The sequence below is a fragment of the Lissotriton helveticus genome, chromosome 5_2 (assembly GCF_964261635.1).
Source record: "Lissotriton helveticus chromosome 5_2, aLisHel1.1, whole genome shotgun sequence".
Classification (NCBI taxonomy): domain Eukaryota; kingdom Metazoa; phylum Chordata; class Amphibia; order Caudata; family Salamandridae; genus Lissotriton; species Lissotriton helveticus.
This window is the reverse complement of record NC_136066.1, coordinates 7,913,752-8,057,930: the sequence shown is the minus strand read 5'-3', so window position 1 is coordinate 8,057,930 and position 144,179 is coordinate 7,913,752. Positions and strand designations below refer to the sequence as shown.

General features: G+C 49.7%; 1 protein-coding gene across 1 annotated transcript; it reads right to left on the bottom strand.

The window, feature by feature from the left end:
- Positions 1-28,072: 28,072 nt before the first annotated feature.
- LOC144761115 (DNA repair protein SWI5 homolog) lies at positions 28,073-85,696 on the bottom strand. The gene is made up of 5 exons (XM_078646573.1): positions 85,613-85,696; positions 77,859-77,907; positions 70,738-70,859; positions 48,655-48,749; positions 28,073-29,481 (listed from the first exon to the last, which is right to left on the bottom strand). Exons 3-5 carry the CDS (start codon positions 70,857-70,859, stop codon positions 29,417-29,419), a joined length of 282 nt encoding a protein of 93 aa, XP_078502699.1. The 5' UTR covers positions 77,859-77,907; positions 85,613-85,696; the 3' UTR covers positions 28,073-29,416.
- Positions 85,697-144,179: the final 58,483 nt, after the last annotated feature.

Sequence of the window (144,179 nt, the reverse complement as noted above, 5' to 3'; positions counted from 1 at the left end):
ACTATTCCACTATCCAGCGCCCCCAACGGTTGCGTTGTAAAAACTGCGTTGTAATGGCATGCGGAGTAAAAGCATGCGTTGTGATGTCATACATCCGCGGGAGGGGAACCCAGGGACCACCTGAAGTGACCTGCTGACAAGCCTTCAACTCAACCCCCTTCCCCTTCAAGAAACCAAGAAACTGCTAACTACAAAGGGCGCAGGAACCACCAAGCGCCAAGACCTTCTAACTACCACAGGACTGCTGGGCGATTAACCAGGTATCGGCGCTGTGTCACCCTCCGCACCCCCTGTCTTCACCTGGGCCCCTGTGCTGTCCTGTCTAACCCCCTTTGCTGTCCTGCCTTGCCTGGACTGCTGGTTAAGCGCTCTAATTGCCTAGCGCTAGCCCCCTGAGCTGCCTATCTTCCGGGACTGCCTCATCCCCGTTGCTAAGGCGCCTGAACTAAACTGCCAAGATTGCCTAAATTGCTGTGCCCCGAGGCGCTATACTCGTCAAGCGCCATCCTGAGCTGCGTCACTAATTGGACTGCCTGTCCGGCCCCCTCGAATTGAAGTGCCTCACCAGTGCTCCCCTGTGTGCCCTGGGAGAAGCGCTGGATCCCCGCACCCTGTGCCTGCTACAGCGCTGCTGCCCGTCGAGCGCTGTGTCGACTGGAACGCCCAAGCGCTGTGGTACTCACGGCCGCAGCCCGTAGTATCACTGGCGCTGCCCCGCGCCGCCGTGCAACCTTGCCGGGGCCCCCCACTGCTGTGACCGGGGTCTCCGGAGTGCACTGAGTCCTTCACCTTCTCAGGACGGCCCCCGGAACCATAGGAGGGCCGCCGCCTTGTCCCTGCCGCCGACCGTCACTGCGGCTACCTGGGCGCCTGCTTGGCTGTTTCCCGCCGCGGTTTGAAGGCCTTGGAGGGGCGCCGAGGGATTCAGTCAGGCCGCGCTAGGCCTCAGAAGCGAGGACACTCACCCCACGTGATGGGAGCGCCCGGCCCCGCCCCCCCCCCCACAGCCGCGCAGCCATTGGCTGCAATTGACCTGCCCCCGCAGATCGCAACACGATTGGCTGTAGGGGTCAAGCCCCCATCGCGTCCGACTCCGGATTGGTTCCCGGGCCCCTGACATCACCGCAGGAAGAACTGCGACTGGAGGGCTCCGAGAGGAGTCAGAGCCCTCCCCTGCACCTGACACCACCGCAAGTGGCACGGCGAAGGCCCGAAGAGTCAGGTAAATACCCGGGAGGAGGGCCGGAGAAGGCCTCAGAGTTCGCCCCTCCCCTGGGTAAAACTGGTAACTGGGCCCCGTTGGCCCCGATTAGCCCCCGAAGCCAGAGGTAAACCCCCAGGGAGGCGGGCGGAGGGCCAGAGGAGGCCCGAGTTTGCCCCTCCCCAGGGGGAACCCTGTTGTTGGGCCCCGTTGGTCCCAATTATTTACAGAAGGCCCCCTCTGAACTGGGACTGGGCGAGAGCCCTCAGGAAGGAGTGAGGAACTGCCCAATTAGAGGAGTTAACCCCTGACTAGGGGAATGGTTATTGCTAAATGTGACCGGTTTGAATGAAATGTTTCCCCTGCTGCCCTTCATTGCCCTGAGACTGGGCCAGAGCCTCGAAAGACACCTCTGGGGCCTGAGTTTAGTAGAGTTGAACATCAGGCAATGGTAGGCCCTGATGATTGATACACATTGTTAGCTGATGCCATGTGTGTTTGCCCAATGAAAGGCTTATTGCTGAGTAACTTCTAAAAGAAGGGTGTTACAAGGACATGTTTTATATGCATGAGCCAAGTTTATATGTTTAATGAAATGCTCATGTTACTGTAGGCACTGTTTATTACTGCTTTAATGAAACGCTCCTGTTGCAGTAGGCACTGTTTATTGCTGCCTTGAGGGAATGCTCTGCCTAGGTCCAATGAAATGATCACCCCCGCTTGCTGCTTTGATTAGTGCCCAATTAAATGCGCAGGGCTGAGCCATGAAATGTTTGTTCTCGCCTGCGAACATGATTATTCCTAATGAAATGTTCCTCCTTGATTAAGGAGATGTTAACCCTGGGATTGGGCTGTTTTAGAGGTCCCCAGGCCCACAGTTTATAGGCCTCAATTCATAAAAAGTTAACCCCTGACTAGGGGAAGGGTGAACACTGATGCGAAACTGCTTTAGGGAATCGCCTAGGCCCTGGTCTAACGTTTACACTGAGGTCCCCAGCCATGCGTGAGACCTGTTAAATGAAATGGTGATTACTTCCTCAAAGGTATTCTGGGAGATGGTTAGTCCAAGAAAGGATTTATTCCTATCTAATGAAATATTCTTCCCATGCCTGAGGAAAGGTTTAGGCTTGGGTAATAAGGGTAAGGCACTGCTTATCCCTGCATAAGGAAATGTTGATTAGGTGCCGATAGTTATCCAGTGAAGAATGGTCTAAAGAGTTATAATTGCAGGGCTTATTAATTTGCCTGACATTGATTAATGATAGGCCTAATAAGAAATGTTCTGCCTACAATGAAATGTTATTGCGACGTGTTCAATTGGATATTGAACTGCTCCCTTCACTCCCCTCTGATGAAATGCTTTGATGAGTAATTGATACTGTGATTTTTGATTACCCTGAACCTTGATCTTATATAAAAGCATATTGTTTTAAATCAAACCCACTGGTGTGGTCTCGGTCATTGCGTGTGCGTTTAATGTCTCAGTGGATGCGTGTGCTTTGTAGTCATTTAACACCTAAGCTTTTGGGTGCCTACCTGCTCGTGCCAGGCTACCCCCAGGGAACTGGTGACCCCAGTTCCTACACCCATGCAGTAGATGCCCTTTTGAATCAGACCAAGACACAACATTTAACTAGTGCCTGCTTGACGGGATATGAATTGACACTGTTAGCACCTCATATTACCTTGAAGAGATGCGCGACACTGAACCCAGCCACTTTGTTGCCATATCCTGCGACTCAGTCTCAGTCAAAGGAGCCTCACGATTGTATATTCCTTACTGAGTAAAAGACAAAGGGTCGCATCGATTTGCAAGATACGCCCCTTCCAGATGTAGAAGGGGAACTGTGGGTTGATGGGTCCCGTTTGAAGTTGCCAGATGGTACGACCTCAGCTGCATATGCAATTACGACACTTCAGACAGTAGTGGAAACAGCTCGCATACCACAGAAGTCAGCTCAAGCAGATGAACTAATAGCTCTGACACGAGCGTGTGAACTTAGCACTGACTTGTATGTGAACATCTATATAGACAGCCGCTATGCTTTTGGAGTGGCCCATGATTTTGGCCTGCTTTGGAAGTAAAGAGGCTTTCTCAAATGATGCATGGAGAATTAGTACATAACCATTTGACTGCACTGACATATCCGAAGAAGATAGCGATTGTGAAGTGTGTGCACACAAGAAAGTGACTGATAAAATAGGACAAGGTAATGCCTTTGCAGATCGCGTAGCTCGTGAGGCTGCAATGCAACAAAGCACTACTTCTATGTATGCAGTGAAATCTCAAGCTGAGCGATGGCATGATGCTAGACAGGAAGTGTTAGATGTACAGAGATCTGCTTCTGTAGCAGAACTTGAGCAATGGGCTAAAGAAGGAATATATTGAATGATGGGGGTTGTTGGCGCAACAAAGACATGGATAAATGGAAATTGCCTGCAGCCTATTTACAACCTATGGTTCAAATGGCACATGGGCTGGCACATGTTGGAGCTCTAGCAATAACTAAATTGCTTACGCAAGTTTGGGAGCATCCTGAAATTGCCAGCACAGCTAAAAGAGTGGTACAGTCCTGTTTGATCTGGTACAGGGATACGGGCTCCTACAGGAGGGTTTGCTACACCAACCGCACCTTTTGAAGTTTTGCAGATGGATTACATCCAACTTGAACGCGGCAATAATCTGAAACACGTCCTAGTGGTGGTATGTGCCTTCAGTAAATGGATAGAGGCATACCCTACAAAGGATAATACTGCTCTCACCACAAGGTGCTTCTAAAGGAGTTTTTCCCTAGATATGGTGTTTGTAAACTTTTGTGGAGTGACAACGGACCTCATTTTATTGGGCAAGTTGTTGAGCATGTCCTGAAAGGATTAGGGATCAAGCAGAAATTCCATGCAGTCTTCCACCCGCAATCAGCAGGATTAGTGGAGAGGTACAACGCTACTTTGAAATTGAAGTTGGCGAAAATACTGGCTTCCACGTCTTTGAAGTGGCCAGATGCACTACCCTTGGCATTGTTGTCCATAGGATCGGTGCCACATTCACGATCTGGCCTTACCCCATATGAAGTGGTCTTTGGGAGACCAATAAACATTTGGGGAGTTCCTATGCCATGCCCCATACATGATGTTCCATGTTTTCTGATGAATGAATATTTGGCACAGTTAACCAACAGTTTGATCTCTATTCATCAATAGGTTCGAGAAGCTCTTCCTGACAGATCTACAGGTGAGGCCCATGAACTCTGTCCTGGCGACCACGTGATGGTCAAGGTCTTCGACAGAACTAACAGTTTGGAACCGAGGTGGCGAGGACCGGAGCAGGTGTTCCTAGCAACAAAGACAGCAGTTCGAGTGACGAACAAGAAGAACTGGGTCCATAGCACACACTGCAAACGTGTGTCGCCTGCCTTGGTGGAACCTGCTGTGTTGACTGACCATCGAGAGATTCTGGAGATGGAGAAAGGTCAAGCTATCTCACCTGACGAATCTGCAGAAGCCTTCCCGGACCACACGATCGCTGGAGAATCCTGATATCAGCTGAGACCAAGGAAAGAATCTGCTTTGTCGAAAAAGACTGGTTGAGCTACCACCCTGGGTTAGTGAAACGGAGCGCCAATGTGGCAAGGGGGGAGGATCATACCTGTGTAGTGTAGTGACACCCGTCTTGGCCCATGGTGAAGAAATCAGCGGCTGCCCAGGGATAAGAGCTCCAACGATTGTTTCAACGAGTTTGTAGAAAGATCAATTATCGCTGTTGCTAAAATGCAGAACAAAAGAATCATTTGTGCTGTAGGGTTTGTTGTTGCTCTGGTGGTTAAGGCAGTAATCACCTGGTTTGTTGAGAAAGTGGCTCCTGCTCGACAGCTTTTTGTGGCCACTACTACAGTACCAATGGAACATCACTACTTCACGCTTCCCTATCACGAGCAGAAGCATCGACAATCCTACTTAAACAACACTTTTATTCAAATGTTGCATCATACACATAATGCCACGAATACCACCAACTGTTGGGTGTGTGGGATGATACTTGCTCACCAGAAAAAGGGAGGAACACCTTTTATTCCTCTGCCGTTTTCCCATAATGGTTCATGTCAAGCTTGGTATGCACTTTGGTTTGCTTCTGGAAAGCCTTCAGTAGGTGGGATTAACTTTTGTCTGAATAAAGTATGCCATCAAGATACAGATGGATATCCTCAAGCTAAAGGGACTTAATGGGAAGAGTATCAACCTGACAATATTTCGACACCATATGCCTTTACAAACATGAGAAATATTAAGAACAATGGACCTTTTGTAATTTCTGTGACCAGAGCTAAAGCAGATTTGTGTATAAGTAGTGTTGGGAGAATTCCAGTGGAACGGAGTGAATGTATTTTGACACTGACTATTGAAGGTGCTAATACCAGAAGTTTTACAGCCTCACACAATACTTATTTCGTGTGCAGAAATAAGGGATACTATCAACTACCTGTTGGGTGGTCAGGGATCTGCTATGTGTCCTTTCTGTAGCCCCGTGTTTTTGGCACCTGCATCATATCACCTTGACTTCAAATTGTACAATGACATTTCCAAGAACAGAAAAGAGGACAATAAGTACTGATGAAGTGGATCAAACGGACACTGCTCAACAACAATATGTAGATTTTAACTTAGGATTGTTCTTCTTTGTGGGAGCTGCATTGAATAGGAGAAAGATAAGGTGATTGACTCGTGTTGTGGAAGCTGTCACCAATCAAACAGCTATGGCACTTGGGAACATTACAGAGAAACTGCAAATTACAAGGATTGTAGCACTCCAAAACAGAATGGTTCTTGATGTGATTTTGGCTGATCGAGGTGGTGCATGTCGCATCATCGGTAGCAGTTGCTGCGTATTTATACCAGATCACTCACCTTGAGTAAACAACGCAATAACAAAACTACATAAGATTGCTGCAGAGATTCACCCAGAGACTGGTACATGGACTTTTTCGACCTGGTTCTGGACACTATTTGCTACTTGGGGCTGGAAACTACTGACTATTTTATGTATACTGTTGGCGATATTATTTACATGCTGTACTTGTATACAATGTGGTCCTATGCTTTGCTCCATGTGCATCACTGCTTGTACACCTGCCAAGAGAAATATTGCAGAAATAAAAGAACAACAAATGCTAAATAAAGAGATCATTGAGATTATGAGCATCAATGTGCAGGATGCATATCTAGATTACCCCAGATGAACGACTGTCTTCAGCTAATGCTAAAAGGGTCGTCTATTGTAATTTGGCAGCGATTAGGTTAGCATTAGCAGAAGCCATCCTGTATTTAGAGACTATCTTGTGCGTTTTGTGGAATCTATTTTGTATTTCTGTCAGCCATTTTGTTTGCCATGTGCTACCATCTGCTCGCCATGTGCTCTGTCCTACCCTCCTGTTAACTGCTCTTGAAATCTGCCTAGAGACAAGATATATTTAGCCTTTTCTGCTTCGCATATGCTCAGTTGAGCTTGCAGCTGTCCCCAGTCTGTAACTGTCAGGATGTGTTCACCAGAATTAGCAACTGTTAGCTCCTCCCACTTGTTGACTGTGCATTTTCTGTATGCCCTTATATGTACCTAAAACCAGCATTGTGTACTTGTAACGCCTTCATTTGAGCCCCTGTGTGGGTATAAAAGGACCAAGCTCCTTCCATTCAGTGTGCTACTTCATACATTACCGAAGGGTGCTGTGTGAATGTAGTTCCACCTCATGAGGTTTAATAAATCTTGTATTTTCTATTCCAGTTTCTATGCCAACTTCTATTCTATGGTCTGAGGAATCTGTGCAGAGAAGGGAGAACCCCTAGCACTGGTAGGCCTTGCTGAGGCCCACTACTACAAGTCGACATTACAGTTAACAACTGGGCACAGACACTGTAGTGGCAGGTCTGAGTTATCTTTTCAGGGCTACGTCTGTAGGGAGCACAAACAGTGCTGCAGGCCCACTAGTAGTATTTGATTTACCAGTCCTGGCACACTTATTGCACTTTACTAGGGACTTACCAGTATATCAAATATGCCAATCAGGGAAACACCAATCCATAACACTATTTACCCAGGGAGCATATGCCCTTTAGCACTATCAGCAGTGATAAAGTGCCCAGAGTCCTAACAACAGCAGGTCAGGAAACAATAGGAGGAAGAAGCAAAAAGTTTGGGGATAACCCTGTACAAAAGGGCCATCTCCAATAGGGCCTTTTTGTCAGGGCCGGACGCTATCGTGGTTGAGCGTCAGGCCGTGGCTTTCAACAGGCATCACACAGATATGCCCCCAGAGGGGGGGGGGCACCCCTCAATGTTACTCAAACTTCTACCCTACATGAATTCGAGGCGGCTGAGGTTGTACCCGCCGAGGGGGCTAACTAAGTTGAGACAACACCGCAGAAACCTCTTACGCAGGTGAGATTACTTCCTCAGTCAGAAGTCATGGTGGGATTCAGGTTTTGTTTTCCTCACTTGGTTGACGATTTCACAGGACCCTTGGGTATTACAGACAGTAAAAGGGTTTCACCTGGAGTTTTGTTCCACTCAACCGTTCCCTCTCCATTTTTCCCACACAGAGACGTCTTTCATAGACAACAAGGTTCAGTCCCCCATACGCAAAGGGGCTGTGATCAGACGATCTTACATCCCAGGGGCTTTGTCAGTACGATATTTTTGGTTCCCGAGAAAGACCAGGGTTTTCGACTGATGCTCAATTTAAAGATGTTCAACTCCTGGATAGTGTATCGCCACTTCAAAATGGAGGGCATATTACGGGATCTTCTTCAGGAAGGCGACTGGCCGGTTCGCTTAGATCTAAAAGACGCATATTTAGCAGTGCCCATCTTTGCCCCTCATAGAAAGTTCTTTCAATTCCAATGGCATCGTCAGTGATACGAATTTACCGCCATGTCATTCGGTCTCTCTTCATCCCCTTGGTATTTAACCAAGCTCCTTCGTCCGGTTGTTCAATACCTGCGGGAGCGAGGGGTTTGGTTGATCATTTACCTGGACAATATTCTCGTCATGGCACAGGACAAGGAAACTGTCCTTCACCTCTCTTGGACAGGACGACTCCTATAGGATCTGGGGTTTGTTCTAAACAGGGAAAAGTCAGTCATGGTGTCAACACAAGTACTGGATTTTCAGGGCTTCCAAGTGGACTCGAACCGGGCCCAACTTCTCCTACCATTAAGGAAAAGATTGTCTATCAAGAAGGAGAGCACTTGTCTCTCCCACTATATCCTTGAGGACCCTTGCTTGCCCATTGGGACTCCAGGCTTCGTCCATACAGGCCATCTTCCCGGGTCCGTTACATTATTGGACCCTCCAGCTATTGAAAATTCTCCATCTTCGCAGGGGTCTGGCTTACTCCGACCAGATTTCCTTGACAGAGGAAGTCAAGACAGAGATGGCCTGGTGGCTGGAGCACATAGATGCCTGGAATGGCAGGGCCATTTTTGTTTTGATCCGAGAGGTTGTGATAGAGCCGGATGCTAGCCGATGGGGCTGGGGAGCCCGTTGCGGCTCGTGTAGACCGGGGATAGGTGGTCCTTTGAGGAACTGTCACTCCAAATCAGTTGCCTAGAATTATTAGCAGGGTCCATTGCGATTCGTACATTGTCACCACACAAGACGAGTTGTTGCATCCTCTTGCGGATGCACAATGTATCAGCAGTATGTTACAACAACGGCTTAGGAGGGATGAGGTCTCGCTTTTTGGCAGAGATTGCCAAAGACTTTTGGCATTTTTGCCTTCAGAATCAAATTTCGATGACTGCAGAATACATTCCAGGCTTGTCCAACATATGAGCGGATTGGAATTCCCACTTTCTTTGAGACTCCAGTGATTAGAGGTTGCATCCACTAGTGTTTCAGGTCCTGAATTTGCACAGGGTCCATGCTCGTGGATCTATTTGCCTCCTGACTCAACGTTCAGCTTCCACAATTCTACAGATGGAGACCAGATCCTTGAGCAGTGACTTCAGATGCATTTCTACAGGACTGGTTAGTGGACCTGTCATACACCTTCCCTCCTTTTTCAATGATTCATAGGGTTCTGGAGCAGGTGAGTATACAAATAGCGGAATTGGAGTTAGTCACCCCGCTTTGGAAGGCAGTCATGGTTTCCTGTGGCGATCGAGTTATCCTGCACCCTTCCAATTCACATTCAACCATGGCCAGACCTCATAATTGATCTAGTGGGTTGTCTTCACCCCCTGATGAGTCAGGGTCTCTTGTACCTCCTGGTGTGGCGTTACTAATCCGCCGGGCCTTTCTGGGTTGCTTGGTGCAGTAAACGGGAGGTGGATCCCATGGGATCCGGAATCGATATCATTGTTAATTTTTTGTCAGACTTGCCTAGCCTTTAGAATGGTAAATAACGTACGTTCCGCTATTTCAGCGAGTCATACTTATTTGGATGGTAGATCACTGGGGGAACATCCTCTGGTGTGCAAGGTCTTAAGAGGTACAAGTAGGGTGCATCCCCCACAACCAAAATACTCTACCTTATGGGCCGTAGATGTGGTTTTATGCTTTATTAGTGTTTGTCTGGCTATTGAGGATCTTACTTACAAACAGTTAGCAGCAAAACTTACTTTATTGGTATGCCTTATCTCCTGCCGCAGGGTGTCAGATGTTCGAGCCTTGGACAGAGCAGGTAGAGTGTTTACTCCTTCAGGGGTGTTTTTTTCCATATCAAAACGTACTAAGACTGATTCAAGACGCATTGTTTACCCAGCTTTTCCTCACCACCAAAAGTTATGTGTAGTAAAAATGTTTGAAATGTTATGATGAACATTCTTTTGAATTAAGAATGGGCCAAGTGGGTCAATTGCTTATTTCTCTACAGAAACCTTTCCTCCCTCTCACATCCGGAACCATGGCACGATAGGCCAGAAGGATTCTCGCAGAATCGGGAATTGATGTGTCTCGTTTTGGAGCACACTCAGTCAGGGGAGCATTAAACTCTAAGGCATTTTCCACTGGTTCTTGTTTGGAAGAAATTATGGCAGCGGCGGACTGGTCTTCTGACTCAACTTTTAAAGTATTTTAACACAAGCCAGTTGTCGCTGTCGCTTCTAATATTGTAGCACAACTTTAAACAAGCATAATCCGAAGCCTTCGTTTCCTGACATAGAATACAATTAATTCTAGCTATTGCGTCAAGAAAGTTCGATTCTATTAAGGACACGGAGGCGAGGATTATGCCGCCTTATGTTGGTGGTTTATGCATGACTATTATTCATATTTAATCATGGCATGAGGTTATCTCTAACATTAACTTAGTTCTACCTAGAAAAGGTGATTTCCGCCCTGTGAGATGAGTTACGGAATTGGTGAAGGCTGCACTTCTGCTTTCCTCTTTTTAGGTCTTGCGCCTAGCGGTGCAGTGCACAGCACTGCTAGCGCAGCGCGAAACATTTAGTAGCTGAAAAATGAGGTTTCAACACTGACCTAGGAATCGCACACGCTTGTGCATGTGCTTTTCCTTTTGTGCGACGCGATCGGCCTTTGCGTGCGTCTTTTTATAAAAGACTGCACGCAATAGGCCAAAGGCGGGCGCATTGCTGCGCCCACGGCCTATTGGTGTCTGTTACGAGCACTAAAGGCCATGTGGTTTCAATTATCATGCCCAGACACGGGCGAGATAATTAAAAGCACATGTCCTGCTGTGGCGCGCGCGCGCGCCACTCACAGAATTGTTATTTTTTTGGATCCATTTCCCAGGGAAGCAAGTAAATGAAAGAAGGAAAGAGAGGTGGGTTGCTCGCGCGCACCACTCGGGGGGTTGTTTTCTGGTGAGACGAATTCTAATTGTTGAGACCGATGTCCACGTCAAGCAGGCTGGCCCATATTTTGCACGAACACAGGTATTCAAACAAATTGAAAACTGGATTAAAATAACTATGTATATATTGCAAGATCATCTATACACAAGAGATAAAATTCTCACTTATATGTATGTCACCAGCCTGTAGCACTGATCAAAAAAAATTAAAAGCAAAAATAATCAGAACAAAAAACTATTCCAAGAATAAACATGTTAGTAGTAATAAGTACCATACACTAATCGCAAAAAGGTACACAACGGTGTTACAAGAAACAACTCAGGTCCATACGTTCATTCAGTCCCTTAGGGTTGATGGAATTTAATCTGTTCATCCAATAGATTTCACGTTGGAGTAGATAATTGCTACTATCCCTCCCTTCCTTTATTGGTATATGCTCAAGCACCATAAACCTCAGTAGGCTAATGTTGTGGTTTGAACTGTTAAAATGCGCTGCAACAGTTCACTTCTGATTTTTTGTCCTTATATTACTTTTATGTTCAGTCAGACGTGTCTTGATCTGTCGCTCAGTTTTTTCTACGTACGGCAATCCGCAAGGATACTGGAGTAAGTAGATCACATTGCTAGTATCACAGGTTGCTGTAATTCTCAACTTAATGGGTGTGCCCTGGGTGGGATGCACGATGGTAGTGCCTGTAATGATGTTATTGCAGTTCCCACAATTAAGGCATGGTATAGTTCCTCTATATATGGATTAATTGTGACTGATTTCTCTTTTAAGTAGTTGTTTCAAATTATTTGTTCGTTGGTACGAGAAAATTGGGTGCTGCTGAAATATTCCCTTGAAATCAGTTTCAGTTTGCAATACTGGCCAATACTTTCGTATTACTTGTTTCACCTTTTCACTTTTGGTGGAAAAATTAGATAAGAACACAGATCTTTCTTCTTGTGTAGAGCTTCTATCTTTGAGTTTCAATAACTGTGAACAGTCCTTAAGTTTGACTAGGTCTACTGCTGCTTGTGTGGTGGATACTGGGTATGCTCTTTGCTTAAATTTGTTCATCATTTTATTACAACTGACACTGTATTGTTTGAAGAAATTCTTTCCAATCTTAACAGTTGCAAGTATGGTAGATTTTTTTTAAAGCCATCTGATGAAAATGTATATAGTGTAGAAAATTGTTACGTCTGTCGATTTTGTAAACACAGAGGTAATTTGTTTTTTATCCAATATCATGATGACTACGTCCATAAATGTGATCCTTTCTGTACTCATGTGGTGAGTAAATTAAATTCTTTCATCAATGGAATTTATCTGTGTAATGGTTTGAATGAGATCAGATAGTTCACCCTTCCAAATAAGAAATATTTAATCGATGTACCTGTAGAAAGTAATCAAATTTTCTTGCCACCTCTTCTTAGATAGAATATGATCTAATTCAAATCGATGCATGAAAAGATTAGTGTATGCCGGAGCAGCGCAATTTCCCATGGAAGTACCGGAGAGTTGGGTGTAATATTCCTCATTCCATGTAAAATAGCTGTGGTATAAAGTGAAGTGTAATAACTCAAGTAGAAATACTTTTAGGCCTTCTTCCATTTCAGTATCGATAAGAAAAGATGCTGTAGTCTGTAGCCCCAAGTCATGGGGAATAGAGGTGTAAAGTGATTTTACATATATAGTACACAGTATAGGATGAATATGATCTTCTATCACAACATTATTTAGTTTAACCAAAAAATCGGATATGTAGTTTAAATACGTAGACATTTTTGGAACACAAGGTTGCAAATGTCGATCAATGTATTTCCCAATGGGTTCATGGATCAAACGGACACTGCTCAACAACAATATGTAGATTTTAACTTAGGATTGTTCTTCTTTGTGGGAGCTGCATTGAATAGGAGAAAGATAAGGTGATTGACTCGTGTTGTGGAAGCTGTCACCAATCAAACAGCTATGGCACTTGGGAACATTACAGAGAAACTGCAAATTACAAGGATTGTAGCACTCCAAAACAGAATGGTTCTTGATGTGATTTTGGCTGATCGAGGTGGTGCATGTCGCATCATCGGTAGCAGTTGCTGCGTATTTATACCAGATCACTCACCTTGAGTAAACAACGCAATAACAAAACTACATAAGATTGCTGCAGAGATTCACCCAGAGACTGGTACATGGACTTTTTCGACCTGGTTCTGGACACTATTTGCTACTTGGGGCTGGAAACTACTGACTATTTTATGTATACTGTTGGCGATATTATTTACATGCTGTACTTGTATACAATGTGGTCCTATGCTTTGCTCCATGTGCATCACTGCTTGTACACCTGCCAAGAGAAATATTGCAGAAATAAAAGAACAACAAATGCTAAATAAAGAGATCATTGAGATTATGAGCATCAATGTGCAGGATGCATATCTAGATTACCCCAGATGAACGACTGTCTTCAGCTAATGCTAAAAGGGTCGTCTATTGTAATTTGGCAGCGATTAGGTTAGCATTAGCAGAAGCCATCCTGTATTTAGAGACTATCTTGTGCGTTTTGTGGAATCTATTTTGTATTTCTGTCAGCCATTTTGTTTGCCATGTGCTACCATCTGCTCGCCATGTGCTCTGTCCTACCCTCCTGTTAACTGCTCTTGAAATCTGCCTAGAGACAAGATATATTTAGCCTTTTCTGCTTCGCATATGCTCAGTTGAGCTTGCAGCTGTCCCCAGTCTGTAACTGTCAGGATGTGTTCACCAGAATTAGCAACTGTTAGCTCCTCCCACTTGTTGACTGTGCATTTTCTGTATGCCCTTATATGTACCTAAAACCAGCATTGTGTACTTGTAACGCCTTCATTTGAGCCCCTGTGTGGGTATAAAAGGACCAAGCTCCTTCCATTCAGTGTGCTACTTCATACATTACCGAAGGGTGCTGTGTGAATGTAGTTCCACCTCATGAGGTTTAATAAATCTTGTATTTTCTATTCCAGTTTCTATGCCAACTTCTATTCTATGGTCTGAGGAATCTGTGCAGAGAAGGGAGAACCCCTAGCACTGGTAGGCCTTGCTGAGGCCCACTACTACAAGTCGACATTACAGTTAACAACTGGGCACAGACACTGTAGTGGCAGGTCTGAGTTATCTTTTCAGGGCTACGTCTGTAGGGAGCACAAACAGTGCTGCAGGCCCACTAGTAGTATTTGATTTACCAGTCCTGGCACACTTATTGCACTTTACTAGGGACTTACCAGTATATCAAATATGCCAATCAGGGAAACACCAATCCATAACACTATTTACCCAGGGAGCATATGCCCTTTAGCACTATCAGCAGTGATAAAGTGCCCAGAGTCCTAACAACAGCAGGTCAGGAAACAATAGGAGGAAGAAGCAAAAAGTTTGGGGATAACCCTGTACAAAAGGGCCATCTCCAATAGGGCCTTTTTGTCAGGGCCGGACGCTATCGTGGTTGAGCGTCAGGCCGTGGCTTTCAACAGGCATCACAGATATGCCCCCAGAGGGGGGGGGGCACCCCTCAATGTTACTCAAACTTCTACCCTACATGAATTCGAGGCGGCTGAGGTTGTACCCGCCGAGGGGGCTAACTAAGTTGAGACAACACCGCAGAAACCTCTTACGCAGGTGAGATTACTTCCTCAGTCAGAAGTCATGGTGGGATTCAGGTTTTGTTTTCCTCACTTGGTTGACGATTTCACAGGACCCTTGGGTATTACAGACAGTAAAAGGGTTTCACCTGGAGTTTTGTTCCACTCAACCGTTCCCTCTCCATTTTTCCCACACAGAGACGTCTTTCATAGACGACAAGGTTCAGTCCCCCATACGCAAAGGGGCTGTGATCAGACGATCTTACATCCCAGGGGCTTTGTCAGTACGATATTTTTGGTTCCCGAGAAAGACCAGGGTTTTCGACTGATGCTCAATTTAAAGATGTTCAACTCCTGGATAGTGTATCGCCACTTCAAAATGGAGGGCATATTACGGGATCTTCTTCAGGAAGGCGACTGGCCGGTTCGCTTAGATCTAAAAGACGCATATTTAGCAGTGCCCATCTTTGCCCCTCATAGAAAGTTCTTTCAATTCCAATGGCATCGTCAGTGATACGAATTTACCGCCATGTCATTCGGTCTCTCTTCATCCCCTTGGTATTTCACCAAGCTCCTTCGTCCGGTTGTTCAATACCTGCGGGAGCGAGGGGTTTGGTTGATCATTTACCTGGACAATATTCTCGTCATGGCACAGGACAAGGAAACTGTCCTTCACCTCTCTTGGACAGGACGACTCCTATAGGATCTGGGGTTTGTTCTAAACAGGGAAAAGTCAGTCATGGTGTCAACACAAGTACTGGATTTTCTGGGCTTCCAAGTGGACTCGAACCGGGCCCAACTTCTCCTACCATTACGGAAAAGATTGTCTATCAAGAAGGAGAGCACTTGTCTCTCCCACTATATCCTTGAGGACCCTTGCTTGCCCATTGGGACTCCAGGCTTCGTCCATACAGGCCATCTTCCCGGGTCCGTTACATTATTGGACCCTCCAGCTATTGAAAATTATCCATCTTCGCAGGGGTCTGGCTTACTCCGACCAGATTTCCTTGACAGAGGAAGTCAAGACAGAGATGGCCTGGTGGCTGGAGCACATAGATGCCTGGAATGGCAGGGCCATTTTTGTTTTGATCCGAGAGGTTGTGATAGAGCCGGATGCTAGCCGATGGGGCTGGGGAGCCCGTTGCGGCTCGGTGTAGACCGGGGATAGGTGGTCCTTTGAGGAACTGTCACTCCAAATCAGTTGCCTAGAATTATTAGCAGGGTCCATTGCGATTCGTACATTGTCACCACACAAGACGAGTTGTTGCATCCTCTTGCGGATGCACAATGTATCAGCAGTATGTTACAACAACGGCTTAGGAGGGATGAGGTCTCGCTTTTTGGCAGAGATTGCCAAAGACTTTTGGCATTTTTGCCTTCAGAATCAAATTTCGGTGACTGCAGAATACATTCCAGGCTTGTCCAACATATGAGCGGATTGGAATTCCCACTTTCTTTGAGACTCCAGTGATTAGAGGTTGCATCCACTAGTGTTTCAGGTCCTGAATTTGCACAGGGTCCATGCTCGTGGATCTATTTGCCTCCTGACTCAACGTTCAGCTTCCACAATTCTACAGATGGAGACCAGATCCTTGAGCAGTGACTTCAGATGCATTTCTACAGGACTGGTTAGTGGACCTGTCATACACCTTCCCTCCTTTTTCAATGATTCATAGGGTTCTGGAGCAGGTGAGTATACAAATAGCGGAATTGGAGTTAGTCACCCCGCTTTGGAAGGCAGTCATGGTTTCCTGTGGCGATCGAGTTATCCTGCACCCTTCCAATTCACATTCAACCATGGCCAGACCTCATAATTGATCTAGTGGGTTGTCTTCACCCCCTGATGAGTCAGGGTCTCTTGTACCTCCTGGTGTGGCGTTACTAATCCGCCGGGCCTTTCTGGGTTGCTTGGTGCAGTAAACGGGAGGTGGATCCCATGGGATCCGGAATCGATATCATTGTTAATTTTTTGTCAGACTTGCCTAGCCTTTAGAATGGTAAATAACGTACGTTCCGCTATTTCAGCGAGTCATACTTATTTGGATGGTAGATCACTGGGGGAACATCCTCTGGTGTGCAAGGTCTTAAGAGGTACAAGTAGGGTGCATCCCCCACAACCAAAATACTCTACCTTATGGGCCGTAGATGTGGTTTTATGCTTTATTAGTGTTTGTCTGGCTATTGAGGATCTTACTTACAAACAGTTAGCAGCAAAACTTACTTTATTGGTATGCCTTATCTCCTGCCGCAGGGTGTCAGATGTTCGAGCCTTGGACAGAGCAGGTAGAGTGTTTACTCCTTCAGGGGTGTTTTTTTCCATATCAAAACGTACTAAGACTGATTCAAGACGCATTGTTTACCCAGCTTTTCCTCACCACCAAAAGTTATGTGTAGTAAAAATGTTTGAAATGTTATGATGAACATTCTTTTGAATTAAGAATGGGCCAAGTGGGTCAATTGCTTATTTCTCTACAGAAACCTTTCCTCCCTCTCACATCCGGAACCATGGCACGATAGGCCAGAAGGATTCTCGCAGAATCGGGAATTGATGTGTCTCGTTTTGGAGCACACTCAGTCAGGGGAGCATTAAACTCTAAGGCATTTTCCACTGGTTCTTGTTTGGAAGAAATTATGGCAGCGGCGGACTGGTCTTCTGACTCAACTTTTAAAGTATTTTAACACAAGCCAGTTGTCGCTGTCGCTTCTAATATTGTAGCACAACTTTAAACAAGCATAATCCGAAGCCTTCGTTTCCTGACATAGAAAACAATTAATTCTAGCTATCGCGTCAAGAAAGTTCGATTCTATTAAGGACACGGAGGCGAGGATTATGCCGCCTTATGTTGGTGGTTTATGCATGACTATTATTCATATTTAATCATGGCATGAGGTTATCTCTAACATTAACTTAGTTCTACCTAGAAAAGGTGATTTCCGCCCTGTGAGATGAGTTACGGAATTGGTGAAGGCTGCACTTCTGCTTTCCTCTTTTTAGGTCTTGCGCCTAGCGGTGCAGTGCACAGCACTGCTAGCGCAGCGCGAAACATTTAGTAGCTGAAAAATGAGGTTTCAACACTGACCTAGGAATCGCACACGCTTGTGCATGTGCTTTTCCTTTTGTGCGACGCGATCGGCCTTTGCGTGCGTCTTTTTATAAAAGACTGCACGCAATAGGCCAAAGGCGGGCGCATTGCTGCGCCCACGGCCTATTGGTGTCTGTTACGAGCACTAAAGGCCATGTGGTTTCAATTATCATGCCCAGACACGGGCGCGATAATTGAAAGCACATGTCCTGCTGTGGCGCGCACGCGCGCCACTCACAGAATTGTTATTTTTTTGGATCCATTTCCCAGGGAAGCAGGTAAATGAAAGAAGGAAAGAGAGGTGGGTTGCTCGCGCGCACCACTCGGGGGGTTGTTTTCTGGTGAGACGAATTCTAATTGTTGAGACCGATGTCCACGTCAAGCAGGCTGGCCCATATTTTGCACGAACACAGGTATTCAAACAAATTGAAAACTGGATTAAAATAACTATGTATATATTGCAAGATCATCTATACACAAGAGATAAAATTCTCACTTATATGTATGTCACCAGCCTGTAGCACTGATCAAAAAAAATTAAAAGCAAAAATAATCAGAACAAAAAACTATTCCAAGAATAAACATGTTAGTAGTAATAAGTACCATACACTAATCGCAAAAAGGTACACAACGGTGTTACAAGAAACAACTCAGGTCCATACGTTCATTCAGTCCCTTAGGGTTGATGGAATTGAATCTGTTCATCCAATAGATTTCACGTTGGAGTAGATAATTGCTACTATCCCTCCCTTCCTTTATTGGTATATGCTCAAGCACCATAAACCTCAGTAGGCTAATGTTGTGGTTTGAACTGTTAAAATGCGCTGCAACAGTTCACTTCTGATTTTTTGTCCTTATATTACTTTTATGTTCAGTCAGACGTGTCTTGATCTGTCGCTCAGTTTTTTCTACGTACGGCAATCCGCAAGGATACTGGAGTAAGTGGATCACATTGCTGGTATCACAGGTTGCTGTAATTCTCAACCTAATGGGTGTGCCCTGGGTGGGATGCATGATGGTACTGCCTGTAATGATGTTATTGCAGTTGCCACAATTAAGGCATGGTATAGTTCCTCTACATATGGATTAATTGTGACTGATTTCTCTTTTAAGTAGTTGTTTCAAATTATTTGTTCGTTGGTACGAGAAAATTGGGTGCTGCTGAAACATTCCCCTGAAATCAGTTTCAGTTTGCAATACTCTCCAATACTTTCGTATTACTTGTTTCACCTTTTCACTTTTGGTGGAAAAATTAGATAAGAACACAGATCTATCTTCTTGTGTAGAGCTTATATCTTTGAGTTTCAATAACTGTGAACAGTCCTTAAGTTTGACTCGGTCTACTGCTGCTTGTGTGATGGATACTGGGTATGCTCTTTGTTTACATTTGTTCATCGTTTTATTACAACCGACACTACATTATTTGAAGAAATTCTTTCCAATCTTAACAGTTGCAAGTATGGTAGATTTTTTTTAAAGCCATCTGATGAAAATGTATAAAGTGTAGAAAATTGTTACGTCTGTCGATTTTGTAAACACAGAGGTAATTTGTTTTTTATCCAATATCATGATGTCTACGTCCATAAATGTGATCCTTTCTGTACTCATGTGGTGAGTAAATTAAATTATTTCATCAATGGAATGTATCTGTGTAATGGCTTGAAAGAGATCAGATAGTTCACCCTTCCAAATAAGAAATATTTAATCGATGAACCTGTAGAAAATAATCACATGTTCTTGCCACCTCTTCTTAGATAGAATATGATCTAATTCAAATTGATGCATGAAAAGATTAGCGTGTGCCGGAGTAGTGCAATTTCCCATGGAAGTACCTGAGAGTTGGGTGTAATATTCCTCATTCCATGTAAAATAGCTGTGGTATAAAGTGAAGTGTAATAACTTAAGTAGAAATACTTTTAGGCCTTCTTCCATTTCAGTATCGATAAGAAAAGATGCTGTAGCCTGTAGCCCCAAGTCGTGGGGAATAGAGGTGTAAAGTGATTTTACATCTATAGTACACAGTGTAGGTTGAATATGATCTTCTATCACAAAATTATTTAGTTTAACCAAAAAATCGGATATGTCCTTTAAATACGTAGACATTTTTGGAACATAAGGTTGCAAATGTCGATCAATGTATTTCCCAATGGGTTCAAAGATGGAATTTCTAGTCGAAACGATAGGTCTGAACGGTGGTTTTTCTAGGCACTTGTGAATTTTAGGAATCATCAGTATGGGATACTTGGGTTATCTTTTATCAAACATCTTTTGTCTTGTTCAGTGATTGTTCCCATTACACAAGCGTTCTCTATAATTACAGACAAAATTCGACTGAATTCTCTGGTCGGATTGGAAATTAATTCCATATATACTGTTGTGTCTGTGACATGTGCCTCCACGCTCCGATGATAGAATTCTGTATCAAGGATTACTAAGGCTCCTCCTTTGTCTGCTTTGCAGCAGGTAATCTTTTTGTTAGAGGCAATTTGAGATATAGGTTTTCGTTCTCTTACTTAAAGGTTTGACCTTTTTTGCTCCTTATCCTTAAATACCTTGTGTAACTCTTGTTGAACCACGGTTTCGAATGAATCCAGTACCATATGGCTGATGGGTGCCATAAATTAACTTTTGGGTTTTAATCCTAATAATGTTCCTATTTCACTGTTAGGTTTGGGTTCCACAATGTTTTTAAAGAAGTGTTTTAGTCGCAATGCTCTCATAAATTAAAAAAATTAGATTTGGACCTCTAGCTCATTGGAGTGGTAAGGACAAAAGACATCCCTTTTTGTAAAGTTTTCATTTGAAAAGTGGATAATTCACATTTAGAGATAATAATCACTAGACTTTCTGACTTCTGGTTGATTTTTCAATCGGTAGATCCTTTTCCCTTGCGTTTTTCCCACCTGGATCGGCGGATACCTCCTTGCCTCTTCCTAAAAAAGAAGTTATCTCCACATTTGTTGTGCTGGAGGTTGACGTATGCTTTCTTTTGCAAGTTGTACATTTTTATTTCTGGGCCCCTATTTTGTGATTGATCGGATGATGTTTCTCCATCAGTAAATCTGGTTGTAAATGATCTTCAATACGGGCTCTCGGTCTCTCTCTTCCTCACAGACTCATTCGCTCTTCATTCAACCCTTCAACACCCTTACCAACACCCTTACCATGGCACCAACACCCTTACCATCGCACCAACACCCTTACCATCGCACCAACACCCTTACCATCGCACCAACACCCTTACCATCGCACCAACACCCTTACCATCGCACCAACACCCTTACCATCGCACCAACACCCTTACCATCGCACCAACACCCTTACCATGGCACCAACACCCTTACCATCGCACCAACACCCTTACCATCGCACCAACACCCTTACCATCGCACCAACACCCTTACCATCGCACCAACACCCTTACCATCGCACCAAAACCCTTACCATCGCACCAACACCCTTACCATCGCACCAACACCCTTACCATCGCACCAAAACCCTTACCATTACCATTACACCAACACCTTTATCACACCAACATACTAAACATCACACCAACACCCTTACCATCATCCCAACACCCTTACCACTGCACCAAAACCCTTACCATCGCACCAAAACCCTTACAATCGTCCCAACACCCTTACCATTGCACCAACACCCTTACCATCGCACCAACACCCCGACCATCGCACCAACACCCTTACCATCGCACCAACACCCTTACCATCGCACCAACACCCTTACCATCGCACCAAAACCCTTACCATCGCACCAACACCCTTACCATCGCACCAACACCCTTACCATCGCACCAACACCCTTACCATGGCACCAACACCCTTACCATCGCACCAACACCCTTACCATCGCACCAACACCCTTACCATCGCACCAACACCCTTACCATCGCACCAACACCCTTATCATCGCACCAAAACCCTTACCATCGCACCAACACCCTTACCATCGCACCAACACCCTTACCATTACCATTACACCAACACCTTTATCACACCAACATACTAAACATCACACCAACACCCTTACCATCATCCCAACACCCTTACCACCGCACCAAAACCCTTACCACCGCACCAAAACCCTTACCATCGCACCAAAACCCTTACCATTACCATTACACCAACACCCTTATCACACCAACATACTAAACATCACACCAACATCCTTACCACCGTACCAAAACCCTTACCACCGCACCAAAACCCTTACCATCGCACCAAAACCCTTACCATTACCATTACACCAACACCCTTATCACACCAACATACTAAACATCACACCAACACCCTTACCATCATCCCAACACCCTTACCACCGCACCAAAACCCTTACCACCGCACCAAAACCCTTACCATCGCACCAAAACCCTTACCATTACCATTACACCAACACCCTTATCACACCAACATACTAAACATCGCACCAACACCCTTACCATCGCACCAACACCCTTACCATCGCACCAACACCCTTACCATTGCACCAACACCCTTTCCATCTCACCAACACCCTTTCCATCTCACCAACACCCTTTCCATCTCACCAACACCCTTACCATCACACCAACACCCCTACCATCGCACCAACACCCTCACCATCGCACCAACACCCTTACCATCGCACCAACACCCTTACCATCGCACCAACACCCTTACCATGGCACCAACACCCTTACCATCGCACCAACACCCTTACCATCGCACCAACACCCTTACCATCGCACCAACACCCTTACCATCGCACCAACACCCTTACCATCGCACCAAAACCCTTACCATCGCACCAACACCCTTACCATCGCACCAACACCCTTACCATTACCATTACACCAACACCCTTATCACACCAACATACTAAACATCACACCAACATCCTTACCACCGTACCAAAACCCTTACCATCGCACCAACACCCTTACCATCATCCCAACACCCTTACCACCGCACCAAAACCCTTACCACCGCACCAAAACCCTTACCATCGCACCAAAACCCTTACCATCGCACCAACACCCTTACCATTACCATTACACCAACACCCTTATCACACCAACATACTAAACATCACACCAACATCCTTACCATCACACTAACACCCTTACCATTGCACCAACACCCTTTCCATCTCACCAACACCCTTTCCATCTCACCAACACCCTTTCCATCTCACCAACACCCTTACCATCACACCAACACCCCTACCATCGCACCAACACCCTCACCATCGCACCAACACCCTCACCATCGCACCAACACCCTTACCATAGCACCAACACCCTTACCATCGCACCAACACCCTTTCCATCTCACCAACACCCTTACCATCACACCAACACCCTTACCATCGCACCAACACCCTTTCCATCTCACTAACACCCTTACCATCGCACCAACACCCTTACCATAGCACCAACACCCTTACCATCGCACCAACACCCTTACCATCGCACCAACACCCTTACCATCGCACCAACACCCTTACCATTACCATTACACCAACACCTTTATCACACCAACATACTAAACATCACACCAACACCCTTACCATCATCCCAACACCCTTACCACCGCACCAAAACCCTTACCACCGCACCAACACCCTTTCCATCTCACTAACACCCTTACCATCGCACCAACACCCTTTCCATCTCACTAACACCCTTACCATCGCACCAACACCCTTACCATAGCACCAACACCCTTACCATCGCACCAACACCCTTACCATCGCACCAACACCCTTACCATTACCATTACACCAACACCTTTATCACACCAACATACTAAACATCACACCAACACCCTTACCATCATCCCAACACCCTTACCACCGCACCAAAACCCTTACCACCGCACCAACACCCTTTCCATCTCACTAACACCCTTACCACCGCACCAACACCCTTTCCATCTCACTAACACCCTTACCATCGCACCAACACCCTTACCATCGCACCAACACCCTTACCATCGCACCAACACCCTTACCATCGCACCAACACCCTTACCATTACCATTACACCAACACCCTTATCACACCAACATACTAAACATCACACCAACACCCTTACCACCGCACCAAAACCCTTACCACCGCACCAAAACCCTTACCATCGCACCAACACCCTTACCATCGCACCAACACCCTTACCATCGCACCAACACCCTTACCATCGCACCAACACCCTTACCATCGCACCAACACCCTTACCATCGCACCAACACCCTTACCATCGCACCAAAACCCTTACCATCGCACCAACACCCTTACCATCGCACCAACACCCTTACCATCGCACCAACACCCTTACCATCGCACCAACACCCTTACCATGGCACCAACACCCTTACCATCGCACCAACACCCTTACCATCGCACCAACACCCTTACCATCGCACCAACACCCTTACCATCGCACCAACACCCTTATCATCGCACCAAAACCCTTACCATCGCACCAACACCCTTACCATCGCACCAACACCCTTACCATTACCATTACACCAACACCTTTATCACACCAACATACTAAACATCACACCAACACCCTTACCATCATCCCAACACCCTTACCACCGCACCAAAACCCTTACCACCGCACCAAAACCCTTACCATCGCACCAAAACCCTTACCATTACCATTACACCAACACCCTTATCACACCAACATACTAAACATCACACCAACATCCTTACCACCGTACCAAAACCCTTACCACCGCACCAAAACCCTTACCATCGCACCAAAACCATTACCATTACACCAACACCCTTATCACACCAACATACTAAACATCACACCAACACCCTTACCATCATCCCAACACCCTTACCACCGCACCAAAACCCTTACCACCGCACCAAAACCCTTACCATCGCACCAAAACCCTTACCATTACCATTACACCAACACCCTTATCACACCAACATACTAAACATCGCACCAACACCCTTACCATCGCACCAACACCCTTACCATCGCACCAACACCCTTACCATTGCACCAACACCCTTTCCATCTCACCAACACCCTTTCCATCTCACCAACACCCTTTCCATCTCACCAACACCCTTACCATCACACCAACACCCCTACCATCGCACCAACACCCTCACCATCGCACCAACACCCTTACCATCGCACCAACACCCTTACCATCGCACCAACACCCTTACCATGGCACCAACACCCTTACCATCGCACCAACACCCTTACCATCGCACCAACACCCTTACCATCGCACCAACACCCTTACCATCGCACCAACACCCTTACCATCGCACCAAAACCCTTACCATCGCACCAACACCCTTACCATCGCACCAACACCCTTACCATTACCATTACACCAACACCCTTATCACACCAACATACTAAACATCACACCAACATCCTTACCACCGTACCAAAACCCTTACCATCGCACCAACACCCTTACCATCATCCCAACACCCTTACCACCGCACCAAAACCCTTACCACCGCACCAAAACCCTTACCATCGCACCAAAACCCTTACCATCGCACCAACACCCTTACCATTACCATTACACCAACACCCTTATCACACCAACATACTAAACATCACACCAACATCCTTACCATCACACTAACACCCTTACCATTGCACCAACACCCTTTCCATCTCACCAACACCCTTTCCATCTCACCAACACCCTTTCCATCTCACCAACACCCTTACCATCACACCAACACCCCTACCATCGCACCAACACCCTCACCATCGCACCAACACCCTCACCATCGCACCAACACCCTTACCATAGCACCAACACCCTTACCATCGCACCAACACCCTTTCCATCTCACCAACACCCTTACCATCACACCAAAACCCTTACCATCGCACCAACACCCTTTCCATCTCACTAACACCCTTACCATCGCACCAACACCCTTACCATAGCACCAACACCCTTACCATCGCACCAACACCCTTACCATCGCACCAACACCCTTATTATCGCACCAACACCCTTACCATTACCATTACACCAACACCTTTATCACACCAACATACTAAACATCACACCAACACCCTTACCATCATCCCAACACCCTTACCACCGCACCAAAACCCTTACCACCGCACCAACACCCTTTCCATCTCACTAACACCCTTACCATCGCACCAACACCCTTTCCATCTCACTAACACCCTTACCATCGCACCAACACCCTTACCATAGCACCAACACCCTTACCATCGCACCAACACCCTTACCATCTCACCAACACCCTTACCATTACCATTACACCAACACCTTTATCACACCAACATACTAAACATCACACCAACACCCTTACCATCATCCCAACACCCTTACCACCGCACCAAAACCCTTACCACCGCACCAACACCCTTTCCATCTCACTAACACCCTTACCACCGCACCAACACCCTTTCCATCTCACTAACACCCTTACCATCGCACCAACACCCTTACCATAGCACCAACACCCTTACCATCGCACCAACACCCTTACCATCGCACCAACACCCTTACCATTACCATTACACCAACACCCTTATCACACCAACATACTAAACATCACACCAACACCCTTACCACCGCACCAAAACCCTTACCATCGCACCAAAACCCTTACCATCGCACCAACACCCTTACCATCGCACCAACACCCTTACCATGGCACCAACACCCTTACCATCGCACCAACACCCTTACCATCGCACCAACACCCTTACCATCGCACCAACACCCTTACCATCGCACCAACACCCTTACCATCGCACCAAAACCCTTACCATCGCACCAACAAACTTACCATCGCACCAACACCCTTACCATTACCATTACACCAACACCTTTATCACACCAACATACTAAACATCACACCAACACCCTTACCATCATCCCAACACCCTTACCACCGCACCAAAACCCTTACCACCGCACCAAAACCCTTACCATCGCACCAAAACCCTTACCATTACCATTACACCAACACCCTTATCACACCAACATACTAAACATCACACCAACATCCTTACCATCACACTAACACCCTTACCATTGCACCAACACCCTTACCACCGCACCAAAACCCTTACCATCACACCAACACCCCTACCATCGCACCAACACCCTCACCATCGCACCAACACCCTTACCATCGCACCAACACCCTTACCATAGCACCAACACCCTTACCATCGCACCAACACCCTTTCCATCTCACCAACACCCTTACCATCACACCAACACCCTTACCATCGCACCAACACCCTTTCCATCTCACCAACACCCTTTCCATCTCACCAACACCCTTACCATCACACCAACACCCCTACCATCGCACCAACACCCTCACCATCGCACCAACACCCTTACCATCGCACCAACACCCTTACCATAGCACCAACACCCTTACCATCGCACCAACACCCTTTCCATCTCACCAACACCCTTACCATCACACCAACACCCTTACCATCGCACCAACACCCTTTCCATCTCACTAACACCCTTACCATCGCACCAACACCCTTACCATAGCACCAACACCCTTACCATCGCACCAACACCCTTACCATCGCACCAACACCCTTACCATTACCATTACACCAACACCTTTATCACACCAACATACTAAACATCACACCAACACCCTTACCATCATCCCAACACCCTTACCACCGCACCAAAACCCTTACCACCGCACCAAAACCCTTACCATCGCACCAAAACCCTTACCATTACCATTACACCAACACCCTTATCACACCAACATACTAAACATCACACCAACACCCTTACCACCGCACCAAAACCCTTACCACCGCACCAAAACCCTTACCATCGCACCAAAACCCTTACCATTACCATTACACCAACACCCTTATCACACCAACATACTAAACATCACACCAGCATCCTTACCATCACACCAACACCCTTACCATCGCACCAACACCCTTACCATCGCACCAACACCCTTTCCATCTCACCAACACCCTTTCCATCTCACCAACACCCTTACCATCACACCAACACCCCTACCATCGCACCAAAACCCTTACCATCGCACCAACATCCTCATCATCGCACAAACCCCCTCACCATCGCACCAACATCCTTACAACCACACCAACACCCTAACCAAACCATCACAACACCCTTACCATGGCACTACCATTCTTACCAACACCCTTACCATCACACAAACACCCTTACTCACACATGCATTTCAATGACTCCAGCAGGCTGGTGAAGGTCAGAACTGCGCGATAGCAATACAAATGCATACAAAGTGGGATGAAAAGACGATCGAAGAGCGGTCCAAAGAAATAAAAAAATCTGCCCACATCAAGGACGATCATTCATTGTGTCTTTATTGAAAATTGTTTTAAGTGTTTTGAAACTCTCAGATGAAATGAGCAGTAGCTAGCAGTCACAGCTCTGAAAGAAGTCACAAACAAGCCAGAAGCACATTGTTTTAAACTCAATTCTGCATGTTTTCCTCAGCCCTGCAAGGCCTATCAAGTTGAGCCGGCAGGTGAGAGGGCTTCCACTATTAGCACCAGTCCCCAGGGTCATGGATGAGGCAAATCTCCCCTTCATTACTCTGAGCTGGCAAAGGCTACCCACTCTAGGCTAGCGAAGAGACAAGTCTGCCAGTGTGCGGTAAGGTGGCACTGACCCCACAGACTCTTTCATGGAGACGCAGAGATGTCTCTGGCACAGGATGGAGTGAAGTCAGACTGATCTCCTTGACTCTAGGCCCAAACATACATAGGGAAGCAGAGGCAGATCTGTCACAGGATGGGACCGCACGGCACTGACCCCAGGGATCTCCTCGACTGTGAAGTGGTGATGTATCTGCCGCAGGACTGGATGGCTTGATGCAGGCTGACCATTGGGGACCCCTCTGATGGAGACGGAGAGATGGGTCATCAGAGGATAGGATGACGAGGCCCGCACTCCCAGAAAGCGAGGAGCTAGATCTACCCACAGGATGGTTACAGGTGCTACAGACCCATGGAGAACGTGAGACTTATTTCCCAGCATCACCTGGCTCTGACCCCAGGACCCCCTTCAAACAGAAGGTCACAGGGCGGCATGACCTGGCTCTGATGCTTGGTACTCCCAGTCCCAAAACAGAGAGTAAGAGGCTTTCAGCACGATTGACCTGGGGACAAACATGAGCCACTAGAACATCCTTCAGATGACAAAGTGGGACAAAGCGGGAGGTAAACACAGCAACCAAAGGCTCCAAAGTGGTACTGAAGCCAAGATTCTTTCTAAAGTCTGACCACAAGGTGGTAGCTACAGAGACGTATAGGGGGCAAAGGATGTTTGCAGTGTCAGAGGTCAGGCATCCTGCCACTAGCTTTGTGTGCTCGTGTGGGTCACAGGGCAGAGGTCAAGCAGCAGGATCCTGACCGAGATGTTCTGGCTGGTCAGATGCCGTTTTTAGTACCGGTCATCAGAAAGCATTGTCCTAATCCTAGATATTCAGAGGGGTCAAAGGCCATTCAGGTGCTAGAGCTCAGGCACACAGTACGAACACCAGAGATCATATGAGCCTAAAACAAACTCTTATTGCATACCAGCCCCGCCATCTGCCCCGCCCCCAGGACCCAGCACAGATGGCTGTGGTCCGGCTCGCCATGGCAACCCGCATCACGAAGGACGACCTCTCCGGCGACAGCTCCTCAGTCTTCCACATCCAGGTCAAACTCCTTGTAGACATCTTTGGTGGTGACGCCTCGAAGCACCGCTGTGGGGAAAACAAACCTCAGATCAGAAGGCGAAAGCGCAGTGCGACGTCTACCTACATTAACAGCTACCTCTAGAGCGCTGGTCTTCACTTTTAATGGCCAACAACAAGTAGTTTTCCTATTTATAATTGTCAAAGGTTAGTATATCCACAAATTTACATGTCCCAAAGACCAGTAGTATTTTCTAAAATGTAAAGTTTATTAAATGTTCTAATGTAATATACGACATTAATAACACACAACATTAATAACACACAAGGAAGTGAAATTATTATTGAGGTCATAAAAGTGTACATCAATAATTATGGAGCTCCATAATCACAATCAGTAGACCAATAGACAACGTGTAATTACAAACTTCAAAACAGAACACAAACATATAACAATAACTCAGGTACATACAGAAATCACAAAGCAAGAGACAATATCATACACAAAATATACAATACAAATATTCACAAAAACACAGGTAATGCGCTGATGCGTGTTTTAGAGGTGAGAGATTTTATGCCAATTCCTTCATCAGGGCGCTGTAAAAACATGTAGGGTGGTGGCCAGCAGCCATCCTGGATACAAATATTGTTCCTCAATGTACAATAAGAGGGGCTCAATAAATATACATACTGCATATGTTGGGTAGAAGTGATGTCATCTGATGACAGAAAATGATGTCGCTGTTACAGGTCAATGTAGATGGCGCCTCTCCCCAGTTGACGAGATGCTAAAGATAGCTATACCTTATAGTCGAACAGCAAAATGGGAAGGGGTCCGCGGTATGCGATACCAATATAAGAAAGCCACCATAGCGAAAATTCAGGTAGCGCAGTACAGACTACGACATGGGGGAAGTTAAGTGGCAATAGGACAATAAGGCAACTCACGCAGCCTGGAATAAGGAGCTGCTTAATAACAGGAGGGGAGCTCGGAATACTCTGCTCCTCCTTTTGCTGACTAATAAATCAAGTGGTACAAAAGGGGGTGGTGATGGACAGAGCATCTGAACCAATCAAACACTCACACCCAGTCAAAAGATCTGGGTTTGATCCATCACCGTTCTTTAGCCCACTCTGCCACTCCAGTTCAGACATGGCTATATGCAAATCAGTCTGAGCCTGTGCCTCATGGGAACAGTCCAGCCCGAACTGCCAAGCCATGTCTTCCCTGGACCGGAATCAAGCTTCCGAGGACCGGTTTCTGGCATTACAGCCGTCTTCAGCCCGGCTTGCTTGACTCCAGTGGCAAAGTGAGCAAGGGACTCACGTCTGAGCATACCCTGCCACACTTATGGCGGCCAAAAGCGGTACAAAAGGGGGTGGTGATGGACGGAGCATATAAGAAAGCCACCATAGCGAAAATTCAGGTAGCGCAGTACAGGCTACAACATGGGGGAAGTTAAGTGGCAATAGGACAATAAGGCAACTCACGCAGCCTGGAATAAGGAGCTGCTTAATAGCAGGAGGGGAGCTCGGAATACTCGGCTCCTCCTTTTGCTGACTAATAAATCAAGGCAACGATGAGGCTGTCTTTACGACAGATGACATCACTTCTACCCAACGTATGTTGTACATTGAGGAACAATATTTGTATCCAGGATGACTGCTGGCCACTACCCTACATGTTTTTATAGCACCCTGATGAAGGAATTGGCATAAAACGCGCGTCGGCGCATTACCTGTATTTTTGAGAATATTTGAATTGTATATTTTGTGTATGATATTGCCTCTTGCTTTGTGATTTGTGTATGTACCGTGATTTATTGTTCTATGTTTGTGTTCTGTTTTGAAGTTTGTAATTACACATTGTCTATCGTTCTACTGATTCTGAGTATGGGGCTCCATAATTATTGATGTACACTTTTATGACCTTTATGATAATTTCAGTTTCATATGTCTTATTTACTGGTCTTTGGGACATGTAAATATGTGGATATACTACCCTTTGAAAATTATAAATAGGGAAGCTGTACTGGTTGTTGGCTATTGTAATTCTCTTGCTCTCTTATTAATCTGTTTCAGGGGCCCTCTCTGTTTATTTACTTCAAACTTTTAATGGCACCCCCACTCCGGGGAGAAAATAAACGGACCACCCCCACTTTAACTGTACTGCAGTTAAGTTTGTTACGATTATAATAACGCAAATATATGATTGTCAAACATACTATTCTGGCCAGGGAGGCCGTACTAACGTGTAAAAGCATCCACAGTGTGATTATTAAAAATGGGGTGGAGGTTTTGAAGTATATCTGGAGTCTACTCCCAGCTAGGACATAAATAACAAGCATTTGCAATGCAATAGGTCTCGCATTTATGAGAGTTTGTGCTATTGGCATTGTAAATGACAATGCCTTTTATTTATGTGTTGTTTTTAAAACAGAAGTAAAAGTCATTGTCATTTACAATGGCAATAGCTTAAACTCTCGCAAATTCGAGACCTACTGCATGGCAAATGCGTTCAGCGCCCGTGGTATAATTTTTTTTAAAAAAAGCATTAGGAGAGCGAGTGGCCACAAAGCTATTTGAGAAACTAGTGTTTGGAGGCTGTAATTAAAGCCTACCAAGTACCAACACACGTAACAGGGGGTGTGACCATGGGAGGCTACAAAATGAGACAAGTTAGTACTAAGGAGAGACTACTATGCCTACTGACCAAAGAACAGCCACAGTTTACAGTGGGAGGAAATGCTTTGTCAGTCACAATTCTGAATGATTGTTCTCCTTTATGATAATTAAACATTAGATGTGCAGTTTACACACATCTCTGCAGTAGGCGCCCTGTTCTCTGAGCTTCCTCTCTACTCTACTTTCGTGTAGGGCTTTCTTATTAATGCGGCCCAATTCTGTCTATTTTGACCAATACGATTTTTCTGTCTTGAACTTATATCTACCGAGAGAAAGAAACCACCCTGCTCTCTTTGGACCACTCTTAGTATTCCACCGGAACGCCGATAAAGAGTTAATTGCCATCATATTCAAACATACTCTGGAGAGCATTTCTTTTGGTACTGCCATGTTCGCAAGAAAATGCAGCACATTTTATGCACCATTTTCATTGTGATAAAAAATAAGTAACACTTTGGATGTAAGTGATTTTAACATTTCTAAGATCCTTTATTTGCTATGTTTGCAACAGAGGTGATAACAACCAAACACAATAACCTTCAAACGTGACAGCGTTTATGCTTCACTCGTGCCGCCGTATCTACTTAGAAATATGTCCCTGAAAATACATCTGCATGAATTATATAATGTGCCTGTAGAAAAAAAGGGGGAGAACAGAGACTGACTCTATGCCATTCATCCTCAACACTTTAATTAGGCCATAACAAATCAGATAATATATATACTCCTAGAAACCGACAGCGGGGCATGCAGTGCTATGTAATTGACTGCCAATAATGGAAAGCAACTGTAACCGAAAAGTGAGTCGGCGCTGATGTTGGATAAATCTTAATTGTGTTGCAGTGTGACCAAATCTAGTGGTGACTGTACGGGTGCAGGAACAGCTCTTCGGAACCACGCCGTAAAAATAATAACACGTTCATGCTCATCCCAAGGGAACGGGCTCACTGTGAATCAGCGCACGATTCTCCCACAAGTGTAAAGGCTCCGACGCAGCATTCCGCTGTAAAATTCACCCTGTCTGGGGGCATTAGCCTGCTCACTTGAAGGCACGGTGAAGTGGCGCGCGTGCCTTGGCGGGGCTTGCTTGTGTGCTTCCCAGAGAGACAGGAGATTGGGAACGCGCGCGCGCGGCCGGCTCCGATCGCTTTCCTGAGCGTGCGCGTGCCAGTCTCCTGGGAAGCAGACTCGGCAACTATAGTATCGCGCCTGCGCGATGCGCATATGGCTTCGCCATATGCATCGCAGGCGCGAGACCTAACAAAAAAAGATGCCAGCGATGGCCCATTACAGAGTGGCTTACTGCCGCTTATTTCCTTCAGCTTAAAGCAAAGCACTGTTATCAGCATAATGCTTCTTTCGGCCGGAACCTTCTCACACCATCAGCACCCCCCCGCCAACTGATTCAGATCCCTTCCCCTCCAGTCAAGTTTCTCCCCCTTCACACAGCCAGGCCCCTCCCCCAAACAGAGCCAGTTCCCTCCCCCAAACACAGCCAGGTCCCTCCCCCAAACACAGCCAGGTCCCTCCCCCAAACACAGCCAGGTCTCTCCCCCAAACACAGCCAGGTCCCTCCCCCAAACACAGCCAGGTCCCTCCCCCAAACAGAGCCAGGTCTCTCCCCCAAACAGAGCCAGGTCCCTCCCCAAACAGAGCCAGGTCCCTCCCCCAAACACAGCCAGGTCCCTCCCCCAAACACAGTTAGGTCCCTCCCCCTTCACAGTCAGTTCCCTCCCCCTTCACAGTCAGGTCCCTCCACCAAACACAGCCAGGCCCCTCCCCCAAACAGGGCCAGGTCCCTCCCCCAAACAGGGCCAGGCCCCTCCACCAAACACAGCCAGTTTCCTCCCCCAAACACAACCAGGTCCCTCCCCCAAACACAGCCAGGTCCCTCCACCAAACACAGCCAGGTCCCTCCCCCAAACAGAGCCAGGTCTCTCCCCCAAACAGAGCCAGGTCCCTCCCCAAACAGAGCCAGGTCCCTCCCCCAAACACAGCCAGGTCCCTCCCCCAAACACAGTTAGGTCCCTCCCCCTTCACAGTCAGTTCCCTCCCCCTTCACAGTCAGGTCCCTCCACCAAACACAGCCAGGCCCCTCCCCCAAACAGGGCCAGGTCCCTCCCCCAAACAGAGCCAGGCCCCTCCACCAAACACAGCCAGTTTCCTCCCCCAAACACAACCAGGTCCCTCCCCCAAACACAGCCAGGTCCCTCCCCCAAACACAGCCAGGTCCCTCCCCCAAACAGAGCCAGGTCCCTCCCAAACACAGCCAGGCCCCTCGACCAAACACAGCCAGGTCCCTCCCCTCCCCCAAACACAGCCAGGTCCCTCCCCCAAACACAGCCAGGTCCCTCCCAAACACAGCCAGGCCCCTCCACCAAACACAGCCAGGCCCCTCGACCAAACACAGCCAGTTCCCTCCCCCAAACACAGCCAGGTCCCTCCCCCAAACACAGCCAGGTCCCTCCCCCAAACACAGCCAGGTCCCTCCCCCTTCACAGTCAGTTCCCTCACCCTTCACAGTCAGGTCCCTCCCCCAAACAGAGCCAGGTCCTTCCCCCAAACAGAGCCAGGTCCCTCCCCAAACACAGCCAGGCCCCTCCACCAAACACAGCCAGGCCCCTCCACCAAACACAGCCAGGCCCCTCCACCAAACACAGCCAGGCCCCTCCACCAAACACAGCCAGGCCCCTCCACCAAACACAGCCAGGCCCCTCCACCAAACACAGCCAGGCCCCTCCACCAAACAAAGCCAGGCCCCTCCACCAAACAAAGCCAGGCCCCTCCACCAAACACAGCCAGGCCCCTCCACCAAACACAGCCAGGCCCCTCCACCAAACACAGCCAGGTCCCTCCCCCAAACACAGCCAGGCCCCTCCACCAAACACAGCCAGGTCCCTCCACCAAACACAGCCAGGCCCCTCCACCAAACACAGCCAGGCCCCTCCACCAAACACAGCCAGGTCCCTCCACCAAACACAGCCAGGCCCCTCCACCAAACACAGCCAGGCCCCTCCACCAAACACAGCCAGGTCCCTCCCCCAAACACAGCCAGGCCCCTCCACCAAACACAGCCAGGTCCCTCGACCAAACACAGCCAGGTCCCTCGACCAAACACAGCCAGTTCCCTCCCCCAAACACAGCCAGGTCCCTCCCCCAAACACAGCCAGGTCCCTCCCCCTTCACAGTCAGTTCCCTCACCCTTCACAGTCAGGTCCCTCCCCCAAACAGAGCCAGGTCCTTCCCCCAAACAGAGCCAGGTCCCTCCCCAAACACAGCCAGGCCCCTCCACCAAACACAGCCAGGCCCCTCCACCAAACACAGCCAGGTCCCTCCCCCAAACACAGCCAGGTCCCTCCACCAAACACAGCCAGGCCCCTCCACCAAACACAGCCAGGCCCCTCCACCAAACACAGCCAGGCCCCTCCACCAAACACAGCCAGGCCCCTCCACCAAACACAGCCAGGCCCCTCCACCAAACACAGCCAGGTCCCTCCACCAAACACAGCCAGGCCCCTCCACCAAACACAGCCAGGCCCCTCCACCAAACACAGCCAGGTCCCTCCACCAAACACAGCCAGGCCCCTCCACCAAACACAGCCAGGCCCCTCCACCAAACACAGCCAGGTCCCTCCCCCAAACACAGCCAGGCCCCTCCACCAAACACAGCCAGGTCCCTCCCAAACACAGCCAGGCCCCTCGACCAAACACAGCCAGTTCCCTCCCCCAAACACAGCCAGGTCCTTCCCCCAAACACAGCCAGGTCCCTCCCCCTTCACAGTCAGTTCCCTCCCCCTTCACAGTCAGGTCCCTCCCCCAAACAGAGCCAGGTCCTTCCCCCAAACAGAGCCAGGTCCCTCCCCAAACACAGCCAGGCCCCTCCACCAAACACAGCCAGGCCCCTCCACCAAACACAGCCAGGCCCCTCCACCAAACACAGCCAGGCCCCTCCACCAAACACAGCCAGGCCCCTCCACCAAACACAGCCAGGCCCCTCCACCAAACACAGCCAGGTCCCTCCCCCAAACACAGCCAGGCCCCTCCACCAAACACAGCCAGGTCCCTCCCAAACACAGCCAGGCCCCTCGACCAAACACAGCCAGTTCCCTCCCCCAAACACAGCCAGGTCCATCCCCCATACACAGCCAGGTCCCTTCCCCTTCACAGTCAGTTCCCTCCCCCTTCACAGTCAGGTCCCTCCCCCAAACACAGCCAGGTCCCTCCCCCAAACACAGCCAGGCCCCTCCCCCAAACACAGCCAGGCCCCTCCACCCAGTCAGGTTCCTAACCCTCCACACAGTCAGGACCCCCCCACAACACCAACAGGACACCGCCAACACCAGCACAAACTCCACCCCCTTCCCCACAATCCTAGCCAGGTCCCTCCATTGAGCCAGGCTCCCACAAAGCGAAGCACTCCAACAGCCTGGCCTCACAGAGGAGGGTCCAAGTTGTAAATATTATTTTTAGGAGACAAAACTCTTCAGCCAAATTATGCATCAACATCTTATAAAATATTATTATAAAGAAACATTTGATATTTCTGGGACTAAAGATCCAGACGCAGGGTGCCCAGGTGGAAGCATCAGGCGAGGCAGGTGCAGTGGGAGCAAATCCCGCCCCTTTGGGAGGTTCCCAAAGTAAAAGGCCGAGCTCATGAATGGCAGTGGAGGGGATTAAATGTGCATCTTGATGCTGCTTCATCTATTCTGCATCAGCTGCTTTCAGCAGAGTCTCGGTTTCAGGTTTGTGGCTCAGTGAATCACAGCTATACGTACATGTAGTGCAAACCGCGAGCCCCCTGCGGCAGGTCTAGTGCTCCAGAGAGGAGGGGTGTGTAGTGAAAAGCCCCAGCCTGCTGCGGTATGTCTAGTGCTTCAGAGAGATGGGGTTGAATGATCGTAGGTTTCTTTTGGGTACGTGGAAGTTTATTCTGTCGTTGAGGTATTTTGCTCTGTTGTTGTGGAGGCATAGTAGGCGTGAGTAAGGCTTTTGAAGGTGACTTCTCCACGGGGAGCCAGTAGAGTCTCCACAGGTGTTGGCTGATGTGTTCGTGCCGGGGATGCCGAGGACGAGTCTGGCCGCGGTGTTCTGTACTGTTTGGAGTTTGCGGAGTAGGGACGGTGTAGAGTGCTTTGCCATAGTCCAGTCTGCTGGTGATGAGTGCGTGGGTGGACGTCTTCCTTGACTCGGTGGGGATCCATTTGAAGGTCTTGCGGAGGATGTTGAAACAGCTGGAGGTGACGGCGTTGACCTGTCAGTTCATGGTATGGGAAGAGTCGAGTACGATGCCATGGTTTTTGCCATGGTCTGAGGGGGGCGTGGGGGCTTCAGAGGGCGATGGGCCACCAGGTGTTGTCCAATGCTGAAGGGGTGGTTCCAAGGACAAGGACTTGTCTTCTCAGCGGTGAGCTTCAGGCAGCTGTTGGTCATCCAGACTGCGACTTCTTGCATTCCTCTCTGGAGTTAAGCTTTGCGGTGGTGGGGTCTCTGGTGAGGTAGAGGATCAGCTGGGTATTATCGGCGTAGAATATAAAGAGGAGGCCGTGTTTTCGGACGGAGGCTACAAGGGGGCCATGTAGATGTTGAAGAGGGTTGTGCTTAGAGATGACCATGGTGGGACTCCGCAGGTGACTTTCGTAGGGGCGGAGAGGAAGGGCGATAGCCTGATCCTCTGGCTTCTTCCGGTGAGGAACGAGCGGATACAGTTCAGGGCGGTTCCTTGTATGCCGGCATCTCGCCGTAATAAATCCTCACTGATGTCAGTGTTGGATTTATTAATGAATGCAGACAGAGGACACCTTAGAGGGCCCCTTGAAAACCTACCTAGCACTGGTGTGGTCTCAGACTAGTCCTAGCCAGCCACCACCACCACCAGACCTGCTTCTGGCCTCCTGGGGCGAGGGCCAGCACTCTCAGAGGCCAGGAACAAAGGCTGCTCTGGGTGCTTCACACCTCCTCCAGGATGGCCTTCATGAATGGGGAGCTTCAAAGGCGATGCCGCCTTTGAAATGCAACCCAGGCATCTCCAGACAGTGGAGGATGCCAAACCCCCCTGTCCTGCTCCACATTTGGCAGGAGGACAGGTGGGAAAGTTAGTTAGATGAGGAGGTGTGCCCACATTCAGCCTGCACCACCCCTAAGGTGAGGCAGGTGCTGGGAGCACAACTTTTCCAATTCCTCCATTTTCAGATGGCAGGAATTAGTCTACCAGGGTTAGGGTAGTGCTTCTTCCCACAGGAAGTGGCCCATTGGCTACTACCTGTCACTCCATTTAACGTCCCTAAATGTTGTATTTTGGTGGCATCCCTGGACCTTGCAACTTCGATTCTACGAACACAAAGAAGATACAGAGACAGAAGAGCTGCTGACCCAAGAACTGAAGCCCTGCTGTACAATTCAGCCGCCAAACCCTGCCTGCTGCCTAAAGGACTCGCCAATCACAGTGTGCTGTCTCGTTGTGCATATGTGAGGCCTTCAAGAATCGTGGACTCCCCCAGCCTTCTACAAATCGCCAAAGAACTCCCTTGGAGTCAAGATACCTCTACCCTGCAGACCGCAGGCCCCAAAGTCACGAAATCTGATTTTTTGACTTGCTGCTCCTCTGCAACTCTGACGCAGCAGCCGAAGTACATCAGCTCCAGAGGGTCAGATCTGTCCTCCCACCAAGTGTGAAGACAGCAGGACCTCCCGGAGACATGCCATACCAATACCCTGGGTACCGGACCCCTGCGGCATACAGCGAGCTAAAGAGTCCATTCCGAACTCCAACTGCCCAGGAAGCACGCACCCGTTGAGGGATGTCGAGACACTTGAGATCCACTCCGTGATTGGCCCAGATGTCCCAGAAGTGCCTCTGCAAGCTGCCTGCTCCTGACCGTGAGGACAGCATGACGCACGCCGCCCGCTGATGTATCTGCTCTACATCGGGCCTGATCGGCTTTGGTAACGATGATGCAGCTGTGCTCCCGTGGTCCTGAGGCCATTGCGACCGGCTCTAAAGGAACCAGGAGAGACTGCTTATTTTCTAAGGAATATAGCTTTTCCGGTCCCCTGGCGTATCGGTGATTCTACAGCAATGATACTCCCAAGATACCTCTCCCGGACCAGATTGTATATGATTGTAATGTGTTCTTGCCCCAAAGAAAGTTTCCTTACAGATTCTAGAAAAATGTTCAAAATCACCTGCACTCACTTTTCACTGATGACAGATTTCACGCTTCAGTGTGCATTCAAACAAAGAACAAGCATTTACAATGCAATGGTTTTGCCTTTGTTAAAGTTTGAGCTATTGGCAATGCTCTTGACATTATTTTTATTTATGTTTTTTGTTTTAACATAAATAAATGGCATTGTCATTTGCAATGCCACTAGCTTTATCTTTCGCACATGACACCCACAAACACCTACAGAGGTCCCCCAACACACACCCACACAGAGCCCCCCCACACACTGCGAGCCCCCCACACTGCGAGGCCCCCCACACACTGCGAGCCCCCCACACACTGCGAGCCCCCCACACACTGCAAGCCTTCTCCACAAAAGAAATACAAATACTACACAGCTAGGGGAGCAAATGAGAAGCAGGTTGGGGGGTATTTGATGAGGGTGAAGCAGCACAAAATGAGACAAATTAATGACCTAAGTACTATATTTCTTAAAAACTGAGATCTATATTGTCCAGCTGTCATTTTAGAATTGGCGACAGTGACTGTAGGTACAGTTAAAACGAAAGACCCACATGAAATGTTTTATACTGATTACTAGTAACTTTTACATCATTTGACAACATTTTCCATCCTTAAAAAAAAAGGAAAATATATGCCTCAGAGATGGTTCCCAAACAGCTTTGCGCACGCTTGTCAAATGATGGCGTGTTTGATATTACACTACATTTTCCATAAAAGACGGCATTTAATCCAATTTAGTCGGTTTCATTTGAAAAAAAAACCAAATAAAACCTAATTGAATAAGAGGGTTCATGAGTCAGAATCTGGCTGGCTCTGTCAGTCAGCTCACACAGCAATTCCCTGTTTGTGAACCACTTTATGGAAAGAGAAGACAGTGGGTGACGTTTCAGGAGAATGGGCATGCTGCCTCCTAGGAAGACTGGAACAAATCCTATGTCAAGTGTGAAGAGTGCCCTTTGTCTAAAAAATAAATAGTTATGTTTGACCAGAAGGCCGGCAAACTCAAATTAGTTTCTTTGAGTCAACATGCACGTTTTCTTTCCCATGAAATGCCGCCCATTCAATCAGCACTAGTACTGAAGCAGAGAAACACGGTTTGGGGAGCGCTTCACAGTCTTTGTGTATGCGTTTTGTGTCTGAGTGAGGGAACCACAAAGCTCAAACGTGTTTTGTGGTTATGCAAACATGAATGATTGTCAATTGCACGTGGATTGTGTTGTAGGGGGTATCCGGTTGCCAATCCACAAAATGGCTCCATATGCTGTATGGTTGTGGACTGACTGTAATGATTAATGATACATCTGTGTGGGTAGTCTGCTATCGCCTCGTCGCAGTATACGCATATAGCATGCAAACGAGGGCCCAGCTCTGTTTACACTACACAGAGAGAGCGAACGCCGAGGCAGCCTTCGTGGACCCGGCAAGCTTGAACCCCTCCGCAACAGCATTTTATCAAACGTCGTGGGGCAGGCCAAGGGCAACAGTTTTCACTTGGGCAGGGCACGTGCAAGCCTAACGGCCGATGTGAGCTTTCCTATGTGCAAGAACAGATGCGAGTGCAGGGAGGACACTGCCAGTGCTGACTGCAGACTAGGGTTAACATCTTCAAGCGGCTCGTGCCTTCACCAGAGGTCCCTCCCTGGTACTTACCTCAGTAAATTAAACCCTCCTTTGGGCATAGTCTTTACCCCCCTGCTAGCTGTTTGGCTGATTAACAGGTCACCAAGGGCACTCATTAGTTATTCCATTTTCTTGCTCACTCTACATGGGCTCAATGCATTTCTGCGGGGACTCGAGTTATGTGCGATGCTGGACATCAATAGCAAAGACCGCAGTAGAGCGCCTACTGGCATTTGAGATTATGTAGCGCTATACAAGGTCTTTCATGTGTTCATAAAAGTGAGCAGGGTCGACAGCCCTAGATGCCAGGTTATGACGCGACAGAAGGTAAAATACACTCATTTCACACTAACAGACTGCTCCGATTATTCATTAACAAGAATTACACCAGGGGCAGACCTTCGGGTCCGTGACGTGCACTCTTGAGCCCAACAGAACAGTACCTTTGATACGGGGGTTGCGGCATGCGGCGCTGGAGCGGGGCCTAGGGGGGGGAAGGGGAGGGAGGGGTGGGGGGGCTCTGCGAGCTGTCAGGGGCGATGCGGGAAGTGCACTTTAGAGCGGCCCGTAGTCCTTTGAACAGGGTAGCTCCTCTGTGTGGCGCAGCCTCGGGGATTCCCTCTGGTGCGGGGTGGGTAAATACACTTTGCCGGCGTTGTGACACGGGCCGGATACCGGGGAGCAGGCAAGAAGGGGAGGCGGCGCTCAAGGGCACGCACCTTCTAATCTGCTCACTCGGGTCCCGGGAGCTCGTGGGGGGCTGCAAGGCGGGCGGTGCACTTCTCCTCGGAGATGGGTGGAGGCAGGGTGCGGGGCGGCCCCTGAGGACACGGTGTGGCGGCGGCTGCGATCAGCGGCGGCACACGGGTCAGGGCGGCCACGGCACGGCTCCAAGCACAAGGAGGCCGAGTTGGAAAGCCGGGACTTGGGGGCGGGGGAGGGGGGGACTCGCGCGGGGGTTAAAAAGTAATTTTTTTTTAAAATAAGAAAACTTACCTGACTGCCCGTGTCCGCGTCAGAGCAGAGGAAGCAGCTCTAGTGATGACGCGGCGGAGGCTCGGCCGGCTGGGCCAATCCCAGCGCGGCCCTGGCTGGAGGCGGACGGCTGCTTCCTTCGGCTGGGGAACTCGGCTTCGGGGGCCGGGGGGAAACAAAGGGACAATGCCGGGTGGGCACCGGCTTTAGAGGTCAGCAAAAGCCTCCACGCCATGTAAGTGAGGCTCCTTCTCCTTCAGGCGGGTGCTGGCAATGCCGGACCAGATTCGGGGGCGTTCCCGGCTTTCGGCTGACGTCGCGTGACGTCGGCAAAAGCCAAAGAATCTCGGGAACGCCCCCGAATCTGGTCCGGCATTGACGGACAGGCCCCTCGTCCAATGGCTAGGCTCCATTTATGGAGCCAGCCAATGAATGACGAGGGCCGACCCAAAGCCACACTACAGAACTCATCAGGATTTCGCCTGCGCGAAAAAGATGCGCAGAGCGCATCTTTTCGCCAGGCAAAACCTAAAAATGAAGTTCTTTCCTCACTCGTTCCTTTTGTTCGTGGCATTGATTATCAATTGCATATATTAGTCATAAAAGTTGTTTACTTTTGAACAAGAAATAAAGCCTTTTCCTCTTTTCAAGAAACTGGGCTGAACAAGAAAAAAACTGAAATCACAAAAACATTTGGAAGCCTATATGCAAAGTTCATAGGCAGCAAACGCCCCCTCAGCAATCCTCATCTCTCCTTCAGAATGGATCAACCATCACAACAACGTGCAAAAAAAAATCACACATAATACAGTACGAGATGCCTTTGAAAAAATGTATCAGAAGCAATTGGCAAATAAATTCTCCAAAGGCAAAACATACAGAGATTCTTAAAAACAAAGCAAGGTCCTCTGCAGTGATGGGCTCCGACAGGATCCCAATAAAAGTGATGAAGAATGAAATCTGGAATACATTTCTTGCCCCCCTCTTTGCATTTTGCTACCCTACGGGGCAAATTCCTTATTCAGGGACAGGGAGCATCGTTGCTCTGATACATAAAAAGAGCTTCACTCCGCAATTATCACCAGACTGCTATGCTAGATGACACGGGAAGAGCTTTGCGTCCAGGATCCTGGAACATCGCAAGGATTGGGTATATTAGACTGGATTCCCACAAGTACAAGCGCGATTCAGACCTGATCACTAGACCATATTGCAGTTCAGACACTCGTAGATAAATATGTGGTGACTAAATCCCAAATCTTATATTCCCCAATTGTTGATTTTTCACCCGCATCGATGGGGTAGATATACCAACAATTTGTAAGAAGCTGGATAGACTGGGGATACCCACCAAATTACTAAGATTAGTTGTAGCACTCCTTTCGTCCACTTGGTGTAAAGTTCCAAAGGGGGAATAAGTGTTTGTCCCCAAAGATTTAAACACAGAATGGATTGAAGTCGGGCTGCGTCTTGTCCCCTCTTTTGTTCTCTATCGATCTTTGTGATCGACCCGATCACTTTCTTAATCTTAAGAATTTTCTTCCAATTACTTATATCAAGATCTGCATGTTTTATTGCACGCGGATGTAGTAGTTTTTGATCTTACTCCTATTGGCCTCCAACAAGAAGTCTAGATGCTCTATTCAAATATACAGGGGATCATTTTTTAAAAGATAAATATTACTGAGACCAAGGCACTGCCTTTTAGAGGAAAAAAGCAGTGACACCCCTTTAGATACTGTAAAAAAGTACATATACCTCGGCAGTATTTTCTCATCCTTAGAAAATGGGTCACATCTATCACACATAGTTACCAGGGCATTAGCTCATAGCGGTGCTTTAAATAAGTACAATAGTGCTTCTGGTAAGCGTCATTTTACAGCTCTTCTAGAAATCCGTAGAGTAAAGATTCCTAGTCTTGATTACGCCCTTGAGTGTATCCCCTTTTGCAATTAGTCACTTTTGAATCTGTATGAAAGAAAGCTTCTTCGGAAGATAATTTCTTTAAGTCAGGCAATTCCTGCCCATGCTTTCCGGCTGGAATATGCCCTTGTTAGCGCTTATTCCATATAGTTGGCAATAACATAATTAGACAGGCCTACAAGTGTTTACATGCTTCTATCGGCACCCTAAGAGACTATTTAAAGAAGGAAACTTTTAATGAAAAAGGACATAAGTATACCTTTAATAATAATCTACGGCTTGCCCTCACTCAATTGCAACGCACAATTGACCATTTACAGACGTGGACACCAGCACAACCTAAATTGTTTTTGAAAAAAGGTGGTCATCCTCGTAAGCTTTATTACTGACATTACCCACTGTTGGTTCCTAAAGACAATTAAAGCCTATTGTGAGAGTACGTCTTTTAAGTAAACCCAAAGTTATTTAAATATCTCTCTAGACCATAATGCCAGACGAATATTATTTATGTTAAGATTGGGTATTCTAACTCTAAACAATTATAAAAGAAGCTGTTCTGGTACAGAAACCTTGTCCGGAATATGTGATCTTTGAACTGGGGGTGGGGGAGCAAGATCTAAAACATGTATTTTCTGTGTGTCCGAATGCGACGGCTGTGGTGGAAACTAGAAATCGAATAATAAAACCTTTGTATTTTAAATGTAAATTGTATTGAATTGATTACTTTTATAGAGCCCCTCCAAATTAGTTAGTTTGGTATAATCTTTAATAGTTTTTAATAAATTAATAATTGTGGAAGATTTGATGGTCAGGACCCAAATTTCTCCTTTTTTTTATATAATCCTTTTAACGTAAATATTGTTGCTCTCAGATGAGATCTAAATCAATACAATTTCTGATGAAACTGGTCTGAACAAAACTAGGGAGGTATACCTGCTTCTGTTTTCCTGCGGCTGGGGTTGAACCCTTTCTGCGTTCGAAGGTCCCAAACCCATATGTTATTTAGCGAACAAAAGGGGAGAAGAAAAGCAAATTCATTCTTGAGAAGAGAGACATGCGAGTGGGAAAGATGCCTTTTAGCTGCGGGTGCTCAGGGGTTCAAGGGCTGGGCTGGGTCAGGGCACTGAGGGCTCAGGGGGACACCTTAGAAGAACCACAGCCCTCGCCCGCCTCCAAAACTCCTCTTGTGAATCCACCCTGCGAGCAGGCCCCACAGGATTAGCCTTGGGCATGATGCCTGGGAAGCACGAGCAACGCCACTTCTATGGCAAGATCAGCGACCTTCCCAACAGCTCGCGAATAGCCAGTCAGAGTTGAAAGATGCCATTTTGCCCCCCCTCACCCCCCACACATGCACGCAGGAGGAGCCGGCACCCTCTCACATCTTAGGTCTGTGAGGTATACAGAACCCGCTTCAACCTCAAAGCGTGTGAAGCCTGCTCTATGTGAAGAGGTTTGCATTTGAGCACGCGCGGTCTGTGGGCGTATCATGGCCCTATTCATAACGGTGAATCTACACTACGAGTACTTTTACTCTTACACTTGGAGTAACTTCACTACTTTTGGCTATTGACTATTTGAGAGAGCAAAGTTAATTAAAATGTTGACATACGCGTACCCACCCCCCAAAATAAGGGGTGGATTCATTAAAAACATCAATTGTGACTGTGAAGTTACTACTAGTAGTGAAATTACAACTGTATTTGACGTTCCGCACACTTGGCAGAGATCTAAAACTTTATAAACATGACAAAATATTAGGAGATCTATTTTTATCTTAAATATGAATTGTATTTATTTATGTTTATTGTAAAATATAATAAAATGATACAGCATGAACGTACTTGTAAATTAAAATGCATGTGAAGTAAAAAAATGTAAGAGGTTCTGAAAATTATAAAAATTGATGCACAGAATTAAAATCATTGAATTATTGTAATCTATATTGATGTTACATTAATTTTGACAATTAAAGGATTAACTTATTTAAAAATACAATAATGTTGTATTAATAGACAATTTTTAAAACATTAAATTAAATGTATTAACATTATTTTTAAATACTTTAAATATTTGTTTTAACATTGCTTCCTATGAGTTTTTATTTTGAGTTCCTACTTCTATGATTTTCTATGGGCGGGTGTTGCAGTACCAGTGGGTAGCCATGCGTGGTGCGTGCTGGACTCACTCCAGGTCTGAGCTGGAGTACTTTTACAACTGCTTTCTGGCCTTTTGGCCTGTAGTAACTACAGAAGGGCAGTTTGTGAAAGGCAACAGACTACTTTTTTGTGGGTGGGTGAATGTCGGTCTATAACCTCCTCCATACTCACCCCCCCACCCCCCAGCCCTGCCCTTTAGTAGTAAGTAATCCCCAGTCACTCCTTCTATCCCTCCTACATTTACTACCAAAATGTATATTCAATTGTGCGGAGCGCTATGAAGACCGGGTGGAGATCTCTGCACACAAAAGAGAGGCGATGCTGAGGTGTAGGTTTCCACATGTAGGCCTGTGAATAGCATTTTGTACCTTAGAAGTACAATTATGCTACTACAAAATGCATTTAGTGAATAGGCCCCCATTTGTAGTGGTTTCCATTAAAGCATGCTTCCATTCCCAGCGAAAGCCATCGAAAAGATCGTCAACACCCAGCTCACCCCCTACCTAGAAAACAACAGCATCCTGGACCCCTCCCAGTCAGGCTTCCGCAGCAACCACAGCACTGAGACTGCCCTCATCGCTGCCACAGACGACATCAGAATGAATGTGGTGTCTCTGTGGGTACCATGTGTGGAGGTATGCATGCTGTGGCTCTGGGGGCACCACGTGTGGAGGTTTGCATGCTGTGGCTCTGGGGGCACCACGTGTGGAGGTATGCATGTAGTGTCTCTGTGTATACCACGTGTGGAGGTTTGCATGCTGTGGCTCTGGGGGCACCACGTGTGGAGGTTTGAATACCATGTCTCTGGGTACCACGTGTGGAGGTTTGCATGGGGTGTCTCTGTGGATACCACGTGTGGAGGTTTGAATACCATGTCTCTGGGTACCACTTGTGGAGGTTTGCATGCGGTGTCTGTGTATACCACGTGTGGAGGCTTGCATGCTGTGACTCTGGGGGCAACATGTGTGGAGGTTTGCATGCTGTGACTCTGTGGATACCACGTGTGGAGGTTTGAATGCCATGTCTCTGGGTACCACGTGTGGAGGTTTGCATGCTGTGACTCTGTGGATACCACGTGTGGAGGTTTGAATGCCATGTCTCTGGGTACCACGTGTGGAGGTTTGCATGCTGTGACTCTGGGGGTACCACTTGTGGAGGTTTGCATGCTGTGTCTCTGGGGGTACCACTTGTGGAGGTTTGCATGCTGTGACTCTGTGGATACCACGTGTGGAGGTTTGAATGCCATGTCTCTGGGTACCACGTGTGGAGGTTTGCATGCTGTGACTCTGGGGGTACCACTTGTGGAGGTTTGCATGCTGTGACTCTGTGGATACCACGTGTGGAGGTTTGAATGCCATGTCTCTGGGTACCACGTGTGGAGGTTTGCATGCTGTGACTCTGTGGATACCACGTGTGGAGGTTTGAATGCCACGTCTCTGGGTACCACGTGTGGAGGTTTGCATGCTGTGGCACTGGGGGTACTATGTGTGGAGGTTTGTATGCGGTGTCTCTGTGGATACCACGTGTGGAAGTTTGAATGCAGTGTGTCTGGGGGTCACCTTGTGTGGAGGTTTGCATGCGGTGACTCTGGGGGCACCACGTGTGGAGGTTTGAATGCGGTGGCACTGGGGGTACTATTTGTGGAGGTTTGTATGCGGTGTCTCTGTGGATACCACGTGTGGGAGTTTGAATGCAGTGTGTCTGGGGGTCACCTTGTGTGGAGGTTTGCATGCTGTGGCTCTGGGGGCACCACGTGTGGAGGTTTGCATGCGGTGTCTCTGTGTATACCACGTGTGGAGGTTTGCATGCCATGTCTCTGGGTACCACGTGTGGAGATTTGCATGCTGTGGCTCTGGGGGCAACATGTGTGGAGGTTTGCATGCTGTGACTCTGTGGATACCACGTGTGGAGGTTTGCATGCTGTGGCACTGGGGGTACTATGTGTGGAGGTTTGTATGCGGTGTCTCTGTGGATACCACGTGTGGAAGTTTGAATGCAGTGTGTCTGGGGGTCACCTTGTGTGGAGGTTTGCATGCGGTGACTCTGTGGATACCACGTGTGGAGGTTTGAATACCATGTCTCTGGGTACCACTTGTGGAGGTTTGCATGCGGTGTCTCTGTGTATACCACGTGTGGAGGTTTGCATGCGGTGTCTCTGTGTATTCCACGTGTGGAGGTTTGCATGCTGTGGCTCTGGGGGCACCACGTGTGGAGGTTTGAATGCGGTGGCACTGGGGGTACTATGTGTGGAGGTTTGTATGCGGTGTCTCTGTGGATACCACGTGTGGAAGTTTGAATGCAGTGTGTCTGGGGGTCACCTTGTGTGGAGGTTTGCATGCTGTGGCTCTGGGGGCACCACGTGTGGAGGTTTGCATGCGGTGTCTCTGTGTATACCACGTGCGGAGGTTTGCATGCAGTGTCTCTGGGTACCACGTGTGGAGGTTTGCATGCGGTGTCTCTGTGTATACCACGTGCGGAGGTTTGCATGCGGTGTCTCTGGGTACCACGTGTGGAGGTTTGAATGCGGTGTCTCATTGGGTCCCCTTCCATGCAGTCAATAAAGGACTGCAGAAGTCTAGCTCTCTACCCTTTCAGTCAGGGATGGATATCAAGGCTCACCGCGCTCTGGCTGCAGTCAGGGTGGGATATCAAGGCTCACCGCGCTCTGGCTGCAGAGTGACTCTTACCTAGTCTGCCCATCAGCAGCTGTCCTGCATCCTTCAGGTCGTTGTACTCGTGCAACACTTCAATGTGCTCATCAAGTTCATCCACACAGTAACCCCTGGAAGACAAAAAAAGAACTGTTTGAGAGACTCACGACTCACAGCTTGGAAGCCCAGAAGGGTATGAGGGTGACCGCAGTCTAGAAGATACTAGAGGACCTCACAGCCACGACTGCGTACTGCAGCCTGGAACCGGACACTGAGGACCGATGCCGGGAGCAACCGGTCACAGAGGGCCGTCGCAGCCTGCGACCGGTCACAGAGGCTACGCTGCAGCCTAGGACCGATCACAGAGGGCCTTCGCAGCCTGCGACCGGTCGCAGACGGCCGCCGCAGCCTGGGACCAGATGCAGATGCTACACTGCATCCTGGAACCGGACACTGAGGACCGATGCCGGGAGCAACCGGTCACAGAGGGCCGCCGCAGCCTGCGACCGGTCACAGAGGCTACGCCGCAGCCTGCGACCGATCGCAGATGCTACACTGCAGCCTGGAACTGGTCACTGAGGTTACACTGCAGTCTGGTTCCGGTCACAGAGGGCATCCCCAGCCTGCGACCGGTCACAGACCCTTGACCTCTGGTAGGTCGCTCCCCCTCCACTGCAGCGCCACCAACGCTAGTGCCAGCCTTGTGCTCCTCTGCTGCCTCCTCCCGCTCCTGGTACCTCGCACTCGTTCTCCGTCCCTCCCGCCTCCTGCTACCGTGTGCCTGTGCCCCTTCCATTGCCTTCTGTACCCTGTGTGCCTGTGCCTCTACCCATTCTGCCTTCTATACCCTGTACGCTTGGGCCCCCGCCGGTTTCCCTCCTGTCATCCGTGTGCCTGGGTTCCTCCCTTAGTTCTGCCGCCCGCCGATTTTTCCGCCGCCGCCCCCCCCCTACAACCCGCTCCCCCGGCCCATTCGCTGCCCAGTCTTCCCGCCTCCCAGCTGACCCTCCCTCCCCACCTCCCCCTCATATGGCGGCCGCTGCGCGGTAGAGAGAGCGACCCTTGACCTCTGTGCGGCCGCGCCCAACACCCTCATCGCTCTCAACCACGGACGGACCACCAACTGCTACAAGGCCACCCCCAAGTGCACCCACGGCCCATTCACCTGCCGGAACTGCAACTTCGCCTGCACCAACGACACCGAGGCACCCACTACACGGAACCCAACCGACTGCGATGCATCCTGCTCAACACCCGCTCCGCACGCAAGCACGCCGTCGAGCTCTGGGACCTACTCACCACCACATTACCTGACGTCGCCTTCCTGACCGAGATCTGGATGAGTGAAGCCTCCGCCCCAGACATCGCAGTGGCCCTCCCCGACGGATACAAAATCTCCAGCAGAGATCGCACCAACGGAGTCGGAGGAGGAATCGCTATCATCCACAAGAACACCATCAAGGTCTCCACTAACACCAACGACACCCTCACCACCGCCGAACACATGCACTTCAAGATCCACACGGACCCCAAGAACACCCTCAGAGGCACCCTCGTCTACAGACCACCCGGCCCACGTCCCCAATTCTGAGACATCCATCAGCCTGGGAGTGATTAGAGGGGTCTGAGACATCCATCAGCCTGGGAGCGATTAGAGGGGTCTGAGACATCCATCAGTCTGGGAGCGATTAGAGGGGTCTGAGACATCCATCAGTCTGGGAGCGATTAGAGGGGTCTGAGACATCCATCAGTCTGGGAGCGATTAGAGGGGTCTGAGACATCCATCAGTCTGGGAGTGATTAGAGGGGTCTGAGACATCCATCAGTGAGTGTGATTAGGGGGGTCTGAGACATCCATCAGCCTGGGAGTGATTAGAGGGGTCTGAGACATCCATCAGCCTGGGAGCGATTAGAGGGGTCTGAGACATCCATCAGCCTGGGAGTGATTAGAGGGGTCTGAGACATCCATCAGTGAGTGTGATTAGGGGGGTCTGAGACATCCATCAGTGAGTGTGATTAGAGGGGTCTGAGACATCCATCAGTCTGGGAGTGATTAGAGGGGTCTGAGACATCCATCAGTCTGGGAGCGATTAGAGGGGTCTGAGACATCCATCAGTCTGGGAGCGATTAGAGGGGTCTGAGACATCCATCAGTCTGGGAGCGATTAGAGGGGTCCGAGACATCCATCAGTCTGGGAGCGATTAGAGGGGTCTGAGACATCCATCAGTCTGAGAGTGATTAGAGGGGTCTGAGACATCCATCAGTGAGTGTGATTAGGGGGGTCTGAGACATCCATCAGTCTGAGAGTGATTAGAGGGGTCTGAGACATCCATCAGTCTGGGAGCGATTAGAGGGGTCTGAGACATCCATCAGCCTGGGAGCGATTAGAGGGGTCTGAGACATCCATCAGCCTGGGAGCGATTAGAGGGGTCTGAGACATCCATCAGTCTGGGAGCGATTAGAGGGGTCTGAGACATCCATCAGCCTGGGAGCGATTAGAGGGGTCTGAGACATCCATCAGTGAGTGTGATTAGGGGGGGTCTGAGACATCCATCAGTCTGGGAGAGATTAGAGGGGTCTGAGACATCCATCAGTGAGTGTGATTAGAGGGGTCTGAGACATCCATCAGTCTGGGAGCGATTAGAGGGGTCTGAGACATCCATCAGCCTGGGAGCGATTAGAGGGGTCTGAGACATCCATCAGTCTGGGAGCGATTAGAGGGGTCTGAGACATCCATCAGTGAGTGTGATTAGGGGGGTCTGAGACATCCATCAGTGAGTGTGATTAGAGGGGTCTGAGACATCCATCAGTCTGGGAGTGATTAGAGGGGTCTGAGACATCCATCAGTCTGGGAGCGATTAGAGGGGTCTGAGACATCCATCAGTCTGGGAGCGATTAGAGGGGTCTGAGACATCCATCAGTCTGGGAGCGATTAGAGGGGTCCGAGACATCCATCAGTCTGGGAGCGATTAGAGGGGTCTGAGACATCCATCAGCCTGGGAGCGATTAGAGGGGTCTGAGACATCCATCAGTCTGGGAGCGATTAGAGGGGTCTGAGACATCCATCAGCCTGGGAGCGATTAGAGGGGTCTGAGACATCCATCAGTCTGGGAGCGATTAGAGGGGTCTGAGACATCCATCAGTCTGGGAGTGATTAGAGGGGTCTGAGACATCCATCAGTGAGTGTGATTAGGGGGGTCTGAGACATCCATCAGCCTGGGAGCGATTAGAGGGGTCTGAGACATCCATCAGTCTGGGAGCGATTAGAGGGATCTGAGACATCCATCAGTCTGGGAGCGATTAGAGGGGTCTGAGACATCCATCAGCCTGGGAGCGATTAGAGGGGTCTGAGACATCCATCAGTCTGGGAGCGATTAGAGGGGTCTGAGACATCCATCAGCCTGGGAGCGATTAGAGGGGTCTGAGACATCCATCAGTGAGTGTGATTAGGGGGGGTCTGAGACATCCATCAGTCTGGGAGAGATTAGAGGGGTCTGAGACATCCATCAGTGAGTGTGATTAGAGGGGTCTGAGACATCCATCAGTCTGGGAGCGATTAGAGGGGTCTGAGACATCCATCAGCCTGGGAGCGATTAGAGGGGTCTGAGACATCCATCAGTCTGGGAGCGATTAGAGGGGTCTGAGACATCCATCAGTCTGGGAGCGATTAGAGGGGTCTGAGACATCCATCAGTCTGGGAGCGATTAGAGGGGTCTGAGACATCCATCAGCCTGGGAGCGATTAGAGGGGTCTAAGACATCCATCAGCCCAGGAGTGATCTGAGACATCCATCAGTCTGGGAGCGATTAGAGGGGTCTGAGACATCCATCAGTGAGAGTGATTAGAGGGGTCTGAGACATCCATCAGTCTGGGAGCGATTAGAGGGGTCTGAGACATCCATCAGCCTGGGAGCGATTAGAGGGGTCTGAGACATCCATCAGTGAGCGCGATTAGAGGGGTCTGAGACATCCATCAGTCTGGGAGTGATTAGAGGGGTCTGAGACATCCATCAGTGAGTGTGATTAGGGGGGTCTGAGACATCCATCAGCCTGGGAGCGACTAGAGGGGTCTGAGACATCCATCAGTCTGGGAGCGATTAGAGGGGTCTGAGACATCCATCAGTCTGGGAGCGATTAGAGGGGTCTGAGACATCCATCAGTCTGGGAGCGATTAGAGGGGTCTGAGACATCCATCAGTCTGGGAGCGATTAGAGGGGTCTGAGACATCCATCAGTCTGGGAGAGATTAGAGGGGTCTGAGACATCCATCAGTCTGGGAGCGATTAGAGGGGTCTGAGACATCCATCAGTCTGGGAGCGATTAGAGGGGTCTGAGACATCCATCAGTCTGGGAGCGATTAGAGGGGTCTGAGACATCCATCAGTCTGGGAGTGATTAGAGGGGTCTGAGACATCCATCAGTGGGAGTGATTAGAGGGGTCTGAGACATCCATCAGTCTGGGAGAGATTAGAGGGGTCTGAGACATCCATCAGTCTGGGAGCGATTAGAGGGGTCTGAGACATCCATCAGTCTGGGAGCGATTAGAGGGGTCTGAGACATCCATCAGTCTGGGAGCGATTAGAGGGGTCTGAGACATCCATCAGTCTGGGAGCGATTAGAGGGGTCTGAGACATCCATCAGCCTGGGAGCGATTAGAGGGGTCTGAGACATCCATCAGTGAGTGTGATTAGGGGGGTCTGAGACATCCATCAGTCTGGGAGAGATTAGAGGGGTCCGAGACATCCATCAGTGAGTGTGATTAGAGGGGTCTGAGACATCCATCAGTCTGGGAGCGATTAGAGGGGTCTGAGACATCCATCAGCCTGGGAGCGATTAGAGGGGTCTGAGACATCCATCAGTCTGGGAGCGATTAGAGGGGTCTGAGACATCCATCAGCCTGGGAGCGATTAGAGGGGTCTAAAACATCCATCAGTCTGGGAGCGATTAGAGGGGTCTGAGACATCCATCAGTCTGGGAGCGATTAGAGGGGTCTGAGACATCCATCAGTCTGGGAGCGATTAGAGGGGTCTGAGACATCCATCAGTCTGGGAGCGATTAGAGGGGTCTGAGACATCCATCAGTCTGGGAGCGATTAGAGGGGTCTGAGACATCCATCAGTCTGGGAGCGATTAGAGGGGTCTGAGACATCCATCAGTCTGGGAGCGATTAGAGGGGTCTGAGACATCCATCAGTCTGGGAGCGATTAGAGGGGTCTGAGACATCCATCAGCCTGGGAGCGATTAGAGGGGTCTGAGACATCCATCAGTCTGGGAGCGATTAGAGGGGTCTGAGACATCCATCAGTCTGGGAGCGATTAGAGGGGTCTGAGACATCCATCAGCCTGGGATCGATTAGAGGGGTCTGAGACATCCATCAGTGAGTGTGATTAGGGGGGTCTGAGACATCCATAAGTCTGGGAGAGATTAGAGGGGTCTGAGACATCCATCAGTGAGTGTGATTAGAGGGGTCTGAGACATCCATCAGTCTGGGAGCGATTAGAGGGGTCTGAGACATCCATCAGCCTGGGAGCGATTAGAGGGGTCTGAGACATCCATCAGCCTGGGAGCGATTAGAGGGGTCTGAGACATCCATCAGTCTGGGAGCGATTAGAGGGGTCTGAGACATCCATCAGTCTGGGAGCGATTAGAGGGGTCTGAGACATCCATCAGTGTGGGAGCGATTAGAGGGGTCTAAGACATCCATCAGCCCAGGAGTGATCTGAGACATCCATCAGTCTGGGAGCGATTAGAGGGGTCTGAGACATCCATCAGTGAGAGTGATTAGAGGGGTCTGAGACATCCATCAGTCTGGGAGCGATTAGAGGGGTCTGAGACATCCATCAGCCTGGGAGCGATTAGAGGGGTCTGAGACATCCATCAGTGAGAGCGATTAGAGGGGTCTGAGACATCCATCAGTGAGAGCGATTAGAGGGGTCTGAGACATCCATCAGTGAGAGCGATTAGAGGGGTCTGAGACATCCATCAGTCTGGGAGTGATTAGAGGGGTCTGAGACATCCATCAGTGAGAGCGATTAGAGGGGTCTGAGACATCCATCAGTCTGGGAGCGATTAGAGGGGTCTGAGACATCCATCAGTCTGGGAGCGATTAGAGGGGTCTGAGACATCCATCAGTCTGGGAGCGATTAGAGGGGTCTGAGACATCCATCAGTCTGGGAGCGATTAGAGGGGTCTGAGACATCCATCAGTCTGGGAGCTATTAGAGGAGTCTGAGACATCCATCAGTCTGGGAGCTATTAGAGGGGTCTGAGACATCCATCAGTCTGGGAGCGATTAGAGGGGTCTGAGACATCCATCAGTCTGGGAGCTATTAGAGGGGTCTGAGACATCCATCAGTCTGGGAGCGATTAGAGGGGTCTGAGACATCCATCAGTCTGGGAGCGATTAGAGGGGTCTGAGACATCCATCAGTCTGGGAGGGATTAGAGGGGTCTGAGACATCCATCAGTGAGTGTGATTAGGGGGGTCTGAGACATCCATCAGTCTGGGAGCGATTAGAGGGGTCTGAGACATCCATCAGTCTGGGAGCGATTAGAGGGGTCTGAGACATCCATCAGTCTGGGAGCGATTAGAGGGGTCTGAGACATCCATCAGTCTGGGAGCGATTAGAGGGGTCTGAGACATCCATCAGTCTGGGAGCGATTAGAGGGGTCTGAGACATCCATCAGCCTGGGAGCGATTAGAGGGGTCTGAGACATCCATCAGTCTGAGAGCGATTAGAGGGGTCTGAGACATCCATCAGTCTGAGAGCGATTAGAGGGGTCTGAGACATCCATCAGCCTGAGAGCGATTAGAGGGGTCTGAGACATCCATCAGTCTGGGAGAGATTAGAGGGGTCTGAGACATCCATCAGTGAGTGTGATTAGGGGGGTCTGAGACATCCATCAGTCTGGGAGAGATTAGAGGGGTCTGAGACATCCATCAGTGAGTGTGATTAGAGGGGTCTGAGACATCCATCAGTCTGGGAGCGATTAGAGGGGTCTGAGACATCCATCAGCCTGGGAGCGATTAGAGGGGTCTGAGACATCCATCAGCCTGGGAGCGATTAGAGGGGTCTGAGACATCCATCAGCCTGGGAGCGATTAGAGGGGTCTGAGACATCCATCAGTCTGGGAGCGATTAGAGGGGTCTGAGACATCCATCAGTCTGGGAGCGATTAGAGGGGTCTAAGACATCCATCAGCCCAGAAGTGATCTGAGACATCCATCAGTCTGGGAGCGATTAGAGGGGTCTGAGACATCCATCAGTCTGGGAGCGATTAGAGGGGTCTGAGACATCCATCAGTCTGGGAGCGATTAGAGGGGTCTGAGACATCCATCAGTCTGGGAGCGATTAGAGGGGTCTGAGACATCCATCAGTCTGGGAGCGATTAGAGGGGTCTGAGACATCCATCAGTCTGGGAGCGATTAGAGGGGTCTGAGACATCCATCAGTCTGGGAGTGATTAGAGGGGTCTGAGACATCCATCAGTGAGTGTGATTAGGGGGGTCTGAGACATCCATCAGTCTGGGAGCGATTAGAGGGGTCTGAGACATCCATCAGTCTGGGAGCGATTAGAGGGGTCTGAGACATCCATCAGTCTGGGAGCGATTAGAGGGGTCTGAGACATCCATCAGTCTGGGAGCGATTAGAGGGGTCTGAGACATCCATCAGTCTGGGAGCGATTAGAGGGGTCTGAGACATCCATCAGTCTGGGAGCGATTAGAGGGGTCTGAGACATCCATCAGCCTGGGAGCGATTAGAGGGGTCTGAGACATCCATCAGTCTGAGAGCGATTAGAGGGGTCTGAGACATCCATCAGTCTGAGAGCGATTAGAGGGGTCTGAGACATCCATCAGCCTGAGAGCGATTAGAGGGGTCTGAGACATCCATCAGTCTGGGAGAGATTAGAGGGGTCTGAGACATCCATCAGTGAGTGTGATTAGGGGGGTCTGAGACATCCATCAGTCTGGGAGAGATTAGAGGGGTCTGAGACATCCATCAGTGAGTGTGATTAGAGGGGTCTGAGACATCCATCAGTCTGGGAGCGATTAGAGGGGTCTGAGACATCCATCAGCCTGGGAGCGATTAGAGGGGTCTGAGACATCCATCAGCCTGGGAGCGATTAGAGGGGTCTGAGACATCCATCAGTCTGGGAGCGATTAGAGGGGTCTGAGACATCCATCAGTCTGGGAGCGATTAGAGGGGTCTAAGACATCCATCAGCCCAGGAGTGATCTGAGACATCCATCAGTCTGGGAGCGATTAGAGGGGTCTGAGACATCCATCAGTCTGGGAGCGATTAGAGGGGTCTGAGACATCCATCAGCCTGGGAGCGATTAGAGGGGTCTGCGACATCCATCAGTCTGGGAGCGATTAGAGGGGTCTGAGACATCCATCAGTCTGGGAGCGATTAGAGGGGTCTGAGACATCCATCAGTCTGGGAGCGATTAGAGGGGTCTGAGACATCCATCAGTCTGGGAGCGATTAGAGGGGTCTGAGACATCCATCAGTCTGGGAGCGATTAGAGGGGTCTGAGACATCCATCAGTCTGGGAGCGATTAGAGGGGTCTGAGACATCCATCAGTCTGGGAGCGATTAGAGGGGTCTGAGACATCCATCAGTCTGGGAGCGATTAGAGGGGTCTGAGACATCCATCAGTGAGTGTGATTAGGGGGGTCTGAGACATCCATAAGTCTGGGAGAGATTAGAGGGGTCTGAGACATCCATCAGTGAGTGTGATTAGAGGGGTCTGAGACATCCATCAGTCTGGGAGCGATTAGAGGGGTCTGAGACATCCATCAGCCTGGGAGCGATTAGAGGGGTCTGAGACATCCATCAGTCTGGGAGCGATTAGAGGGGTCTGAGACATCCATCAGTCTGGGAGCGATTAGAGGGGTCTGAGACATCCATCAGTGTGGGAGCGATTAGAGGGGTCTAAGACATCCATCAGCCCAGGAGTGATCTGAGACATCCATCAGTCTGGGAGCGATTAGAGGGGTCTGAGACATCCATCAGTGAGAGTGATTAGAGGGGTCTGAGACATCCATCAGTCTGGGAGCGATTAGAGGGGTCTGAGACATCCATCAGCCTGGGAGCGATTAGAGGGGTCTGAGACATCCATCAGTGAGAGCGATTAGAGGGGTCTGAGACATCCATCAGTGAGAGCGATTAGAGGGGTCTGAGACATCCATCAGTGAGAGCGATTAGAGGGGTCTGAGACATCCATCAGTCTGGGAGTGATTAGAGGGGTCTGAGACATCCATCAGTGAGTGCGATTAGAGGGGTCTGAGACATCCATCAGTCTGGGAGCGATTAGAGGGGTCTGAGACATCCATCAGTCTGGGAGCGATTAGAGGGGTCTGAGACATCCATCAGTCTGGGAGCGATTAGAGGGGTCTGAGACATCCATCAGTCTGGGAGCTATTAGAGGAGTCTGAGACATCCATCAGTCTGGGAGCTATTAGAGGGGTCTGAGACATCCATCAGCCTGGGAGCGATTAGAGGGGTCTAAGACATCCATCAGCCCAGGAGTGATCTGAGACATCCATCAGTCTGGGAGCGATTAGAGGGGTCTGAGACATCCATCAGTGAGAGTGATTAGAGGGGTCTGAGACATCCATCAGTCTGGGAGCGATTAGAGGGGTCTGAGACATCCATCAGCCTGGGAGCGATTAGAGGGGTCTGAGACATCCATCAGTGAGCGCGATTAGAGGGGTCTGAGACATCCATCAGTCTGGGAGTGATTAGAGGGGTCTGAGACATCCATCAGTGAGTGTGATTAGGGGGGTCTGAGACATCCATCAGCCTGGGAGCGACTAGAGGGGTCTGAGACATCCATCAGTCTGGGAGCGATTAGAGGGGTCTGAGACATCCATCAGTCTGGGAGCGATTAGAGGGGTCTGAGACATCCATCAGTCTGGGAGCGATTAGAGGGGTCTGAGACATCCATCAGTCTGGGAGCGATTAGAGGGGTCTGAGACATCCATCAGTCTGGGAGCGATTAGAGGGGTCTGAGACATCCATCAGTCTGGGAGTGATTAGAGGGGTCTGAGACATCCATCAGTGGGAGTGATTAGAGGGGTCTGAGACATCCATCAGTCTGGGAGAGATTAGAGGGGTCTGAGACATCCATCAGTCTGGGAGCGATTAGAGGGGTCTGAGACATCCATCAGTCTGGGAGCGATTAGAGGGGTCTGAGACATCCATCAGTCTGGGAGCGATTAGAGGGGTCTGAGACATCCATCAGTCTGGGAGCGATTAGAGGGGTCTGAGACATCCATCAGCCTGGGAGCGATTAGAGGGGTCTGAGACATCCATCAGTGAGTGTGATTAGGGGGGTCTGAGACATCCATCAGTCTGGGAGAGATTAGAGGGGTCCGAGACATCCATCAGTGAGTGTGATTAGAGGGGTCTGAGACATCCATCAGTCTGGGAGCGATTAGAGGGGTCTGAGACATCCATCAGCCTGGGAGCGATTAGAGGGGTCTGAGACATCCATCAGTCTGGGAGCGATTAGAGGGGTCTGAGACATCCATCAGCCTGGGAGCGATTAGAGGGGTCTAAAACATCCATCAGTCTGGGAGCGATTAGAGGGGTCTGAGACATCCATCAGTCTGGGAGCGATTAGAGGGGTCTGAGACATCCATCAGTCTGGGAGCGATTAGAGGGGTCTGAGACATCCATCAGTCTGGGAGCGATTAGAGGGGTCTGAGACATCCATCAGTCTGGGAGCGATTAGAGGGGTCTGAGACATCCATCAGTCTGGGAGCGATTAGAGGGGTCTGAGACATCCATCAGTCTGGGAGCGATTAGAGGGGTCTGAGACATCCATCAGTCTGGGAGCGATTAGAGGGGTCTGAGACATCCATCAGCCTGGGAGCGATTAGAGGGGTCTGAGACATCCATCAGTCTGGGAGCGATTAGAGGGGTCTGAGACATCCATCAGTCTGGGAGCGATTAGAGGGGTCTGAGACATCCATCAGCCTGGGATCGATTAGAGGGGTCTGAGACATCCATCAGTGAGTGTGATTAGGGGGGTCTGAGACATCCATAAGTCTGGGAGAGATTAGAGGGGTCTGAGACATCCATCAGTGAGTGTGATTAGAGGGGTCTGAGACATCCATCAGTCTGGGAGCGATTAGAGGGGTCTGAGACATCCATCAGCCTGGGAGCGATTAGAGGGGTCTGAGACATCCATCAGCCTGGGAGCGATTAGAGGGGTCTGAGACATCCATCAGTCTGGGAGCGATTAGAGGGGTCTGAGACATCCATCAGTCTGGGAGCGATTAGAGGGGTCTGAGACATCCATCAGTGTGGGAGCGATTAGAGGGGTCTAAGACATCCATCAGCCCAGGAGTGATCTGAGACATCCATCAGTCTGGGAGCGATTAGAGGGGTCTGAGACATCCATCAGTGAGAGTGATTAGAGGGGTCTGAGACATCCATCAGTCTGGGAGCGATTAGAGGGGTCTGAGACATCCATCAGCCTGAGAGCGATTAGAGGGGTCTGAGACATCCATCAGTGAGAGCGATTAGAGGGGTCTGAGACATCCATCAGTGAGAGCGATTAGAGGGGTCTGAGACATCCATCAGTGAGAGCGATTAGAGGGGTCTGAGACATCCATCAGTCTGGGAGTGATTAGAGGGGTCTGAGACATCCATCAGTGAGAGCGATTAGAGGGGTCTGAGACATCCATCAGTCTGGGAGCGATTAGAGGGGTCTGAGACATCCATCAGCCTGGGAGCGATTAGAGGGGTCTGAGACATCCATCAGTGAGAGCGATTAGAGGGGTCTGAGACATCCATCAGTGAGAGCGATTAGAGGGGTCTGAGACATCCATCAGTGAGAGCGATTAGAGGGGTCTGAGACATCCATCAGTCTGGGAGTGATTAGAGGGGTCTGAGACATCCATCAGTGAGAGCGATTAGAGGGGTCTGAGACATCCATCAGTCTGGGAGCGATTAGAGGGGTCTGAGACATCCATCAGTCTGGGAGCGATTAGAGGGGTCTGAGACATCCATCAGTCTGGGAGCGATTAGAGGGGTCTGAGACATCCATCAGTCTGGGAGCGATTAGAGGGGTCTGAGACATCCATCAGTCTGGGAGCGATTAGAGGGGTCTGAGACATCCATCAGTCTGGGAGCGATTAGAGGGGTCTGAGACATCCATCAGTCTGGGAGCTATTAGAGGAGTCTGAGACATCCATCAGTCTGGGAGCTATTAGAGGGGTCTGAGACATCCATCAGTCTGGGAGCGATTAGAGGGGTCTGAGACATCCATCAGTCTGGGAGCTATTAGAGGGGTCTGAGACATCCATCAGTCTGGGAGCGATTAGAGGGGTCTGAGACATCCATCAGTCTGGGAGCGATTAGAGGGGTCTGAGACATCCATCAGTCTGGGAGGGATTAGAGGGGTCTGAGACATCCATCAGTGAGTGTGATTAGGGGGGTCTGAGACATCCATCAGTCTGGGAGCGATTAGAGGGGTCTGAGACATCCATCAGTCTGGGAGCGATTAGAGGGGTCTGAGACATCCATCAGTCTGGGAGCGATTAGAGGGGTCTGAGACATCCATAAGTCTGGGAGCGATTAGAGGGGTCTGAGACATCCATCAGTCTGGGAGCGATTAGAGGGGTCTGAGACATCCATCAGCCTGGGAGCGATTAGAGGGGTCTGAGACATCCATCAGTCTGAGAGCGATTAGAGGGGTCTGAGACATCCATCAGTCTGAGAGCGATTAGAGGGGTCTGAGACATCCATCAGCCTGAGAGCGATTAGAGGGGTCTGAGACATCCATCAGTCTGGGAGAGATTAGAGGGGTCTGAGACATCCATCAGTGAGTGTGATTAGGGGGGTCTGAGACATCCATCAGTCTGGGAGAGATTAGAGGGGTCTGAGACATCCATCAGTGAGTGTGATTAGAGGGGTCTGAGACATCCATCAGTCTGGGAGCGATTAGAGGGGTCTGAGACATCCATCAGCCTGGGAGCGATTAGAGGGGTCTGAGACATCCATCAGCCTGGGAGCGATTAGAGGGGTCTGAGACATCCATCAGCCTGGGAGCGATTAGAGGGGTCTGAGACATCCATCAGTCTGGGAGCGATTAGAGGGGTCTGAGACATCCATCCGTCTGGGAGCGATTAGAGGGGTCTAAGACATCCATCAGCCCAGAAGTGATCTGAGACATCCATCAGTCTGGGAGCGATTAGAGGGGTCTGAGACATCCATCAGTCTGGGAGCGATTAGAGGGGTCTGAGACATCCATCAGTCTGGGAGCGATTAGAGGGGTCTGAGACATCCATCAGTCTGGGAGCGATTAGAGGGGTCTGAGACATCCATCAGTCTGGGAGCGATTAGAGGGGTCTGAGACATCCATCAGTCTGGGAGCGATTAGAGGGGTCTGAGACATCCATCAGTCTGGGAGTGATTAGAGGGGTCTGAGACATCCATCAGTGAGTGTGATTAGGGGGGTCTGAGACATCCATCAGTCTGGGAGCGATTAGAGGGGTCTGAGACATCCATCAGTCTGGGAGCGATTAGAGGGGTCTGAGACATCCATCAGTCTGGGAGCGATTAGAGGGGTCTGAGACATCCATCAGTCTGGGAGCGATTAGAGGGGTCTGAGACATCCATCAGTCTGGGAGCGATTAGAGGGGTCTGAGACATCCATCAGTCTGGGAGCGATTAGAGGGGTCTGAGACATCCATCAGCCTGGGAGCGATTAGAGGGGTCTGAGACATCCATCAGTCTGAGAGCGATTAGAGGGGTCTGAGACATCCATCAGTCTGAGAGCGATTAGAGGGGTCTGAGACATCCATCAGCCTGAGAGCGATTAGAGGGGTCTGAGACATCCATCAGTCTGGGAGAGATTAGAGGGGTCTGAGACATCCATCAGTGAGTGTGATTAGGGGGGTCTGAGACATCCATCAGTCTGGGAGAGATTAGAGGGGTCTGAGACATCCATCAGTGAGTGTGATTAGAGGGGTCTGAGACATCCATCAGTCTGGGAGCGATTAGAGGGGTCTGAGACATCCATCAGCCTGGGAGCGATTAGAGGGGTCTGAGACATCCATCAGCCTGGGAGCGATTAGAGGGGTCTGAGACATCCATCAGTCTGGGAGCGATTAGAGGGGTCTGAGACATCCATCAGTCTGGGAGCGATTAGAGGGGTCTAAGACATCCATCAGCCCAGGAGTGATCTGAGACATCCATCAGTCTGGGAGCGATTAGAGGGGTCTGAGACATCCATCAGTCTGGGAGCGATTAGAGGGGTCTGAGACATCCATCAGCCTGGGAGCGATTAGAGGGGTCTGCGACATCCATCAGTCTGGGAGCGATTAGAGGGGTCTGAGACATCCATCAGTCTGGGAGCGATTAGAGGGGTCTGAGACATCCATCAGTCTGGGAGCGATTAGAGGGGTCTGAGACATCCATCAGTCTGGGAGCGATTAGAGGGGTCTGAGACATCCATCAGTCTGGGAGCGATTAGAGGGGTCTGAGACATCCATCAGTCTGGGAGCGATTAGAGGGGTCTGAGACATCCATCAGTCTGGGAGCGATTAGAGGGGTCTGAGACATCCATCAGTCTGGGAGCGATTAGAGGGGTCTGAGACATCCATCAGTGAGTGTGATTAGGGGGGTCTGAGACATCCATAAGTCTGGGAGAGATTAGAGGGGTCTGAGACATCCATCAGTGAGTGTGATTAGAGGGGTCTGAGACATCCATCAGTCTGGGAGCGATTAGAGGGGTCTGAGACATCCATCAGCCTGGGAGCGATTAGAGGGGTCTGAGACATCCATCAGTCTGGGAGCGATTAGAGGGGTCTGAGACATCCATCAGTCTGGGAGCGATTAGAGGGGTCTGAGACATCCATCAGTGTGGGAGCGATTAGAGGGGTCTAAGACATCCATCAGCCCAGGAGTGATCTGAGACATCCATCAGTCTGGGAGCGATTAGAGGGGTCTGAGACATCCATCAGTGAGAGTGATTAGAGGGGTCTGAGACATCCATCAGTCTGGGAGCGATTAGAGGGGTCTGAGACATCCATCAGCCTGGGAGCGATTAGAGGGGTCTGAGACATCCATCAGTGAGAGCGATTAGAGGGGTCTGAGACATCCATCAGTGAGAGCGATTAGAGGGGTCTGAGACATCCATCAGTGAGAGCGATTAGAGGGGTCTGAGACATCCATCAGTCTGGGAGTGATTAGAGGGGTCTGAGACATCCATCAGTGAGTGCGATTAGAGGGGTCTGAGACATCCATCAGTCTGGGAGCGATTAGAGGGGTCTGAGACATCCATCAGTCTGGGAGCGATTAGAGGGGTCTGAGACATCCATCAGTCTGGGAGCGATTAGAGGGGTCTGAGACATCCATCAGTCTGGGAGCTATTAGAGGAGTCTGAGACATCCATCAGTCTGGGAGCTATTAGAGGGGTCTGAGACATCCATCAGTCTGGGAGCGATTAGAGGGGTCTGAGACATCCATCAGTCTGGGAGCTATTAGAGGGGTCTGAGACATCCATCAGTCTGGGAGCGATTAGAGGGGTCTGAGACATCCATCAGTCTGGGAGCGATTAGAGGGGTCTGAGACATCCATCAGTCTGGGAGTGATTAGAGGGGTCTGAGACATCCATCAGTGAGTGTGATTAGGGGGGTCTGAGACATCCATCAGTCTGGGAGCGATTAGAGGGGTCTGAGACATCCATCAGTCTGGGAGCGATTAGAGGGGTCTGAGACATCCATCAGTCTGGGAGCGATTAGAGGGGTCTGAGACATCCATCAGTCTGGGAGCGATTAGAGGGGTCTGAGACATCCATCAGCCTGGGAGCGATTAGAGGGGTCTGAGACATCCATCAGTCTGAGAGCGATTAGAGGGGTCTGAGACATCCATCAGTCTGAGAGCGATTAGAGGGGTCTGAGACATCCATCAGCCTGAGAGCGATTAGAGGGGTCTGAGACATCCATCAGTCTGGGAGAGATTAGAGGGGTCTGAGACATCCATCAGTGAGTGTGATTAGGGGGGTCTGAGACATCCATCAGTCTGGGAGAGATTAGAGGGGTCTGAGACATCCATCAGTGAGTGTGATTAGAGGGGTCTGAGACATCCATCAGTCTGGGAGCGATTAGAGGGGTCTGAGACATCCATCAGCCTGGGAGCGATTAGAGGGGTCTGAGACATCCATCAGCCTGGGAGCGATTAGAGGGGTCTGAGACATCCATCAGCCTGGGAGCGATTAGAGGGGTCTGAGACATCCATCAGTCTGGGAGCGATTAGAGGGGTCTGAGACATCCATCAGTCTGGGAGCGATTAGAGGGGTCTAAGACATCCATCAGCCCAGGAGTGATCTGAGACATCCATCAGTCTGGGAGCGATTAGAGGGGTCTGAGACATCCATCAGTCTGGGAGCGATTAGAGGGGTCTGAGACATCCATCAGTCTGGGAGCGATTAGAGGGGTCTGAGACATCCATCAGTCTGGGAGCGATTAGAGGGGTCTGAGACATCCATCAGTCTGGGAGCGATTAGAGGGGTCTGAGACATCCATCAGTCTGGGAGCGATTAGAGGGGTCTGAGACATCCATCAGTCTGGGAGTGATTAGAGGGGTCTGAGACACCCATCAGTGAGTGTGATTAGGGGGGTCTGAGACATCCATCAGTCTGGGAGCGATTAGAGGGGTCTGAGACATCCATCAGTCTGGGAGCGATTAGAGGGGTCTGAGACATCCATCAGTCTGGGAGCGATTAGAGGGGTCTGAGACATCCATCAGTCTGGGAGCGATTAGAGGGGTCTGAGACATCCATCAGTCTGGGAGCGATTAGAGGGGTCTGAGACATCCATCAGTCTGGGAGCGATTAGAGGGGTCTGAGACATCCATCAGTCTGGGAGCGATTAGAGGGGTCTGAGACATCCATCAGCCTGGGAGCGATTAGAGGGGTCTGAGACATCCATCAGTCTGAGAGCGATTAGAGGGGTCTGAGACATCCATCAGTCTGAGAGCGATTAGAGGGGTCTGAGACATCCATCAGCCTGAGAGCGATTAGAGGGGTCTGAGACATCCATCAGTCTGGGAGAGATTAGAGGGGTCTGAGACATCCATCAGTGAGTGTGATTAGGGGGGTCTGAGACATCCATCAGTCTGGGAGAGATTAGAGGGGTCTGAGACATCCATCAGTGAGTGTGATTAGAGGGGTCTGAGACATCCATCAGTCTGGGAGCGATTAGAGGGGTCTGAGACATCCATCAGCCTGGGAGCGATTAGAGGGGTCTGAGACATCCATCAGCCTGGGAGCGATTAGAGGGGTCTGAGACATCCATCAGCCTGGGAGCGATTAGAGGGGTCTGAGACATCCATCAGTCTGGGAGCGATTAGAGGGGTCTGAGACATCCATCAGTCTGGGAGCGATTAGAGGGGTCTAAGACATCCATCAGTCTGGGAGAGATTAGAGGGGTCTGAGACATCCATCAGTGAGTGTGATTAGGGGGGTCTGAGACATCCATCAGTCTGGGAGAGATTAGAGGGGTCTGAGACATCCATCAGTGAGTGTGATTAGAGGGGTCTGAGACATCCATCAGTCTGGGAGCGATTAGAGGGGTCTGAGACATCCATCAGCCTGGGAGCGATTAGAGGGGTCTGAGACATCCATCAGCCTGGGAGCGATTAGAGGGGTCTGAGACATCCATCAGCCTGGGAGCGATTAGAGGGGTCTGAGACATCCATCAGTCTGGGAGCGATTAGAGGGGTCTGAGACATCCATCAGTCTGGGAGCGATTAGAGGGGTCTAAGACATCCATCAGCCCAGGAGTGATCTGAGACATCCATCAGTCTGGGAGCGATTAGAGGGGTCTGAGACATCCATCAGTCTGGGAGCGATTAGAGGGGTCTGAGACATCCATCAGTCTGGGAGCGATTAGAGGGGTCTGAGACATCCATCAGTCTGGGAGCGATTAGAGGGGTCTGAGACATCCATCAGTCTGGGAGCGATTAGAGGGGTCTGAGACATCCATCAGTCTGGGAGCGATTAGAGGGGTCTGAGACATCCATCAGTCTGGGAGTGATTAGAGGGGTCTGAGACACCCATCAGTGAGTGTGATTAGGGGGGTCTGAGACATCCATCAGTCTGGGAGCGATTAGAGGGGTCTGAGACATCCATCAGTCTGGGAGCGATTAGAGGGGTCTGAGACATCCATCAGTCTGGGAGCGATTAGAGGGGTCTGAGACATCCATCAGTCTGGGAGCGATTAGAGGGGTCTGAGACATCCATCAGTCTGGGAGCGATTAGAGGGGTCTGAGACATCCATCAGTCTGGGAGCGATTAGAGGGGTCTGAGACATCCATCAGCCTGGGAGCGATTAGAGGGGTCTGAGACATCCATCAGTCTGAGAGCGATTAGAGGGGTCTGAGACATCCATCAGTCTGAGAGCGATTAGAGGGGTCTGAGACATCCATCAGCCTGAGAGCGATTAGAGGGGTCTGAGACATCCATCAGTCTGGGAGAGATTAGAGGGGTCTGAGACATCCATCAGTGAGTGTGATTAGGGGGGTCTGAGACATCCATCAGTCTGGGAGAGATTAGAGGGGTCTGAGACATCCATCAGTGAGTGTGATTAGAGGGGTCTGAGACATCCATCAGTCTGGGAGCGATTAGAGGGGTCTGAGACATCCATCAGCCTGGGAGCGATTAGAGGGGTCTGAGACATCCATCAGCCTGGGAGCGATTAGAGGGGTCTGAGACATCCATCAGCCTGGGAGCGATTAGAGGGGTCTGAGACATCCATCAGTCTGGGAGCGATTAGAGGGGTCTGAGACATCCATCAGTCTGGGAGCGATTAGAGGGGTCTAAGACATTCATCAGCCCAGGAGTGATCTGAGACATCCATCAGTCTGGGAGCGATTAGAGGGGTCTGAGACATCCATCAGTCTGGGAGCGATTAGAGGGGTCTGAGACATCCATCAGCCTGGGAGCGATTAGAGGGGTCTGCGACATCCATCAGTCTGGGAGCGATTAGAGGGGTCTGAGACATCCATCAGTCTGGGAGCGATTAGAGGGGTCTGAGACATCCATCAGTCTGGGAGCGATTAGAGGGGTCTGAGACATCCATCAGTCTGGGAGCGATTAGAGGGGTCTGAGACATCCATCAGCCTGGGAGCGATTAGAGGGGTCTGAGACATCCATCAGCCTGGGAGCGATTAGAGGGGTCTGAGACATCCATCAGCCTGGGAGCGATTAGAGGGGTCTGAGACATCCATCAGTGAGTGTGATTAGGGGGGTCTGAGACATCCATCAGTCTGGGAGAGATTAGAGGGGTCTGAGACATCCATCAGTGAGTGTGATTAGAGGGGTCTGAGACATCCATCAGTCTGGGAGCGATTAGAGGGGTCTGAGACATCCATCAGTCTGGGAGTGATTAGAGGGGTCTGAGACATCCATCAGTCTGGGAGCGATTAGAGGGGTCTGAGACATCCATCAGCCTGGGAGCGATTAGAGGGGTCTGAGACATCCATCAGTCTGGGAGCGATTAGAGGGGTCTGAGACATCCATCAGCCTGGGAGCGATTAGAGGGGTCTGAGACATCCATCAGTCTGGGAGCGATTAGAGGGGTCTGAGACATCCATCAGTCTGGGAGTGATTAGAGGGGTCTGAGACATCCATCAGTGAGTGTGATTAGGGGGGTCTGAGACATCCATCAGCCTGGGAGCGATTAGAGGGGTCTGAGACATCCATCAGCCTAGGAGCGATTAGAGGGGTCTGAGACATCCATCAGCCTGGGAGCGATTAGAGGGGTCTAAGACATCCATCAGTCTGGGAGCGATTAGAGGGGTCTGAGACATCCATCAGCCCAGGAGTAATCTGAGACATCCATCAGTCTGGGAGCGATTAGAGGGGTCTGAGACATCCATCAGTCTGGGAGCGATTAGAGGGGTCTGAAACGCCCATAAGTCTGGGAGCGATTAGAGGGGTCTGAGACATCCATCAGTCTGTTATGTTATGTTATGTTAGGCGTTCTTTTTTTTTTTTTTTTAAATATGGAACTTTCTCCCGCCGGAGATCAGAAGAATACCCTCTCTGGCTCGCTTCAAAAAGGATGCCAAAAAATTCCTCATGAGCAAATATCTCGTTTAAACTTTGCCTCTACCACCACCACAGGCATTGATCTATAGCCTTCTATTGCCTCCCTTCAGATTAGCTAGCTCACCCCATCAGAAACCTGGGGCCCTGTCACGAACGGTGGTTAACGTAATCTGTAAATATGTTATCTCATCTTGAGTATTTTGATATTTATTCTGTAAATACGTGCCCTTTCTCCCTCATGTACCCTGCACCCTGCCCTCCTTCTTTCGATCCGTAACTGGGTGATGCTATGCCTACTCTGTACATGACTATGTTTTCCTGTAAAGCGCTCCGATACCCGAATGGGTCAAGTTCGCGCTCTATAAAACACAGAAATAAATAATAAATGAAGAGCCTGCAAAGACCTCATCTTGACACTAAAAAGATATAAAAAAAAGTATGTATTCATTTGTAACGTGACTTCTCTGTCTTTGTTCCCTTTAATTATCAGTCATGGACCATTCAGGCAGCCCTAGAACACAATTTAAAGTGCCTTCTATTTATATTTGCTGTTCGAATTATGCACAGATAAGTGCTGAAAATACGGCTTTAGGTGACTGTTTATATTTGTACCATCAGGGACATCAAAATAATGAGCTGGCAACCCTAATCCTAAAACTGGAAGTTTGTTGCAGGATCAGCACATTATTTATTTCCTCCACCCTCGATCCCTGATTAATGCCATAATAGTAATAGTTTAACTTGTATCTGAAACCCTACGCCGCCGCCAATAACATGCTGAGTTACGTCAAGTGTTGGGAATGCACCCTGCATTCAGACAACTTACTCCTCATTCTCGCCCTGCGCTCACACCGATCACCGTGCGCTCACAACGATCACCGTGCACTCACAACGATCACCGTGCACTCACAACGATCACCGTGCACTCACAACGATCACCGTGCACTCACAACGATCACCGTGCACTCACAACGATCACCCTCTCACCCTGCACACACAGCGATCACAATGCACTCACACCATTCACCCGCTCACCCTGCACTCACACTGATCACCATGCACTCACAATTCACCCGCTCACTCTGCACTCACAGTGATCACTCACAATGCACTTGTGCTGTTCAACCTGTACCTCACCCTGTGGTCACACAAACACACTACTCGCCCGCACTCATGCAACACTTCACTCACATGTCCCCCTCACTGCTCAATCTGCAATCTCACTCAAACAAGCCCATCACTAACCATGCATTCATTCGTCCCACTCTGCACTTACATCCGCACCCAAATTCATATGGTCACCTCACTCACCCTGCAGTCACTCCTCTTACCCTACTCTCACATTGTCACATCGCTCACCGTGCACTCCTGCCACCCACACAGCGCAGAGGGTTAATGTGCCTGCTACCAAGAACGTGTACTATGCATATCACAGAACTGAGTGCGACTAAACTACGAATAGCCCTATAAAAGCATGAAATGTTTGTCAGAAGGTGCTATAGAGAAATGAGAGGCAGTGCTGGTGAGTGGTAGTGAGGGAATTCATGGAGAAGGAGGAAATGGGGGAGGGTGTACCAAAAAATACGGTTGCACCGTGTGCGACCAGTGCTAGGGCGAGCCCTTGTTGGGAGTGTTAACCTCCCCGACGTTCGGATCTAGTTGCCCCCCTGGTCAGCGACATCCATCAGCCAGGGGGTGCCAACAGGGGTCTGAGAAACCAACCAGTGTGGGAGCGCTAAGAAGTGCCTTGTAACCCTGTTGCGGTTCGTGAGGTGCGTCACGGCCTGGAAGCAGACACAAATCCACCCTCTGAGAGGCGCTTCGATCATAGAAATACCTGGTCGGAGAGGGGGGTCTCCAAGGGGCTTTGCAACCAGGGAGATGTCCCAAGGACTGGGACGGGACAGGGCTGGGGTCACCTGGACGCACTGGTCTAAGAGCTGTGGACAAAGGTCTGACGAGCCTCGAGGGAGAGGACTCTCCCATTCCAGAGGCGCCCCGGCTCTGGGGCGCAGGGTACCCCGGCTCTCTCACCCCACAGGCGCAGCCGTGCACTTACTCTGCCATCAGCTGCTGCACCTCAATGTCCAGGTCCGAGTCCTTGCGCCTCAGTTCGGCCACCTCGATCCGGAGGGCCTCTTCTCTGCCGGCCCCAGGGCTGGAGCCCCTCGGAGACTGCATCTGGAATGAGACAGAGAGTCAGGAATGGAGGCAGGACCGGCCACCAGAGCCCTGAGTGGCTGACTAGAGGGCAAGGAACCAGGGGGAGCAGGTGGCAGCTCTGACTGAGAGGAGAGAGTCCAGCCCCGGTGCTAACCAGGACCCCATCCAGGAGGAGGCCAACAAGTCTCTCCTCAGCGGCCTTCTCTCCAGAGATGGGGCCTGCACCCCTCATGGGGCATGCACCCTGCACCCCTCGGGGGGCATGCCTGCTGAATGCCACCTGCTGCTCTGACTCAAGGGGACCCAAGGACGCAGAGCAGTGCACTCCAGGGCTCAGGGTGACCACGGACAACGACAGAACTCGAACTGCTGCTGTGGACAGAAGCAACAGCGAGGAAACCTGCTCAGTAACTAGAAGCTTCAACAGGTCACAGCCTGAGGAAACAAACACACCAACAATAAATACAACTGTGGAGATTTCAACCACAGGAACAGCAGGAGCAGCTCTGCTGCAAGGGCCACTGGAGCAAGAGTCACACCTGACCCAGGACCAGCTCTGACGCAAGGGCCACTGGGGCAAGAGTCACACCTCACCCAGGACCAGCTCTGACGCAAGGGCCACTGGGGCAAGAGTCACACCTCACCCAAGACCAGCTCTGACGCAAGGGCCACTGGGGCAAGAGTCACACCTCACCCAGGACCAGCTCTGACGCAAGGGCCACTGGGGCAAGAGTCACACCTCACCCAAGACCAGCTCTGACGCAAGGGCCACTGGGGCAAGAGTCACACCTCACCCAAGACCAGCTCTGACGCAAGGGCCACTGGGGCAAGAGTCACACCTCACCCAAGACAAGCTCTGCTGCAAGGGCCACTGGGGCAAGAGTCACACCTCACCCAGGACCAGCTCTGACGCAAGGGCCACTGGGGCAAGAGTCACACCTCACCCAGGACCAGCTCTGACGCAAGGGCCACTGGGGCAAGAGTCACACCTCACCCAGGACCAGCTCTGCTGCAAGGGCCACTGGGGCAAGAGTCACACCTCACCCAAGACAAGCTCTGCTGCAGGGGCCACTGGGGCAAGAGTCACACCTCACCCAAGACCAGCTCTGACGCAAGGGCCACTGGGGCAAGAGTCACACCTCACCCAGGACCAGCTCTGACGCAAGGGCCCCTGGGGCAAGAGTCACACCTCACCCAGGACCAGCTCTGCTGCAGGGGCCACTGGGGCAAGAGTCACACCTCACCCAGGACCAGCTCTGCTGCAGGGGCCACTGGAGCAAGAGTCACACCTCACCCAGGACCAGCTCTGACGCAAGGGCCCCTGGGGCAAGAGTCACACCTCACCCAGGACCAGCTCTGACGCAAGGGCCACTGGGGCAAGAGTCACACCTCACCCAGGACCAGCTCTGCTGCAGGGGCCACTGGAGCAAGAGTCACACCTCACCCAGGACCAGCTCTGACGCAGGGGGCCCTGGGGCAAGAGTCACACCTCACCCAGGACCAGCTCTGACGCAAGGGCCACTGGGGCAAGAGTCACACCTCACCCAAGACCAGCTCTGCTGCAAGGGCCACTGGGGCAAGAGTCACACCTCACCCAGGACCAGCTCTGACGCAAGGGCCACTGGGGCAAGAGTCACACCTCACCCAGGACCAGCTCTGCTGCAAGGGCCACTGGGGCAAGAGTCACACCTCACCCAAGACAAGCTCTGCTGCAAGGGCCACTGGGGCAAGAGTCACACCTCACCCAGGACCAGCTCTGACGCAAGGGCCACTGGGGCAAGAGTCACACCTCACCCAGGACCAGCTCTGACGCAAGGGCCACTGGGGCAAGAGTCACACCTCACCCAGGACCAGCTCTGCTGCAAGGGCCACTGGGGCAAGAGTCACACCTCACCCAAGACAAGCTCTGCTGCAGGGGCCACTGGGGCAAGAGTCACACCTCACCCAAGACCAGCTCTGACGCAAGGGCCACTGGGGCAAGAGTCACACCTCACCCAGGACCAGCTCTGACGCAAGGGCCCCTGGGGCAAGAGTCACACCTCACCCAGGACCAGCTCTGCTGCAGGGGCCACTGGGGCAAGAGTCACACCTCACCCAGGACCAGCTCTGCTGCAGGGGCCACTGGAGCAAGAGTCACACCTCACCCAGGACCAGCTCTGACGCAAGGGCCCCTGGGGCAAGAGTCACACCTCACCCAGGACCAGCTCTGACGCAAGGGCCACTGGGGCAAGAGTCACACCTCACCCAGGACCAGCTCTGCTGCAGGGGCCACTGGAGCAAGAGTCACACCTCACCCAGGACCAGCTCTGACGCAGGGGGCCCTGGGGCAAGAGTCACACCTCACCCAGGACCAGCTCTGACGCAAGGGCCACTGGGGCAAGAGTCACACCTCACCCAAGACCAGCTCTGCTGCAAGGGCCACTGGAGCAAGAGTCACACCTCACCCAGGACCAGCTCTGCTGCAAGGGCCACTGGGACAAGAGTCGCACCTCACCCAGGACCAGCTCTGACGCAAGGGCCACTGGGGCAAGAGTCACACCTCACCCAAGACAAGCTCTGACGCAAGGGCCACTGGGGCAAGAGTCACACCTCACCCAAGACCAGCTCTGCTGCAAGGGCCACTGGGGCAAGAGTCGCACCTCACCCAGGACCAGCTCTGATGCAAGGGCCACTGGGGCAAGAGTCACACCTCACCCAGGACCAGCTCTGACGCAAGGGCCACTGGGGCAAGAGTCACACCTCACCCAAGACCAGCTCTGCTGCAAGGGCCACTGGGGCAAGAGTCGCACCTCACCCAGGACCAGCTCTGACGCAAGGGGCCACTGGGGCAAGAGTCACACCTCACCCAGGACCAGCTCTGACGCAAGGGGCCACTGGGGCAAGAGTCACACCTCACCCAGGACCAGCTCTGACGCAAGGGGCCACTGGGGCAAGAGTCACACCTCACCCAGGACCAGCTCTGACGCAAGGGCCACTGGGGCAAGAGTCACACCTCACCCAGGACCAGCTCTGACGCAAGGGGCCACTGGGGCAAGAGTCGCACCTCACCCAGGACCAGCTCTGACGCAAGGGGCACTGGGGCAAGAGTCACACCTCACCCAGGACCAGCTCTGACGCAAGGGCCACTGGGGCAAGAGTCACACCTCACCCAGGACCAGCTCTGACGCAAGGGGCCACTGGGGCAAGAGTCGCACCTCACCCAGGACCAGCTCTGACGCAAGGGGCACTGGGGCAAGAGTCACACCTCACCCAGGACCAGCTCTGACGCAAGGGGCCACTGGGGCAGGAGTCACACCTCACCCAGGACCAGCTCTGACGCAAGGGCCACTGGGGCAAGAGTCACACCTCACCCAGGACCAGCTCTGACGCAAGGGGCCACTGGGGCAAGAGTCACACCTCACCCAGGACCAGCTCTGACGCAAGGGCCACTGGAGCAAGAGTCACACCTCACCCAAGACCAGCTCTGACGCAAGGGCCACTGGGGCAGGAGTCACACCTCACCCAGGACCAGCTCTGCTGCAAGGGGCCACTGGGGAAGAGTCACCTCACCCAGGACCAGCTCTGACGCAAGGGCCACTGGAGCAAGAGTCACACCTCACCCAAGACCAGCTCTGCTGCAAGGGCCACTGGGGCAAGAGTCACACCTCACCCAAGACCAGCTCTGACGCAAGGGGCCACTGGGGCAAGAGTCACACCTCACCCAGGACCAGCTCTGCTGCAAGGGCCACTGGGGCAAGAGTCACACCTCACCCAAGACCAGCTCTGACGCAAGGGGCCACTGGGGCAAGAGTCACACCTCACCCAGGACCAGCTCTGACGCAAGGGCCACTGGGGCAAGAGTCACACCTCACCCAGGACCAGCTCTGACGCAAGGGCCACTGGGGCAAGAATCACACCTCACCCAAGACCAGCTCTGCTGCAAGGGCCACTGGAGCAAGAGTCACACCTCACCCAGGACCAGCTCTGCTGCAAGGGCCACTGGGGCAAGAGTCACACCTCACCCAAGACCAGCTCTGACGCAAGGGCCACTGGGGCAGGAGTCACACCTCACCCAGGACCAGCTCTGACGCAAGGGCCACTGGGGCAGGAGTCACACCTCACCCAGGACCAGCTCTGACACAAGGGCCACTGGGGCAAGAGTCGCACCTCACCCAAGACCAGCTCTGACGCAAGGGCCACTGGGGCAAGAGTCACACCTCACCCAAGACCAGCTCTGACGCAAGGGCCACTGGGGCAAGAGTCACACCTCACCCAAGACCAGCTCTGACGCAAGGGGCCACTGGAGCAAGAGTCACACCTCACCCAGGACCAGCTCTGCTGCAGGGGCCACTGGGACAAGAGTCACACCTCACCCAGGACCAGCTCTGACGCAAGGGGCCACTGGGGCAAGAGTCACACCTCACCCAGGACCAGCTCTGCTGCAGGGGCCACTGGGACAAGAGTCACACCTCACCCAGGACCAGCTCTGCTGCAGGGGCCACTGGGACAAGAGTCACACCTCACCCAAGACCAGCTCTGACGCAAGGGGCCACTGGGGCAAGAGTCACACCTCACCCAAGACCAGCTCTGATGCAAGGACCACTGGAGCAAGAGTCACACCTCACCCAGGACCAGCTCTGCTGCAAGGGCCACTGGGGCAAGAGTCACACCTCACCCAGGACCAGCTCTGACGCAAGGGCCACTGGGGCAAGAGTCACACCTCACCCAGGACCAGCTCTGACGCAAGGGCCACTGGGGCAAGAGTCACACCTCACCCAAGACAAGCTCTGCTGCAAGGGGCCACTGGGGCAAGAGTCACACCTCACCCAAGACCAGCTCTGACGCAAGGGGCCACTGGGGCAAGAGTCACACCTCACCCAAGACCAGCTCTGATGCAAGGACCACTGGAGCAAGAGTCACACCTCACCCAAGACCAGCTCTGACGCAAGGGGCCACTGGGGCAAGAGTCACACCTCACCCAAGACCAGCTCTGATGCAAGGACCACTGGAGCAAGAGTCACACCTCACCCAGGACCAGCTCTGACGCAAGGGCCACTGGGGCAAGAGTCACACCTCACCCAGGACCAGCTCTGACGCAAGGGGCCACTGGGGCAAGAGTCACACCTCACCCAGGACCAGCTCTGACGCAAGGGCCACTGGGGCAAGAGTCACACCTCACCCAAGACCAGCTCTGCTGCAAGGGCCACTGGGGCAAGAGTCACACCTCACCCAAGACCAGCTCTGCTGCAAGGGCCACTGGGGCAGGAGTCACACCTCACCCAAGACCAGCTCTGACGCAAGGGGCCACTGGGGCAAGAGTCACACCTCACCCAAGACCAGCTCTGACGCAAGGGCCACTGGGGCAAGAGTCGCACCTCACCCAGGACCAGCTCTGACGCAAGGGCCACTGGGGCAAGAGTCACACCTCACCCAAGACCAGCTCTGACGCAAGGGCCACTGGGACAAGAGTCACACCTCACCCAGGACCAGCTCTGACGCAAGGGCCACTGGGGCAAGAGTCACACATGACCCAGGACCAGCTCTGACGCAAGGGCCACTGGGGCAAGAGTCACACCTCACCCAAGACCAGCTCTGACGCAAGGGCCACTGGGGCAGGAGTCACACCCAGGACCAGCTCTGACGCAAGGGCCACTGGGGCAAGAGTCACACCTCACCCAAGACCAGCTCTGACGCAAGGGCCACTGGGGCAAGAGTCGCACCTCACCCAGGACCAGCTCTGCTGCAGGGGCCACTGGGGCAGGAGTCACACCTCACCCAGGACCAGCTCTGACGCAAGGGGCCACTGGGACAAGAGTCACACCTCACCCAAGACCAGCTCTGACGCAAGGACCACTGGGGCAAGAGTCACACCTCACCCAGGACCAGCTCTGACGCAAGGGCCACTGGGGCAAGAGTCACACCTCACCCAGGACCAGCTCTGACGCAAGGGCCACTGGGGCAGGAGTCACACCTCACCCAGGACCAGCTCTGCTGCAAGGGCCACTGGGGCAGGAGTCACGGCTCACCCAGGACCAGCTCTGCTGCAGGGGCCACTGGGGCAAGAGTCACACCTCACCCAAGACCAGCTCTGACGCAAGGGCCACTGGGGCAAGAGTCACACCTCACCCAAGACCAGCTCTGACGCAAGGGCCACTGGGGCAAGAGTCACACCTCACACAGGACCAGCTCTGACGCAAGGGCCACTGGGGCAAGAGTCACGGCTCACCCAGGACCAGCTCTGACGCAAGGGCCACTGGGGGCAGGAGTCACACCTCACCCAGGACCAGCTCTGCTGCAAGGGCCACTGGGGCAGGAGTCACACCTCACCCAGGACCAGCTCTGCTGCAGGGGCCACTGGGGCAAGAGTCACACCTCACCCAAGACCAGCTCTGACACAAGGGCCACTGGGGCAAGAGTCACACCTCACCCAGGACCAGCTCTGCTGCAAGGGCCACTGGAGCAAGAGTCACACCTCACCCAGGACCAGCTCTGACGCAAGGGCCACTGGGGCAAGAGTCACACCTCAGCGCTGGAGGGACAGTAACAGACAAGACAATAAGGGAACACTGTGAACCAGGGGTGACCAAAGTAGGCCCAGGAGGGCCGGATCCGGGCCTGTTTTTAATACCACATGATATCTACATACAACGATTCTAAATGAAGCGCACTGACGTATTTGGTGCTATCCAGGAAAGAGGGAAGAGGGGCGGGTGCCCTGGGCATATGGTGGGGCCCCCTTGGGCATATGGTGGGGCCGCACTGGGCATACGGTGAAGCCGCTCTGGGCATATGGTGCAGCCGCCCTGGGCATACAATGGGGATGCGCCGTGGGCATACGTTGGGGCCGCCCTGGGCATACGTGGGGCCGCCCTGGGCATACGTGGGGCCGCCCTGGGCATACAGTGCGGCTGCCCTGGGCATACGTTGGGGATGTGCCTGGGCATACGGTGGGGCTGCGCCCTGGGCATACGGTGCGGTTTTCAAAATCCCCGGATGTCAAGACAATAGATACAAAGGTACCACAGACACAAGACTTACCGGCGACTTGAAGCTTGAATGACAAGTCTTCTGCGGTCCGACAGACGCCCTAGAGTGAAACAAACAGAATGAATGAATGAATGAGCAGCTAAGATGATTGCGTCAGGAGCAGGATAGAGGGCAACCAGTCCTTAGGATTACCCGGGGGTCGGTTAATGCCTAGGAGAGGTGGGTGGAGAACAGACCTCAGGAAGACTGGGGGGGCCAAAATGTCTAGGACAGGTGGGTGGATAAATGTCCTCAGGAACACTGGGGGAGGGCTGGTGCTCAGGAAGACCGGGAGGGGGGTACTACAGTGCTTAGGAGAGGCGGGTGGGCAACAGACCTCGGGAAGACCTGGGGGGGGCTCCTATAATGCCTTGGAGGTGGGTGGGTAACAGTCTTCATGGAGACTTGGGAAGGGGGCATGGGAGGCTACTGTAATGTCTAGGAGAGGTGGGTGGAGAACAGTGTTGAGTAAGGTGGGGGGCACTATAATCCCAGGGAGAAGTGGGTGGGAAACTATCCTCAGGAATACCGGGGGAGGGGGCTACTATAATGCCTTGGAGGTGGGTGGACAACAATTCTCAGGGAGCCCTGGGGTGGCTATATGTACAGGAGAGGCAGTTGGAGAACAGTTCTGGCCCTGGGAAGGTGGTACCCCTCAGACCCCTGGGCCAGAGGGTCTTGGCTGCCAGGGGCACTAGGAATGCTGTAATGAATCCGAGAAGCCCCCAGCTGAGAGAGAGAGAACCAGGCCCCCCGTTTGAATGAACACCAGGTTGTGCTGTCTACACGTGGCTCAGCCCCGAAGCGAGTTGAAACAACCGGGTGACTTAATGAAGGGCGTGAAGCTAAAGCGTGACCTCTTTCCAAGCGTGGGTTTGTGCAAATCACGTCTGTGATCCAAGCTGGAGACATGCTGAAACACAGCAGGGCTCACCCCATGGGTGTGGCTGAGAGGTGAGCTCAGGGCGCCCTCTCCTTCCAGTGCCTTACTACCAGCCGTCAGCATCTAGGAGCTGCCTGCTCACACCACTTGCACAAGACAAGGCATGTTGTGTGTAGTAAGGAATTGTGTGTCCAGCGTTGTATTGTTAAGCAATGGTCTTGGAAAAGTAAGGGTTTTAAGGAGGCCAGGTCAACGCGAGTGTCTGGCTACTAGGGCTCTATCAGGGCGTCTCATGGGGAGAGCACAACAGACTGCAAAATGGGTCAAACCGTGGATTAAAACTGACTTCCAGCCTTTGGTTCTTTCGGTGACAACAAAGGGGCAGGATACACTGCTCTCCACAAACCCTGTCGGCTGGCAGACATGTAGGGGGTGGATTTCCAACCTGTGTGTGTTCCCAACAAGTACACTATGGTTTTGACCCTTTTCATAATTGCCAGAGATGTAGTTAGTAGTGGGAATATCAGAGACAGAAAATGGGGGACCCTGACCTTGGACAAGGTGTGGAGGGGACAGTTGAGGAATGCTCTTTACACGTGTGCGGTGGGGGCCTGCTGTAACGTCCTGCGACGGAACCAATGATGCTGTGTAAGTGATCCAGACACATCTATGGGTTTGCCAACCTTCTGCCTTCGAGCACCGAGAGGGGTGCAGTCTAACCTGGGGTGTTATCACTGTCTGCAGTTGTATACCGGTGGCAATGGCTGGATCCTGGTATCCAAGGCCACATAACAAGTTTAAACTCATTTGTCTCACTGTATCCCATACTTTTGAATATAGGCCAGAGAATGGTCATCCTTTCCTCGACAAGGAGTGCACAATCCATCAATAGATGGATCACTGAATATTGCCACGTCCACTTACAAGGGGCACTGGACAGCGCACTCATCTACCTGTGTTTTTAATCCCTCTATTCGCCAACCAGGTCGATGCTCACCCTCAGCCGCAGAATTTCGTTCTGTACGGGTTTGTCTGGTATTGAATATAGGTATGGATAGAAATCCATACTCCTCTGCGATGCTAAAAATGGGATAAGAAAACTCTTACATTTGAGATACTGACTGTACCCTTTCCAACTGGTTTCAATAGTACATTGTCTGAGGTGCTTTTTATATGACTAACTTGAGCTACTCTCACTCCCTCGGGACCCAAGTAAGGAACTTCCAAGCACTTCAACATTTGTATCACTGGGCTCCTCCTAGAGAGAAAGGTTGCCAACAACTTGTGTAAACTTAGCGCCGACGGTTTGTCACCAGAAACCCAATTTTTAATGGACAAATAAAAGCTCTGGCATCCGCCAGCGAACTCCAGGCTACTGTTCTCAATTCCTTTCTAACAGCTTGTATCATAGGATTTTTCGGTAAATCAAGGAACACTTTCAACAAATTACCCTCCAAGCCTTCCTAACCTACCCGCCTAACCATTGGCAGCATCTCTGCACCATGCAGAGCCCGGGGTATTAGTTTGCCTGGTATCACTATACTTAAAGGCTCAAAGGTATAGCTACCACATTTGCGGTTGAACTTCCCCACGCCATTCACTTTGGTTGATAGCATGACTCTACGGGTGGCCACGTTTAGCCCACCTCAGATCACACACAGACACTTACATGCCCTAACCTGCTCCAACCGCACATTTCCTAAGAACCAAGCAAAATTACTTTTCTTTCTAGTGAAAAACTCGTTTTTTATTTTCTCAGCATTTATCAGCACTTTGTTTTCAAGACAATAGGTGTTCAGGCATTTAATTTTCTTTAGAGCCCCCTAGGCGTTGGATTTGCCACTACCAGATCACTCAGGTACAGAGGCCAGCTGGGTTGCTTGCCCCAAATCTTTGGACAGTAACTGTGTGTATCACATAACTTCTGGGGGAGGTCCGCAAAGAACAGACTAAACAGCAGCACCTAAAGACCCCGTCAGGGGTCTTTCGTCAAGCCATATCAAGTTTTTGGTAGGGGTGCTAAAACGCACCCCTGCCGTAAGCCATTCTCAGACAGGATTTTCCTCGCCAGGCTTCCTTGTCCATCCATATCAACCTGGACCCAATGGTCACGTGTGTTTTCTTCAATAGACTCAACAGTGCTCCGGAAAGCGTACCTATGTCCACCCTGTAAAATGCTGCTCAGAAGTCAACGAAGCAGCAGCAAAGGCCACCTATCGACTGCAGCGCAGCTCCCTACACCGTGAAACAGAGTCCACTGTAGAATGCTTTAGCCCAAAGCCTCCTAGCTCCACCGGGATTAGCCCAAAATCAAAAGCCCAAGCAGTGTGTTTAATGTTTGAGCATAAAGTTAAGAAGGGATATCGAGGAGAGAGGCCAAGCGATAGTCAGCAGGCTGATCCAGTTGACCTTTTTAATGAATGGGCTTCACTATGGCTCCCTTCTTGGAGTCTGGGAAGACGCCCATTAGCGTTACCCACTGGTGGAACGCACTCAACACTAATCCCCATTTCATAGGATCCTTCTTAAATATCAGATGGTCGCCCATCTGGGCCACCAGCCCTAGAGGCTTACACATTACGGATCATTTCACGTAGCATTACCGCCGTCTGAGTACTTGTGATCACTTCCACCTCCACTTCAAAGCTGGCTTGGGGCACGGACACATTTTCAGAGTCTCCGCCACTATATAGTGAATGTATACAATATACCAATCTTTCTGACTTATCTGGGGCTCTAAAGAGTGATGAAATAGTTATGGAATTCACTAGCCGCCAAAAGTGCTTACCATGTTGATCAGTAATGGCAGATAGCATTAACTCCCAATTTAACCTGCAAAACTGTCTTTTTATGGGCACATAAGTTTCGATAAGCGATCTTCGCAGGTACATTGCTGTTGTTAAGTTGACATCACTAGGATTTGACTTAAAGTGGCAACAACTCCTATTTGTCACTCTTCTTCCCTCTCGACAGTCGCCATCTAACCAGCTATTTCCTAGACCTCTTGAACTACTAGCTGAATGAGCGACCCCCTTTGCTAGTTTGAGGTGGGATTACAATTGGTTTGTTAACCTGTAATGCCAATCCAGCGCCTCTTGACCTGCTTTCAGGGCACAATGCTTGAATTCCATCGAGGAAAGGGGCTGCGATACTTCTCCGGTAATCAAAACTCGTATTCTCACATGGTAAACTCCTTAAAGCGACGAGCTGGCACCTGAGCTGGGCTGTCCTTTTGCTCACAAACGACCCGGGTGTGATTGAGACTGACGTGTTGGTATCTTGGGTGGGTAAAGGCTGTCCGGCTGAGTCTCGAGGCAAGAACTGTGCAGCGTGTGAGCTTGGGCATGGAGACCGAGGCGGGGTGCTGTTCACGGCTATGCCCCTATGTGGGAAAAGGTAGCCTTTGGCGTAAATGTACCATTTCCACTTTGGACGATGCACGAGTGCGGAGAGTGGATTACTGTTCCAAGTAGGTGGAAGTATCCTTAGTAAGGAATCAGCAACAGAAAGCAGCTGCAGTATTTCTTGCTGATTTGCTGGGCATGAAGGATTCCATAATCCGCTTGAGAATAACACTGGGCATCTGATGAGCGGTTTTGGGGGTAAACAGCCCCATAAATAGCTTTGTATCATCCGCATCGAATCCCATAGTCCAGAGTGAACAGATTACTGAAGAGCTGCACAGACCGGACAATGGCGTGTGGCCGATAATTCATGGCATGGACATGTGAAGACGCACAAACTATCTCACATGGGCAAATGGGGCAGAGTGAAGAAGACTGAACTGGTGGGCACGAAGTTGGGGGTGGTACAGCACAGAGTGCCGTTGCTCTGGCTTTGGTTCTGAAAAGAGTGTCTGCCATTCAACTTAAGGACAGGAAGGAACAACATTGAGATTTCCAAGTGGTGGAGCTGTGTGCTGGCTTATGTTAGAAGTGAAAGACACCCAGGCTGTTTGAACAGGGCAATAAACAAGGGGACGTTGGGGGGGGGGGCAGAAGCCTGTCATTTAGCAGAGTAGCACAATCTGATTTGGACAGAGGGCGTCTTGAGTAACATTGGCAGGTTTGAAAATTGGCTGCAGTGGTAGTTATGATTCTGTTGTATGCAAGTTGTAGGTATCCTTCTAGGTACTTGTGTGGTGATTTTGTGTCGGGGTATGATAGAGAAGTAAGGAGGGTACATGTGTGTTTGTGGGGAGGGACCCCGAGCTTGTTGCAAACACTTTGAATTCAAGTAGTATTCACAGAATAAAGATCGATTTTAGGTGTGGGATTTGGGTCTGGCTGTCGCAATACCTAGACCATATCTCTGGACCACAGTGGTACTCCAGCTCTGCTGCGCTTTACTTCACTATAGATTCTCACGCCCAGCACTTTACTCTGTCAGAACTGAAGATTCTTCTTCCTTCAACGCACATGGGACACAGTGGGCTCCAAGAAGCTGTAGCCCATGTAACACATGAAAAGTTAAGCAGACCTGGGACAAGGAATCCATCCACTCAGGTGCTGGGAACAAACATTTAGCCAGGTCTCATGTGGACAAAACAGATCATTCCTTGAAAGGCCAATGTTAGTAATTTTGACTCCTAGAGCAGTGCACCAGTGTCTTTCTTTTGGACTGAGTCTTGCAAAATCAGCATCAGATAGAGCTCCCCTCACATTCAAAGAGCATGTAAAATTGAAGCAGCACCAGCTTCCCTCACACAGAGGGCAGGTCTAACACAAGCAGCAATGCAAGGTTCCAAAAACAGCACCAGTGCAAGCTTCCCTCAGAGAATACACAACACAAGCAGCAGCAGAGCACACTTCCCACACAAAGCAGGTAGAGCACAAGTTGCAACAATGCAAGCTTACTTTACAGCTAAGGTGCAATGCAAGCTTCCCTCACAAGCAGAGGAGATGCAGCACAGGCAGTAGCAGCGCAAGCTTCCCTCACAGAGCAGGTAGAGCAGAGGCTGCAGCAACACAGGCTTCCCTAACACGCAGAGCAAATACAGCACAGGCTGCAACAATACAAGCTTCCTTCACATATCGAGCAGGTAAACACAAGCAGCACAATCTTCCCTCACAGAGAAGGTACAACATAAGCAACATCTGCACAAGCATCTCTCACATATATCAAGCAGGTACAACACAAGGGCAAGCTTCTCTCACGCATGGAGCATAGGCAGCAGCAATGCAGGCTTCCCTTACAGAGAAGGTACAATGCAAGCTTCCATCACATGCAGAGTAGATACAGCCCAGGCAGCAGCAATGAAAGCTCACAAGTGCAATTATTCTAGAGATTGTTTTTTAGCAGAACTGGAAATATTCCGCCCTAGAAGCTACAACCCGGATGTAAAAAGGCTTTTTCTGCATAAACGGCATCCTTTTTAAAGAGAAGAATCTAGAGGGGTCCCGCATATTGCAGTAACAACCCGAGTCATGCACAAAGGCACATCGAGGGTCCTGGGCAAGGAAGGTCAAACACCGAGTGCCCGCATAAAAAAAAAATTTACAAAAGGACCAAAGACCAGGGAAGCAGCAGCAATGGCTGAGCAAGAAGCAGACCCAGCTTTGAAAAGCCACTCACCGGGAACTTCGGCAGCGGCGGAGCTTGCAGATGGGGACGGGGCTACCGTTTTTCGCATGTCGGAGGGTCTTCCCTGATCTGCTGGTACTTCCAGAGCGGCTTTTGCTGCTGTGAAGGTTGCTGCGGGTGAGTGCATGAACGTGTGACCAGCAGTCACTAAACTCACTACAACACGGCGACGTGCTCCAGTACGAGGTCTAGTGTGCCTGTGTGCGCCTGTGACGTGAGCTGCGGCGGGCCTGGGATGTCACCACACACACAGCCATGGCCAATCACTACAGTATGGCCAATCACTGAAGTCATACAGTGATTGGCCATACTGTAGTGCGTGCTACTACCCACACGCGACACCCAATAATGGATGTTGCACCGGTGGGCCAGCCAATCCTGGCGCTGCATGCACCGCCAGGATTGGCTAGGGGGGCTCAGTTAGTATTCGCCCAGATTGCCCATTTAGACCCGGGGGCTGTCGCTGCCCTGGCGGCATGAAGCTGCACCCTTGGGTCCCTTGTAACTAGGGAAGCCTGTGATCAGCGCATGCTCAGGCTGGTCATAGCCCTGTGCCACTCAAACAAGATACCGCAGCCCAGCCGGCGCCACCCCACCCCCTGGCTTCAGCGGCAGGTGAGGAAGGACTGAAGGTCAAGGTAAGGAGCATTGGCAAATACAATTGTATTTTGCCTGCTCAGTGTGCGTGCGTCCATGTTGCTTAGTGGGGCTACGCCCCAACGCCCCAATGGACGCACCGCGCCTGCCCATGGATGTGCGCTGCTCACACTGCTCACTTCTCACTAGTGGAGAAGTTACGTCATGACGTCATGCTGGGTAAGCGTTATGGGGGAAGGGAAATCCTTTAAAGAGTCATTTTCTCTCTGGATTTCCCTTCTCTTTTTGAAACTCAGGAGCAGCAACATCGTCGCGGTGTCACCAGGGCTTCAAGTGGAAGCGTTTTCAATATTATATACAACAAGCCATAGGTGCTGCTTATTTATCTTATGCAGCTAACAACCATTGGCAAAGCCAATAGTCCAGGCTTGTTGTAGGTGTGAAGCTGGTTGTTGTTGTATCATATATCTGGGTGCAACGACAGAAACAGAAAAGCACAAGTCTGGGTCAGACTCTGCTGAGCACAGAGTTTGAGCTGAGGTGTTTTAAGCCCCGCCCTTCATGGCATTGGCCACGCCCCCTTGAGAGCCCCTCCCCCCGGTGTTGTCATCCCCGGGCTGGCCCTCAGGGGCCGGTTCTCCGCGCGTCTCCGGCCGGGCTCGCCCCTGGAGCTCCCCACCGCCCCGCCCTTCCCTTCCCGCACCTCCGGGGGAGCCCCCGGCCCGCCCTGGGCCCGGAGCCCCGGCCGCCGCCGCTTCCCTCCTTCTCCCCGGGAGACTCCAGCCTGGCACCGGCAGCGTTCCAAGCCTCGCTTCCGCTCCCGCGCCTCGGCAGCTCCGCTCGTGATTGGTTGTTTCTAAGCAACGACGCCGCACAACTGCCGCCGCCGCCGTCAAAACGGGAGGGAAGCGTGCGTCACACAACGTGTCTCTGCCATAGACATAAAAAAGAGACAACTGGATGCGGCTCGTCCCGCGGCCATCTTGAAGGGATCAAAAGGGCACACGTGCAACGTGCCCAGGCCCCAGGAAACACGTGCAACGTGCCCAGGCCCCAGGAAACACAGGCCCCAGGAAACACGTGCACACACGTGTCAGGCCCAAGGAAGCACGTGCACACACGTGCCAGGCCTCAGGAAACACGTGCACACACGTGCCAGGCCCCAGGAAACACGTGCACACACGTGCCAGGCCCCAGGAAACACGTGCACAAACGTGCCCAGGCCCCAGGAAACACGTGCACACACGTGCCAGGCCCCAGGAAACACGTGCACAAACGTGCCCAGGCCCCAGGAAACACGTGCACACACGTGCCAGGCCCCAGGAAACACGTGCCCAGGCCCCAGGAAGCACAGGCCCCAGGAAACACGTGCACACACGTGCCCAGGCCCCAGGAAACACGTGCACACACGTGTCAGGCCCAAGGAAGCACGTGCACACACGTGCCAGGCCCCAGGAAACACGTGCACACACGTGCCAGGCCCCAGGAAACACGTGCACACACGTGCCAGGCCCCAGGAAACACGTGCACAAACGTGTCCAGGCCCCAGGAAACACGTGCACAAACGTGCCCAGGCCCCAGGAAACACGTGCACACACGTGCCAGGCCCCAGGAAACACGTGCACAAACGTGCCCAGGCCCCAGGAAACACGTGCACACACGTGCCAGGCCCCAGGAAACACGTGCACACACGTGCCAGGCCCCAGGAAACACGTGCACCGGCCCCAGGAAGCACATGCACACACGTGCCAGGCCCCAGGAAGCACGTGCCCAGGCCCCAGGAGGCACACGTGCACAAACGTGCCAGGCCCCCGGAAGCACGTGCACAAACGTGCCCAGGCCCCAGGAAGCACACGTGCACAAGCGTGCCAGGCCCCAGGAAGCACGTGCACAAACGTGCCCAGGCTCCAGGAAGCACACATGCACAAACGTGCCAGGACCCAGGAAGCACACGTGCACAAACGTGCCCAGACCCCAGGAAGCACACGTGCACAAACGTGCCCAGGCCCCAGGAAGCACACATGCACAAACGTGCCCAGACCCCAGGAAGCACACGTGCACAAACGTGCCAGGCCCCAGGAAGCACGTGCACAAACGCGCCAGGCCCCAGGAAGCACGTGCACAAACGTGCCTCGGCCCCAGGAAGCACGTGCACAAACGCGCCCAGACCCCAGGAAGCACGTGCACAAACGTGCCCAGGCCCTTGTGCACACCGGTTCAGCAGGCTCAGTGAACCTTCGTGCACAAAATTCAAAATCCTTACAGATGAGTTCTGCCTTTTAGGTTGCCACCTGGCTATTTGTTTAACTGATATACCCGTATGTTAATACCCCGTCTCATACCTGCCAACTTGATGAACAGGCCTCGTGCTGAAAAGTAGATAGGAGGCACTTTTGAACCCACCCTGCCCCTTAGACCCCCTCCCCCCCCCAAAAAAAGCCTGCTGAGGCTGGTGTCATGCCCGGGGGGGTGTTTTCACACTCCTTATGGACGTCAGCAAAAGAGTGGGCAAACCACTCTTTACTGTGGGTTTCAGCTCGTTGCCACCGTGTGATATTGGCGCACGACCGGGTGATGGGAGCCGATATCCTGTGTCGCTCTGCAGCACCGTGTGAGTTGGCAGGTATGCACCTGGTATAAGATCAGCAAAATCACCTAAATCCGGTGTTAGTTTCCCCTTACTATATCATACATACCAACATTTTAGAAGAGGGAAGTTGGAGATTATAAAATAATAACTGGAAGAATGCATTTCCCCATTGACGTCTATTGAAGCAGAAGCATTTGCAGGCAGAAGACAGCTAAAATAAACATACTTCTTCCTTCAAAAAATCTGCAGTTTGCTGCGTGAATCGGATCTATTGGCATGCATGGTATATACTTAAAACAGTAAATTAAAATAAAAGTACTTTAATAAGTGTTTTAGCGCTGCCTTAATGATCACTGAATGATAAGATAAACAAAGATAGAAAAGCCCTGTTAAAAAGACTACAGGCATTTTTATATAAAGCTCAATTCAAGTATTGTGTACAAGCCTTTGCAGAATCTTAAATTTTGACCAAACTGCAGATATTTTACTCTGGGAAAGGTGCTAACCCTTGTACCAATTAGAATAATTCATGACACCACAGGAAGTGACATTGAGGTATTTGGCCTGATCCTATGGCACTACAGGAAGTGACATCACAGGCAACAATCCTGGAGACTGAACCATGTCCTCGCTATTGTGAAGGAAAGTTTCAATGCTATAAGGACACGGATGCAAGGATTATGCTTTACTTTTTACTCTTTTCTTACACAAGCCAATAAGTGCTACAGCTTTCATGAGTACATAAACATGATATGTCAGCAGTTGACTACAACGGCCAATAGCGGTGTCCATGGTATGTACTATCAATCCACCGCCCGTTGTCCTCTTTCTTTGTGTGGAGGATATCTATAAGATTCTCTCCTCTTTCTTATCACTGCTTTTCTTCTGAAACTACACGACTAAAGCAACAGTTAGATATCATCATCATATACTTGTCCAGTTATTTCACACTGTCTGGATACATCACTCGTGCATATTATTAATGTATTTATTCAACCAGCTCATCACATAGTACTTTGCAAGTGTATGCAAAACATATACTTACACCCAACAAACTTTCCAGCATTCTTAGCAATGTGGGTGAATCTCCTCAAAGGATGTTGGTTGGGATAATAGAATTGCAACTTTTCCTTCACTATTGCTAAGAACGTTTTCAATTCTATGTCTCCCCAGAAGATCTGCTTTGTGCTCTTCTACAGCTCACTAATCACCAGTGAAGCCACCTGTGACACTGGTTTAAAGTAGACATTCTTAAAAGTTGAGTCTAATGACCACTCAGCTGATTTTAAGATGTATTCCTATCGCTCAACCATATGAAAGTCCTTGGAAGATGTGGCACTTCTGGCTCAAAGAACAGTAAATGCAAAAATATCAATCCCTGCTTCACCAATCTAACCTACCTAGCCATAGTGGGTAAGGAAACCGCCTTATGGAGTTTTGTGATAAATTATTCCAAAATTTGTAAAGCGCACAGCTACCAAGAGGGGTTTCCTGGCCCCATGCGAGGGTAGGGAGAGAAAGAGGGAAAACACGGAGAGCTTGATTAAAACAACCAGGTCTTTAAACCTTTAGGGAAAGCAAGAAGAGAGGTCTCATCTCTCAAGGAGGCAGGCAGGGAATTCCATAGAGTCAGCCCAAGATAGGAGAAAGACCGGCCTTTCATGAGGACCAGTCTGATTTTTGGAACCACAAAGCGGATCTGTTGAGCAGAACGCAAGGGGCGGGATGGGTGGTATAGCTGGACCAGATCCTTCAAGTCTTTAGGGGCCGAACCTGCTTTGATCTTAAACATGCAACACAGAGATTTGAACTTAACCCGATTTGACACTGCCAACCAGTGTAAGTCTCATAGAATCCCTGAGACAGAGGCAAACTTAGGTAGGTGATTAAGAAACCTTGCAGCTGCGTTCTGCACCATTTGCAGTCTGAGGATGGTCGATTTATCAGCTCCCAGATACAGAGCGTTACTGTAACCTAGTCTTGAGATTACAAGAGCTTGGATCACAGTTCTCTGTGCTGGGAGGGGAATCAACCATAGAATATTTTTTAACCATTTCAGGACGGCAAAGCAGGTAGATGACACCTTGGCTACTTGTTGTTTCATAGACAGAGATTCATCCAAAATGAATTCCAGATTCTTAACGCTACTCACAGCTGCGGGCAGAGCCCCCAATTCGGGGGGGGGGGCTAGTGCTGAAGCCCCCAGGATCATGTCTTTTGCCTAAGATCATAACTTTGGTCTTATCACGATTTAGTTTGAGCACGTCACTGTGCATCCAAAGGGCAACTTTTCTCAGTCCCAAGATGAGGTCTGAGGGCTTGTGCCCTTGTGATGAAGAGAGGGAGAACACAATCTTTGTGTCATCAGCATAAATATAAATGTAAATGTGTTTGTATTTATATAGCGCACTTCTACCCAGAGGTCTCGCAGCGCTGTATTCATACCGCTGTGGAACCCATCCTGGCTTTCCAGTGAAATGTCCACTCCTGGGCACCCCCAAGGTGAAGCCAGGCATCCAAGCGCTACTGGGGCCGTTGTGGAGATTAAGCAAGCTATTGCCCAGAGTCACAGAGTGGAACCCATGATTAGACTAGGCACTGAGGCGAGAATTATCAGGTCCGAGGAAATTGAGTCCAAGACCCGCCGAGGCGGTAATTGAACCCTGGTCCCGGGCCAGACCTCTGCATCAGGGTCTGCCGCTCTAACCATTGAGCCACACTTCTCCATAAGAGTAGAGAGACAATCCCCCACTTTCGACCACCTCCGCTAGAGGGTGGACATATATATTAAATAAGAGAGGACTCAGCACCGAGCCTTGTGTAACTCCAGAGGGGAGGGCGTGGGAGTTGGATCTAGCCATAGCGGAAGTGACCTGGTAGGTCTGGTTCTTTGGAAAGGAGCGAAACCATTCCAAGGCCATTCCGTCCACACCCAATGTCTGCAGAGCTCCCAGCAGGATAGGATGGGACACCGTGTCGAAAGCGGCGCTGAGATCCAACAGGAGGAGTGCCCCAGTTTCACCTTCATCTAAATGGTGTCTTAGCACTTCTGTAACCCCCAAAAGGGTGGATTCAGTAGAGAAACCGGCTCCGAAACCCGATTGGGAGGTATGAAGAAAGTTCTGGGTTTCAACAAAGGAGGCTAGCGGTCCATTAACGTGCTTTTCCAGAACTTTTGAAAAAATAGGGAGCAGTGAGATAGGGCGGAAGTTGGATGGAATGGAGGGACCGGAATTTGCTTTCTTTAAGAGAGGGGGGACTATGGCATGTTTTCATCTTTGGGGGACTAGACCCTCCTTCAGAGAGGCATTCAGAAGCTCCATTGCCATCAATAGTATGGGGGGATCCAGCTGCCCCAACACTAGTGGAGGTAGGGGATCGAGGGGGGAGCCTGGTTTGGTGTTGTGGAGAATGCAATTGAAGGAAGTAAAGTCCAAGGGGGCCCAGGTGTCCAGTTTAAGAGAGGAGCTGATACGAATTATGGAGTTGTCTGCATAGAGATTCTGTCTAGTGCTAAGTGAGTCCGCTACTCTAGCACGGCATCCTGTGAGCTTTTTCTTAGGATCTGGGAATGTATGTTCTCAACTTAGTCAGTAAAGAAAAGAGCGAGTTCTTCAGATTGACTGTGGGAGAGGGCAGGAGAAGTTGTCGATTTCCCTGAGCCAGATAGTTCCTTTACTACTTTGAAGAGAGTTTTGGCGCACTTTTAAGGCTGTAAAATCTGTCTGGAGTAAAACGCAACACGGGTGGCTTTACAGAGATTATGGTATTTACTTAAGGTCTTTTAATATGCAGATTTAGTTTCTTTAGTGTAGTGTTTCCTCCACTGCCTTTCCAAAGTTATGCACTGAGTTTTTTCACATTTTAGCCTTTCTGTAAACTAGGGCGCTGGGGGCAAGCATCGGCTCAAGCGTTTTGTTGAAAGAGGAAGGCATGTTTCTACTGCTCCCATAAGCCCGTTGTGCATGGGCTCTTGATCCCGTATAGAGATTTGTTTAAGGTCAGGTGTAGGAAGGTTGATCCCTGACTATGGTTGCCCCCAACTTTTTGCCTGGTGTTTTGCTGGTTTTCTGACTTAGTTGACCTGGGACCCTGCTATTCAGGGCCCCAGGCCTACTGCTCTCTCTGTAAAATGGATTCCATGTACCTTAGGTACATATCTAAATTGGATACTGAGTCACCTTATCAGTCCCTGTACAGTGTACCTTAGGTACCCAGGGCATAGGTGTACCCAGGGCCTACCAGGGGCTGCAGCATGTATTATGCCACCCCTGGCTGGCCATCCAAATCTGACACAACTGGCTGCTTGACAGCTGGGGCAAGGTGGTGTAATCACCCTTTGCTTTAGATATAGTATACCTATATCTAACCCTAAAAATGGACACACAGATCTCCTATCAGTCACTCCTATGGCAGGCCTTAACAATCCTGAAGGCAGAGTGCTTGGAATCGTGTGAGATGGTGCTCTGGCATGAGCTGAGCCTGTCTGCGGCTTTCGGGATCCATCCCTTAGCCGTTTCCATGATATCGCATACCATATACTCTTAAGTGCATTATAATCCTCGCGGTTATGTGCCAACTCTGGTATCGCTTTATCAAAACATGTCGAGTAAGGTGTCATACGAATTGGAATACTAACCCCTCGCCAATTCTGGCGACGGGGTTAGCATTCCACCCTTCTAGAGGGACACGACATGTATGTAACCCCTAACCCCGGTTAAAGTCAGACAGAGCCTTAGCATCCACAAAATGGATGCTGCCACCGAGACACAAGTCTGCCCTCCTGCTGCTGGGAGTCCTCCCAGAGCAGGAGATAAGGACAAAGGGTTTCCTGCCAGGGGCGGTGCCAGCACCGTCCCAGACAGGGTTTTGTGTATTGTAGGTAGGCAGGGCTTTAGAGGAAGGTGACTGCACGTGGCACCCCGGTGCTCACTGTGCATAGGCTGGCTGGAACCAGTTCCAGGGTCACTCCAGACCCTGTGCTGGGGAAAAGCCCGCCAAGGAAGTGGGTGTAACAACCCCCCTCCTAGTCCCACCCATAGGGCAGGACTTAGTCGCGTGCCAGCCCCTTTTTACAGGATAAAGGTAGGAACTGGCCCCCTTCCAAATCAGATCATCTTTGAATCCTGAAACTACTTTCCACGAAAGGAACTCAAGACTTCTTCCTAAGATTTCTCCCTTGTGACTAAGGAGTAGTCACCCTGCATCCGCAGGCACCATCTTAAAGACACTGCGGTCTGCTGCACGTCCTTCCTCCGGAATCCGACTGCCCAGCTCGACGAGAACCGGCTTCCCTGGCACCTCTGACCTCTACCTGCATCATCAGTCACGCTGAGATTCGTGGGTGTGACGAGACCTCGAGGGACCGGCCATCTTCAAGACTGCACAACTTCTTTCCAGCAAGCCCGCCGAGTGAAATCCTGGTGAGTGCTTTGGGGTCCGAGAAGCCCCCACCCTGAGCAGCTCCAGCACCGAAGAGCAGCCCCCCAGCATCTCCACGATCTGCGTGGGGCCCTTCTGCTTTTTGCTGCTCACCGCGTTGTTTGGCTACTAGCCCGCTGGCTTGTGGCCTTCCTGACGACGCCCGACGACATTTCTGCTGCTGGTCTGGTTGCTCCAGACTGGCCCTTGCTTCCCTCCATTGGAGAAGTACCCTGGACCCTCCTGGTCCGCCCAAGACGCCATTTTAGGTCCACCGCGTGGGCCTTGCATTTGCCAAAGACTTGTTGCCCAATCCTGGGTCCAGCGACGTCGACAGCAAGAACCTTCGTGGGACAGCTCGCACCTCCATCCTGGTCGCCGACAACGCCTCCTGGTCCGAGAGACTGCAGAGCCCAGCAGCGCCCACTCACCTGACTGCGGTGACTTCGCCCGGTGCCATCCTGGTGCCCACTTAATCACTGGCTAGTGATTCAAGAACTTGGTCCCCTCTGCTTTCAGGTTTTCTTCTTCCTTGATCCAGGCTTGGATCCATCGAACTTTTCTTCACTGGTCGCCTGCCAGCAACTTCTTCCTTCCAGGCTCCTGGTCCGGCAACGAGATCCCCGACGTCTTTTCAGACCTATGCAGCTGCAGCCCCTGGGCTAGGTAACTTCGGCACTCCGGTGTCCCAGCATAGCCTCACTATCCAAGGGTCAGGATCCACTGTCGTTTTCTCCCTACCAGGTCGGGTTCGCCCGTGAACACTAACTTTGTGAATTCTAGCTTCCATAGACTTTGTCCCGCATCCCGCGTGAGAGTGCACACTCTGCACCCGAGTCCCCTGGGCCTCCTAGTAGTAATCTAACGATTCCCTAGTCCAGTCCTAGCGATTCCAAAGCCTATTAGAACTGTTACTTACCTGCTAGTAATTCGCATTCCACTTTTAGAGTATATGGTTTTTCGTGCCCCTCGGGCATTTGTGTATAACGTGCTAACTTAAAGTATTTTCGTAAGAGTTTTGTTGTGTGCTTAGCTCCCTGTCTCATAAAGAGCCAGGGTAGTCTTGTTATAAATAAATACACTGTTTATTTTCATAACAACTTGTGTGGTGTCCTTTCACTGGGTGTTCAAGGGGTAATGTGATGGTAAAACAGCTGGCTTAACACGCCCTCTAGAGTCTTAGCCTTAGACTGCTCGTATCCATGCTACTAGGATAGCTGGTCTATAAGGTTGACTTACAACCAATCATCAATAAGGGTTGTTTGGACTGATATATAGTGATCACTAGAATAGTGAGCACTGCACATCAGGCCAACTTCTCACATTGGTGAGCAGCGGTTGGGATTTGAGCTTGCTGTTGTTTTACCACACATGCCCTAAGAATATCTTGTGAAAGATCACATAAGTACTAAAGGTACATATAACTTAGCTTAGAATACTCTGAGTTCTACTGAACCAGCTGTTGTAGCTCCTAGGGCCTAGCACACCCTAAACTACAACTCTAGCAAGGGATCAGTAGGCAAACATATAGTGTAGGTAAGTGCACCACTTACACCTCACTAGAAAAGCATGTCTACCCAGGGAGATTCTACTGAGACTCCCCTGGTCAGTGTTGACCCTCCACAGGTCACTTCAAGATATGCAGCTCTCAGTTTCCAGGAGATGAGACAAATCTGTGTCTCCAGAAAACTGAAGCAGGGGTCTAACCCCACCATTCCCTTTCTGATAGGTCTCTTAGAGACATATGATGCCAGAAAGCTTTCTCAGTTACATGAGAACATGCCAGCCTTAGAGGGAACCTCTGGGGATCCAGACCTCCCCAACACTGCTACAGCAGTTGAGGAGGAGGAGGATCAGGAGGAACTCTCTGGGGATGAGGTAGACAAAGGTCTTGAGGTAGTCAGAAGGCTAACTAGGACCAACTTAGACTTACTTGGGCTAGGATCTGGGGGCCCCCCAGTACTAACCCGAAGTGGGCCTAACCTTGGAGTTAGGAGAGATAGATCTCTTTCTAGGGACTCCAATAGATCTCTGCACTCTAATGCCTCTTCTCAGGGGAGAAGGAATCCTCCACAGAGGAGATTCACTTCCCCTCAGAGAAGGGAGCATGAAGCTAGGATGAGACAAGCTGAACTGAGGATTGAAAGGGAAGAACTTGCCCTGGCCAAAGAGAAGCTTGCCTTTGCTAGAGAGCAGCAGATGAGTGGGTTAGCTCCCACTGGTGGCAGCAATCTCCCAAGAGATAGAGAGAAGGGTTTAGATACTAAACACCTGACTAAAATAGTGCCCCCCTTTAAGCAAGGGGATGACATCCAGAAATGGATGGCTGCTCTGGAGAGGGCCTGCACTGTGCAGGGCATTCCCCAGAGTCAGTGGGCAGCTATACTGTGGCTCTCCTTTGATGGTAAAGGTAGAGATAAGCTCCTCACTACAAGAGTGGAGGATGCTAATGATTACCAGGTCCTGAAAAATGCACTGGTTGATGGGTTTGGTTTAACCACTGAGCAGTACAGGCTGCTGTTCAGAGACACCCAGAAAACTCAGTCTCAGGACTGGTCTGACTTTGTTGATTGTGCCACTAAGGCTTTGGAAGGCTGGCTACTGGGTAGTAAGGTTACTGATTTCAAGGGATTGTATAATCTAATTATGAGGGAGCAAGTCTTAAATAATTGTCAGAACCAGTTATTACACCAGCACCTGGTAGACTCGGATCTGACCTCTCCACAAGAATTGGGTAAGAGGGCAGACAAATGGGTCAGAACCAGGATTAGGCCCAAGAACCAAGGTGGTGACCAGAAAAAGGAATCAACCAAGCCTCAAGAGAAGGGTGGGAATAAATCTACAGATCAAACCACATCAGGGCCCCAAAAATCCTCTGAGGGGGGTGGGTCTCAGAATCCTTCCAACAACCAGAAGAAACCTTATTGTTATCCCTGTAAACAGGTGGGTCATTTAAAAACTGACAGCAGTTGCCCCAAGAATAACAATAAGGAAAACATACCCCCAAGTAACATTCCCAAACCTCCTGTTACTACTAGTAGTAATCCCCCAGGTGGTGGGAGTGCCCCCAAGAATTTGGGTGCATTTACTTTGGGAGTTCCTGGGGACTCTGGCCTAACCAGGTCCCCTGACTTAGATACTCTTGTCTGTGAGACTGGCATGGGGTTTGCCAACTTCACAACTTGTCCCAACACTTTGGGCAAGTACAGACAGGAGCCCCTCATCAATGGTATAAAAGTTGAGGCCTATAGAGACACAGGGGCTAGCATCACTATGGTGACTGAGAGTCTAGTCCCCTCAAGGCAACTTTTACCTGGTGCCACATACCAGGTGACAAACATTGATGGAGTGAAGAAAACTCATCCCATGGCAGTAGTAAATCTCAGCTGGGGAAGTGTCACTGGCCCCAAGAGAGTGGCAGTGACATCCAACTTGCCTGTAGATTGCCTACTGGGGAATGATTTAGAGACCTCAGCCTGGGCTGAGGTAGAGCAAGAAACCCATTCTAGAATGGTAAACCCCCATGGTAAGGTTAGTGGGGCAGTGTTAGCCACAGCCCCAGTCCAAGATGTCCTCCCTGAACAGGTCAGGAGGGTTGTGCCAGTCACAACCCAATCTCAGACAACTTCCTTCCCAGAACAGGTTGTCAAGGCTGTCATGGTAACAGCCCACACCCAAACTGAGCCCCCCCCTGAAAAGGTTGGGAGAGTTGTGATGGCCACAGCTCAAACTCAGACAGATGACAGTGTTGTGAAGCCTGAAACTATGGATCACTCCACTCAGACAGAGAGTATTGAGGAGGAAGAGAAATCTCCCCCCCCCCCAGACTTTAGGAAAGGATCAGCCTCCTCAGGGAACTGATCTGACCCCTTGTGAAGAAACTGCCACAGAGGTAGTCAGGCCTAGCCTGGCAGAACCCCTGATGTCAGTGGACCCTTCCAAGGTGGGACCCAGTCTGGAGCAGGTAACCTGCCCCTCTCTACCCTGCCTCAGTCAGCCCAGGGCTGTAGAGGTCAGGGAGGCCAGTGTTGGACCCCAAAGGGCCCCCTGTCCAAAATAATTCCCCAATCAGCAGATTAAGGGCACTGAAGCTAGTAGACCTAGCCAAGTGAAAATAAGACACACTCCTGAGGGATCCCCCTTAAAGTTAGTTAGGGACCTCCCACAGATGGACACTGTTGGGCACAGCCAAACTTGGGACCTGAGGGCCCCAGACCTGACCTGTCCCTCCAGTAAGCCAAACAGAGGGACCCAATCTCCAGCTGTAGGTAGCCAGAGGTTGACCCTGAGAGCCCAAAACAACTCAGTCTTGGAAAGAAAGGCCTCTATGGTGGAAAATGATTGGAGGAAGTTGAGCCCAAAATTAGTGGAGCCTCACTTCAGTACTCCATTTCAGCACCAGCCTTTTTCTTTGACAAAACACACCACAGGTAGAGATTCCCTATGGTGGAGACCCTCAGACACCCTTAGGGTGAGGGATTGCTTAGTGGACCATGACATAGGGGGTAACCATGCCAGTGCTGGTACTTCCTTAAATGGCCACTTAGGCAATATAGGCTTACCTGGACAAGGATAGCCTTATCTCCTTTCGTTTGGGGGGGGGGTTATGTAGGAAGGTTGATCCCTGACTATGGTTGCCCCCAACTTTTTGCCTGGTGTTTTGCTGGTTTTCTGACTTAGTTGACCTGGGACCCTGCTATTCAGGGCCCCAGGCCTACTGCTCTCTCTGTAAAATGGATTCCATGTACCTTAGGTACATATCTAAATTGGATACTGAGTCACCTTATCAGTCCCTGTACAGTGTACCTTAGGTACCCAGGGCATAGGTGTACCCAGGGCCTACCAGGGGCTGCAGCATGTATTATGCCACCCCTGGCTGGCCATCCAAATCTGACACAACTGGCTGCTTGACAGCTGGGGCAAGGTGGTGTAATCACCCTTTGCTTTAGATATAGTATACCTATATCTAACCCTAAAAATGGACACACAGATCTCCTATCAGTCACTCCTATGGCAGGCCTTAACAATCCTGAAGGCAGAGTGCTTGGAATCGTGTGAGATGGTGCTCTGGCATGAGCTGAGCCTGTCTGCGGCTTTCGGGATCCATCCCTTAGCCGTTTCCATGATATCGCATACCATATACTCTTAAGTGCATTATAATCCTCGCGGTTATGTGCCAACTCTGGTATCGCTTTATCAAAACATGTCGAGTAAGGTGTCATACGAATTGGAATACTAACCCCTCGCCAATTCTGGCGACGGGGTTAGCATTCCACCCTTCTAGAGGGACACGACATGTATGTAACCCCTAACCCCGGTTAAAGTCAGACAGAGCCTTAGCATCCACAAAATGGATGCTGCCACCGAGACACAAGTCTGCCCTCCTGCTGCTGGGAGTCCTCCCAGAGCAGGAGATAAGGACAAAGGGTTTCCTGCCAGGGGCGGTGCCAGCACCGTCCCAGACAGGGTTTTGTGTATTGTAGGTAGGCAGGGCTTTAGAGGAAGGTGACTGCACGTGGCACCCCGGTGCTCACTGTGCATAGGCTGGCTGGAACCAGTTCCAGGGTCACTCCAGACCCTGTGCTGGGGAAAAGCCCGCCAAGGAAGTGGGTGTAACCACCCCCCTCCTAGTCCCACCCATAGGGCAGGACTTAGTCGCGTGCCAGCCCCTTTTTACAGGATAAAGGTAGGAACTGGCCCCCTTCCAAATCAGATCATCTTTGAATCCTGAAACTACTTTCCACGAAAGGAACTCAAGACTTCTTCCTAAGATTTCTCCCTTGTGACTAAGGAGTAGTCACCCTGCATCCGCAGGCACCATCTTAAAGACACTGCGGTCTGCTGCACGTCCTTCCTCCGGAATCCGACTGCCCAGCTCGACGAGAACCGGCTTCCCTGGCACCTCTGACCTCTACCTGCATCATCAGTCACGCTGAGATTCGTGGGTGTGACGAGACCTCGAGGGACCGGCCATCTTCAAGACTGCACGACTTCTTTCCAGCAAGCCCGCCGAGTGAAATCCTGGTGAGTGCTTTGGGGTCCGAGAAGCCCCCACCCTGAGCAGCTCCAGCACCGAAGAGCAGCCCCCCAGCATCTCCACGATCTGCGTGGGGCCCTTCTGCTTTTTGCTGCTCACCGCGTTGTTTGGCTACTAGCCCGCTGGCTTGTGGCCTTCCTGACGACGCCCGACGACATTTCTGCTGCTGGTCTGGTTGCTCCAGACTGGCCCTTGCTTCCCTCCATTGGAGAAGTACCCTGGACCCTCCTGGTCCGCCCAAGACGCCATTTTAGGTCCACCGCGTGGGCCTTGCATTTGCCAAAGACTTGTTGCCCAATCCTGGGTCCAGCGACGTCGACAGCAAGAACCTTCGTGGGACAGCTCGCACCTCCATCCTGGTCGCCGACAACGCCTCCTGGTCCGAGAGACTGCAGAGCCCAGCAGCGCCCACTCACCTGACTGCGGTGACTTCGCCCGGTGCCATCCTGGTGCCCACTTAATCACTGGCTAGTGATTCAAGAACTTGGTCCCCTCTGCTTTCAGGTTTTCTTCTTCCTTGATCCAGGCTTGGATCCATCGAACTTTTCTTCACTGGTCGCCTGCCAGCAACTTCTTCCTTCCAGGCTCCTGGTCCGGCAACGAGATCCCCGACGTCTTTTCAGACCTATGCAGCTGCAGCCCCTGGGCTAGGTAACTTCGGCACTCCGGTGTCCCAGCATAGCCTCACTATCCAAGGGTCAGGATCCACTGTCGTTTTCTCCCTACCAGGTCGGGTTCGCCCGTGAACACTAACTTTGTGAATTCTAGCTTCCATAGACTTTGTCCCGCATCCCGCGTGAGAGTGCACACTCTGCACCCGAGTCCCCTGGGCCTCCTAGTAGTAATCTAACGATTCCCTAGTCCAGTCCTAGCGATTCCAAAGCCTATTAGAACTGTTACTTACCTGCTAGTAATTCGCATTCCACTTTTAGAGTATATGGTTTTTCGTGCCCCTCGGGCATTTGTGTATAACGTGCTAACTTAAAGTATTTTCGTAAGAGTTTTGTTGTGTGCTTAGCTCCCTGTCTCATAAAGAGCCAGGGTAGTCTTGTTATAAATAAATACACTGTTTATTTTCATAACAACTTGTGTGGTGTCCTTTCACTGGGTGTTCAAGGGGTAATGTGATGGTAAAACAGCTGGCTTAACACGCCCTCTAGAGTCTTAGCCTTAGACTGCTCGTATCCATGCTACTAGGATAGCTGGTCTATAAGGTTGACTTACAACCAATCATCAATAAGGGTTGTTTGGACTGATATATAGTGATCACTAGAATAGTGAGCACTGCACATCAGGCCAACTTCTCACATCAGGTCTGCTATCTTCCAGGATCTTATTAAATGTTGGGATAAATAGCTTGGCCCAACTTCTGGTTTTCCAAAGAAAGGCCGAACAGGGCGGCGGGAGGGGGGAACATCACTTTCAGTGTAAAAGGCACTGTGAAATGGTCAGACCAGGATAGAGGAGAGAGAAGTAAGCTGATGAGGCCGGACAAATTTGAAAAAATAGGATCCAGCAGATGTCCAGCTAAATGAGTGGGGTTAGAGTTACACAGTCTCAGATTCATGGCCCACAAATCCGCCGTAAGTGCGCTACTTTTAGTACATTTAGGGTCATCTAAATGAAGGTTAAGATCACCCAGAATTGTAAAATATGCCTATTTCAGAATGTAATGGGCTTGGAATGGTTTGAGAGGTGTGTTGCAAGTGTATTGACTTCTGAGGCGCTCGTGGCCTTCTTATAGACTCAGACCAAAGGAAAAACTTTTTTGTTTACTTTATGGTATTTGGGCACTCCATTCCTTTGGTATAAAGAGCCCCCTATCCTTGTTTCAAAGTAAGTAATTTGTGCAACAAGAAATTAAAAATTAATAAAATATCAGTGCATCAGAGAGGTAAGCTAAAAGTTATAAAAATACATCAAATGTATACAATGAACCAAGTTGTAGCAGCCAGATTGAATGAAAATTAGAAGGGAGCCTACCAAGTGCTGCGTGTCTGCTCCCTGGCCGTTTTATGGAGGGCCGTAGCGTGGAGGCTAGAGCGCGTACTCCTGAAAGAGAGCGGCACCATCAATGGCCGCCTCGTACGGGAATGATCCGTATGATGCGCTTTCTGACGTATGTGCAATCCCCTCCCCCCAGGTACAACTGGGACCGGAGTAATTGATGCAACAATAAATTAGAAATTAATAAAATATCTGTGCATCAGAGAGGTAAGCTAAAAGTTATAAAAACACATCAACTTCATACAATGAGCCAAGTTCTAGCAGCCAGATTGAATGACAGTTGAAAGCGGGCCTACCAAACCTACCTAGTGATCAAAAATGGATTGACCCCTCTGGGTCTAAGGTCACGTGTTACACTGTTGTTCCCCTACAAACCTCTCACCACACACAATTTGATACTGTCAGGATAGGCCAGGTAATAATCCACTGTTAAAGCATTCGCTCATCAGGGGTAAATGATCGTCCTGACAAGTCTATCACTCGTACATCCAGAACTCTTTTACAAGGAGATGAGGCACTGTTAACTTGGCAAAAAGCTGGTTCCTAGAGAGGTGGGAAGCATCAGGCAAAATGGTAAATAGTATTCTGTTTACATCCCATGTTTTAGTATACGTAGTTCCTGATGGCCTAGATAACCTAAAACCCCTCGCGAGTTTGCAGACAAACGAATGGGGGCATACCGGGTTACCTGCCACTGGAAGGTGCCCCACTGAGATGGCAGACCTAGATGAATTAGTGGTGGAATACGCTCTACCGACCTATTATGTTATGTTATGTTGAATTATAGAGCCAGCTAATTTCCCTTGGGGGTAACTAAGCACTAGAGTTAAGCAAACAATCACAGGGGATTGATTCAGTTAAGGTAGTCAGAGGCTGGAATCAGGCTAAATTTAATCAAATAGGAATTGCCTCTGACACCATAGATTTCACACATAATTTTTGTCCAATGTCCTATTTATTGACATTGTCTGCATTTATAATTGTGCATTTTCTTCAAAACTATTCAATGGTACATAATTGGGTGTTAGCACATTGTTTATAATCATCTCCTTTGATAGAAAAAACATTCAACATATATCCGAGAATGACTTACTTACATAAACATTTGTCTGCACAACATTTAACAATACTATACATAAGTACAAAACGATAAAAAGACCTATTTTACTAGTGTTTTTGCTCCTACACAAACGATCTCTTTCAAATTTGCTACTCTTCCAAGTTAGCTAAAAAAGAGAGGGGTCCTACTTGAAATCAATAGATTGACTAGCTTTGGGGTATAAATACTTTTCCCACAAAGAATCAATAATTATAGTCCTGTATAAGGTCGGAGAGTTCCTTTTTTGAGTTTTTGCCGTAGCGTGAGATACGTCTCTCACTGTTGTTTGGCTCAACGACAGAAATCCCAACATCCAATTTACATTGTCATATAACAAAAAAGAAATCAATTTTCTTGATCTCATGGTAAAACATGAGGAAGGTATTATTTACACCACCTTGTACACTAAAGAGACTGACCATAATACATTCCTACACTTTTAAAGTTTTCATCAACGCAATCCACGTGAAAATTTACCCTTAAGTCAATTTATGAGACTACGCAGAAATTGTTCAAGGAAAATCGATTACTTCTCCAATGCCCAAGAGTTGATGCATTGGACAAAAATTATGTGTGAAATCTATGGTGTCAGAGGCAATTCCTATTTGATATAACTAAGCACTAGAGCAAGGCGAGAGGCCAATGCATGGTTATCCAAATAGCCAGGTGTAGGGTTTGTGTATGTTGGAGTGTTTGGGGGAGTTGGTTCCCTGCATGGAACATTGGGGATGCAGGGCTCTGGGCATGACAGCTGCTACAGACTGTGGGAGGCTGATGGTCGAGTAAAGCTTCTGCTCCAACTTAACTGGTGTCTTCTTCCTTTTAGTGGAGATGAGTTGGTCCTCGGTCTCTCCAATCTTCTCCCGTGGCTCGTTTTCTATTCCCTAGAAAGGAAGAACCTTCTGTTTGTTGTGCTGAGGTGCAGCACCACAGCAGTGGCTGGTAGAACAACCAAGGGCCCGGCACTATGGTGGCAGTCTGATAGCTGTCCGGATGGGGCACACTGCTTATTAGATTCTTTGGTGCCAACTTATGGTGAGTTGCTTATTTTCCTCTCGCCGGATTGAGGAACCCTAAGTCAATCAATCAATCAGTGACACTTATAGAGCGCGCTACATACCCGTAGGGTCTCAAGGCGCTGGGGGGTGGGGGGGGTTCGGGGGGGGGGGTGCCGCTACTGCTCGAACAGCCAGGTCTTCAGCTTCTTCCTGAAGGAGAGGTGGTCTTGGGTCAGGCGCAGGTCGGGAGGGAGGGAGTTCCAGGTCTTGGCGGCCAGGTAGGAGAAGGACCTTCCTCCTGTAGTCGCTCTTCGGATGCGGGGGACGGCGGCGAGGGCGTGGTTGGCTGATCGGAGGTGGCGTTTGGGAGCGTAGAAGTTGATCCGGCTGTTGAGGTAGCTCGGGCCTTGGTCGTGTAGGGCTTTGTGTGCGTGGGTGAGGAGGCGGAAGGTGATTCTTTTGTTGACGGGGAGCCAGTGAAGGTCTCTCAGATGTCCGGTGATGTGGCTGGTTCGTGGGATGTCGAGGATGAGTCTGGCTGAGGCGTTCTGGATCCGCTGGAGTCTCTTCTGGAGCTTGGCGGTGGTACCGGCGTAGAGGGCGTTGCCGTAGTCCAGTCGGCTGGTGACGAGGGCCTGGGTGACGGTCTTCCTGGTCTCGGTGGGGATCCACCGGAAGATCTTCCGTAGCATGCGTAGGATGTTGAAGCACGCCGAGGAGACGTTGTTGACTTGCCTGGTCATGGAGAGGGAGGAGTCCAGGATGAAGCCCAGGTTGCGTGCATGGTCTGTCGGTTTGGGTGCGGTGCCCAGGGCGGGAGGCCACCAGGAGTCGTCCCAGGCGGAGGGGGAAGAGCCCAGGATGAGGACCTCCGTCTTGTCAGAGTTCAGTTTCAGGCGGCTGGTCGTCATCCACTCGGCTACCTCTTTCATCCCTTCGTGCAGGTTGGCTCTGGCGGAGGCGGGGTCGTTGGTCAGGGAGAGGATCAGCTGGGTGTCGTCGGCGTAGGAGATTATGCTGAGGTTGTGTTTGCGTACAATGGCCGCGAGGGGGCTCATGTAGACGTTGAAGAGGGTGGGGCTCAGAGATGATCCTTGAGGGACGCCGCAGATGACTTCGGAGGCCTCTGACTTGTACGGTGGTAGGGGGACTCTCTGTGTTCTCCCGTCGAGGAAGGAGATGATCCATTCCAGCGCCATGTCCTGGATTCCGATGTTGCTGAGGCGCTGTACTAGGGTGCGGTGGCAGACCGTGTCGAAAGCCGCGGAGAGGTCTAGGAGGATGAGGGCCGCTGTTTCCCCATTGTCCATCAGGGCTCGGATGTCATCGGTGGCGGCGATGAGGGCGGTCTCGGTGCTGTGATTGGCTCGGAAGCCGGACTGTGAGGGGTCGAGGGATCCGTTCGTCTCGAGGAAGGCGGCCATCTGCTTGTTGACGGTCTTCTCGATGACTTTGGCAGGAAACGGGAGGAGCGAGATGGGGCGGTAGTTCTTGAGTTCGGTGGGGTCCGCTGTTGGTTTCTTGAGTAGGGCGCTGAGTTCGGCGTGTTTCCAGCTCTCAGGGAAGGTGGCGGTGTCGAATGATGTGTTGATGATGTCTCGCAGGTGGGGTGCGATGACAGCGTCGGCCTTGTTGAAGACGTGGTGAGGGCAGGGGTCAGTCGGTGATCCGGAGTGGATGGAGTTCATCGTGCGTTAAGGTATTAATTTATTAATTAAGGTATTAATATAAATTCAAACAACCTGCACCCGTCACTTTTTCCTCCTGCAATGCACTGTTTGCTCCTCTAATATTTTGTTGGCGCACGATTGTCATTTTTGCTTCATTTAATGTAACTTTTGCTGTTGTATTTTGTTCACTTGTAATGTTCTCTTGTATCAGTTCTGTCCCTGTTGTGAAGCCTCCGACACCTTCGGGGAAAGTCCACACGATATAAAAATGCATAAAATAAAATAATAAATGCCAGTCTGGGTCAGACTCTGCTGAGCACAGAGCTTGAGCTGAGGTGTTTTAAGCCACGCCCTTCATGGCACTGGCCACGCCCCCTTGAGAGCCCCCGCTCCCCGGTGTTGTCATCCCCGGTCGGGCCCTCAGGGCCGGTTCTCCGCGCGTCCCCGGCCGGGCTCGCCCCTGGAGCTCCCCACAGCTCCGCCCTTCCCTTCCCGCACCTCCGGGAGAGCCCTCGGCCCGCCCTGGGCCCGGAGCCCCGGCCGTCGCCGCTTCCCTCCTTCTCCCCCGGCGACTCCAGCCTGGCACCGGCAGCGTTCCAAGCCTCGCTTCCGCGCCGGCTCCCGCGCTTCGGCAGCTCCGCTCTTGATTGGCTGTTTCTAAGCAACGACGCCGCACAACTGCCGCAGCCGTCAAAGGGAAGGGAAGCGTGCGTCACACACCGTGTCTCTGCCGTAAACATAAAAGAGAGACAACCGGATGCGGCTCCGCCCGCGGCCATCTTGAAGGGATCAAAAGGGCACACGTGCAACGTGCCAGGCCCCAGGAAGCACGTGCACAAACGTGCCAGGCCCCAGGAAGCACGTGCGCAAACGTGCCAGGCCCCAGGAAGCACGTGCACAAACGTGCCAGGCCCCAGAAAACATGTGCACACACGCGCCAGGCCCCAGGAAGCACATGCACACACGTGCCAGGCCCCAGGAAGCACGTGCACAAACGTGCCAGGCCCCAGGAAGCACGTGCACACACATGCCAGGCCCCAGGAAACACATGCACACACGTGCCAGGCCCCAGGAAGCACGTGCACACACATGCCAGGCCCCAGGAAACACATGCACACACGTGCCAGGCCCCAGAAAGCACGTGCACACACATGCCAGGCCCCAGGAAACACATGCACACACGTGCCAGGCCCCAGGAAGCACGTGCACACACGTGCCAGGCCCCAGGAAGCACGTGCACACACGTGCCAGGCCCCAGGAAACACGTGCACACACGTGCCAGGCCCCAGGAAGCATGTGCAGAAACGTGCCAGGCCCCAGGAAACACGTGCACCCACGTGCCAGGCCCCAGGAAGCATGTGCACAAACGTGCCAGGCCCCAGGAAGCACGTGCACCCACGTGCCAGGCCCCAGGAAGCACGTGCACAAACGTGCCAGGCCCCAGGAAGCACGTGCACCCACATGCCAGGCTCCAGGAAGCACGTGCACCCACGTGCCAGGCCCCAGGAAGCACGTGCACAAACGTGCCAGGCCCCAGGAAGCACGTGCACAAACGTGCCAGGCCCCAGGAAGCACGTGCACAAACGTGCCAGGCCCCAGGAAGCACGTGCACACACGTGCCAGGCCCCAGGAAGCACGTGCACAAACGTGCCAGGCCCTTGTGCACACCGGTTCAGCAGGCTCAGTGAACCTTCGTGCAAAAATTCAAAATCCTTACAGCCGAGTTCTGCCTTTTAGGGTTGCCTCCTGGCTATTTGTTTAACTGATATATCCCTATATATCCCTCATAGCTGCCAACTTGATGAACAGGCCTCGTGCTGAAAAGTAGATAGGGGGTGTTTTCCCACTCCTTAATGGACGTCAGTGTAATGTTTCTCATATACCACAGGGAGCCAGCAGGTTAGGTGTAATTATATTTATTTTTCTTGTAAATATCTAACATCCGAGGAGCGCCGGCCGACGCTGCTCTCGCTGTAACTCTCGGCGCGTAATAGGATGCGCGCGCATCCGCGCCAACATGGCCGACGCACGTCACGTCTCCGTGGCGTGCATAAACTAGAACGCTACATATCTCCCCCTTTTACCAAACTTTAAACAGTCACTAACAATCATTGTCCAATTCAAAGTCACGAAATCTGGAAGGCCTCACCACCTGCCTTCCGCTCCTGGTAACCCTGACAGGGTTGCCCAGAGTTTCTTGGCACTGCATATCAGTTCCTTCCGTGTCTTCACTCACCGCTCTATCATCATTCACGTTTCTACCTGACCAGTCCATCTCAGCTCCTCGACTCTCGCTCACTTCTTCACCTTCTCTCACCTTCTCCGTACTTGCTCCATCGCATTGTTCATTTCCATCTTGTTCCCTTTCAGTATTCAATCCGTCCTCTTCTTCCCATTCCATTTCCGGTTGTTCCCATCTCAATACTTTGTTGCACCGGGCCATGCGGTCCTGGGACCACACGTTCCCGTCGCTCAGCAGGGCCGCTCGATCATACACTTCCTTGACTTGCATAGGCTTGCTATACTTGCTGTCTCCTTTCTTCTGAAGGGTGGCTAGCTTTACTCTCACCCACTCTCCCTTTTCCAGGCCTGTCCCTTTCACATTCCTTCGTTTGTTGTAGTGGTTGGTGTAGATTGTCTGTGCTCTTTCCAGGTTGGCCCGTACCACTGCAGGGGACCATTCGCTGGTGACGACCTTTTCCTTCCAGATCCTGTTGTCATGTGTGAATGGTTCTCGGCCCCTTAGTATTTGAAATGGGCTGTACCCCATACCAGTGGGGGTTATTCTGTAGGCCCACACCATGTTCTCTAGCGCTTTCTCCCAGTTTTGTTCGCTGGATATGGCGGCTTGTATGGCTCCCATCACTACCCTGTTAAATCGCTCCACTAAGCCATTTCCCGCTGGATGGTAGATGGCTGTATGTTTGATGGTGATGCCATTCCTTTGCATGAACTTGTTCCACCTCTCCGACGTGAACTGGGGGCCATTGTCACTCAGGATGGATTTGGGGATTCCTTCCCTTGTGAAGGTTTCTGACAGAAACTTCAAGATGTTATCTGTGTCCATGGACTCGTCCACCTTTAACTCTGGCCACTTGGAATATCGATCCATGAGTACACACACGTACTTCTGCATGCCCTGGTCATCTAGGACGGGTCCCAAAATGTCTACAGATAGTTCTTCCCACGGATTTAAGGGATGGTCAAACTTCCCTAGCGCTGGCCTCAAAGGTTTTAGAGTCTTGTCTGCTCCTTGACATTGTGGGCACTCCCTGACATGCCTTTTAGCCCTTATATCCATGCCTGGCCACCAATAGTTTATTTTGGCTCTCGCTTTGAGTTTCCCTATGCCTAGGTGGCCCTCGTGTAGCAGGTCCAAGAGTTTTGTGGTGAGGTTCCTTGGGGGGATCACCTTGTCTCCTCTGTAGATGAATACCCCCTTGTCTCCGACGGACAGTTCTTCCCGCACCTCGTAGTATGGTCTGAGGTCCGCCCTCACATTTCTTTTGTCTGGCCATCCTTGTACAATGTGCACCTTTACTTCCTTCAGGTCGGTGTCCTCGTATGCCTCTGCCCATTCTTGTTGGCTGATTAACTTCTCTTGGTCTTCTATGAGAGCTACCAACTCCCCACTGTCTGCAGGGTCCTCCTCTCCGGGCTCCATGGTGGCTGCTCTACTCAGGTAATCCGCTACTCGGTTCCGATTCCCCGGAATGTACTCCACGTCATACCTAAACTCGAGTAACTTTAGAGACATTTTGGATATCCTGGGTGTGGCACTGGCGTGTCCGCTCGATGTTAGTACCTTTACCAACGGCTTGTGATCTGTTTTGAGAAGAAATCGGGTTCCCCACAGAAACTGCCTGAATCTCGTCATGGCCCATACCACCGCCAGCATCTCCTTCTCAATCACACTGTATTTGCTCTCTGTATCCGTCAATGCTCTGGACGCAAAACTGATTGTCTCCATTTCTCCTCTTCCTCGATCTTGCATGAGTACGGCGCCCAGGCCCTTGTCGCTGGCGTCAGTCGTAAGCACAGTGGTGCCTTGTGGGTCATAACCTTTGAGAGGTACAGCTCCTGTGACGTCCTTTTTGATGGTTTCAAACTCAGCTTGGGCTTCCGGTGTCCACTGGAACGCAGTGCTCTCCCTGGTCAGCAGCCTCATGTTGTGGGTCTTGGAGGCAAAGTGTACCACGAACTTGCTGTAGTACTCCGCCATCCCCAAGAACGACCTGACCTCTTCTTTGTTCTTGGGGGGTGGTGCTTCAGCGATGGCTTTTACATTTTCCGCCTTGGGTGTGACGCCCTGTTGTCCAATCTCGTGGCCTAAGTATGTTACCGATTGCAGGCCCAACCGGCACTTAGTCCATTCCGCTGTAAGGCCTGTGTTCTCCAGCGTTTGTAACACTTTCCCCAGCTTTTGATCGTGGTCCAGCCTGTCGCGCCCCATCACCAGGATGTCGTCCTGGAAATACTGGACGTCCTTGCAGTCTCTGAATAGTTGGTGCATCATTTTCTGGAATACTGCAGCCGCCGAGGCCAGCCCAAACGGCATACGACAGAACTGGTAGCACCCAAACGGGGTGATGAAGGATGTAAGGCTTTTGCTGTCCGGATGAAGTGCTATTTGGTGATAGGCCGAGGTCAAGTCGATAGTGGAGTACCACCTTACCCCTCTGGTCTTGGCCAACATTTCCTCGATTCTGGGGAGGGGAAACTTCTCTACCACGATATTTTTATTCAGTTCTCTCAGGTCCACACAGAGCCGGACCTTCCCATTGGGCTTCATCACGACCACTAAGGGCGCCAGCCATTCTGCGCAGGTGATCGGTTCTATTATTCCCTTCTTTTCCAATTCTTGGAGTTCCATCTGGACTGCCTCTCTTACCGCAATTGGTACGTTCCTCACCTTGTGAGCTACCGGGATGGCTCCTTCCTTGAGCACGATCTTGTGTTGGAATTTTTCCATCCTTCCCACCGTGCCTCCAAACACTTTTGGGTAGTTCTCCTTCCATTTGTTCAGGTCTGGCCATTCCTCTTGCTCGGTGAGCAGTATTTGCTCCTTTCCTCCTGGATCCAGCTTGATTCCCAGGTCGCCCTGGTCCAGCCATCCTAGGACAGAGGGTCCTCTCTCTGCAATGTACAGCTTGCACCATGCTGATCGGCCCCTAAATTCAAACAACAAGCGTCGGAACCCCACCATTGGAATACGGTCGCCATTGTAGGTGACCGGCCGAATGTCTAGTTTCTCCAACTCTGGGCCCAACTTGGGTCTGAACGCTTCTTCCCACACTGCCCGTTGGACAATGGTGAATGGAGATCCAGTGTCTGCCACCACAGTGATGGTGATTCCACCCATTGACATGTCCAGGACGGGTTTTGTTGACTTCTTCCCTTCTACGCTCAATACCTGGTCATATATGCATAAGACGGTGACCACCTCTTCCTCTGCAATCTCCTCCAGATCTTCTTCGCCCTGATCGACACATTTCACCATGCTCTTGGGTTGCTTCTTCCTACACACTTTCTCATAGTGGCCTAAGATGCCACAGTGTAGGCACTTGGCTCGGAACGCTGGACATCTTCTATCCCGCGCGTCGTGGGACCAACTTCCGCATCTGTAGCACGATTTCTTGCCGTCATTGCCTGTTTGCTTCCCTTGCCATCTGTTGGTTCCTCTGGTCACTGGGTCCTTGCCTCTCTGGTCTTTGTGGTGGTCTCCCTCTTGTATCCTGTTCACCATGGTTGGGGTGGCTACGTCTTTCTTGGTTGCGTCAGCGCACCTCCGTGCGAGTTCCGCCCTTTTTACAATGACCATTACGTCTTTGAGTGTGGTGTCGCCGCTTGCCCATAACTTGTCTTGAACATTAGTGCTCGTAGTGTGCATCACAATCTGATCCTTTATGAATTCGTCTTCCCACAGTGCGTATTTACACGGGGCCGCCAGCTTCCTCAAGGCCGCTACGTATTCTTCTATTGTTTCTCCAGCCCGTTGTTTCCTCTGCTGAAAATTAAACCTGTCCACTGACACACAGATAGTGGGGCGATACCGTTCATCTAGGTCTTCCACTGCATGGGCATACACATCGTCATCCGTGTCCTCTCTCTTTTTGGGCACCAGACTCTTGTATATCCTGAGTCCCTCCGGTCCCAGGTTTAGTAACAGGATGCGTTTCTTTCTTTGGGGGGTGAATTTTTCTTCATTTTCATCCTCCAGGACCCCTATGAAATTATCAATATATTCTTTCCAATCCTCCCACTTCATGAGTGGTTCGCCAGGTTTCACTGCCCAGGGGCTATCGCATACCCCGCCGGTGCGCTCATTCTCACCTCCCTGGTGACTTTTGTATTGGTGTCTTTGCCGGGGGGGCTACCTGGAGTGCTGTCCTTGACCTCTGTGCTCGATTCTCTCTGGGGACTCTTGGCGTTGGCCCCCCCTTCTTCCCCTTTGGTAGCCAGTGCTGTTCCGCCCTGGCGTTGTTATTCAAGGGTGTATAGCGTCTCCTTGCAGCTATGGGGTGTTCGCGCCACTGCTCTGGCCTATTTGCCGCCTCTATTGTTGCTTGTGGCTCTGCCACGCTCCTCGGATCTGCCGTACCTCCTGCGCTTTCTGCGCTTTCTGCTGTGTCCTGGTGAACAGTCTCGACTGCAGGGCTGCGCAGGGAATCTTGCCCGGGTCTGGATGAGCTCAATAACCGTGTCAGGATCTGTAATATCCTCTGAAGTTGCCCACGTGGGGGGGGGTCCGTTTTTCTCCTCTGTTGTATTTGTCCAGGATTGCCTCCCGACCTCGTCGCCACTGTAATGTTTCTCATATACCACAGGGAGCCAGCAGGTTAGGTGTAATTATATTTATTTATCTTGTAAATATCTAACATCCGAGGAGCGCCGGCCGACGCTGCTCTCGCTGTAACTCTCGGCGCGTAATAGGATGCGCGCGCATCCGCGCCAACATGGCCGACGCACGTCACGTCTCCGTGACGTGCATAAACTAGAACGCTACAGTCAGCAAACGAGTGGGAAAACCACTCTTCACTGTGGGTTTCAGCTCGTTTTTCCCGCCACCGTGTGATATCGGCGCACGACCGGGTGATGGGAGCCGATATCCTGTGTCGCACTGTAGCACCGTGTGAGTTGGCAGGTATGCGCCTGGTATAAGATCAGCAAAATCACCTAAATCCGGTGTTAGTTTCCCCTTACTATATCATACATACCAACATTTTAGAAGAGGGAAGTTGGAGATTATAAAATAGTAACTGGAAGAATGCATGTCCCCATTGACGTCTATTGAAGCAGAAGCGTTTGCAGGCAGCAGACAGCTAAAATAAACATACTTTCTCCTTCAAAAATCTGCAGTTTGCTGCGTGAATCGGATCTATTGGCATGCATGGTATATACTTAAAACAGTAAACTAAAATAAAAGTACTTTAAAAGGTGTTTCAGCGCTGCCTTAATGATCTCTGAATGATAAGGTAAACAGAGCACCACTAGTACTCATTGACACTGGCTACTTAACCCACTAAAACTCAACGTGCATACCCGATATTGTCTCGAGACTCTTGACACTTGTGCTTATACCTTCATTGTACTTACTAGGAATGTTTGTTTGGTCTATGCAATTAGACGATTGTAAAGCGCTCCGATACCCCTGGGTCTGGCTAGTGCTATATAAAACTTCATAATAAATAAATAAATAAAGATAGAAAAGCCCTGTTAATAAAAGGCTACAGGCAATTTTATATAAAGCTCTATTCAAGTATTGTGCACAAGCCCTTGCAAAGTCTTAAATTGTGACCAAACAGCTGATATTTTACTCTGGGAAAGGTGCTAACCCTTGTACCAATTACAATAATTCATGACACCACAGGAAGTGACATTGAGGTATTTGGCCTGATCCTATGGCACTACAGGAAGTGACATCACAGGCAACAATCCTGGAGACTGAAACATGTCCTCGCTATTGTGAAGGAAAGTTTCAATGCTATTTAGGACACGGATGCAAGGATTATGCTCTACTTTTTACTCTTTTCTTACACAAGCCAATAAGTGCTACAGCTTTCATGAGTACATAAACATGATATGTCAGCAGTTGACTACAACGCCCAATAGCGGTGTCCATGGTATGTACTATCAATCCACCGCCCGTTGTCCTCTTTCTTTGTGTGGAGGATATCTATAAGATTCTCTCCTCTTTCTTATCACTGCTTTTCTTCTGAAACTACACGACTAAAGCAACAGTTAGATATCATCATCATATACTTGTCCAGTTATTTCACACTGTCTGGATACATCACTTGTGCATATTATTACGTTAATTATTCAACCAGCTCATCACATAGTACTTTGCAAGTGTATGCAAAACATATATTTATACCCAACATACTTTCTAGCATTCTTAGCAATTTGGGTGAATCTCCTCAAAGGATATTGGTTGGGATAATGCCTGTCTCTGTCCTTAATAGAATAGAAACTTTTCTTCAGTATAGCTAGGAACATTTTCAATTCTATGTCTCCCCAGAAGATCTGCTTTGTGCTCTTCTACAGCTCACTAATCACCAGTGAGGCCAACTGTGACACTGGTTTAAAGTAGAAATTCTTAAAAGTGGAGTCTAATGACCACTCAGCTGATTTTAAGATGTATTCCTATCGCTCAACCATATGAAAGTCCTTGGAAGACGTGGCACTTCTGGCTCAAAGAACACTAAATACAAAAATGTCAATCCCTGCTTCCTGCATCACCAATTTAACCTATCTAGCCATAGTGGGTGAGGAAACCGCCTTATGGAGTTTTGCGATAAATTATTCCAAAATTTGTAAAGCGCACAGCTACCAAGAGGGGTTTCCTTGCCCCAGGTGAGGGTAGGGAGAGAAAGAGGGAAAACATGGAGAACTTGATTAAAACAACCAGGTCTTTAAACCTTTGCGAAAAGCAAGAAGAGAGGTCTCATCTCTCAAGGAGGCAGGCAGGGAATTCCATAGAGTCAGCCCAAGATAGGAGAAAGACCGGCCTTTCATGAGGGCCATTCTGATTTTTGGAACCACAAAGCGGATCTGTTGAGCAGAGCGCAAGGGGCGCGATGGGTGGTATAGCTGGACCAGATCCTGCAAGTCTTTAGGGGCCGAACCTGCTTTGATCTTAAACATGCAACACAGAGATTTGAACTTAACCCGATTTGAGACTGCCAACCAGTGTAAGTCTCATAGAATCCCTGAGACAGAGGCAAACTTAGGTAGGTGATTAAGAAACCTTGCAGCTGCGTTCTGCACCATTTGCAGTCTGAGGATGGTCGATTTATCAGCTCCCAGATACAAGGCGTTACTGTAATCCAGTCTTGAGATTACAAGAGCTTGGATCACAGTTCTCTGTGCTGGGAGGGTAATCAGCCATAGAATATATTTTAACCATTTCAGGACTGCAAAGCAGGCAGATGACACCTTGGCTACTTGTTGTTTCATAGACAGAGATTCATCCACAATGAATTCCCGATTCTTAACGCTACTCACAGCCGCAGGCAGAGCTCCCAATTCGGGGGACCAGTTCTGAGGCCCCCAAAGATCAAGGGCTAGATGTAGGTAATTCTCATTTACCGACTCTAGAATACCGAATTTTACCGATTCGGTATTCTAGATTCGGTAAATGAGATGTAGTTAAAAATTCTGTATTTTTTACCGAATCTGTAGGCCCATAGGAATCAATGTCAATTACCGAATCGGTAAATATCGATTCGGTAAAAATACCGAATTTGCAAGGGGGACAGGGTGTCACTTTGACACCCTGTTGCACCCCTGACTCTGGCCTGTGTGCCATGTGGCACACATACATGCCAAAGGGCATGTATGTGTGTCACTTGGCACAGGTGTACATGCACAGATGTGCATGTACACAGGAATTCGTTATTTACCACCAAATAGTATTTGGTGGTAAATAACGAATCGGTAAGGGCCTGTGGCACTGATTACAGTGCCACCTACATGTAGATTTACAGATTCGGTAAATATACCGATTTGTCACATTTTGAGGCCCCTACATCTTCATCTGCAAATACTGGTCGGTAACGGCCGAAATCGGCCGTTACCGACCAGTATTTACCTTCCTACATCTGGCCCCAAGTCTTTTACCTAAGATCATAACTTTGGTCTTATCACGATTTAGTTTGAGCAGGTCACTGTGCATCCAAAGGGCAACTTTTCTCAGTCCCAAGATGAGGACTGAGGGCTTGTGCCCTTGTGATGAAGAGAGGGAGAACACAATCTGTGTGTCATCAGCATAAGAGTAGAGAGACAATCCCCCACTTTCGACCACCTCCGCTAGAGGGTGGACATATATATTAAATAAGAGAGGACTCAGCACCGAGCCTTGTGTAACTCCAGAGGGGAGGGCGTGGGAGTTGGATCTAGCCATAGCGGAAGTGACCTGGTAGGTCTGGTTCTTGAGAAAGGAGCAAAACCATTCCAAGGCCATTCCGTCCACACCCAATGTCTGCAGAGCTCCTAGCAGGATAGGATGGGACACCGTGTTGAAAGCGGCGCTGAGATCCAACAGGAGGAGTGCCCCAGTTTCACCTTCATCTAAATGGTGTCTGAGCAATTCTGTAACCCCCAAAAGGGTGGATTCAGTAGAGAAACCGGCTCTGAAACCCGATTGGGAGGTATGAAGAAAGTTCTGGGTTTCAACAAAGGAGGCTAGCGGTCCATTAACGTGCTTTTCCAGAACTTTTGAAAAAATAGGGAGCAGTGAGATAGGGCGGAAGTTGGATGGAATGGAGGGATCGGAATTTGCTTCCTTTAAGAGAGGGAGGACTATGGCCTGTTTCCATCTTTGGGGGACTAGACCCTCCTTCAGAGAGGCATTCAGAAGCTCCATTACCATCAGTAGTTTGGGAGGATCCAGCTGCCCCAACACCAGTGGAGGTAGGGGATCGAGGGGGGAGCCTGGTTTGGTGTTGTGGAGATTGTGATTGAAGGAAGTAAAGTCCAAGGGGGCCCAGAGAGGAGCTGATACTAATTATGGAGTTGGCTTCATAGAGATTCTGTCTAGTGTTAAGTGAGTCCGCTACTCTAGCACGGCATCCTGTGAGCTTTTCCTTAGGATCTGGGAATGTATGTTCTCAACTTAGTCAGTAAAGAAAAGAGCGAGTTCTTCAGATTGACTGTGGGAGAGGGCAGGAGAAGTTGTCGATTTCCCTGAGCCAAATAGTTCCTTTACTACTTTGAAGAGAATTTTGGCTCACATTTGAGCCTGTAAAATCTTTTGGGAGTAAAACGCAGCATGGGTGGCTTTACGGAGACTATGGTTTTTACTTAAAGCCTTTTAATATGCACATTTAGTTTCTTTAGTGTAGTGTTTCCTCCACTGCCTTTCCAAAGTTATGCACTGAGTTTTTCCACATTTTAGCCTTTCTGTAAACTAGGGCGCTGGGGGCAAGCATCGGCTCAAGCGTTTTATTGAAAGAGGAAGGCATGTTTCTACTGCTCCCATAAGCCAGTTGTGCATGGGCTCTTGATCCATTATAGAGATTTGTTTAAGATCAGGTCAGGTATCTTCCAGGATCTTATTAAATGTTGGGATAAATAGCTTGACCCAACTTCTGGTTTTCCAAACAAAGGCCGAACAGGGCGGCGGGAGGGGGTACATCACTTTCAGTGTAAAAGGCACTGCAAAATGGTCAGACCAGGATAGAGGAGAGGGAGGAAAGCTGATGAGGTCGGACACATTTGAAAAAATAGGATCCAGCAGATGTCCAGCTAAATGAGTGGGGTTAGAGTTACACAGTCTCAGATTCATGGCCCACAAATCCGCCGTAAGTGCGCTACTTTTAGTACATTTAGGGTCATCTAAATGAAGGTTAAGATCACCCAGAATTGTAAAATATGCCTCTTTCAGAATGTAATGGGCTTGGAATGGTTTGAGAGGTGTGTTGCAAGTGTATTGACTTCTGAGGCGCTCGTGGCCTTCTTATAGACTCAGACCAAAGGAAAAACTTTTTTGTTTACTTTATGGTATTTGGGCACTCCATTCCTTTGGTATAAAGAGCCCCCTATCCTTGTTTCAAGGTAAGTAATTTGTGCAACAAGAAATTAAAAATTAATAAAATATCAGTGCATCAGAGAGGTAAGCTAAAAGTTATAAAAATACATCAAATTTATACAATGAACCAAGTTGTAGCAGCCAGATTGAATGAAAATTAGAAGGGAGCCTACCAAGTGCTGCGCGTCTGCTCCCTGGCCTATCCTCAACAGATATGTCTTTTCTTAACAGTACATGTTTCCCAGGCAAGCAAGGTCTTCCCCACAGAACAGGGTTAGATCTAGAAAATGAAGTTTATAATTTGGGTAATTATTCTTCGAATTTTATGGTCCTGAATGTTCAGTCTGATTCTACTCCAGACTTACCTGCTATATTGAGACTACTTCTGCTCTAGGTAACTTAACCGAAGAGCAATCTTTTATGAGAATTGTTGTGCTCCAGAATCGTCTCGTCCTTGACGTCATACTGGCCGATAGGGGCGGGGCATGTAGAGTCATCGGATCTAGTTGCTGCATTTTCATTCCTAATAACGCACCGTCTGTTTATTCAGCTATTACCAGACTCCATAATATTGCCCATATGTTACACCAAGATCCAGGCACCTGGACATGGTCCGGTTGGTTCTGGAATATAATTTCCGCCTGGGGATGGAAAGTGTTGTCCTTTCTAGGTATTGCAGTAGCGATCATATTCAGTTGCTGCCTCTGTTTACAATGTGGCCCTGCGATTTGCGGCATTTGTGCTACCTCTTGTATTCCTAGCCCCAAGTCCCGTTCTAAATCCCGTTCCAAGAAAATTCGAGACGAGCAAATGATACTGTATGAAATGATAGATGGTATCATGAATATTGATGTTTCCTGATGGAAACGTAGTGACAAGGAGGGAATGTGGAAAAGTAAATTTTGCCATGTTCTGTGTCCCTACGTGTCCCCCATCTTATGTTATGTGTGCATGATTAATATGCATATGTATTCCCCATGTTCGATTAAAGACGCAATTACAGTTGTGTCCATCTCTAGTATGCCAGTTCCCAGTTCTCGTGAAAGCTACGAGTATTAGGCCTATGTAAAGTTACGTTGCCACGTTTCTCAGTGTGCACGTTATTTCATTGAAAAGTCCCCGTTTCTAGGCCTCAAAAGGGCCCGGACACCAGATTCGGCTCCTGTCTCCTGAGCCCTCGCTGAGGAGCATTACAGCCCCCACCTGTATCCTCGACCCTTCACTTACTTCCTGCCTCGCAGTGCCCGGCTCGGCCTGGCTCTGCCTACGAGTCTGCCAAGAGTATGTTATGATTCTAGTTATCAGTCCAGCCCTCCTTCTCTGCATTCCTAAGCTACTGAATCGCATCAATAGTTTCCGTCATTGTCTAGCCTTTACGTCTCCATGTAGGAGAAATACTGCATTTAATGGTCATTTAATATTCCTCAACACGCACTACATGTAGAATAATGCATGCTCCAGTCTTAGAGTCTGTTAGCCTCTCCCCTCCTGACTCTTAGTTTATATCAACACGTCCTCTAAACATTAGATACTAGATAGGGTTTAGGTACATGTCGCCCTGACTCTCCAGACTTCAGTCTCTGCTCCTAGCACAGAGTTCATAGCCCCAGCTTCTCCTAGTAACACGTCATTGTCAGTTTGCGCGCACCATTAGGTCAGAGGTCCCGGCTCCTTAGGTAGCCCCCTCCATGTTTCCGCCCCATTTATGACATATTCTGTTACGTTTACATCACATGTCCATGTATACGCCTCCTGTTACACCTACTTTCACCCTTATCTTTCGCGACTGCTATTGACCACACCCACTGCTCCGCCTACTGTATTCACTGTAATGCAACTGTTTTAGTATATATGCTTGTGTACTGTTATTAAATAGAACGCCGATTCCTTTCCCCGGCGCGCTCATTCCCTGTCCCCCCTGCAGGGCCCTGCCATCCTGTTCCCGTGCAGGTTGTCCTATTCCTGTCCTTTATGCTGTATTAAAACCTGCAAACTCCTACTACCTCGAATCTTGACTCTTATTTATTGAGCTATCTGTTATTGCTATGTCCAGTCAAACCTAGATCCGGTATTATTTATTTATATACCACATAATGGCGCCCGAATAGGGACTTGCCCTTTCCCCACGCGCCGGTGAAGCCACGTATGCCCCCTGACCCTCTGCAGCCGTGACGGAACCATACCGTGCACGTGCAGATATTTCTGCTTCAAGTATCCCTCAGGCCCACGGAGGAGACGGAGGTTGCGGTCCAGCATCCAGACGAGGCGGTGGAGGAACGCGGCGAGTCCCGACCAGAGCCCAAGCTGAGAGTCCAAGGTCCGAGGTATCCGGAGGCCCACCCGTAACTGAAGTCCGAAGTTCGTCCGTCCGGCGTCGAAGCAGTCCAGTCCAGTCCGAGGCCTTCCGTTCTTGCTGCCCGGTGAGTACCGTTGCTGGGGTAGTATCTAGACAGGGTCAATCTAATTGTCTCTGGTCCGTGGGGTTTGGTGGTACACAGACCCAAAACGAAGTGTCCACTTCGGTGGATGCGGGTCCTGACGTGTCTCTTTATGAGACCGGTAAGTTTCGTACTGTTTTAGCAGTGCATCTAGTTTCTGTTCTAGTCAGTTCTGTTCTCGAGGAAATTCATGTATTCTGTTTTCAGTATTCCAGGTAGTATTCTGTTCGAACTGTTATTTTAAATGTTCTTCATGTATTTTAATGTCGTGGTATGAAAGTGGTGTAATTATCGTGTTCATTGTGTATTGTATTGTGTCTAGATTACAGTTCAGTCATGCCCTTATTTTCCAAACTACGTCAGTTGAAAACTAGAAAAGGTCTGTTAGAAGCAGCAGTTCCTGTCCCGCCTAGGGACAGTCCAGGTCACTTTATGTATCAGAAGCATGGCATAAGTGCCATATTATATCTAGATTTATGGGTGGAGTACACCAAAGAGTTAGAAGAAAAGTATAGATGGCCCGTATCAGGTACGTGGGATGCCGAGTGCATCATGCGAGTAGAAGAAGCATTATGGAAAAAGAAAGCCAGACAGTCACAGAAAGATGCCATCGAGTTATGGCGCAAAGAATCTCATAAAAGAACCGAAAAAGAAATCAGAAAGTCAGAATTAAGTAGAGAATCCTTAGAACGAGCCCAAGAAAGGGAACTAATCGAGATAGGTGAACGAGTTAAAACCGAACAGTCAGACAGACAGAGGAATGCCCTTATTAAGGGTATGTATCCTCTTCTTGCCGAGGGCTTGCCAAAAGCGACCCCGGAGGCATCCAGTAATTTTCCGCCACCATTAGTTCCGACCAAGCTACGTCACAAACCGACCGCAGCTGATATTTTTATTTCGTCCTATTTGGACGACACAGTCCCAGAAAATGCAAATCCTGTTCCGCCAGCTCCTGTAAATAATGTAAATCCTGCTCCTCCAGACACCGGGGCACCTTTTGCAGTACCTGCTACGGTACCCCCGGTCCAGCCCATAGTACAACTTCCCGCCACATCAGTCACTCTGCCAGCACGAAGAGTATCAGTCGACGATTCTAGTTTAGGGGCCGCAGGAGGAGGTCCTCCTGGTACCCCGCCGCCACACCAACGTGTAACGTTAGTCGAGTTACATGAAAGTGCGTTACAGCGTACGCCCAAATATAAGTCCGTTGCAGATATCCGACGAGCTCTTACTGAATGCCGCTATGATCCAGTTGCAGGTGATGATAGTACAGTTATATATTCCATCCGTGTAAGACGGGTGACCGGGTATTTGGACACCCTACCGAATATGAAAGAAGATCTAGACAGAATATATCGTTTCATCCGTACAGGGGATGATCCAGAAAGTATTGGCGAAGCCATGTCTCAAAGGAAAGCTGAGATCCAGCTCATGTTATTAAAGTTTCTGATTAATTGTTTAATAAGAGAACAAGATTCTCCGACTAAAGATCCGGCCGAAATGAGAATCCTGACAAGGTGGAGTGATAATATAGCCGAGGGTAAGCACAGAACCATCAGTAGTATAGAGAGTATGTACAAGAAAATTCGTAAAGAAATAATAAGGTTACACGAACAACGTAAAGCAGCACAAGTAAGCGAGAAAGAGAATGACTCTTCTACAGAAGAGGTAGAGGACGAGAATCCCACCAGAATAGCGTATGTAGGAAAATCTAGATTTCCAGACCGCCATTTACGCCTAGAACACAAGAAAACTGTTCCTCATCCAGCACCAGAACAAGGTTCTCTAGAACAAGTATTTCAAGCTACCGATCACATTCTGAAATCACGAATCGGTTACAGTGAGTTAAGTACTATGCATGAACAAGAACTAGCCCGATCAGCAGTCCGATGGATTACTGATTCTACCACTTTTCCAGATGAAATAGTGGCTCAAATGTTTCTGAAACTGCCCCCAGCCGAGCAACGACTGGTGGGTATGTATATGATCCAGCACCTCATTACTCTGTATGAGGGTCAACACTCTGATCCAGGTCCGTTACACGATGTCCTGAACGAGTTACTCCAGTATAGATGGAAAGGTTTAGGTACCGATTTAATTAGTGTCATTCTAGAACAGCGCCACAAATATAGAACGTTCCTGAACCCGCATTTTGTTCATGTTTCACCTCCAGAAAGTAAACCCTTTTATATAGATAGACAGAATCCGTTACGAGAAGTACACCCAGTCAGGACAGCAGATGGTGAAATGCAACGAGTGTTTGTTTACACCCCAATTACAAAGATGGAACTCTTAGAGATGAAGAAATTAATTCCCTGTCATGACAAAGATCCAGCAGGGTTCCACCGAGAATTAAAAGACATGCTCCGTATGGGAGAATACACGTATCCAGATATAATTAAAATGTTAAAAGTCCTGTTGCCCGCAGGGGTATATGAAAAACTCAAGGAAAAAGAATGGGAGGTGGGAGAGAAAAAGATCGATTGGGCAGTTCTAGAAGCTGAAGGTAAGATACGAGTACCAGGTACCGGTCTTGGAGAGAAATGTAAAGAATTACCTGAACTGTTAATACAAGTTTTGCCCAGATTGTTAGCCACTAAAAAGGAAGACTGGGATGCAATCTCAGCCTGTAAACAGAAACAAGATGAAGATACTAGTGATTTTTATTCTAGATTTGAGAAATGTTTTATCATAAACAGTGGATTGAAGACGAGTAGCGAGTCATACCCTCATCTTTTTGTTACTAAATTAGTCGAGAATTCAAGTCCACAAGTTAAGAATCGAGTTTTGAAAGTCGAAAGTACATGGCAAGCTAGTACCCCGTCCCAGATGTTACAAATGCTTCAGTATCACCAGAATAGAATCAGAGAAGAGCAAGAACACGAGAGAAAACTTATGAAAGACACGAAAATGAAAGTACTAGTTGCACAATCTATTCCACAAGACAGTCAGAAGAGGGGTCCGAATCAAGCCAGTCATCCTGCAGTTCCCGTTAAAGGGACCTGCAATTATTGTAAACAGCCAGGTCATTATATAAACGAGTGTGCAGTTCTGAAACACAACATAGCTACCGGTAAAACTAAAGAAAGACCACGTCCGCCTAGACAAGAACAAGTTTCACAGACTTCTCAGCCACAGAATGCACAACAGACAGTTCCAGCACCGCAGCCTATTGCTGCAACACAGCATGTTACACAGCAGATGTACCAGTATGCACAGTCCGAGTATCCAGAGTATCAGCCATATTCATGAAACAGCCTAGAGAGGGAGGTAGGCTTGCCTCTCATCGAGATACCTGTAGATCAAGAAGGTCCCTATGTTCACAGTCAAGTATTAGGGAAAGACAGAAAGTTTCTGATTGATACAGGGGCAAGTAGGACGACCATTAGTCACGACGAGGTTCCAGGGGCTCCGCTCTCAGGCTCTAGAAATGTTTCCCTTGGATTTTCAGGAAAGCCTATTGTAAACGAGATATCTAAGCCAGTCACTCTAGAAGTAGGTCCATTGTCCCGCACTACTGATCTATTACTTACGAAGTCATGTCCAGAAAATTTGTTAGGCATTAAAACACTGAAAGAATTAGGTGCAGTTATTTGCTGCTCCCCAGAGGGAATACGCTTGTTTTTACGTGACTTCAAGGGTCACTATGTATTACGAGATTTTGATCCGAGATTGTCCAATGTTCCGCAGCATCTATGGGCGCAAGGTCCAACTGATGTAGGTTATATGCAAATCACACCCCATCGTGTGACTCTCAAACCAGGTGTAGTGTTACCACGAATCAGACAGTACAGATTGCCACCTGAGGCTGTAACAGCCTTATCCAAAATTGTTGACGAGCTCATCGCTCAAGGAGTAGTTGTAGAAACTGACTCCAATGTATGTAATTCTCCGATCATTCCAGTCATGAAACGTACTGATCCAAATGCACCCCCAGTATATCGATTAGTGATTGATCTTCGAGAACTCAATAAATGTATTATTCCTCAGTACCCAGTTGTCCCAGATATCTCTTCCCTACTGACAGCCATTGATTCCGAAGCCACATTTTTCACAGTCATAGACCTCAAGAACGCATTTTTCAGTGTCCCCATTCATCCAGACAGCCAGTTTCTTTTCGGATTTTGTTTAAATGGAAGGAGCTACCAATTCACACGAGCTCCTCAAGGTTTCACAGAAAGTCCTAGTATTTACAGTCAAGCACTTAAGAGACAACTAGACAATATTCACATGCCAATTGACACTGCCCTGCTCCAGTATGTCGATGATCTACTGATCACAGCCCGTTCTGAACGTGCTTGCGAGCGAGCATCCCTTACAGTCTTGTATTTCCTTGCCGAGATGGGGCACAAGGTGTCCCCTTCGAAGCTTCAATTCTGTGTCCAGCAAGTGATCTATTTAGGCCACTTACTGTCCAAGAGGGGTAGGCAGTTGACACCAGACCGTATCCAGTTAATAGCGAGTCTTCCTCAGCCCAAGACCCAGAAGGAGGTACGTGCTTTTATCGGCCTTACTTCTTATTGCAGACAATGGATTCCTCAGTATGCATTCTTAGCCAAGCCACTGATACAGTTAACGACACAGGAGGCAGCCGTATCGACTGTCCTCCCTTGGACATCTGAACATACACTTAGTTTCAATGAGTTAAAGAAAGCTTTATGCCAAGCTCCAGTTCTAGCTACACCGAAGTACAGTAAGCCTTTTACACTTTTTGTCACAGAACGTGAAGGTACAGCATTATCGGTTCTCACACAAGATCAAGCAGGACAGTACAAGCCCTGTGCTTATTTTTCGAGTACACTAGATCCAGTAGCCCAGGCTCTGCCTGCGTGCCTCAAGTCAGTTGCAGCCACAGCACTAGCTATCAGACAAAGTGATTCCATAGTATTAGGACACTCCTTGACAGTACAAGTTCCACACTCCGTGGAAGTTCTTTTAAACCGAACACAGACTCAGCACTTGACAATTGCACGTTTAACAGGTTATGAACTGACACTGTTCCAGCCACACATAGAAATCAGACGCTGCAACGTTCTAAATCCTGCTACACTGTTACCGTCAGTTATTTCGAATCCTGCCACACACGACTGTGTGGAAGTAGTTAACACTATGACTAAGCCAAGACAAGATCTGACAGATATTCCATTACCAGATCCCGACCTGACACTTTATGTGGATGGTTCATGTATGAGAACAAGTGCAGGAGAACTAGTAGCCGCGTATGCAGTGACTACAGACACTGAAGTTATAGAAACACACCGTATTGACACCCTGTCTGCTCAAGCAGCAGAGCTAGTCGCTCTGACACAAGCCTGCATATACGCTAAGAACCTGAAAGTCAATGTTTACACAGATTCACGTTACGCATTTGGAGTCGTACACGACTTTGGAGTGCTCTGGCAGGAGAGAGGTTTCATGACTTCTCATGGAACCAAGATTCAGCATGGGCTCCTTATTCAAGCTCTGTTAGATGCCATACACTTACCGACATCTATTGCTATCATGAAATGCAAAGCACATACGAAAGTTACTGACACTATTTCTCAAGGTAATGATCTAGCAGATCGCACAGCCAAGCTTACAGCACAGACTCCAGACATGTCAGTTAATCCGACACAGACACATACTCCAGATCCGACTACCTGTATGACAGTTAAGGACCCCACTCAAGATGTCATAGATATCCAGTTACATGCTACTCCCGATGAAATCAAGAAATGGTCCGAACAAGGAGGGGTCCAGACAGATCAGGGATGGGTAACGAAGGGAAAAGCCACATGGTTTCTCCCCGACTCTATGGTTCAAGTCATTATCAATACCGCACATAGTCCAGCACATTTAGGAGAAAAAGCTATGTTAGACAGTATCCAGAACATTTGGTTTAACAAGCATTTACGAGCTGCAGCCAAGCAGAAAGTCCGTACCTGTATGATATGTTGCCAGTTTAATCCAGGTAAAAGTGTCCCGGTGGAACAAGGTGGATTCCAGCCTCCTGACCACCCTTTTGAAGTCCTCCAAATGGATTATATTCAGATGGAGCGATGTCGAGGTTTCAAGTATGTCCTTGTAGTTGTATGCGCTTTGTCCAGGTGGACAGAGGCATATCCAGTCCCAGATTACACAGCCACGACCACTGCCAAGCAGTTGGTTCGTGAATTCTTCCCCCGCTATGGACTCCCTAGAGTCGTATATTCTGACAACGGCCAGCCATTCTCATCTGAGCTTATGAAACATATTTCCCTTTTGTTAGGGTACCAGTGGAAGTTCCATTGTGTACGCCATCCTGAAGCAGCCGGTCTCGTAGAGAGACATAATCAGACCCTGAAAATCCGCATTGCCAAAATATGTAAAGAGAAAGGTGTGGACTGGCTAGTAGCTCTGCCAGTCGCTCTGTTTTATATGCGCATGGTCGCACATTCCAGATCAGGTCTGTCCCCGTACGAGGTCGTATTCGGCCGCCCCCCTAATATGTGGGGTACACCTAGACCCCGAAGTATTACCGATGTTTCAAGTAATATGCTGACAGATTACCTAGCTTCCTTGATGTCTGCCCTACACTCTTGTCGTTCACAGGTTGCCGCTGCATTTCCAGACAATACCGAGGTGGCACCGCATGACATCGTTCCCGGAAGTTTGGTTCTTGTAAGGAACTTTGATCGTTCAAGTCCGCTGGAGCCTCGCTGGAAGGAACCAAAACAGGTCCTCCTGGCCACCCGTACTGCCGTCAAGCTGGAAGGCAGGAAGGGCTGGGTCCACCTGTCTCATGTGAAAAAATTTTACGGACTAAAGACTGTTTCAAAGAACATTTCCAAGGATTTTAAGGATTGCCAAAGTACTATTCTCAAGGACTGTCCCGCAAAAGACAATGATACAGATTCCTCCCTGTTAGAGAAAACTCCGCAGCAGGAGTATAAGAAAAAATTAAGGTCTAGTAAAATAAGTCAGCCAGTTTGATTGTCTAAGTCCTCCCCTAGGTGAAACGGTTAGACCGGTTTCTGACATGTATATAATAGACCCCCACAGAGAGAGAGTTAGTGAGAACTCTAAAGGTTGCATTATTATTTTATGTTTTCTGCTATATCTCAGCCTTATGTTTACCTGCACAAGTTATGCATGTTATTTGTGTTTTCCAGTTTCTCATGTAAATAGGTCTGCTAATACTACCGTAGAGCACACGTTTAGTGATCTGCCTCCTCATGAACTCTCATATCGTCTTGCTATGCGTAATAATTCCTTTATCCGCATGTTACATTATTCACACCAGACCAGCAATGCCACTAATTGTTGGGTGTGTGGTCGACTCCCTCCTTTCCAGACACCGAAGGGAGTTCTGCCACTGTTTCCTTATCCATTTTCACATAATGGTTCGTGTGGAGCATGGTCCACGTTAACGTCATCCTCAACAGATATGTCTTTTCTTAACAGTACATGTTTCCCAGGCAAGCAAGGTCTTCCCCACAGAACAGGGTTAGATCTAGAAAATGAAGTTTATAATTTGGGTAATTATTCTTCGAATTTTATGGTCCTGAATGTTCAGTCTGATTCTACTCCAGACTTACCTGCTATATTGAGACTACTTCTGCTCTAGGTAACTTAACCGAAGAGCAATCTTTTATGAGAATTGTTGTGCTCCAGAATCGTCTCGTCCTTGACGTCATACTGGCCGATAGGGGCGGGGCATGTAGAGTCATCGGATCTAGTTGCTGCATTTTCATTCCTAATAACGCACCGTCTGTTTATTCAGCTATTACCAGACTCCATAATATTGCCCATATGTTACACCAAGATCCAGGCACCTGGACATGGTCCGGTTGGTTCTGGAATATAATTTCCGCCTGGGGATGGAAAGTGTTGTCCTTTCTAGGTATTGCAGTAGCGATCATATTCAGTTGCTGACTCTGTTTACAATGTGGCCCTGCGATTTGCGGCATTTGTGCTACCTCTTGTATTCCTAGCCCCAAGTCCCGTTCTAAATCCCGTTCCAAGAAAATTCGAGACGAGCAAATGATACTGTATGAAATGATAGATGGTATCATGAATATTGATGTTTCCTGATGGAAACGTAGTGACAAGGAGGGAATGTGGAAAAGTACATTTTGCCATGTTCTGTGTCCCTACGTGTCCCCCATCTTATGTTATGTGTGCATGATTAATATGCATATGTATTCCCCATGTTCGATTAAAGACGCAATTACAGTTGTGTCCATCTCTAGTATGCCAGTTCCCAGTTCTCGTGAAAGCTACGAGTATTAGGCCTATGTAAAGTTACGTTGCCACGTTTCTCAGTGTGCACGTTATTTCATTGAAAAGTCCCCGTTTCTAGGCCTCAAAAGGGCCCGGACACCAGATTCGGCTCCTGTCTCCTGAGCCCTCGCTGAGGAGCGATACAGCCCCCACCTGTATCCTCGACCCTTCACTTACTTCCTGCCTCGCAGTGCCCGGCTCGGCCTGGCTCTGCCTACGAGTCTGCCAAGAGTATGTTATGATTCTAGTTATCAGTCCAGCCCTCCTTCTCTGCATTCCTAAGCTACTGAATCGCATCAATAGTTTCCGTCATTGTCTAGCCTTTACGTCTCCATGTAGGAGAAATACTGCATTTAATGGTCATTTAATATTCCTCAACACACACTACATGTAGAATAATGCATGCTCCAGTCTTAGAGTCTGTTAGCCTCTCCCCTCCTGACTCTTAGTTTATATCAACACGTCCTCTAAACATTAGATACTAGATAGGGTTTAGGTACATGTCGCCCTGACTCTCCAGACTTCAGTCTCTGCTCCTAGCACAGAGTTCATAGCCCCAGCTTCTCCTAGTAACACGTCATTGTCAGTTTGCGCGCACCATTAGGTCAGAGGTCCCGGCTCCTTAGGTAGCCCCCTCCATGTTTCCGCCCCATTTATGACATATTCTGTTACGTTTACATCACATGTCCATGTATACGCCTCCTGTTACACCTACTTTCACCCTTATCTTTCGCGACTGCTATTGACCACACCCACTGCTCCGCCTACTGTATTCACTGTAATGCAACTGTTTTAGTATATATGCTTGTGTACTGTTATTAAATAGAACGCCGATTCCTTTCCCCGGCGCGCTCATTCCCTGTCCCCCCTGCAGGGCCCTGCCATCCTGTTCCCGTGCAGGTTGTCCTATTCCTGTCCTTTATGCTGTATTAAAACCTGCAAACTCCTACTACCTCGAATCTTGACTCTTATTTATTGAGCTATCTGTTATTGCTATGTCCAGTCAAACGTAGATCCGGTATTATTTATTTATATACCACAAGGAGAGGGAGGAAAGCTGATGAGGTCGGACACATTTGAAAAAATAGGATCCAGCAGATGTCCAGCTAAATGAGTGGGGTTAGAGTTACACAGTCTCAGATTCATGGCCCACAAATCCGCCGTAAGTGCGCTACTTTTAGTACATTTAGGGTCATCTAAATGAAGGTTAAGATCACCCAGAATTGTAAAATATGCCTATTTCAGAATGTAATGGGCTTGGAATGGTTTGAGAGGTGTGTTGCAAGTGTATTGACTTCTGAGGCGCTCGTGGCCTTCTTATAGACTCAGACCAAAGGAAAAACTTTTTTGTTTACTTTATGGTATTTGGGCACTCCATTCCTTTGGTATAAAGAGCCCCCTATCCTTGTTTCAAGGTAAGTAATTTGTGCAACAAGAAATTAAAAATTAATAAAATATCAGTGCATCAGAGAGGTAAGCTAAAAGTTATAAAAATACATCAAATTTATACAATGAACCAAGTTGTAGCAGCCAGATTGAATGAAAATTAGAAGGGAGCCTACCAAGTGCTGCGCGTCTGCTCCCTGGCCGTTTTATGGAGGGCCGTAGCGTGGAGGCTAGAGCGCGTACTCCTGAAAGAGAGCGGCACCATCAATGGCCGCCTCGTACGGGAATGATCCGTATGATGCGCTTTCTGACGTATGTGCAATCCCCTCCCCCCAGGTACAACTGGGACCGGAGTAATTGATGCAACAATAAATTAGAAATTAATAAAATATCTGTGCATCAGAGAGGTAAGCTAAAAGTTATAAAAACACATCAACTTCATACAATGAGCCAAGTTCTAGCAGCCAGATTGAATGACAGTTGAAAGCGGGCCTACCAAACCTACCTAGTGATCAAAAATTGATTAACCCCCTCTGGGTCTAAGGTCACGTGTTACGCTCATCAGGGGTAAATGATCGTCCTATCGATAATTCGTAACAGTTCGCGAAAGATAAGGGTGAAAGTAGGTGTAACAAGAGGCGTGTACATAGACATGTGATGTAAACGTAACAGAATATGTCATAAATGAGGCGGAAACATGGAGGGGGCTACCTAAGGAGCCGGGACCTCTAACCTAGTGGTGCGCGCAAACTGGCAATGACGTGTTACTAGGGAGAAGCTGGGGGCTATGACTTCTGCGCTAGAAGCAGAGACTGAAGTCTGGCGAGTCAGAGCGACATGTACCTAAACACTATCTAGTATCTGATGTTTAGAGAACATGTTGATAGAATCCAAAAGTTATCAGGGTAAAGGCTAACAGACTCTAAGACTGGTGCATGAATTATTCTACATGTAGTGTGTGTTGAGGAATATTAAATGACCATTAATACAGTATTTCTCTTACATGGAGACGTAAAGGCTAGACTGTGACGGAAACTATTGATGCGATTCAGTAGCTTTAGGAATGCAGAGAAGGAGAGCTGAACTGATAACTAGAATCATAACATACTCTTGGCAGACTGGCAGGCAGAGCCAGGCCGAGCCGGGCACTGTGAGGCAGGAAGTAAGTGAAGGGTCAGGGATACAGGTGGGGGCTGTATCGCTCCTCAGCGAGGGTTCAGGAGACAGGAGCTGAATCTGAGTCCGGGCCCTTTTGAGGCCTAGAAACGGGGACTTTACAATGAAATAACGTGCACACTGAGAAACATGGCAACGTAGCTTTACATAGGCCTAATACTCGTAGCTTTCACGAGAACTGGAAACTGGCATACTAGAGATGGACACAACTGTAATTGCGTCTTTAAATCGATCATGGGGAATACATATGCATATTAATCATGCACACATAACATAAGATGGGGAACACGTAGGGACACAGAACATGGCAAAATTTACTTTTCCACATTCCCTCCTTGTCACTACGTTTCCATCAGGAAACATCAATATTCATGATACCATCTATCATTTCATACAGTATCATTTGCTCGTCTCAAATTGTCTTGGAACGGGATTTAGGACGGGACTTGGGATTAGGAATACAAGAGGTAGCACAAATGCCGCAAATCGCAGGGCCACATTGTATACAGAGGCAGCAACTGAATATGATCGCTACTGCAATACCTAGAAAGGACAATACTTTCCATCCCCAGGCAGAAATTATACTCCAAAACCAACCGGACCATGTCCAGGTGCCTGGATTCTGGTGTAACTGATGGGCAATTTTATGAAGTCTGGTTATAGCTGAATAAACAGACGGCGCGTTATTAGGAATAAAAATGCAGCAACTAGATCCGATGACTCTACATGCTCCTCCTCTATCGGCCAGTATGACGTCAAGAACGAGACGATTTTGGAGCACGACAAATCTCATAGCAGATTGCTCTTCGGTTAAGTTACCTAGGGCAGAGGCAGTCTCATTAACTACTGCTTCAAGGGTTCTGGTTAATCTACGGATTAACTTACTATTCTGGATAGGGCCTATAAAGAAAAAGAAACCTCTATTGAAATCTGTATATTGTTCTAGAGCAGTTTCAGTGTAATCGACAATTGGGGACTCGATCTCCCTTCTATGTCTAATGTGTACTAGATGTGTGTTTCTGTGATAATCAGATGGGGCTAGAAAAACTGGTGGCAGTAGGAAGGCAATGTAACAGGTTCCCTCCCAATCGAGGGGCAGACGAACATATGCGGTCTGACCACAAATAAAATAAGAATGACGTGAAGCTTTGAAAATAGATTTCCCACTGTCACTATACTTGACAATAGTAGTACAATCACTGTGTCCTACATGTACGGAACCATTATTTCTGACACATAATTCGCCTTTGACTGGTAGTACTGAAATAGCAGGTAAGTCTGGAGTAGGATCAGACTGAACATTCAGGACCATGAAATTCGAAGAATAATTACCCAAATTATAAACTTCATTTTCTAGATCTAACCCTGTTCTGTGGGGAAGACCTTGCTTGTCTGGAAAACATGTACTGTTCAGAAAGGACATATCAGTTGAGGATGACGTTAACGTGGACCATGCTCCACATGAACCATTATGTGAAAATGGATAAGGAAACAGTGGCAGAACTCCCTTCGGTGTCTGGAAAGGGGGGAGTCGACCACACACCCAACAATTAGTGGCATTGCTGGTCTGGTGTGAATAATGTAACATTCTAATAAATGTATTGTTTCGCATAGCAAGACGATAAGATAGTTCATGAGGAGGCAGATCACTAAACGTGTGCTCTACTGTAGCATTAGAAGACTTATTTACATGAGAAATTGGAAAACATAAATGAAATGCATAACTCGTGCAGGTAACCATCAGGCTTAAAAATAATATGAAACTTAGAAAAACGATACATCGGATTGAGTTTTGACTAACTCTCTCACTATGGGGGTCTATTTCATACATGTCAGAAACCTGTCTAACCGTTTCACCTAGGGGAGGACTTAGACAATTAAACTGGCTGACTTATTTTACTAGACCGTAACTTCTTTTTATACTCCTGCTGCGGAGTTTCCTCTAACAGGGGAGGCTTGGTATCAATGTCTTTTGCGGGACAGTCCTTGAGAATAGTATTTTGGCAGTCTTTAGGTAAAATGCAGTTCTTGGCAAAAGATTTAGGTTTTAGTCCATGAAATTTCTTGACGTGAGACAGATGGACCCACCCCTTACGGCCCTCCAACTTCACGGCCGTACGGGTGGTCAGAAGGACTTGCTTCAGTTCCTTCCAGCGAGGCTCCAGCGGACTTGAACGATCAAAGTTGCGGACAAGGACCAGGGTGCCGGGAAGGATCTCGTGTGGCTTGACTTCAGTATTGTCGGGAAATGCAGCGGCAACCTGTGAACGACAAGAGTGGAGGGCAGACATCAAGGAAGCTAGGTAATCTGTCAGCATATTACTGGAAACATCTGTAATACTTCGGGGTCTGGGTGTACCCCACATATTTGGGGGGCGGCCGAATACGACCTCATACGGGGACAGACCTAATCTGGAATGTGCGACCATGCGCATATAAAATAGGGCGACTGGCAGAGCTACTAGCCAGTCCACACCTTTCTCTTGACAGATTTTAGCAAGACGTATTTTCAAGGTTTGATTATGTCTCTCTACGAGACCGGCTGCTTCAGGATGGCGTACACAATGAAACTTCCACTGGTACCCTAACAAAAGGGAAACGTGCTTCATAAGTTCGGATGAGAATGGCTGGCCGTTATCAGAATATACGACCCTAGGGAGTCCATAGCGGGGGAAGAATTCACGAACCAACTGCTTGGCAGTGGTCGTGGCTGTGTAATCTGGGACTGGATATGCTTCTGTCCACCTGGACAAGGCACATACAACTACAAGGACATACTTGAAACCTCGACATCGCTCCATCTGAATATAATCCATCTGGAGGACTTCAAAAGGGTGGTCAGGGGGCTGGAATCCACCTTGTTCCACCGGGACACTTTTACCTGGATTAAACTGACAACATATCATACAAGTACGGACTTTCTGCTTGGCTGCAGCTCGTAAATGCTTGTTGAACCAAATGTTCTGGATACTGTCTAACATGGCTTTTTCTCCTAAATGTGCAGGACTATGTGCGGTATTGATAATGACTTGAACCATTGAGTCGGGGAGAAACCATGTGGTTTTTCCCTTCGTCAACCATCCTTGATCTGTCTGGACCCCTCCTTGTTCGGACCATTTCTTGATTTCATCGGGAGTGGCATGTAACTGGATATCTATGACATCTTGAGTGGGGTCCTTAACTGTCATACAAGTAGTCTGTTCTAGAGTGAATGTCGGTGTCTTGTTAACTGGTATGTCTGGTGTCTGTGCTGTAAGCTTGGCTGTTCGATCCGCTAGATCATTACCTTGGGAAATAATGTCAGTAACTTTAGTATGTGCTTTGCATTTCATGATGGCGATAGATGTCGGTAAATGTATTGCATCTAACAGAACTTGAATAAGGAGACCATGCTGAATCTTGGTTCCATGAGAAGTCATAAAACCTCTCTCCTGCCAGAGCACTCCAAAGTCGTGTACAACTCCGAATGCGTAGCGTGAATCTGTGTAAATATTAACTTTCAGGTTCTTGGCGTGTATGCAGGCTTGAGTCAGAGCAACTAGCTCTGCTGCTTGGGCAGACAGGGTGTCAATACGGTGTGTTTCAATAACTTTAGTGTCAGTGGTCACTGCATACGCGGCTACTAGTTCTCCTGTACTTGTTCTCATACATGAACCATCCACATAAAGTGTCAGGTCGGGATCTGGTAATGGAATATCAGTCAGGTCTTGTCTTGGCTTAGTCATGGTGTTAACTACTTCCACACAGTCATGTGTGGCAGGATTCGAAATAACTGACGGTAACAGTGTAGCAGGATTCAGAACATTGCAGCGTCTGATTTCTATGTGTGGCTGGAACAGTGTCAGTTCATAACCTGTTAAACGTGCAATTGTCAAGTGTTGAGTCTGTGTTCGGTTTAAAAGAACTTCCACGGAGTGTGGAACTTGTACTGTCAAGGAGTGTCCTAATACTATGGAATCACTTTGTCTGATAGCTAGTGCTGTGGCTGCAACTGACTTGAGGCACGCAGGCAGAGCCTGGGCTACAGGATCTAATGTGCTCGAAAAATAAGCACAGGGCTTGTATTGTCCTGCTTGATCTTGTGTAAGAACAGATAATGCTGTACCATCACGTTCTGTGACAAAAAGTGTAAAAGGCTTACTGTAGTTCGGTGTAGCTAGAACAGGTGCTTGGCATAAAGCTTTCTTTAGCTCATTAAAACTAAGTGTATGTTCAGATGTCCAAGGGAGGACAGTCGATACGGCTGCCTCCTGTGTCGTTAACTGTATCAGTGGCTTGGCTAGAAATGCATACTGAGGAATCCATTGTCTGCAATAGGAAGTAAGGCCGATAAAAGCACGTACCTCCTTCTGTGTCTTGGGCTGTGGAAGACTCGCTATTAACTGGATACGATCAGGTGTCAACTGCCTACCCCACTTGGACAGCAAGTGGCCTAAGTAGATCACTTGCTGGACACAGAATTGAAGCTTCGAAGGGGACACCTTGTGCCCCATCTCGGCTAGGAAATACAGAACTGTAAGTGACGCACGCTCGCAGTCACGTTCAGAACGGGCTGTGATCAGTAGATCATCGACATATTGGAGCAGGGCGGTGTCAGTTGGCATGTGAATATTGTCTAGTTGTCTCTTAAGTGCTTGACTGTAAATACTAGGACTTTCTGTGATCCCTTGAGGAGCTCGTGTGAATTTATAGCTCCTACCATTTAAACAAAAACCGAAAAGGTACTGGCTGTCTGGATGAATGGGGACACTGAAAAATGCGTTCTTGAGGTCTATGACTGTGAAAAATATTGCCTCAGAATCAATAGCTGTCAATAAAGAAGAAATGTCTGGGACTACTGGGTACTGGGGAATGATACATTTATTGAGTTCTCGAAGGTCAATCACTAATCGATATACTGGGGGTGCATTTGGATCAGTACGTTTCATGACTGGAATGATCGGAGAATTACATACATTGGAGTCAGTTTCTACAACTACTCCTTGAGCCATGAGCTCGTCAATAATTTTGGATAAGGCTGCTACAGCCTCAGGTGGCAGTCTGTACTGTCTGATTCGTGGCAGGACTATACCTTGCTTGAGAGTCACACGATGGGGTGTGATTTGCATAAAACCAACATCAGTTGGACCTTGTGCCCATAGATGCTGGGGGACATTCAATAATCTTGGATCAAAATCTCGTAAAACATAGTGACCCTTGAAGTCACGTAAAAACAAACGTATTCCTTCTGGGGAGCAGCAAATAACTGCACCTAATTCTTTCAGTGTCTTAATGCCTAACAAATTTTCTGGACATGATTTCGTAAGTAACAGGTCAGTAGTTCGGGACAATGGACCTACTTCTAGAGTAACTGGTTTTGATATCTCGTTTACAATAGGCTTTCCTGAAAATCCAAGGGAAACATTTCTTGAGCCTGAGAGCGGAGCCCCTGGAACCTCGTCGTGACTAATAGTCGTCCTACTTGCCCCTGTATCAATCAGAAACTTTCTGTCTTTCCCTAATACTTGACTATGAACATAGGGACCCTCTTGATCTACAGGAATCTCGATGAGAGGCAAGCCTACCTCCCTCTCTAGGCTGTTTCATGAATACTGCTGGTACTCTGGATACTCGGACTGTGCATACTGGTACATCTGCTGTGTAACATGCTGAGTTGCAGCAACAGGCTGCGGTGCTGGAACTGTCTGTTGTGCATTCTGTGGCTGAGAAGTCTGTGAAACTTGTTCTTGTCTAGGCGGACGTGGTCTTTCTTTAGTTTTACCGGTAGCTATATTGTGTTTCAGAACTGCACACTCGTTTATAAAATGACCTGGCTGTTTACAATAATTGCATGTCCCTTTAACGGGAGCTGCAGGATGACTGGCTTGATTCGGACCCCTCTTCTGACTGTCTTGTGGAACAGATTGTGCAACTAGTACTTTCATTTTCGTGTCTTTCATACGTTTTCTCTCGTGTTCTTGCTCTTCTCTGATTCTATTCTGGTGATACTGGAGCATCTGTAACATCTGGGACGGAGTACTAGCTTGCCAGGTACTTTCGACTTTCAAAACTCGATTCTTAACTTGTGGACTTGAATTCTCGACTAATTTGGTAACAAAAAGATGAGGGTATGACTCGCTACTCGTCTTGAGACCACTGTTAATGCTAAAGCATTTCTCGAATCTAGAATAAAAATCACTAGTATCTTCGTCTTGTTTCTGTTTACAGGCTGAGATTGCATCCCAGTCTTCCTTTTTAGTGGCTAATAATCTTGGCAAAACTTGTATTAATAGTTCAGGTAATTCTTTACATTTACCTCCTAGACCGGTACCTGGTACACGTGTATTTTCTTCAGCTTCTAGAGCTGTCCAATCGATCTTTTTCTCTCCCACCTCCCAATCCTTTTCCTTGAGTTTTTCGTATATGCCCGCAGGCAACAGGACTTTTAGCATTTTAATTATATCTGGATACGTATATTCTCCCATACGGAGCATGTCCTTTAATTCTCGGTGGAACCCTGCTGGATCTTTGTCGTGACAGGGAATTAATTTCTTCATTTCTAAGAGTTCCATCTTGGTAACTGGGGTGTAAACAAATACTCGTTGCATTTCACCACCCGCTGTCCTAACTGGGTGTACTTCTCGTAACGGATTCTGTCTGTCTATGTAAAACGGTTTACTTTCTGGAGGTGAGACATGAACAAAATGCGTGTTCAGAAACGTTCTATATTTATGGCGTTGTTCTAGAATGACACTAATTAAATCGGTACCTAAACCTTTCCATCTATACTGGAGTAACTCGTTCAGGACATCATGTAGCGGACCTGGATCGGAATGTTGACCCTCATACTGAGTAATGAGGTGCTGGATCATATACATACCCACCAGTCGCTGCTCGGCTGGGGGCAGTTTCAGAAACATTTGTGCCACTATTTCGTCTGGAAAAGTGGTAGAGTCAGTAATCCATCGGACTGCTGATCGGGCTAGTTCTTGTTCATGCATAGTACTTAACTCACTATAACCGATTCGTGATTTCAAAATGTAATCGGTAGCTTGAAATACTTGTTCTAGAGAACCTTGTTCTGGTGCTGGAAGATGAAAGACTTTCTTGTGTTCTAGGCGTAAATGTCGGTCTGGAAATCTAGATTTACCTACATACGCTATTCTGGCGGGATTCTCGTCCTCTACCTCTTCAGTATAAGAGTCATTTTCTTTCTCGCTCCCTAGAGCTTCATTGCGTTGTTCGTGTAACCTTATTATTTCTTTACGAATTTTCTTGTACATATGCTCTATACTATTGAGTGTCTTGTGCTTACCTTCGGCTATATTATCACTCCACTTTGTCAGAATTCTCATTTCGGTCGGATCTTTAGTCGGGGAATCTTGTTCCTGTATTAAACAATTGATCAGAAACTTTAATAGCATAAACTGGGTCTCGGATTTCCTGTGAGACATGACTTCAACAATACTTTCTGGATCTTGTCCTGTACGAATGAAACGATACATTCTGTCTAGATCTTCTTTCATGTTCGGTAGGGTGACCAAATACTCGGACACCTGTCTTATACGTATGGAATATAGGACCATACTATCCTCGCCTGGGACTGGATCATAACAGCATTCAGTAAGAACTCGTCTGATTTCTGCAATAGACTTATATTTGGGCGTACGCTGTAACGCACGTTCATGTAACTCGACTGTTCCTAAACGTCTACTTGGCGGCGGCGTACCAGGAGGACCTCCTCCTGCGGCCCCTATACTGGAATCATCGACTGATACTCTTCGTGCTGGCAGAGTGACTGATGTGGCGGGAATTTGTACTACGGGCTGGACCGGGGGTACCGTAACAGGTACTGCAACAGGTGCCCCGGTGACTGGAGGAACAGGAATTACATTATTTACAGGAGCAGGTGGAACAGGATTTGCATATTCTGGGACTGTGTCGTCCAAATAGGACGAGAGAAAAATATCGGCTGCGGTCGGTTTGTGACGTAGCTTGGTCGGAACTAACGGTGGCGGAAAATTACTGGATGCTTCCGGGGTTGCTTTTGGCAAGCCCTCGGCAAGAAGAGGATACATACCCTTAATGAGGGCATTTCTCTGTCTGTCTGACTGTTCGGTTTTAACTCGTTCACCTATCTCGATTAGTTCCCTTTCTTGGGCTCTTTCTAAGGATTCCCTACTTAGTTCTGACTTCCTGATTTCTTTTTCTGTTCTTTTATGAGATTCTTTGCGCCATAACTCGATGGCATCTTTCTGTGACTGTCGGGCTTTCTTTTTCCATAATACTTCTTCTACTCGCATGATGCACTCGGCATCCCACGTACCTGATACGGGCCATCTATACTTCTCCTCTAATTCCTTGGTGTACTCCACCCATAAATCTAGATATAATATGGCGCTTATGCCATGCTTTTGATACATAAAATGACCTGGACTGTCCCTAGGCGGGACAGGAACTGCTTCTTCTAACAGACCTTTTCTAGTTCTTAACTGACGTAATTTAGAAAACAAAGGCATGACTGGGCTGGAGCCTAGTCACAATACAATACACAATAAACACAATAATTACACCACTTTCATACCACGACATTGAAATACATGAATGACATTTAATATAACAGTTCTGACAAAATACTACCTGGAATACTGAGAACAGAAATACATGAATTTCTCGAGAACAGAACAGACTAGAACAGAAACTAGATGCACTGCTAAAACAGTACGAAACTTACCGGTCTCATGAAGAGACACGTCAGGACCCGCATCCACCTAAGTGGACACTTCGTGTTGGATCTGTGTACCCCAAACCCACGGACCAGAGACAATGCAATTGACCCTGTCTAGATACTACCCCAGCAACGGTACTCACCGGGCAGCAAGAACGGAAGGCCTCGGACTGGACTGGACTGCTACGACGACGGACGGACGAACTTCGGACTTCTGTTACGGGTGGGCCTCCGGATACCTCGGACCTTGGACTCTCGGCTTGGGCTCTGGTCGGGACTCGCCGCGTTCCTCCACCGCCTCGTCTGGATGCTGGACCGCAACCTCCGTCTCCTCCGTGGGCCTGAGGGATACTTGAAGCAGAAATATCTGCCACTGCGCAGGATGGTTCCGTCACGACTGCAGAGGATCAGGGGGCTTGCGTGGCTTCTCCGGCGCGTGGGGAAAGGGCAAGTCCCTATTCGGGCGCCATAAATAAATAAATAATACCTCTATTTTTGACTGGATATAACAATAACAGATAGCTCAATAAATAAGAGTCAAGATTCGAGGTAGTAGGAGTTTGCAGGTTTAATACAGCATAAAGGACAGGAACAGGACAACCTGCACGGGCAAGATCTGGGATGGCTAGCAACTTTTAATAACAGTGCACAAGCATATATACTAAAACAATTGCATTACAGTACATGCAGTAGGCGTAGCAGTGGGTGGGGTTCGTAACAGTTCGCGAAAGATAAGGGTGAAAGTAGGTGTAACAAGAGGCGTGTACATAGACATGTGATGTAAACGTAACAGAATATGTCATAAATGGGGCGGAAACATGGAGGGGGCTACCTAAGGAGCCGGGACCTCTAACCTAGTGGTGCGCGCAAACTGGCAATGACGTGTTACTAGGGAGAAGCTGGGGGCTATGACTTCTGCGCTAGAAGCAGAGACTGAAGTCTGGAGAGTCAGAGCGACATGTACCTAAACACTATCTAGTATCTGATGTTTAGAGAACATGTTGATAGAATCCAAAAGTTATCAGGGTAAAGGCTAACAGACTCTAAGACTGGTGCATGAATTATTCTACATGTAGTGTGTGTTGAGGAATATTAAATGACCATTAATACAGTATTTCTCTTACATGGAGACGTAAAGGCTAGACTGTGACGGAAACTATTGATGCGATTCAGTAGCTTTAGGAATGCAGAGAAGGAGAGCTGAACTGATAACTAGAATCATAACATACTCTTGGCAGACTGGCAGGCAGAGCCAGGCCGAGCCGGGCACTGTGAGGCAGGAAGTAAGTGAAGGGTCAGGGATACAGGTGGGGGCTGTATCGCTCCTCAGCGAGGGTTCAGGAGACAGGAGCTGAATCTGAGTCCGGGCCCTTTTGAGGCCTAGAAACGGGGACTTTACAATGAAATAACGTGCACACTGAGAAACATGGCAACGTAGCTTTACATAGGCCTAATACTCGTAGCTTTCACGAGAACTGGAAACTGGCATACTTGTAACCCCCTGAGTACCCCGGGGTTGAGAAAACAGCAAGTACACAAATGGTTTGATACTTGGTAGGTTTAATAGCACCACTGAACAAACGAGCACCACAAAACCCCGAAGGGCAAAGGACTTGGGGTGTAGCCGATGGTATGAGCGTCCAACCGTCCTCTGCACAACTGCCGGTCCCGACAGTCACCCAACAGAGGACACCGTGCTAAGCAGTGGCCGAAAATGCCACTCGAACTAAGGAATAGTGGTTTTGAGAACGAGTACTCACTAATTCGTCCTCTGCATAGATGCCGGTCCCGACATCTCCCAACAGAGGGCAAAAGAAGGATAAACGGAGAACAAAGGTAGAGCCCCTCCGTTCGAATACCTTCGAGCGGGAACTGGGGCGTGCTGGCGCTTCAATGCGCTCTGTATTCTGCTCGAACCCTCGAGCGGGGACTGGGGCGTGCTGGCGCTTCAATGCGCTTAAAGTTTAGCTCGAACCCTCAAGCGGGGACTGGGGCGTGCTGGCGCTTCAATGCGCTTAAAGTTTAGCTCGAACCCTCGAGCTGGGACTGGGGCGTGCTGGCGCTTCAATGCGCTTAAAGTTTAGCTCGAACCCTCGAGCGGGGACTGGGGCGTGCTGGCGCTTCAATGCGCACTGTATCCTGCTCGAACCCTCGAGCGGGGACTGGGGCGTGCTGGCGCTTCAATGCGCTTTGTATCCTGCTCGAACCCTCGAGCGGGGACTGGGGCGTGCTGGCGCTTAAATGCGCTCTGTATCTTGCTCGAACCCTCGAGCGGGGACTGGGGCGTGCTGGCGCTTAAATGCGCTCTGTATCTTGCTCGAACCCTCGAGCGGGGACTGGGGCGTGCTGGCGCTTAAATGCGCTCTGTATCTTGCTCGAACCCTCGAGCGGGGACTGGGGCGTGCTGGCGCTTCAAGGCGCTCTGTATCCTGCTCGAACCCTCGAGCGGGGACTGGGGCGTGCTGGCGCTCCAAGTGCGTGGAACAAAAGACGAGAGTTTCCTCTCCAGAGGAACAGCTCACCTGGTACTTTAAACCCGAACTCCTCGGTGGACGCGATAATATCCGACAGCTTCCTCCTGCTCCCGGTCCGTTTTAAACTGTTCCTTCCGTGTGCGAGGTTCGCGCATGCGCAGCGCGCAGCATGACGGGAGTCGTAGTTCCCACCGGTTTGACTGTGGGGGTTGTAGTCTGGACACGGCTGTGACTGCGCAGTCAGTTCACCGATCTGTGTCCTAACAGTACATCCTCCTCCATCCAACCACCCCTAATCAGGGCCAGGCTTGCCAGGATGCTTCCGGTGGAAGGCCGACACCAAACGCGGAGCGTGCAACCCCGCCTCCGGTTCCCATGTCTGATCCTCAGGGCCGAACCCCTTCCAAGCCACCAGATACCAAAGCTTGCCTCTGCTCCGTTTCGAATCCCGGATGCCCTCCACTTCGTACTCAGTGTCAGCTTCCACCATGTTTGCATCAGGGACAGGCCTTCTGACCTTGAGGGCCGGTTTGAGCAGCGACACATGAAACACCGGATGGATCCGCATGGTGTTCGGAAGCTCCAACCGCATCGTCACCGGGCTGAGACAGGCCTTGATCTTGTATGGGCCAATGAACCGAGGGTGGAACACGCTATGCTTGCGGAAGCGCAGGTTCTTGGAGGACACCCAGACGAAATCGCCCTGCCGGTATAATGGCCCCGGCCTCCTTCTCCTGTCGGCGCACCTCTTGTAGGCCTCCTTGGCTGTCATCAGACAATGTCGGGCCCTCCCGATCGTTTCTTTGATGTGTGCCACTCTTCTGTTGGTTTCTGGCATCCCTGCTGAGGCCTCTGGATGGGACAACGGAAGGAACCTCGGGTGGTGTCCATAGGAGCAGTAGAAAGGCGACACCTTCGTGGAGCTGTGAGCTGCGTTGTTGTACGCAATTTCTGCAAGCCACAGCAACTCCACCCACTCCTCTTTGCCCTGGTCGATAAAACAGCGGAGGTACTGCTTCAGGGTCTGGTTCAGGCGTTCCGTCTGGCCATCCGTCTGTGGGTGATAGCTGGTGGATAGTGCCGTTGTCACGTGAAGAGCTGAACACCAAGTCTTCCAGAAACGGGCCGTGAATTGGGATCCGCGGTCCGAAACGATCACACTGGGCAGGCCGTGTACCCGTACCACCTCCTTCAGTAGGATGCTTGCCAGTTGTCCCGCTGTGGGTACCCCTTTACAGGCGATAAACCGTCCCATCTTCGTGAGGTAATCCACCACCACGAGAATGGCTGTGCACCCTTTGTCCTTGGGCAAACCCACTATGAAGTCCAATGAAATGCGTTCCCAGGGTCGAACTGGAGTTGGTAGAGGACGCAAGAGCCCCTGGGGCTGCCTGTGGTCAGATTTCATGGTTGCGCATACAGGGCATTCAGCAACCCACCCTCGAACATCCGCTCTTACTGAGGGCCACCAGAACTGACGCAATACATAGTCCAGCGTCTTCTCCAACCCAAAGTGTCCCGCGCTGGGTGATTCGTGACACCACTCAAATACCTGTTTCCTTAGGGTGGACGTGGGGACAAGGATGCAAGCCCCTTTGACCGGTATCCCATCCTTAACCCTCCATTCCTCGTGTCATCTAAGCCATGCCTTCCACTCGAAGGTGCGAATACCTCTCTGGATCCCGAGGAGGAAGGACCCCGGTTGGATGGCTCCTACCACGGCGCTGGGAGAGATGATGGGCCTGATGACTGGTGAGGGGCGCTCCCCATCGTTTGACTGCCTCGATAAAGCGTCAGCTTTCTTGTTTTCCGAGCCCGGCCGGTACGTGATGGTGAAATGAAAGCCAGAGAAGAACTGCATCCACCGTAATTGTCGCGGTGACAGCTGTCTGGCCGAAGTCATGAACTGAAGGTTCCGGTGGTCTGTGAATACCTTAACCACATGTCGTGCCCCCATCAGCAAGTGCCTCCATTCCATGAAGGCTTCCCTGATGGCCAGCAACTCCTTCTCGGCCACGTGGTAGTTCCTCTCTGCGCTGTTCAGCTTCCTGGACATGAAAGCCACCGGATGGAGCACTCCTAATTCGTTCCTCTGCGAGAGGATGGCCCCTACTGCCAGATCGGAGGCGTCCGCCTCCACCACGTATGGTAGTACCGGATCCGGGTGGGCCAACACAGGCGCAGTGATGAAGGCATGTTTCAACGCCTCGAAGGCTCGCTGAGCACCTGCGTCCCACAAAAAAGGCGTAGCTTTTCTCAGCAGATGGGTGATGGGAGCCACCATACCCGAAAACCCCTCGATAAACCTCCTGTAGAAGTTGGCAAAGCCAAGGAAGCTCTGCACTTCCTTAACGTTCGTGGGAGAGGGCCATGCAACAACAGCATTGACTTTCCTTTCTGCCATCGTCTGGCCGTTGGGGCTCAACATCACCCCCAAGAACTCCACTGTGGTGACGTGAAAATCGCACTTACTGAGTTTGCAAAATAAGGAGTTGTCTCTGAGTATCTGTAAGACCGTTGATACATGTCTCACATGGTCTTCCGCGTTCTCTGAATACACCAATATGTCGTCTATGTACACTACCACGTATACGTCCAGAAGGTCTCGGAGGACGTCATTTAGGAAGAATTGGAATGCAGCGGGGGCGTTACACAGCCCAAAGGGCATTACGCGGTATTCAAAGAGGCCGTATCTGGTCTTGAAGGCTGTCTTCCATTCGTCGCCTCCTCGCATCCGTACTAGGTGATATGCCCCCTTCAGATCCAATTTGGTGTACACCTTCGCGCTCCTGACCTGCTCTAACAGCACGTAAATGAGCGGCAGGGGGTAGCTGTTCTTTACTGTTATGGCGTTCAACGCCCTGAAGTCCACGCATGCGCGCAATTCTCCGTTGGCTTTCGGGATAAAGAAAAGAGGAGAAGCCACTGGGGACTTGGAAGGCCTTATGAACCCCATCCGTAGCATGTCGTCCAAATATGACCGGAGGTGAAC

Bases quoted from the DNA above. Each gene is read 5' to 3' on its own strand.
- LOC144761115 (XM_078646573.1), bottom strand. From the start codon at position 70,859: ATGCAGTCTCCGAGGGGCTCCAGCCCTGGGGCCGGCAGAGAAGAGGCC. The intron at 48,750-70,737 runs GTAAGTGCACGG...TTTGTCTTCCAG, and splicing joins GTGCAGCAGCTGATGGCAGA to GGGTTACTGTGTGGATGAAC. The intron at 29,482-48,654 runs GTAAGAGTCACT...TTTTCCCCACAG, and splicing joins GCTGCTGATGGGCAGACTAG to CGGTGCTTCGAGGCGTCACC.